A 144179-nucleotide genomic window follows, 5' to 3' on the forward strand; every position below is an offset into this window, starting at 1 on the left:
CCCTCTTCATTTTTTTTCATTTTAATTTTTTAAATATGTATAACATCATGTATAGAAGTATATAAACACTTTTATACTCTACTATACATTACATATACATACATATACACCCTTATATACTAATATACATTACTTAAAGATTATATATATAACGTAAAGATTATATATATAACGTAAAAATAATATATATGTTATGTATAACCATAAATAATGTATCCCTTCTATTTGTGAATCCATGAAATCTTCGAAAAGTTGAAAAGATATTTTCAAGAAGAAAAATTCAAAGGATAAGAGCTTCAAAATTCACAAAATCCATGCACCCTTCGTGTATCTCTTGGCGGTTATAAGAGTAAAAGCAAGCTCAAAGATGGAGAAAAAAATTGAAAAGGACAGTAAGTGAAGTTGAAGAAGACGATGAACATGATTCTAAAGAAGCATTCCGCAGAGATACTGTCACGACCCAACCCCGTGGGCCGCGACTGGCACCCTAGCTGGGTACCCGTACATACCTACCTGATCGAATTTCGTATCGTACAAATTTTTTTTTCTTTTTTCAAATGGGTATTACAGAAGTAGGCCGATATAGATACGGCACACGCGCAAACATATATATATACCTGAACATGCAGACATTTACAGGTAAGCCGATAAGGCTAACATACAGACGAAACCCGTAACCCACACATCTATCTACAGGCCTCTACAGACATACAGAATCATATGACGGGACAGGGCCCCGTCGTACCCAGAATTTCCATACATGCAGAACATACGGAAAACAGAAGATATATACCAAAAGTGTATGCTCCGGATCAAAGGAGCTTTTCAAAACAGCTGAATCAGAACCCTACGCTGGCGGCGTATCACCTGGTGCGTCTGTACCTGCGGGCATGTAGCGCAGCCCCCGAAGAACGGGGGTCAGTACGAAAAATGTACCGAGTATGTAAAGCAGAAACATAACAGATACAATCATAGTCCGAACCGGAGTCACAGAAATATAACGGACAGAACCATACATCAGACGGACGGACAGAGTCATGATGCAGACCGACATACAGAATCGTGGTCCATACAGATAAACAGAATCATGGTTCAGACAGACAGGCGGAATCATAATCCGGACAGATGAGCAGGATCAGTATCCATACAGACGTACAGAATCGGAACCCATACAGACGTACAGAACCAGAATCCATACGGACATACAGATATAGTCGAAATTCAGGCGGACAGACAGAAGTATACCAGACAGAATTATGCATGCAGAGTAGTGCAGAGTCATACTAAATCATACAGAATCATACGGAGGCACGTGCTTATATAAACACTGATGGCACATGCATACAGACATACAGATCCCGGCCCTGTCTGGGGGCGCGGTAAACAGAACCCGGCCCTCTTAGTACGGGACGCGGTGGACAGACAGAATCAGATCATATCAGATGCCATCCTGGCCGCCATCCCCATACACAGATAAATATATCATAATCATATAGATATAACAAATCCCGGCCCGCACACCGAGGGACGCGGTGAACAATGCAGAGGAATATGCACGATAATAGAACCTGGCCCGAGACGCAGTGAAGGAATGCATTGAGATAGCCACGAACAGATCCATGAGAAACCACATACATACAGACTCATATACAGACTCAATCAGACTGAAGGGTGCCAAACGGCGAGTCAAAATCAGAGTATATGGTTAGTATGCATAGTACGCGCCTATATCCTACTTGGGAAGGCACGACAGATTATTATCAGAATCAGATTCTCAGATGTTCAGAAATCATTTTGTAAGAATTTCATAAAAATAGTTGTATCATGATCAAAATAATAGTTCAGATGGTTTCTGAGAAAATCGGACAAAACGGAAGTATTTAAAGTATTACAGAAGATATCGGGCCTTGCGGGCCCGCCTCGAACCAACTCGAGGAAACATATGTAAATTATCGCTAATAGACCTTATGAGGTCATCCATAATCGTTTGGAAGTGTTCCGACTCCGTTTAGGGAAATTTTGTACAAAAACTCACTTTAAAGGCAATTTGTAAGAAAATAGCTTCAATTGAATTGAAGGAATTGGAGCGGTTTTCCGTCTCGAATTCCGGGGAACAGAGTCGTACTTAAGGCTCACGGCCGAGCCTATCACATCCAGAACATGCCTAGGAACAAAGGGAAATGCTTCAGATACCTCGATAGCGCCTTACGCTCGCTTGGCGTCAATCCCAATTTCGTCCAAAATCTAGAAATGGTCAAGTTTACCATTTGTTAGTTTCAAAATTTTCAATAGTCCAACTTAACACATACTTGCCTACCGAAATTTCGGCAGCATTTCCTCTGTATATAAGACATCCCCGAGACTTAGCTCGGCTCAATTCATCATCACAACAACCCAGAATAACATCAAAACAACAATAGACATTAAAACATACACTATGGCATCACTAGCCATCTTTCGACACAACGAAACATCTTTCGTTTCAAACTTACATTTCCAAACCAAACTTATCATTTTCATATTCATCAACCATCAAAATCATTACAACATACGTCGAAGGAATATCATACCATTTTCACACAATATACATAAGATATGCAAACATTCAAACTCTCTATTAAGCCACTACTTTTCCAATATTTCCTAACCTTCAACATACAAGTTCATTATACATTTCCATCTTCCAAATTCATCAACAATAATCATAATTTGCCTCTTGATACATTCATTTCCATTTTTACATAAATCATAACAAAGTTGCATACTTTCCTACAACAACTTGATAACCATTTTTCCAAGACAATAAAGATTGTTGTCTTTCCATTCACTTCACCATAACATACTTAACATACAAACAAGATCAAATTCATACTCCATCAACACATAACAATACCACACGGCCACCTCCTACATTCTTCAATTTTCACTAATTCATTCCACTTCCATTTCTAATACAATTTCCACCATACTACAACTAAATTACAACATGAATTCAAATCATCCAAGACATGTAATACATGTACATGTATTCGGCCAACAAGCATATTTTTCAACACACAAAATTTCCATGTTTTTCATTCATTCACACATACTACAACATACATATACCTTCCATAACATATCAAAAGCATAAAATCCTTACCTTTCTTCAAGTTCTTCACTTGGCACTAAACTTGTCCTCTTGCCAAACTAATTGTACCAAGTTGTAGAGGACTTTGCACTTAGTAGTATTCCCACAAGAATTGAATTTTAAACTCAAGGATTAGGCTCCAAAATTTTTCTTTCTTTTCTTTCTTTTTCTCCTCTCAAACCCGAAATGGTCTTGTTCCTTTTTCTTGATTTTTTTCTTGCTTTCTTGAACCTTCTATGGATATGTATAACCATATATAATATTACCTAATTAAATCATGGACTTGGGCCCTTCTTTTTACATAGCATGGCTGGTTGGGCCTCCCCTTTTGGGCCTTGTTTTTTTTTTTTAAGTCCAACTTGTTGGCTACATATTGCAATCCATAAGGCAAATTTCCAAAATTCCAAATTTTGCCCTTGGCCACCTTTCGTAATTCCACACCATTGTTTTCATTACCTACACATTCATGCCAAGTAAGGTCCAATTGTGGCCTTATTCATTGCAAGTCAATTTACCTTGAATTTTCGAATAAGCAAAAATGTCGGATGTAACAGATACTTTCTATAGGAATGACAAACTAGGTCTGATTGAAATAGCGAAAGTAGGTCGCAAATGGTCACACGAAAGGTGAATAGTGCATAGTGTGCTTGGAGATGAATGTAGCTTCACGAATTGGAGTAGGAAGAAACTAGGGACCTTGAATGTTATGAAATTCGTGATGGAGTGAGTTTTGAAGGTTTTGAGTTATGGATCTTTGTAGAGGAAAAGAAGATGGTTCGATTCATATAATTTGAAGGTGAATGAAGGTTGCCAGCCGATGGCAGTGATTTCCAGCCAGTGGAGAGAAGGCGGCGGGCGGTGGTTACATGGTGGTCCATGCCAGTGGTGGTGACTCCCGACCACAGCACAAGGGGGAGAGAAAAGTAACAAGTGGGAGAAATGGGGACTAGGATTTTACAAAAAAAACATGGCTAAATGAGCTGAATTGGTAATAAAGTAATAATTGGGCCAGAATTGGCAAATCAAACATCTGAAAAGGTATTGACCTGTAATTATTCCAAAGAAATATCCAACCCATTGTTCAATTACAAGGCCCGGGATGACACAAAAATAAGAGCACTCGAGGAGAGAAATCCACATTGGCAAGGAATAACTTTTTAATGAATATACCACTAGGCCAGCCCAGTGACTTTTTTTATTTATACAGAAGAATCAATCTAAAAGTATACATCATATTCATAATAAAAACTAGCAATAATAAGATGTGTTATAACAAATATGAAACTCAATCATTTTATGCACTTCCTACCTAATGTATTATTACATAATGATGAGCAACAATTCAAGCTAAAATCGATCTTCATAGTGTAGTCCCTCTCTAGTCAAATTTGAGCAGCTCTCGGCAGCAACACATCCAATAATCCAAATCATAACAAATCTCTATGTGCATTGTAACCATCATGAAACTCTTTTAGTCTTGATCCTTAAATCTAGGCATTGAGACTTATCCATATTGAGAAGTCTTCTACCTTTCACTTGTAAATATTTAAAGGAATTGCACTCTACTCCTCCATGCTTTTCCCGAGCATGATCACAAAATCCTCGCACTCTTTTTGTGCGTCTGTTGGTGGTTAGTGTAGTAAAACAAAGCTCAAAGATGGGTAAGAAATGGAAAATAGCTGAAGAAGATGATGAACATGATTCTGAAGAAGTATATGTACATTTTTATACGCTAGTGTATCTGTGTTGGATTATCATGTATAAACACTGTATAACTATGTATAAATAATGTATCCCCACTATTTGTGAATCCATGTAATTTTCAAAGACTTGGAAAGACATTTTCAAGAAGAAAAAAATCAAAGGATGAGAGCTTCAAATTCATAAAATCCACGCACTCTTTGTGTCTCTGTTGGTGGTTAGCAAAGTAGAAGAAAGCTCAAAGATGGGTAAGAAATTCAAAATAGCTGAAGAAGACCATGAACATGATTTTAAAGAAGTATATATACCTTTTTATACTCTACTATACATTACGTATACATGAATATACACCCTTATACACTATTATACATTACAAATATTATATATATATATATATATATATATATATATATATATATATATATATATATATATATATATATATATATATATATATATAATTTATTTATTTGGTTTGGGTAATCATATATAAAAAATGCATAACTATGTATAAATAATATACCCCCACAATTTGTGAATCCATGCAATTTTCGAAGAGTTGGAAAGACACTTACAAGAAGAAAAATTAAAAGGATGAGAGCTTCAAAATCCACGCACTCTTGGTGTCTCTGTTGATGGTTAGCGCAGTAGAAGAAAACTCAAAGATGGGCAATAAATTGAAAATAGTTGAAGAAGGCAATGAACATGATTCTAAAGAAGTGTTTATCCACATATATACTTTCTACATGAATGTCACGACCCACGCCGGTGAGTCGTGACGAGTGTTTGACCTCTAGCGACCAAACACCCCTATACTCATATCTGAGCCATACTGAACATCAAGGGCCCATAAGTGACTTAATCTAATCTCATGCTGCCTCATAAAGGGGTGACATCATAAACTCTATATATTTACATACAAACAAGTTGGAAAAAAACCAGTGCAAGCCAACTAGGCCGCTACATATACTGTACACAAAAGAACAGGAGCCGACAACGCTATATCATCTGACATACACATAGACCTGTCTACAGACCTCTAGTGGAATAGAAAACTGTAGAAAGGACGGGACAGGGCCCCGTCAAACCCATATACATATACATTTCAAAATAATGACATACCAAAATAGACTGCAGCTTCAGATCAAATGGAGCTCACTGACCACTACTGGATATAGAGGTCCTACAGAGCTGGACCACCTGTCTGTCTACCTGAACTTGTCGGAATGAACGCAGCTCCCCCCCCCCCCCCCCCGAGCAATAGGGGAGTCAGTATGGATAATATACTGAGTATGGAAGGCATAAGAGTAACATAAGTATAAGCATAAGAATCATGAACAGAATTTGTAACTCAAAGCTAAACTGACTGTCTGCATAGATTTGTATGAACAAGTATCTGTATAACTGAAAATGCCTCTGTGGGCGCATAATCTGCATGCTCTCAATGATAATCATGCTCGTGTATATAAATATAGGTCATAGTACTGAGGAACGTTCAGCCCGATTCATATCCCATATAATAATGCCGAGGAACGTACGGCCCGATCCATATATCATATAATAATATCGAGGAAAGTACAGCCCGATCCATATATCATCATCAAGGTGCACCAGCTGATCAGGTGGTAATGCGTATATAACGCCTATCCATTTTCCCATACCCCATATACATATAATATACAAGTATATAACGCCTTCTGGTCATAGGTCAATATGCATACGTATATGAATGCATTGCATAACTGAAATGTATACATAGAACTCTCGGACTGACATAAGGTTGTATTGCCTCCGATGGACAAATTTTGAGCTAACATCATCAACATAAGTAATCTCAAGACCCATGAATAGAAGGAACAATCATACGGGGTATAGGGACATCAAAGACTGGAATACTCCTAGTGCTTCTAAGAGTAGAGTATTATGGAAGCTCATTTAATCGCTTGTTGGCTCATAACATGGGATCATGCCAAAATGAAGAAGTAATAGCCTTAACATACCTTAATGTCTCCTTAATCGTTTAACGTTCTCCTTCCACGCTCACAAGATCTACATTTAAAAGGATCATACTAAGGTTAAGTCTTAAAGACACTCTTAAGTTCAACTAGAATAATTCATGAGCTAGCAAAAATTGGGCAGCATTTCCCCTGTTTTATTGACTTCTATTATATCATAAAACATCTCCCAATCAACAATGACATTATCAATAATTTCGTAATTAAGAGACTTCATTACATGCCCAAAATTCCTTTTCATAACCAACACACAACAACAATTTCAATACAACTCTATATACACTCGTATACCACACTTCCTCATCATCATTACTACCATTCTTAGCAAGATTATACCTCAAGTACTCCAACGATTACAACTCAAATCAATTTACTACCCATAGCATCATCAAACCCACATTTGAACTTCTTATTTTGCTTTCTTTACCTCAATCAAGTTATTCAACAACTAGACATTCTTAATAACATAGAAACAAGTATAAAAACTCACCTTAGTCACACAAGAGCAATCCTTTAGTCAAATCATTCACTTGAGTGAAACCCCAACTTCAACACCAAAGAAAATCTTGAGTTCCACAAACCCTAGTGAGCCTTCCCGCACTTGAATCTCTTGATTATTGCTATTTGATCTATGATCTCTCTTGGGTTGTGTGGATATTCTTGGAGGAAGGTTCTAGAGCTTTTAGGTCTTTGGGAAATGTTGGAAATGAATTAAATGAACAAGGGTCGTCCATATATAAAAATTTAAAAACTGGCTCGACCCAATTATACGAACCATTATACGGTTTGTATAACTTATATGGTCCGTATAAATGGACCGTATAATCCCACCATAATTTACCCTTCTCTGGTCTGGTTATACGGACCATTATACGGGCCGTATAAGTTATACGGTCCGTATAAGTTATACGGTCCGTATAAGTGGCCGTATAACCCAAATTTTTCTGAAACTTTCTCTCGTCGATTCGTTCAACCTCCAATCCTTATAGAACCTCATTGACACTTATGTAATACTTTATTAACCATATAAGAGACCTCATAGCTCTTCCAGAAGGTGTTGCTAGGCAACGCATAGCTCAAATGACACGAACTTTCCCAAAACATGGCTCAACCTTAACTTTCTCTAACGAACTTACTTCATTAGCCTCAAATGCCTTTGGAATCTTAATTAGAATCATCAAACATCCTTCTTCACCTTACAAGGGCTTCATGTCCACTTTAGGTTTACATTGGCATGTTCATAATGCGAGCGACACGAAATTCCGAGGTGTAACAATGAATGACAAACTAGATCTGTTAGAAATGACGGAAGTAGGATGCGAATGGTCACACGAAAGGTGAACTGTGCACCGTGTGCCTAGAGATGAACGTAGTTTCACGAATTTGATAAGGAAGAAATTAAAGATCTTGAATGTTCTGAAAAAAATCAGGGATATTATGGATCTTGTAGAGGAAAAGAAGATGGTTCAATTCGTATAATTTGAAGGTGAATAGAGGTCGATGGCCGACGGAGATATTGCGACAGGTGGTGATTAGGTGGTGGTCTTGGATGGTGGCGATGATTCCCTGCCGCTGCGCAAGGGGGGAGAGAAAAGGACCAAGTGGGAGAAGTGGAGACTAGGTTTTTACCAAAAAGAAAAGGCTAAAATAAGCTAAATTGAGTAATAAAGTAATAATTAGGTCAAAACTGGCAAACTAGATATCTACAGAGGTACCAACACATAATTATGCCAAAAATACATCCAACCCATTGTTCAATTACAAGGCCTAGGGTGACACAAAAAATGAGAGCACCTGAGGAGAGAAATTCACACTGGCAGTGGATAGTTTCCTTTATTCCTTGGAGAAATGTTTCCCTGCATGAATTCTTTCTTTATTTCTTTTTATTCTCATTTTTTATGATGTTGCACCAACTATAGTTTGCACAAGTTATTTTGTATTCTCATTGAGGATTTCTCATAGATATCCTCTTCATCTGATGAAGTTTTATCACCCCATTCGTCTTGAGAATCTTCATTGTTCTCCTGTCGCTTTTTCTCTTTTTGAGTTGTATCATCTTTGTTGTTGTTATATCCCGCGTTTTGTGAAATTGGATAATTCAAGATAATCTCGGGGAGACAACAATCAAGGCAATATTTTATGTTGTTTGGCACATGAGTTGCTTATGAAAAGTCTAGAAGTGGAAATATGGAGAACGATGAAGGGTAAAATTGGAAATTGGAAAAATACCTTCCATGAATTATAAGAACTAGCCAAAATACCAAGTGGGCTTGACATTTATTTTAAGGGGAAAGAGAGGCCCAACCGGCCATGTGTATTGGTTTGGCCCATAATTTATTAAATTTGAGGATAAATAAGATGACTAAGTCATCTTTATCATAACAAGTTCTAGAAAATTCAAGGTGAAGCAAGAACAAAAGAAAGAGGAGACAAACCCCAAGGCCATTCGGCCATAGTAGAAATTCCAAGGAAAAATTGATAAAAATTCTCCAAAAATCATTTCCTACCAAGCAAAGGGTTCTTAACAAGGTAGAGTTGTTGTTGGAGCAAGAACAACTCATAATCATACAAGTTTCCAATCATAGACAAGTGAAGAAGTTGAAGAAGAAAGGTGAATTTCAATCTTGTTTTATATGTTATACATGGTTTATATGTGTTGTAGTGTGCTTAAATAGATGAAATTCATGAAGTAGAAGAATATAATATATGGCCGTGTACATATATGTATGTGTAGGAGCCATGCTTCAATTGTTTTAACTAGTGTTTGGTTGTTATTGTTGTGAATGATATGTGGAAAATGGAAGTTGAATGAGTTTGGAGAATATTGATGTTGTGTTGTGGCCGTGAGGTATATGGTGTGTGCGTGGCCGTGTATATTGTATGTATAGTAGTGTATATGTGTTGAAGCATGAAGAAATGGTAAGCAAGTGCTAGTTAGTATTTTGGTTGTTGTGTTGATTGATAATGGTGGCCGAATGTAGTGTGGTTGTGTTGGACAATCGAATTGATTTTTATGTAGTGTTTGATTGTTGTTGTCATGGATTCCATAATAAAAATGAAGTTGTAATCATCGTAGATTTCATATCGCAAATAAAGGTTTGATAACTTTGGTGAAGTATTGATAATTGGGAGATTATGTATATTGAAGGAAATATGTGAATTGTTAGTGCGATTGTTGATTATGTTAATAGTTTGGCCAGGTTTAAATTCCCGGATTGTGTTTGATGAGAATTTGGCCATGTTGAATATCGAGGATGGTGTATTTACAGAGGAAATGCTGCCGAAATTTCGGTAGCCAAGTGTTTCCTCAAGATTCTAACTCAAAGTATACTAATGAAAGTTTTGGTAAAAATGACCAATTCGCAGAGTTTGACGAGATTGTGACGCGAATTTGGAGTAGCTAAAGGAGCGAAAAGAGGTATGTAAGGCGTCACCCTTCTTTCTATGGCATGTCTTAGGTATAATAAGTCGGGTACGTACCTCGGGGACAACCCTAATCCCCGGAATCCGCACCTAAAGTTTTCAACTTTTCGTTCAATTGAATTGAAGTAAAAAGTGTGCAAAATGATGAAAAGACCTTCTAGACCCCTATAACTTGCCTAAGTGGGACCCGATTACCCTAAGACTCATACAAGTAACGCTATGACACGTAATATGGGTAAATTGTATACGCTACCTCATCCGGCCCGAGGTGGGCCCGTTACTCTCGAATTTTCCTATAATGTTGGTTAACGTACTTGAAGTGAATCAAAAGGGGGCCTTTGATCCCGATTTCGTCACCAAGTGATAAGTACTATGACTACTCCAGCGGGAGTGTTTCTATGATGATAATGATAATGACAATGTCGGACAAGAGAATGTAGCTATGATAAGTACGACTGGAACGACTCTACGACTAAGCCAAGTACTTCATATAAACATGAAAGCGATAAACTAATTGTTGAATCATATTTATATTTTCTAGTTATAACTTTATTTTCTAAAATACCTAAGATTTCAGGTTCGGTTACTGTAACACTATTTTCCGTTGATAGTTTCGCCTTAAAATACTTGTTCCTTCAAGGTGAGACAAAGCTATCACTAGCATTCCGTAATGTAATCGGAGGTCACCGACCTTATGTCACTTCGATGGATACATGATTTTCCTTGGCTCTCTTGTGTGCTTATATGATATAGGTACATAAAACGGGTATACGTGTATGGGTATGTATATGTATATGGTAAAGTAAATGTATATAAGACATGTATATGCATAAAAGATGAGTAAATGTATATGTATGTGTATGTGGGGAAAAAGGGAGGGGCCACTGTTATATCACCACCTGATTCAGCTGGATTCCATCCTGGACGCGGGATATGGGATGAGCCGTACGCGGCGTCTGTATATATATATATATATATAATGTGTGATACATATGTGATGTAATATGTTGGGTCATCGTTGGGGAGGGGGGTTGGGAGAGCCGATTGTATTCGGCGTCTGTAAATGTAAATGAAAGATACTGTCGACTGAATTGTACTGTTTTCTATATACATGAATAAGGGACACCGAGGGGGGTTGGGAGAGCCGATTGTATTCAGCGTCTGTAAATGTGAGCAAAAGATACCGTTACTGAAATGTACTGTTTTCTGTACACGAGAATAAGTAATATAAAAATGTTGATTCCTATGCCTATAAAAAGAAACGTTTCAAAGATGAAAAGACAAGCCAACATGACAGCCGGCCTATAGAGGGGCCTTCCTATGTACAGGTTACGTTCTTGCCTCGTTATACGCCCTATGGCTTCGTGATATTAATATTGATCGTACTTTATGTTACTGCTTGCATTGTTTTCCATGCCTTACATACTCGGTAAATTATTCGTACTGACGTCCCTTCTTGTGGACGCTGCGTTTCATGCCGCGCAGGTCAGCAGGTATACGGACCAGATTCCTAGCGCCCTATCAGCAGCATTCGACAGCGCTCCAGTTGTTCCGGAGCCTTATATCATCGGTACTATTTTGTGTATGTATTTTCGGGCGCGACAGTACTCGGCCCTTTCTCTGTATAAATGTACTATGTCTAGAGGCTCGTAGACAGATATACACAGTCAGCTATGTACAGTTTAATGTATTTTATTCCGAATGGTTCGCGTTCTGGTGTGACGCGATATTAGAAAGTTTACTGCAAATGTTAATGTTTAGAAAAAAAATATGGCACTGTTTATACAGGATAGCTAAGGGGTGCTCGGTACAAGTATCGGGTACTCGTCACGGCCCCTAGTCGGGTCGTGACAGTTGTTGTCTCATACTCCTATGTCATTTTCCTCCCTCAACTCTTTATAATTGTTTTTTGAGTAATGATTTATCTTCTGAGTAAATCATTCTTTATTAATTACATTGCCCATCTTTTCCTTTCCTTTGCTACTAGCTCTTTTCTTTGATCCACTATTTGGATTTCTTTTTACCAGTTGTTTCCTGATCATCATCAAATAAAATAATCTCGTAATTCACTAGAATATTTGATAATAGTACTGCCAATCTTCATTTTGGATAAGTATCCATTACTTATTTCTGTTTTTTCATAGTGATTTCTGTTTTCCAGTGGTTCTCTTCGTATCTTTATGATATTCATTTGCTGTGAGCTAGGGTATTCAGGATACTTATCACACCTTCCTCTAACTTTAGCATTGTTCTCCATCTCCATATTCTCGTCAAATTTATCTATTTGATCAGCAATAATAAGATTGTTATCTTTTTAGCTACTAGTTTCAGTTGTTAGTAGTGGTTTGTCTATGTAAAAATGGATTCTGTTAGTTTGTAGACACCCCTCCTTCTCCGCTTCACGGTCTGCTAATCATAAATGGAGGTATTAACATTCAAAATGCACAAAGGATTATTATGTTTTGCTCGTCACAAACAAACAAAAATTTTGAAAAAATACTAAAGACAAGCATAGTTCCTTCTTTTGCTAGGAATAAACCATTCTCAAGACTGTCAAAGTTAAAAGACACTAAAAATGTTGTTTTGTTTCTCAAAAAAATAGAGAGTGCATACCTTCTTCCAGCCAGTCAAGCCCATATTACAGCCATAGAAATCATCCCAGTTTATCATTTTGAAAATTTAAAGTCACTCCACCAAGTTATATACCCAACAGGTCAAGAGTATGTTCTAAAAGGATCAGAGTTTCTTGATAACGCATTACCTTCACAACCTGTGCAATATTGAAATGCAAACAAAGGAAACAAACAAGAATGATAAAAGACAGACACAAGAGATGGAATCAAAAGTAACCAAAAGCTATATTAAATCTAGAGACCTCAATTGATTAACCAAAACAAGCAGCTAATCTATGAGATAGACCTCAAGGGAATTGTGACAATCCCTTGCAACCCAACTTTCCAAACAAGATTCAAAACAAGTTTCACCAAGCTCTCAAACTCTCACAAGAGTGTAATTGTCAATACTCAAAATAGTCTAAGCACTAAAGTTCTATTCCCAGTTATTTATAGTTTTATGGTGTCTATTACAAATATGCCCAAAAGTGGCATTTCAGAATTGTAACCACATATTTGGTTCTTGGATCTACGGACCGCAGAAATGATTTACGATCTGTAACATTCAACATAAGTCATGGGCAGAATTGAGTCGTTTTTTATCTCAAGTACGGTCTATTTTATGGACCGTAATAGGATTTGACGGTCTGTTTTATGGACCGCCAATATCATCAGTTCCTCCTTCCTTTTGATTCATTCTTGGGCCTTCTTCTAAGGTGATTTTCACGACGTGGCATCTCTTGGAATGTGCCAAAGTAAGTTCAAGGACCTCCATCTTCTTGAACACTCCTTGTAATGCTTGGAGGTCTCGGGATTGGCTTCGTGTGAATGGCCATGATGTGACTTGGGTTGCATCACAACCCAATGAAATTGAATGTCCTAATTCTAGAGATTTGGTGCTGGAAATACAGAAAATGAGTGAAGAAACTCCAGTGATAGAAAGGAGCCGCAACTAGTCCTGGAATTCCCTCTATTTCCACAAGTATTGTGTTTACAAGACCGAGTCCACCGACAATTTGACCGGAAGAGCCGCTACCAATGCGTCGACTCAGACTGACTGCAGGCGACGCCGATGAAGATCAATGTGAGTCATCGAAGAAGAAGAAGAAGAAGAAGAAGAAGAAGAAGAAGAAGAAGAAGAAGAAGAAGAAGAAGAAGAAGAAGAAGAAGAAGAAGAAGAAGAAGAAGAAGAAGAAGAAGAAGAAGAAGAAGAAGAAGAAGAAGAAGAAGAAGAGGAAGAAGAAGAATAGGTGAAATCTCACCACCACCATCCGATTCAAGCTCTGAAATGCTAGAAACAAACATGTTTTGTTGGGTGGATTATACGGGTTTCAATCTAGCTTGTGAAGAAATTGGGATACCACAGAAGGATTATTCGTGTGTGTCTAATAAATTGCTCTTGGAGATAGCGCAGGAGGCCAAGGTGGAAGCCATTGTTGCCATAGACAAAAATTGGGATTTTGAGAGAAAGAGTTTTCTTGAGAAGTAAAATAAAGGAGGAAAGGTAAGAAAATAATTTTTAATTAAAAAAAGTCAAAAATAATCTTTTCATATTTTTTTTCTTCTATTCCTCACTCTCCCCAGAAGAGAGATATACACTCACTATGCCAGATGGCCGAAAAAAGGCGTATGTATACCAGTTCAAAGTTGTCCAGGGGTCAAAGGACCCCTGCAAAGTTTAAGTGTCTTTTCGAAAATTAGGTATTAGTTCCAGGGGAGTTTATGTATTTTCTCTTAATGTGAACTTCTCTACCTTTATGATCTTTGATTCTATGTAGATGGTTGAAGATTCCTAATATCGTTCTGATCATAAAGGATTGCTTGATCAATTTACTTATTGTTGTTGTCTTTAACAGACTTATCTTTTTTCCTTCTCCAACATTCTACAATTGACCATAGAATGGCCTAATTTTCTACCATGCTTACATTATTTTAGGAATGTTTTCATACTTAATCTTCTATTCAAATCCCTTTAAGGAAGAATAATCATCCTTAGTATTAACCCAAACACTAAAGACCCAAGTTTTAAGTAAATCAATCTCAAAGCTTACTTTGGCCATACTTGGTCTATTCATTGTTTTAGTGTGAATATCAAGTTTTAGAGGAGTACCCACTTCTCCTGTTATTTGTTCAGTATAATACTAATAGTTCATGTGGAAAAGAAGACATGGAAGGAGAATCCATGATGAAACTATCGAAAGATCCTCTTCAAGCTAGAAATACAGAGTTCATTTCTACAATCAAATTTTAAAACCTTCGATGTATATCCCCCTTTTTTTTTCAAAAAATTAAGTTATACTCACAATCATTTGTGTAAATTATAGAGACGTTGAGGTTTTCATACACCCCATTTTTCATAGATGCCTTCAAAGAGATTTTTTTTTTTTTTAAAATGAAACTGAATTATGTTAATCTACGGATGATTTTTCAGAAATCATCCGATAAATATTCTTCTACAAGGAGCTGGCATAATCCCATAATAATCTCTAGCTTTGAATATCATAATCGAAACATTTCATTATAGTTGCCACCATTTCTTGCTCGTGGCAACTTGAGATTGCAGAGGAGCTCGGGGCATCAGCCAGGGTGGTTGCGTACGATGGTTGTGTTGACACCTAATTTTTGACCTCCCATAATTTATTTTAATCACCCAGAATCTTTGGGTATTAAACAGAGTGAAATATGTATTTTTAGAAGCCAAAATGATTTTATAAAATTATTTAGATAATATTTTACCATTCTCATTTGGTAAAATAACTTCTATAAACATTATAAATCATCTGGAAATTAATTTACATATTATTGCAATAATTATGGTACTTGCCAAAATCAAAAGCATTATAACAATTATCTTGTTTAATTAGTTTCCCAAATTAGCAAGTATTTTACTCCGTTTAACTCAAGGAAATTGATTAATTAAAATAAATAATTATTTTGCCCCTTAACTTTAATTTCTACATAAACAAATCATATTGACAATTTTCAAATTAATCAAAATTAATTTAAACAATTAATTATAGTTATATTTGTAAATTTGCTTATTATGTGTTTAATTACGGCTACAATTGAGATAATCAATGATTAGTCTAATTCCGGCCTTAATTGAAATAGCCAAAATTCTTTGGTTTAGATTATTTAAGGTCATAATTGCAAAATTAGCCTTTAAGTGTTTTTAGTCCAGTTGCGGCTACGATTGAAATAGCCAATTTCATGACTTAACTTGATTAAGGTCAATTTTACAATTTGATTTTTGTCTAATTAGTTTAAAAGTGATCATATTTTAGATGTCCAATTTAAAGATGTTTCTTTAATACGGCTATTTGTCAAAATCTGCATATACAACCCTCCATATATACATATGTATACGGTTATATACATGTGTATACGTATACACACACGTATATCACATATAGACACATATATATGGGTTGCCCCTTATTATTTTTGTGTTAGCCGATTCCAGGCCTAAAAGGGCCTGACTCGGCCCAACTATCCATTAAAGAGGGGGGGTAATACCCCTCGTCTCTTCATTTCATACCAAATAGACCCTAAGGGCCTTTTCTCTATCAATAGGTCGTGAAACCCTAGCTGCCACCCCTCCCCTTCCCTCTCTCCTATGTTATCTATGCCGGAAACAGCAAAGAAAAGAAGGGCCCGCTTTGGTTTTGGACCGTGCATGGTCGAGAATGGCAAGAGCATTAATTGCTCTGCCATTTCTCACCCTCTTTCCACCAAACGAGGTATTACCACCCCTATCTCTCACTTTTCCGCAAAAATCAACGTTTGTTAGTACGTATTTTTAATGGGTTTTGTCTTGAGGTGAGTTTGAATCCTCAAACCCCATTGGTCCGACTGTGACCATAAGGATCCACTGAGTTCTGGTTGCAAATCCAACCCTTTATTTGTTGCATGCATCTATCTGAGCCTTACGATTAATTGTTTGTGAGGAACAAGTCCAAATTCGAGACTTGTCCCACATCGATGAATTAGGGCTTTTTGCGAATTTGGGGTTCTATTTGAAGCAGAGGTTTTTTTCTTGGGGAGATTTACCACAAAAAACTCGAAATACTTAGTTTTGGCATACCTTTGCTTTGAAACTTAAATTTTCAAGTTAAGTATAATTTTTAAATATTTTTTACTTTTTCTGTGTTGGTGTGGCTGAGTGTTGGGATTAAGGAGCAAGGAGATCTGTCCCGGTTCAATCTCAATTAGTGCTGCACAAGAGAAAGGTAAATAATCTTCCTTTTTATTTCGCATTTTGAGTCTCATTTCATGTTTATGTTTTTTTTGTTTTTTCTTAGCTTAGAGAATGTTTTGTGTTGGCTGTTAGATTATGTGATTTACTTTTGTCCATAGATAGTTTAGTTTATTCTAGTTATTTGATTTTTTTCCTGGTCATGGAGTAGTATTAATTGATCACCAGTTTGGTGTGATCATGTTTTGTTATTAGCCTAATGTTTATCAAATATAATTTAGATTTCAACCAAATTCTATTGCTTTGTGCTCTTACTTTGCTTGCCCAGATTGAGTTAGCTATATGTCTAGTTGGTACATGGTTTTTTCATTCAACTGTTTATGTCTTTTGACCTATAAGTATTTACATTCATGTACCTCTATGTTAATTGAGTCTACCCTATTCCTGTAAATGTTTTGACAACTTTGATGATAATTGTCACACATCAATAATGTCTTAAGTCTATAAATGGAAATCTGAATGAAATAAAACTGTCTACTTGACCTGTTGTCACGACCCAACTAGAGGGCCATGACGGGCACTCGGAGCTAACCTACCGAATACCTCTAAACATACGTCCCATAACCATTTCTAGGTGGGCCATAAGCTAGCTCATATGCATCATACTCTGTAAGGACATGTGTCACAAGACAATGGCAAGTCATTATGCAATCACCAGCAACTTTGCCCGTAAACATAAGTCAACAAGGCTGTCTAAATACGATACATCAACATATACTGGTAAGACTACGAAACGTAGAGATACATGCATCGGTCTACGAGCCTCTATACATAGAATACAGGAATCCATAAAGACGGGGCAGGACTCCGCCATGCCCAAGTCTATGTATACAAAAGAGTAGTACCAATAGGCTACAGCTCCGGAACAACTAGAGCGCTTCTAAGATGCCACTGATGGAGCTCCTAAGGATCAGTCCCGTCTATCTGTCTACCTGCGGGCATGAATGCAGCGTCCACAAGAAAGGACGTCAGTACGAATAATGTACTGAGTATGTAAGGCATGAAAATAATATAAAAAGAAATATGTAACATAACATGAGGTAAAGTTAACCTGTACATCTGATTGCCTTGTAAGGCGGATATTATGCATGCTTAACTTCTTTTAAAGAAAAACATTTCTCATACATATATAACATAATCATTAGCCCGCGTCTGGGGTAACCATCTCTCGCCGCCCGCTAGTGGTGACTGCCCGGCCATATAGGCACGGTGTTATTATCATATCCATAAGTCGTCCATTACACCCACCGTAGTGGTGTCTACCCGGCCAACTAGGCCCGGTGTAACCGTACATGCATGAGAGCTCAATCAAAAGATATAACTCTATCGGAGTGACGTAAGGTCAGTAACCTCCGATTATCTTATGGAACAATCATCATCATTATGTCTCACCTTGAAAGAACAAGTAGCATAAGGTGAGGACAACAACAATGAATAAAATCAAGAAAGTCATGGAATAAACTCAATAATCTCATAATGGCATCAAGACTATAAACTTTGGAATTTCTAGGAATATGATCATCATCATTATTATCATAAAAACATACTTCATCTTTAGCATCATAAGAGCTCTAAGAGTCATGAATCTCTAGTTTGTGGGAATAAGGACATTATGGAAAACATGTATGGGTACACAAGAAAGGAATCATGCTTTTGAAAAGAAAGGGACTAGCCTTAACGGTACTTAGGATTAGCTTGATGAAGTAAGTATATTATCTTTTAGGTTTGTGTCCCCTACAGTTTATGATATTTATAAGTTAGCATGATGGCCCACTCAGGTATGACTAAGAGATGCATGTATGTAATGCTCGGTAGGTTAGCTCCGAGTGCCCGTCATGGCCCTCCGGTTGGGTCGTGACACCTGGCTAAATGTGCATTTGGGTTACCGGCCGAAATATTAGTGGGGTTCATAGTTAGCCGAAGGGGCATAAAGCTAGACCCGACAAAGATCAAAGCAACCAAAGAATTACCTCCTTCCAAAACCAAGAAAGGAGTCGTGAGCTTCCTGGGAAGGTTAATTTACATTGGACGATTCATAGCTCAATCCGCCATCATTGTAGAGCCCATCCTCAAGCTTTTGAAGAAAGATGCTCCCACAAAATGGACAGAAGAGTTCCAAGAGGCATTTGATACTATCAAGAGATACTTGTCCAATCCACCAGTCTTGGTAGCACCAAGGCCCGGGAGCCTTCTGTTGCTATACTTATCGGTTGCGTATTAGGACAACACGATGAAAAGGGAAAAAGAAACGTGTCATTTACTACCTGAGCAAAAAAATCACTGCCTACGAGAAAAGATATACGCTAGTGGAGAAAACCTGCTGCGCTTTAACTTGCATAGCCCAGAAATTGAGACATTAGTTATCTTCCTATACCACCCCCTCATATCCAAGATGGATCCATTGATGTATATCTTCCGTCAGCCCATGCCCATCGGAAAATTGGCCAAATGGCAAATCCTGTTAAGCGAATTCGACATTGTATACATAGCCCAAAAGGTCGTCAAAGGACAAGCCTTAGCCGACCGACTAGCTGAAAGCCCAGTGGATGAAGAGCTCGAACCCCTCCGTACTCATTTCTCAGATGAATGGGCATTGGCCATAGAAGAGGAAGCAGTGGAACCATACACAGTCTGGAATTTGTTCTTCGATGGAGCAGTCAACTACAAAGGTTCCGGAATAGAAGTAATTCTAATATCAGAAAATGGGCAACATTACCCAATGGCCGCTAAACTCAAATTCTGTTGTACCAATAACATGGCTGAATACGAGGCCTGCATTCTAGGTCTCAGGATGGCATTGGATATAGACGTCACTGAGTTGCTGGTCATTGGAGATTTTGACCTAATAATTCATCAAGTACAAGGTGAGTGGGCCACCAAAAATGAAAAGATCTTGCTATACGTGAACTTGGCATAAAGACTTTGTAAGAAATTCAGAAAGATTGAGTTCCAACATACTCCAAGAGCTCAGAACGAGTTTGCCGACGTGCTGGCCAAAATAGCGTCAATGATCCAACATCCTGAAAGCAGTCACATTGACCTGCTGAGGATAAGCTTGAATAAAGAGCATGCCCATTGTTGCCACGTAGAAGTAGAGCCGGATGACAAGCCGTGGTACAGTGACATCAAAATATACTTGGAGAAACGTGAATACCCCGAACAAGTCACGAGTGGACAAAAGAAGACCATCAGAAGAATGGCAAATGGTTTCTTCCTGAATAAAGAAGTGTTGTATAAATGAACGCCGGACTTGGGTCTGCTTCGATGTGTAGATGCCGGCGAAGCCACCAAACTTCTAGAAGAAGTACATGCGGGGACATGTGGACCTCATATGAATAGATTTGTAATGGCTAAGAACATTCTCCGAGCTGGATATTATTAGATGACCATGGAAAGTGATTGCTGCAAATATGTGAAAAGGTGCCATCAATGCCAAATCCACGGTGATCTAATCAAGGTTCCTCCAAGTGAGATTAATGTTATGAGCTCACTGTGGCCTTTCGTCGCCTGGGGCATGGACGTCATTGGACCCATCGAACCCGCAGCCTCAAACGGGCATCGATTCATTTTAGTCGTCATCGACTACTTCACCAAATAGGTGGAAGCAACATCACATAAGTCAATAACAAAGAAAGTGGTAGCCGATTTCGTGCGAAACAATATCATACGCCGATTCAGCATACCCGAGTCCATCATAACTAACAATGGGGCCAATGTAAATAGCCATCTGATGAAGGATATCTGTGAGCAATTCACGATCACTCACTAAAACTCGACAGCCTACCGGCCACAAATGAATGGAGCCGTAGAAGCAGCCAACAAGAATATAAAGAGGATATTGAGGAAAATCACAGACAATTACAAAGGTTGGCATGAGCAGTTGCCTTATGCTTTACTGGGATACCGTACTATGGCTAGAACTTCAACAGGAGCAACTCCATGGTCTATGATACTGAAGCGGTTATACCGGTTGGTCTATGGTACTGAAGCGGTTATACCTGTTGGTCTATGGTACTGAAGCGGTGATACCTGTTGAGGTCGAGATACCTTCCTTAAGGATCATCTAAGAAGTAGAATTGGATAATGTTGAATGGGTCTGAGCTCAATATGAGCAATTGGCTTTAATTGACGAGGTCAACTATACCGACAAAGGATGGCAAGAGCCTTCAGCAAACGAGTTAGGACTCAACTTTTCCAAATTGGGCAGTTGGTCCTCAAAAGAATTTTCCCGCACCAAGATGAATACAAAGGGAAATTCGCTCCCAACTGGAAAGGTCCTTATGTGGTGCAAAGTACCCTCTAGAGGAGCGGTAGTACTGGCAGAAATGGACGGACAAGAATGGCCTAAGCCAATCAATTCAGACTTAATCAAGAGCTACTATGCATTAAGACAAGTTGTTCAGTCTGTAATAATACTTTTGCTTGTAATCGTTATGTTATTTGCTTATATTAGCTATTCCCTTTCGCTTGTAATCATTTTGTAATAGATAGGAAAAACAAAACAACTTTGTAATATGAACTACGCAATAACCTGACTTCCCCACAGTGGGATACGTAGGCAGTCCGTTTGGGACCCGGTCGCATTATTAGTAAAAATCAAAACTCATTTACGTTTATTCCGAACTAAGTTCGACCTGATCCCTGCTATGACAGGATACGTAGGCGCTCTGGAGCTCGGTCACACCAAAAGAAAAACCCAAAATCCCTAGAAAGCCTCGGAGATAGGACTTCACGAAGGACGCAAAGATCACCACACACCCAACTAAGGCGGAATTTCTGGGAAGATCTAAAAAATTTGTGCCATCAATCCACTACAAAGAGTCAGCCAACCCAGGGTTTCAAACTGGGGCAGAAATTGAGAGAAGCTCTCAAAATTTCTCATTTATTCAATAAACTAGGGCAGAAATTTTGAGGTCTCAGAAGATTCGGCACGAGAGTTCGTCGATCGAGATTTAAGCTGGGGAAGAATTTTTGAAAAAGGTCTAAAAAATTCCACGCGAGGAACCGAAAAACCCCAGTCACGGAAGAAGGGATCTCTCTCATTCAAAGCACATGTCATGAAAATTAACCTTATAGCTTTCAAAACAATGCATTTATTTCCCTACAAATAAATATCTTTATGGTGACTTTACAAAAATGATTTTCTGCATAATGAAAATAAATTCATCTTTTGAACACAGAGGCCGAAGGGGTTTCGAGTCCAGAAAGCCGAAGACGCGAGAGCGCCGGCGGCATGAATCAACTTTAAACAGGAAAAACTAACCCATTTCTTATGCAGGTCCCCAGGACGTTGGAGGATGATCCTTTTGCTAACTTTGCTTCATATGCAGGAAATGGTTCGCCAAAAAAAGGTGACAGCAGCCGAGTTTAGGCTTTCAGAAAAATACCTAGCCACAAGGGCTACAAAAGGATTTAAATGCCACAAGGGCAAATACCCAGCCATGAGGGCTACAAAAGGACTGGCATGCCACAAGGGTAAATACCCAGCCACGAGGGCTATCAAAGTTTTGAACGCCGCAAGGGCAAACACCTAGCCATAAGGGCTCACAAAGGACAAAGGCTGTAAATGGCAAAATCTCCAACCGATGGAGTCATAGTAGAACAACACGGTATATCTGACCACGAGGGTCACAGCCAGTATAAAGGACAAAAGAAAGACGATTTAGCCACATGGGCCATATGTATCATTCGCATCACTTCTTCTTATTTGTCATGAGGGTCATTGTATATCTATTTTCCTGTTACCGAGAGGGCCATTGATACGCTCAAATTACACCTTTTAATAACGTAAAGCGGACGATGTCGAATATAGTAACCCAATAAGGTTGGGGTCGAATTTCACAGAGAATATGGTCTGAAAAGTTTACTAAACGAGTATTATACTAATCTTGCGGTCCTGGTGTATTCCAGAAAAAAGGGTTTTATAGGAGTTTTGGTTTGTGGACTAATTTAGAGGGACTAGTAATTTAAAGTTATAAATATATGGGTAAAAAGAACCAAGGTTGTGTCACCATCAGATTAAGTGTATGATCATGGGTCTTGGTCTTGATATACTTCTAATGGATCGTTTGTATGGATGCACTTAACCTCTATGTGAATCTAGACTATTTCCCAATAATAAAATATTATTTCTTTTTATGCTTTTCCCAAAGATAAGAAAGTATGCATGAAGAACGGTTAATTATGCCAAGTAAATTCCTCTTATTCCTAAGTGAATTTATTAAATAAATTTTAAAGCCTTGTGTTCTTGTTATTTGTTCTTACCAAACTCTATTTATTTTCCCAAATAAACCAAAATTTATGGCGTTAGCTAATGTTTGTAACCACTAACTATATGATTAAAGCGAAGAACAACTAAACCCTAACAATCCATTTTGCGTATATCAATCACAAATCCCAATCACAAAACACCCATCCTTGGGTTCACAACCGTAGTAAAGAAATTTAGCTACTCACAGAAGAAGAACAACAGCAAAAATAAATAATTGAGATCATAATGCTTACGAATGATTTATTGTAATTGAAGAGAAAATAATTGCAATTGTTTGTAATCCCAAAAAGAAATTCAAAAACTATGAGTATTCAATGCTAAGGAAATAAAACTGAAATCTGGTGAATTGGAGCCTACAAGAAACCTACATCAGGTATTTATAAGGGTCTAAGTCGTGAAACACATGTTGACAAAATTGCCACCTGACGGATCAACATACGAACCGTAAATATTATACGGTCCGTAAAATCTGCAGTTCTTGTCCGTAAAATCTCCTTCTGCCGCCCAGATCTACGCTCCCTTTTGACGGACCGTAAATATTGTACGGTCGATATAACTGGTCCATAAATTCTTCTTTCAGTTGCGACTTGCTGTAACTGATCAACGGTGGAATTTACGGACCGTAAATAATGTACGGTCCGTACTTTCTGCCGTGAATTCCCTCTTTAGTTGTAAGACATCTATGTCACTGATCTACGGTTGAATTGGCGGCTCGTAAATACTATAAGGTCCGTCTTTTTGCTCCGTAAAATCCCAGCTTCAGTTACTTCTCTTTCTTGAACATATTTTAAAGCCATTTTCACGACTTTTGCCATAAACATGATAAATACCTGTAACATAACACAAACACATCAAAACACCCAAACTTGCTTGAAAAACAAGTAAAACTCGCCGTCAAAAAGCATCAAATGTGTCAGAATTTCGTGACATATCAACACCCCCAACTTAAAGTCTTTGCTTGTCCTCAAGCAAGTGACACAACACAAACGACTCAACTAACATAGATACAAATAGAATAACAATGTCTACAATGATTTTGACTAAGAACTACTAGCTTACATTATTTCCCTTGACAGACCCTCTCAATTTAAAATAGTTCAACTTAGATATACTATCCAAAGCACGTCATGACTAACAATGAAGCTTTCATTAATGACAACAAGTTATTGGAACTACTGATGCACGCTAAAACGCTACTTTTGGGTAAGTATTCAATGTTGCTCAACCTTCATGCCCTCACACAAAACAAAGAATCTCCCACACACATATAAACAAAGAACTTAGGACGAAGACGAAAGAGAGAATAAACACTCATACTCACAAAGACGTTCACACACTACAAATGCACATACCATATGCTTGCCTTTAATTTCAATGGCTTAACTTTGGACGGTTCAGCCGTGATCACACTAGGACTTATTCTCGGCTTGTAATGTAGGTTTGGGGACGGGTAGGATACTCATTTAGGAATTAGTCATTCACCCTCCTTGAACACTACATCTTTCTTTTACCTTGATTCGCCTCTCATTTTTCTCCCTTTGTTTTCACTTGTTCGACCTCGATGTGGGTTGCTTATTAATGAAACTACTTTCTTTTTATGCTGTATTTTTTTTTTATTTTCTTTTTTTTGCTTACACTATTATATTGCTTTTTTTTCTAACACCCACATCGAATCATGACTAGATAACTCAAGCCACCCCCAACTTGGCTTTTAGCCACTTCTTCACACTTCTGTCACCCCTAACTTAGGCGTTTCGCCTCTTCTTGTTACACCTCGGAAAAGTCCCCGTACATGTACAAGGAATAGACCAACGAAGGATATGGGAGGGGGGTGTTTTACTAAGCAAGGGGTGATGATTCGTGAATTTTTGGAAATGGAAAAGTTGTAGAATTTCATGCAGCCCAGTGGTCGTATAGTGATTTACGGCCCGTAAAGTGATTTACGGACCGTAAACCACCATCGTCCTCCAGCCTTTCAAATTTCAACTTTCTGTTAAGTGGTGAAATGCTTAAATACGACTTGGAATACGGCCCGTAAACTGGTTTACGGACCGTAAAACTCGATCGTAAACTGCCATGTTCTTCAGCCAGCTTCTCTGTTTTGGACATGCTTAAAGACGACCACATAATACGGCTCGTAAACTAGTTTACGGCCCGTAAACTGTCGTTTACGACCACTGTTCACCCCGACTGGAATTCAATAAAGATCAAACTTTGAGTTATTAAAAGGGACCAAAGCCTCACTTTATTTCATTATTCATCTATACAACTCAAGAAAGCTCTAGAACTCTCTCAATACTTCATCCATAGAAATTCAAGGGAATCAAGGGAAGAAACTAGGATCATCAACACTAAACTTATGAAACAAGTGAATGAAACCTAGTTGGAAGTCATCTTCTCCAAGAAATCACAAAAGAGGTAAAGGAGGGTTTTGGTGCACAAGGAAGGATTCTACTCTAAGCTTGTTCCACCACCATCCAAGGTGAGTTTTATGACTTTAACATGTGGTTTAAAGTATTAGAAGACTAAGACACTTGAATTGTAGTAAGACATAGGAAGTGCACCATTATTTAGTGAATAGTGTCACTGTGGAGTGATGGTTGAATGGAATCATGGAAGTTGACATGCTATGATTATAAATACGTTATAAATGACGTTTTGACCATGAAATAAGTGCGACGCATGAGTAAAAGTGACAATTAGCTAAAACCACTAAATGTGGAGAAATTGGAGGAAATTGGTGGATTTTGCTAAACGTACATAAATGATGATTGCTGATTTCTATATTGTGGATACTGTCGCGAATGTTTGGGAGCTAAAATAGAATATGGGAAACACAGTATAAACAAAGGTAGTGCTGCCTAATTTTCCCTAGAAATAGTAGTCCGTCCTTATAATTTCTTAGCTAACGACGACATGAATTCTCTTGAAGGTATATGCACGCGCAATAAAGGAAATACGAGCAAGCGATAAGAATAGTAAACGTCAAAGGTATGTGAGGCTATTCCCTTTCTTTCAAAGGCATGATCCCTAGCTTACGATTTCATAAATGCTCCCATCTTTTCCTTGCTATCAAAGGTTAAAAAGTCTAAGATTCCGAAGCATGATTTCCTTCTTGATATTCCATAAATGTTTTCCAAGTACTCCTATTTCCCAAAACCAAAGGTTGTGATTATGTGAGTTCTTATGATAACGACGAAGGATATTTTTTTTCAATGACAACGATGATGTCAAAAGTGAGAATATCATTATGATGACTATGATGAGAATGATCTTATGTTTAAAAGTTTCAAGTTTACGATTTCAAGGACTATATGAGAACGTCGAGCTATTTACTGATTTCTCAATTTATTCATGGATGGTGACTTTATTTCTAAATCTTCCAAAGTATATGAATGGATGCCTTATGAAGTTCATGATTTTATTCTATGCTTTCTTTTAATGCTATTCTTCATTGATAGTCTCGCCTTATAATAATTGTTCCTTCAAGGTGAGACAAAGCGACGATGATTACCCCATAACATAATAGGAGGCTTTCGACCTTACGTCACTCCGACGTACTTACAGCTTTTCCTTGGGCTCTCAAGCATGCTATGTATATTATGTATATATATATATATGATATGAAAATGTTTTCAGGGGAAATGGGGAAAGGTGAGGCGCTATAGACGCATAGCCACCTGGTCAGCTAGCATATCATGATTTCATCCTGGACGCGGGATGCCCGGACGCGGGATATATGGGTTATGGATCGGGCCGTACGTTCCTCGGCACTAACTTATTATATTTATGGATCGGGCCGTACATTCCTCGGCACTAACATATGATGACATATGGATCGGGCTGCGCGTTCCGCAGCAATTTACTATATGATGCTTTATGAGTATGCATGCATGGATCCGCCTTAAGAGGCAAGCAGTTATCGATTATCCCCTTGTACTTACTTTACTTCCTTATTCTTACTTTATTTCTTGATGTATGCCTTACATACTCAGTACAATGCTCGTACTGACATCCTTTTCTTTGGATGCTGTGTTCATGCCCACAGGTAGACGGGAAAGCGGTCCAGACTGATAGGAGTCACTAGCCGAGCTGAAGAGCACTCCATCTTCCGGAGGTGCTAATTGGTTGTTCCTTTTGTGTATATATTTGTATGCCACTCAATAGAGGCTCATAGATGCTCGATGTGGGTTGTGTGGTTCCACAACGTAGGTAGTACGCATGTGTATAGGTATATTGAAATATGTTTTTGTATTAACACGTTATATTTTTGTAATGAAAAGCAAATCCTCTTTTTAAAGTTAACCGGAAATAGACGAATGATTGTTAAATGGGTTAGGTAAATGATAGTACGAGCGGTGCTCGGTGGTTAGTCCCGGGTACCCGTCGCGGCCCCTAGCCGGGTCGTGACATTTCTCTCTAATAGTGTCAAGGAGGGAACGAGAGTAAAGATGGATTCATTTAAAACGGGTACGGGTTTGTTAACAGCTAGTCAAGAAAAAAGGTCAAAGGCTCAAAAGGGGAAACAAGGGATTAATTGCATCACAGGGTAAGGCTTATAAGGAAATAGTGACTGAATTCCAAAGAAAGCCTACGATCACTTTACAACCAAACTATCCTCAGCATTCAAACATGAAAAACCAGGCAAGTTCTAGATTGCAAAAGCAGAGTATGAACAACACTAATGCACTCACACGCACAATGGCATAAGGATCACTTTAATTACTACCCAAGTAACATTCGACACACATAATACCCTAATATTCCAACTATCATAATTAAACACCTCAACTTTCTAAAATCAACACTATTTTTAATTAAAAATAAGCACTTTTAACTTTCTACAAGCTTCGCCTAACATTCTATTAATCAAGAGAGAATGACCAAAAATACCTTGAACTATTCAAAATTGGTCAATTTTATCCCCCGTTTTGTTTTTGGCTAAATAAATGTCTTTGCAAATAGTCAACTAGCTCAAAAATGCCCTCCAACTAACCAAATAGCTGAAAAGTATCCTTCCTACTAACTGTTACACCAAACAAGGGAAAATGAGCTATTTTTTGCCCTTGAACTATTTAAAATGAGGCAATTTTGCCAAGTTTAATTGGATTTGATTTTTTTTAAACATACTTAGAGTTAGTAAAATAAATACATTCTTATTAACGTTAAAAAATAAAATTTTAAATAATTATGTAAGAAAAGGTATATGATTTTCATGTTCGGAAATAACAATTCATCACTAATGCAATATTGCCCCGTTTCGAATAAATTAACAGTAAAATTGGCTCATTTTCCCTTGTTTTGGAGAAATAATTAGTAGGTATTTAATTTGACTAGTCAGAGGGTTCATTTAGAGCCTGTTTGGCTTACTGGTTTTCGGGAGTTTTTTTTTTTTTTTTTTTTTTTTTTTTTTTTTTTTGCAGAAAAAACAGTTTTTCTACGGTTGGGGAGAAGCAGAAGCAAAAGAATTATTTTTTTCCAAGACAAAAAAAACTCCTATCATAAATATATATTACCAAGTATATCCCTCATTAATAGATTAATTTTTAATTAATAATACCTTTTTTTTTTTTTTTAAATTTTACGTAGTATAAAGTTAGCTTTCACGCATGTAATGGCTTTTATAAATTGTGTAATGATTTTCAATTTTATTTTGGTTGTAGATTTTTAGTATATTTACTAGATGACCTATGCCCGTGCTACGCACGGGCCCAACACTTCGGATTATAGTGTATCTATGTGTATGTAGTTATCTTTGAATAGTGATTATATATATATATATATATATATATATATATATATATATATATATATATATATATATATATATATATATATATATATATATATATATATTATGTTCAAAACACGATTAATATAACATTATAATTTGTGCTTTGTATCTAAAATTTTATTATATTAATGTTTGCTACGAATACAAAATCCGCAAATTTATTAATATTCTTTAAAAGAAAAGACTTGTTTAAAAGGAAACCATTTTCCTCTTTTTGAAATAAAATAATAGCAATATTTAAGCATCAGTTGATACTTTTAATTTGATTAATTTAAAAGTGTAAAATACTTATTATTTTTTATCAAATTTGGATTTGGATAATTCTAATTCAAATTATTAAATTACCTTTACATGTTTAAAACGAAACAAAGAAGAAATTGATTTTCTATTTAAAAGAATGTAAATATTCTCACTTTAGCTCATTTGACTTAATGAGATACTTTGGAAATTACATGAATATTGTTTGATTTTTTAATATGGAGTGCATCTTTTTTTGGACATTATTAATTTGCACTATTATTTTGCACATATATATATCTACACACACTATGTTCAAAACAGGATTAATATAACATTGTAGTTTGTACTCCGTATCTAAAATTTTATTATATTAGTGTTTACTACGAATACAAAGTCTGCACTTTTTTTTTGACATTATTTTTTTTTTTAATATGGGGTTCATTTTTTTTTTAATATTGCTTGATTTTATTAATATGGGGTTTACTTTTTTTTTATATTGTTTGATGTCGTTTAATATGGGGTCCACCCTTTAAGGGGTGCACTTTTTTTTTTTAACATTATTAGTTTGTACTATTTTTATGCATATAATATATATACATATACTATGTTCAAAACACAATTAATATAATATTGTAGTTTGTGCTCAGTATCTAAAATTTTATTATATTAGTGTTTGCTCCGAATACAAAGCCTGCACTTTTTTTTTAACATTATATTTTTTTTAATAAGGGGTTCACTTTTTTTTTTTTATATTGCTTGATTTTGTTAATATGGAGTCCACCTTGTTTTTTCCCCGTGAGTTTGGAGATGGTGGGTTCCACTTAATTTACTTTTTTTTTTTTTAATATTGGTTGGCGTTTTTTTTCTTTTATTTTTTAATATTGGTTGGTCTTTAATATGGGGACCACACTTTTTTTTAATGCTTAATTGGTTGGTATTTTTTTTTAATTTTTAATATTGGTTGGTGTTTAATATGGGGACCATACTTTTTTTTAAATGCTTAACGGACGACGAAGCATGAGACCATTTTACTTGTCACGTTAGTTTTTACACAATTTTTTAAGGAAACGTCAATTAAAATTAGAATTTCACTAATTTACCTTATTAATTATTTGATCTCCATTTAATATTATTTTTCCTTTTATGACATTAATCTCTTTTCACATTTATTAGAGTAAGAAAAAAAATGAAAAAGTAATTAAATTTTATCTTATTTTAATATATAAGTATTTTAAGTATGTTGTTATACAATAATTTTATTTGCTCTCACTAATGGGTTGATACGCATGTGACAATAAATTCATCATTATTGATTTAATTGTTTGATTTTCTAAGCACTTTTATATTTTAAGTATGTTGTTGTACAATAATTTCATTTGCTCCCTCTAATGGGTTGATACGCATGTGGTAATGAATCCATCATTATAGATTTAATTTTTTGATTTTCTAAGCACTTTTTTTTTAACATTATTTGTTTTTTTAATATGGAATTCACTTTTTTTTTTAATATTGTTTGATTTTGTTAATATGGGATCCACTTTGTTTACCCCCATGAGTTTGAATGTGGTGGGTTCTACTTTTTTTCCCATGAGTTTGCATGTGCCGGGTTCTACTTTTTTTTTTTTTTAATATGAGTTTTTTTTTTGTATGTTTTTGTACAATAATTTCATTTACTCCCGCTAATAGGTTGATACGCATATGGCAATAAATTCATCATTATTGATTTAGTTGTTTGATTTTCTAAGCACTTTTTTTTAACATTGTTTATTTTTTTTAATATGGAATTCACTTTTATTTTTAATATTGCTTGATTTTGTTAATATGAGGTCCACTTTTTTTTCCCCATGAGTTTGAATGTGGTGGGTTCTCCTTAATGGTTGGTGTTTAATATGAGTTATTGATTATTGATTTAATTGTTTGTTTTTCTAAGCACTTTTTTTTAACATTGTTTGTTTTTTTAATATGAGATTCATTTTTTTTTAATATTGCTTGATTTTGTTAATATGAGGTCCACTTTTTTTTTCCCATGAGTTTGAATGTGGTGGGATCTACTTTTTTTCTTCTCTTTTTTTTTATTACTGGTTGGTGTTTAATATGGGGTTCACAATTGTTTTTTAATATGAGTTATTGTTTAATATATATGGTCACAATTTTTTTTTAATATGAGTTGTTGTTTTTTTTTTAATAATAAATAATATATGAGCCCACCATTTTTTAATAATAAATAATATATGGGCCCACTATTTATTTAATATATATGAGTCCGGTTGGGCCCACAAACGGACGACGAAAGGGGAGCCCAACCGGCTCTTCTATATAGTGTATAAATTATCGTGTTGATATTATATCAATATTTAATATTTTTTTTGATTCATATATGTGTTATATAAATTGAAAATTTTAATATGTACTTTTAAATTTTAATTTAAAAAGTAAAAACTTAATTAAAATCTTTCATAATAGATATTTAAATAATTTCTCTCTGTAAAATAATCTTGATAGTAAACCTTAATTGATAATTGTCCTTTTTCGTAATTTGACACTCAAAAAAGTACTTTTTAAAGAAGATTAGCCAAACATAATCTGCTTATTAAAAGTAGTCAAAAACACTTTTTAAATGAATTAGCTAAACACAAACTGTTTCTCGGTAAAAAGTATTTTTTGAAAAAAATAATTTTAAAAAGAATACTTTTCAGAATAAGCCGTTTTTAGTTGATAGGCCAAATAGGCTGTTTTTAGCTGCTAGGCCAAAATGGCTTAAGCTATTTGACAAACCATAGAGACATTTTTGAGGAAAAAAACATAGCAGTTAAACTTGACTTAGAGTCCGTTTGGATTTGCTTATAAGTTGCTTATAAGCTATTTTCAACTTTTTTGAATATTTGATTGGCCAGCTTATAAGCTATTTTGTGCTAAAATAAACCCCAAAAAATAATTTGGCCCGTTTGGCTTAACCCAGCTTAATTGTTTTTGACTTATAAGCTAATGCAAACATACTCTTATTCCCAAAGGTCCCCCTTAATCATAACTTAAACCGGGAGAAGCACCTACACCGCCCCTTTGTTCCACTCGGTTTTGCCTCTTAAGTTGGTTCCCTTCACCCTTTCAATGGAAACTCCTCAGGTAAAATTGTGCTTCCTACTCTCACTTCTTTTGAGTTACTTCATCAAATGAAGTTGCTTTTTACATTTTCTTGACAATTAGTAACCACAAAAAATAGGGGAATTACATACTTGTGTTAATTAGTTATCCTAAAACCCATTGTGTAGAGGTATTTGCAACTTTTTATCTTTTTAATCAGTATAGTATTAGATGCGGAATGTGATTGTGACAAGGTAAGTGCTCAAGCTTTCTTCATTACGGGTCGTTTGGTTCAAATACAACAAGTTATTCAGGTATTGTATAATGTAGAGATTAGTAATGCAAGAATTATTTGAAATCCAGTTAGTGTTTTCCTTTTATTCAGATATCTAGTTGGTTTTCTAATTTTCAATTCAAAACATTTGTATGTGACCATTGGTTTTATTTCTTTTGCTCTGCATTTTCTTCTTCATGGCTGACAAATTGATATCTTTAATACTCCAAGGAGATATCCAGGCACTCCATTTTTGTTTATGGACACTATTATAGAAGCTGATTTGACTCAAATGGAAAATATATGGTTTAATTAAGTGGTTGGGAAGCTCACATTATTGCTGGTGTTGGTGTATCTAGGGCTTGTCACCTCCCCAGTTTGATTTTCAAAATTTCAGTCATCTGATTTCAAGAACCAGAACCTAGCAGATTGTGCTAGCTTAGGAAATACGATCTAGGCCCCATAATGGTCTTTTTCGGTTGCATTTTCAAAGCCTATCTCATAATATTACAATTATCTAGTGTGCAAACCAGGGTTCAAACCCAATAGAGACCAGAAACGCTAGGTGGTTTCTTTTCATCTGCCTAAACTTTGGCGGACATAGTTACCCGGTACCGATGATGGCGGGACTGGGAGATAGCGGTACCTGGTGCAATAGTTGAGGTGTGCGCAAACTATGCCAAAACCAAAAAAGAATTACACAGATAATCTGGTTTGGCACTCGAACGGGGCATGGACTAGTATGCCTAGTCCTAAGCAACATTAATGTATTGCATTGGCTCAATGGCTAAAACATAATGTAGCCAAAAGCTTAAGAATGAAAAACTAGCAGTCAATAAATAAAATTCCAATGTAAAATCATTCAAAAAGAGGCAACCTATCAAACATGAAAAGCTTAAAAAGATCTTGAGAAGTAAGAACCTATGGCTTGTTAAGTAACCAACACATACATTTCTCAATATTTGTTTCCATAATGACAACATAATTGTCTGTATTTGTCATTAGTTTTAAATACTTATTCCTGAACTAAAGGATTGAACGAATTTGGTGAGTAGAAAGATGTCCTTGGAACGCTTTGGTAGGAAGTGAAGATGGCAGCAGAATAGGGGATTTGGGACTGCAGGGTGGGGATGGGATGGGGGTGGTACAAGAGCAGAGTGTCAAGCGGTGGGGAGAAAGGTAGGGGTGTTAGGGTGGAAGGAGGATAAGATGAGGAAGGAAGGAGAGAGTCACCAAGTTATAGTACAGAACTAAGAGCTAGTCTTAGGTAGATCCACTAAGTCCGTGGGTTGGGAGGAGCTGCATTTATGATGCTACTAGGAGGAACCAGGGGAGGGATTCAAGATAAGAAGGGAGGCAATGTAAGTTCATAAATAAGTAAAGCTAGTATGGGAAGCAATGGAGTTTTGGGAAAGAAATGGCTTTGTGAACAAGGAACCATTCTTAAGAACCTTTCTGGTTACAAAGTGTCTGTTTGATACAACAACAACATACCCAGTGTAATCCCACAAGTGGAGTCAGGGGAGGGTAGGATGTACGTAGACCTTACCCCTATCTTTGTGGGGTAAAGTGGTCGTTTGGTACTAAAAACTTAAAATGTTTGTAATATAGAATTATCAAACCTAATACTAATCTACTAAATGTTCACAAGCAACCAACCAAAAAGCGCTTAACTATTGAAACATTGTAGTTACCAATCTAGAGCCCGTTTGGCTTAGCTTGTAAGTTGCTGAAAACAGCTTATAAGCTGTTTTTAGCTTTTTTGAGTGTTTGGCTGGCCAGCTTATAAGCCATTTGTGCTTAAAATTAAGCCCAAAGAAATAAGTTGGGGTAGGCCAACTTATTTTTTTTGGCTTATAAGCTGTTTTCAGCTTATAAGCTGCTTTTATTAAGCTAAGCCAAACGGGCCCCTAATAGATAAAAATATGAATTACAAGATGCCATAACCATAAACTACCAAAACCCAATATTTTAAGTCCAAAGGCCTAACCACATTACAGTAGTAAGACATAACCTATAACAAGCGAAAGTGCTGAGTAGTATGCTTATTTTGGAGAATATTCTATGCAAGACATGTTGTTTACGCAAGGATGAACCTGATAACAATGAAGATGTCATATTCAATCAACCTTTTCAATATCATTGTTTATGGTTCTTTCTAGATGGTGCCACATTTCAGGAAGATTGTGACAACTAGAAATTATAGTAAATTTTAGCGGTGGTGAGTTAGTTACCCTTAAAAACAGAGTAAAACCCATCAGAGTAGTTTGAACACATCAATCACAATGCCATAAGAAACAGAATTAGTTTCATGTATAATCCTGTAAAGTTAAAAGGAACATAATGCTGCAGTCTGTAGTAACATTGTCAACGAATTATATTGGGTTGGTCATTATTCACAATTTTTTTTTTGATACACAAATCAAGAACATGAATTATATTGGGTTGGTCATAAACACAAATCAACAACATGAATATAGTTTTTAAATATTTACCTAAGAATCCTAATGCTGCAAATTTTGAATTACGATATGTTAAGTTTTCAATTTTCAATATTTTTGAATAAGATGTCAAGTACCAAGCTTGGCTTGCGAAGGAGATAGGGTGTGCTAGATAGGAGAGAGAGAGAGAGAGGGGACAAAGATGGTTGGCAAGATCACTGTTGGCGATAGAGGCCTAGAGGGTAAAGAAGCAGAGTGGAGCAGTTGGTGGTTGTTGGAGTGGTAGACTAATAGGGTTTTCCAGAGAGAAAGTGAGAGACTTCTATAATGTACTCGTGACTATTAAAGTTTAACTAGTGTGTATATTATTTTTTTCCTTTGCTTAAACTTCTAAAATGTTGAACTAGTTCTATACTTCTATCAGCTTTTGCTTCCTTAGCACCAAAAATAATTGATTCTTGAGATATAAATACGGAAAACTGAAATACATTCTGAATAACAATTTCAAGTAAATTGGATGCTCAGTTGATTTTCCAAGAATGTCTGAACCATGAACACCCCAGGATTTCACCTTGCTCTGAATGTTTCGATGCAGTATATTTTCTGTAGTTCTTTAATCAAAAATCAGAAAATAACTAGAGATTTATATTTTCCGTAACATAAATGTAGTATATTTTCTTTAGTTGCTAAAACAATCAAATTATAGGTTTATACTTTGTGTAATTACTGCTGAAGTACTTTCCTTTTCTTTTTCCTTTTAGTTACTGAACCAGAACTTGCCTCATGATGCTCATACGGACGGTGACATCTTGTTGATGCTTGATCTTCCAGAAAATGACAAGTTCTTCAATAAAAAGAAGGTTTGAGGTTTTGAAGCATATTATTGATAATCCTTATTCCTTCTAGTTGCCTGTCATGACCCAAAATCCCAAAGCCTTGTAACGAGCACCCAACAATCCCCCATGTCGAGCGAACCACAAAAAAATCCAAAACCATTGCATACCAAACGAGTATAGGTCTAATAATAAGACAACCACACAATCACCGGAAACCAATTATCCAAAATCAATGCAGAAGCTCAAATAAAACAGGACTAGTTTACGTACTAAATCATGAGCATCCACAAGTATATAAGTATGACTAAAGTCTAAAATGGTAATAAACTGAATAACGTAAAAGAACTTCTGATGCAGAACTAAGCAGTTGGCTCATCACTGGAATCCGAACTCGACAATTAACAATGATCAACTTCGAGGCTCGCTGGTTCTAGGAACCGTATCTTCATTTCAGATGCACAGGAGTGAAGAAAGGGGGTGAGTACGGGGAATACTTTGTAAGTATCATTGACTGTGCCCAACATGGAAGTTGCGAGGGTCGTGATATGAAAGTAGTCTTTTAAAAAATTCTAAACATATATGATAATCAACAACAATAATATGCACCTAAACATGGTATTAACATAGCCCGTATACAATAGATATACAACCCGAACATGAGTCCACATGCTCGTAACTGATAACTTGTACATGAGTCCTGATGTCCAAAACATATCCCACAACTTAGTGTGAATCGTATATGCAATTTAACATACATATGCACAGTGACAAGTAGTACAACCATGTAAATTAACGTACATGAAATCCATCAAGTTATTCTAGCATCTAACTGATGGATATTTTTTTGATCAAGTAAAAGTATTTTCATTCATAAGCATGGCCAAAAAGAAAACGGCCGTATACAAGGGATGTACCAAAAGATAAAGAATCTACAAAATATGATTCTCTACAAACTCCACCCAATCCTCTATACAACTAGGAACTTTCTGATTACACCAAAAGAAAATAAGAGAGCGGAGACTACTCCTCAACTGAGAAAAACTTGACTCTATTCCTTCAAAAGCTCTCTTGTTTCTCTCACTCCAAACTACCCACATCAAAGCAAGCGGAACCACGTTCCAAGCCCTTCGTCTTCTCCTCCCTCTCTCATCAACTCTTTCATAGTTCTTGGCATTACCCAAGAATTCTTGAACCACCTAAACATATCCCACCACAATATCAAGGTAAATCCACAATGTAGAAGAAGATGGTCCACGTCCTCCCCTGTCTCCTTGCACATGAAGCACCAACTGACGCAAACAACCTTCCACTTTCTAAGATTTTTCCTCCATCAAAGTCACTCCTCTAGTGGCTAGCCAAGTGAAGAAACACAGCTTCCTCTGCACACTTGGAACCCATATTGCATTACATGGGAAATCAATCTCCTCTCTAACCAAAAGTTTCTCATAAAAAGACTTCACCGAGAACACTCCAGTATTTCCAAGGGCCCACCACCACACATCGGCCACTGGATTGACTTGCCTATGAAGCAGATCTATCAATCTTTTAAACTCGCGCACTTCCAATCTTGAAAATCCTTTTTAAATCTCAAATTCCAAAGTCTCTCCACCTTGAGTCCCCCTAATCGGTTGAATTGTCAAATCCCTTTGGCATGATATTCTGTACAAATTTTGGAAATCGTCTTTCAATAATATGTTCCCACACCAGTTGTGTCCCCAAAAATATACCCTCCTCTCATCTTCGACCTTGAATGAGATATTTTTCACAAAATTATCCCATCCCTTCATGATATTTCTCCACAAACCACAACCGAAAGGCAAGACGGTATCTCTAGTTTTCCCGCCCCCTTCCATAATCCCATATTTGTCAACTATCACCTCCCTCCACAAAGCAGTCTGCTGGCTTTAATATGTGCACAAATAATCATATCTCAGATATAACATGTCATGCACAACAAGATAACAACAATACATCGCGTATAATACCTTGCTAGCCCCATATATGCTAGTCACCTCATGATATATATGGTACCCCATATACACATTGAATGTAAAAGACTCCAAATTTGAGAAAAGAACCCCATTGAGGTCAAAGTCTTAACTTACTTCGGTCCAAGCTAAGCTTAACCTTTCAAAACAACTTTACCGCATTCAGAATCCACCAAACAACTTCAGTAAATTCAAGAGAGCAATTAATGATGTCAAACAATGCCATTGGACTCAAATTCTACAATTTAAGACTCGATAAAAGTAAAAGTCAACCCTAAAAGTTAACCCTGGGTCAACATAGTAGAACTTCAAACTAAAATTCAAGTTCGGATTACCCATAGCCCCGCGAGTTCAAATTTATGCTTAGATTTCTATCTTGAGACATTTAGTCCATCAAATTTAGGATTTGATGTTTCAAGGGTTTGCTTAAAATCCCTGATTTTCGCTGTTAAGTTCCATGCTTTATGGTTAACCTTAGCACACAATCATGATATAAACTCAAAGTAGTGATTAGAATACTTACCCCAACTTAAAGGGCGAAATCCCAATCTCCAATTTCCGAAACTTAGAATGTAAAAAATGGTGTAACAATAGCTGCTGCAATTCCCGAAACTTAGACTGTAAAAAATGGTGTAGCAATAGCTGCTGTCCCTGAAACTGATCTTATATACCCTGGGAGCTTCATCGTGATCGCGACACCTTGTTCGCTATCACGGAAATAAACCCAGAGCCAGACTCATCACGATTGCCACAAGTGATCCACGATAGCGAAGTCTTGCTTGACACCTGGTCATGATGTTATCTAATCTTGTCTACAGAAACTGCTGGAAGGCATGGGTTGTCATGCAAAACATGTATCCATACAGAGCTCTGCAAGTCCTGGTGAATTGAAGTCTTCTTTACTTTTGATGCTTCAGAGAGCTAGAATCATAAACTTAGATGAGGTATTCCTTTCTCAAAAACTTATATCTAGAAGTAGTTGAGTAACTTGTAAATGCTAATAACACTTCTGTTTTATTTTTTGCTCTGACTTGGGAAATGTGTTGAAAGTCTTTTCTCGACAAAATGACTACGGTCATTTTTCCCGTGAAATTTGGCCCGACTTTACCTTACTTTGGTTCAAATCTATTCAATTCTTCATCTCAAATCTTATGAGGGTGTCGATGGGAAGAAAATTATTCTTTGTTGCTGGGGAGAAGTCATTTGAAATCAAGGAAAATGGGGGAGACCGAGACTGTTGGTGAATTTGGCTGGAAAGGAAGAAGAACTTTGTCAGTACACTCTCCATCAATGCTAGAATGCTACTATGGGTTTGTCAGATTCTACAGTTGATGTCAGAGGGTACTAGTCAACTGTGCAGACGGTGGAAAAGAGCCGAACAATAATGAAAAACAATATGAATACTTCGCCTTTCAAACTTCAATAATTTTGGCAAAGAGGTTAGGATTTTGGCAACCCAGGAGAAGAAGAGTACCATTGTCTCCCATAAACAGTGCAAATGCAGGGTGGGTTGATGTTGCGAAAAAGATTCAGAATGTCGTAGAAAAAAATTTGGTTGGGTCACCAATATGTGGGGTATCTTCAGGGCTCAGTCTCATGAATCTTACAAGGATACGGTGGAGAAGATGACCTGACCTAAAACTGGAGTGAGGGTAGAGAATCCGAGCGAGCAACCAAAGTTCAGAGAAGTTAAGGAAGAGACTTTGAAACCAAAGCTACAGTGGAAAGGTGTCGGGTGGGTATGCTGGGGATATTACCACTGAGTCTCAGAGATCAAAGGCTGGGCTCGTAGAAGTTGGAAGGTTTCGGCCGGGGTCAAGATCATAAAAATGAATGAGTGCTTCCTTTTCGAGTTTCCATCCAAAAGGGTAGCGGAAAGGATCATGGTAGGCGAATAACATTGGAACAATCTTAGATGACATCTAGACTGGTGGTCACTGACGGTGGGTCCTCATAGAGCAGATTGCAAACCAAACAATGCCTTGGACCTGCTTTGGCTTCCTTTCCACTTGTGGTAGGAAGAGGTATTTCTTGAAATAGGAAACGTTTGTGGGGAGTTCTTAGAGATGGATAATGATTCTAGTTATACAACCAATCTTCGGTGGGCCTGTATTTGCATCAGGTAGACTGATGGAAAGATAAAACCCGTCTTTATTTTCAAGAATTTGCTCAGGTCATATTCTGATATTATTATAGAATTTACAGTGTAGTTTGTGGGAAAAGATCTCTTGTTTCAAGTTTAAAATTGGTGGTTGAGTACTGCATGGCTTAATGAAAGAGTTTAAGGGTGGTGGTCTTCATATCAGGTTTCAGGCAGACCTGACTATATACTAGCCACGAAACAGAGGTTGTTGAAGAAAGATTTGAAATAGTGAATTCCATTGAAAGAAGAATATCATATATTATGAATAAGCTGTTGGTGTATTTTGTCATGAGTAGATTGAGCAATAGTTTGGCTGTGAAATGGAACTCCAGTAAGTGGCAATTCAAGAGGAGATTTCATGGAAACAAAGATCCCGGGTGCAGTGGCTAGAACAAGGAGATAAGAGTACCAGTTGTTAGAATCCTTGTGAATACTTCTTATCAAAAAATAAAAGATCCTTGTGAATATTCTAGAATATGTGTAAATATAGTAGGCCACTAAATTTACTCGTATTGTAATTATGTAGTTATTTCCTTTCCTTTTTAAAACATGTAAACACAGTTATTTTAATCCTGTAGCTTAAGGGAATAATCAAGCCGAGTTCTCCCTTATTTTCTCTTCCACTTCACACCAGTTATCTCCAAAAGATGACCAATATTCATAGGAGATATAATCACATTGATAAGCTGAAGTCAGATAGCAGGACCACTGTTGAATCAGAGGAAATCACAACAATTATTGTAGAACTATATAAGAATATAAAAAATTTGAAATGCGGAGACCTGGATTTCAAGCAGACGACTTCTCTCACTTTGTCAGTGGAGGCGAAGGACGCTCTTGAAGGTCCTTTCTCTGACGAAGAAGTTTGTAATGTAGTAATAGCTGTTTAGGGGACAAGACGCCTGGGTCGGATGGGTTTTCAGTGTCATTCTATTAGAAATGCTGGTAATCATCAAGGAAGACATAATGACTGCTGTATCTCACTTTTACCATATGGAGCAGTTGGGGAAGAGCTTCAATGCTTCTTTTATTGCTCCTACTCCTAAGAAAGCACGAGCAGAAGAATTGGACTTCAGACCGATTAGTTTGATTGGGAGCTTCTACAAGTTTATTGCCAAACTTCCTACTGAAAGATTGAAGAGAGTCATCGACAACCTTGTAGGTGATACGCAAAAGACTTTGTTTAAGAAAAGGGGAAATTCATGAATGCTGTTTTTATTGCTAATGAACTTTTGGACACCAGACAGAAACAAAAGAACCCTGGAGTCATCTGTAAGTTAGACTTAGAGAAGACTTATGACATGTTAACTGGGAGTTTCTAAATTACCTTTTGAAGGTTTTGGCATTTGGTAACAAGTGGATAAAATGGGTTCACGTGTGTATTTCTACTATGAGGTTTTCTGTGATTATCAATGGAACCCCGGAAGGCTTCTTCCCGGGTTACAGAGGATTAAGGGAAGGGGATCCTCTAAACCCTTCCTTTTAGTCCTTGTTATGTAATGTCTCAGCAACATGCTGAAGGTGGCAGAACAGAGAAGGTGGGTTCAGGGCTTCAGTGCTGATATGAGATGGCAAATAGACACTTTTATTACACATATCATGTATGCAGATGATACCTTAGTTCTACATGAGGCAGAAGGAGCACAATTAAGGTTCCTAAGGTTGATCTTGCTGATTTTGAAGGATTGTTTGGTCTTCACATTAATCATGCTAAGAGCAACTTGGTTCCAGTTAATAAAACATAATTTACAGGAGCTGGCAACAACACTTGGGTGTAATACTGGAGGTTTGCCAACAGTATATCTGGGACTCTCTTTAGGTGCCAAATTCAAAGCTTCAGTGATATGATAAAATATTCTGGAGAAGTGTAAAAAGAGACTAACTAATTGGGAGAAACAGTACTTGTCCTTGAGGTGGGGGTGGGCAGGTGGTGCTTATTAATAGTGTTTTAAAGACTCACTTCCTACGTATACTATGCCTCTTTTTCCTATACCTGCGAAGGTGGAAAAGAGATTAGATACTATAAGAAGTGGATTTATCTGGAGGGGAAGAAAACATTCCACCTAGTGAATAGAAGAATTGTCGAGATGGACAAGAAACGAGAGAGTGGGAGCGAGAAATGTCTGATAGCATAAATAAGAGCTTACTTTTCAAACGGTTATGGATATTCAATCAAAATGAAGGAACTTTATGGAAAGTTGTCGTTACCAAAAAGTATGGAAGAGAGCATAACTAGAGCGCTAAAATAACTAACTAGCACTGGCTGGGAGCTAAACCGGGGAAATTGTAATGATGGGGAAGTGGATAGTTTGTCACAACTCATCCAATTGTTGCAAAAGTTTCAGATTTCAGGAATGGAAGAGGACAGGCTGTTATGGGGTCCACGGACTAGAGGTTATTTCTCGGCCAATAGTTGTTACAAGTTCCTAATGACCTCCACTACAAGTGAGCAGAATCACGGCTTGTGGCCTTGGAGGCAGATATGGAGATCCAGGACACCTTACAAAGTGGCATATTTTTGTTGGACTGCACATATGAAGCAGTTCTTATACAACAGTCCTTACAGAGAAGGGGTATAGCTATTTGCATTGTAGCTTCAGAACTCAAATCTTGAATATGTTTTTAAACATTTTTCAAGTTAGCTGGGTGTTGCTTAAAACTATCAAACAATTACTGCACCGTTGGACTGGTAAGGGTATTGGGAAGGAGAAAAGAAGAGTCTAGGAGTCCATTCCTTCCTGCATATGGTGGGTGATTTGGAAGGGAAGGAATCAAAGATGTTTTGACAGAAAACGTGAAAGTGTTCATACATTGAAATATAGATGTATATTTTTTTGGCTTTTTGGTGTAGACTAGAAGATGTTGGTACAGCAGATAGGATTTTTTTCGTCAGTTTCCTACAGTGTAAAGGAACTGATTTGCGTGTATTTTGGCATAAAATTTTGCCCCCGTCTATAAAATCTTACCAAAAAAATGTTAATAACACTTTTTTGAGTAGCTTTCTGTGAGTAGTAATTCAAAATCCTAATTCTATGAATTGTGAGGACAATCAGTTGTCGATAGAACAGTTAAAATTTGCCTATGGATTGTTGGTGAAGCAAAATATATGTAATCAGTTGCTTTTCTAACCAGCTCCTTTCTATGTTGGTTTTATATCTGCCAAAAGAACAGTTTTACTATAATTTCAGTTCTGAATATACCACAGCTTATCGAAAGAGGGGGAAAATCATTAATGTGCCACTAACAGAATGACAATCAAAAAATCTCCAAGTATCATTTTGTTGATGAGATCGCACTGATAAAAGTTGTCTTTGGTTTAGCTGGAACTTTACTTTGGTGGAGAAGATGTCACAGATATGGTAGGATTTAATAGTCCAAGGAATGAAATGGAAGCTTTGAATTCAATTCTTACTGCCATTGCTAAGTTAGATGGCGAACATTGTTCAACAACCGCATTGCAAGAATTACGAGTTGCAGCTGTCAACTTGATTTCTGAGTTGGGAGAGAAATTCAAAGAGGAGAGAAAAGTTGTTACTCAATCTAGGTGTGAGCAAGAGAAATGTTTACAACAGTGGGGCGAAGACCGAGGTGTGAAGTCACAATTGGAGATATCTTGTAAGTTCTCATCTCATCATTAATCCAAAAGTCGAGATTATTTTTTTATTTTTGGCATACATGATTTAAAATGCTATTGGAAAAAAGAGGAAACTCATATTCTTTCTCAGCTAAGCTTTGGAGCTTAATCTAGGAACTATAGAATTGCAATTCAGGGTTATCATTATGTATATTACTTCCCTGTTTACGTGGAGTTTTGTGTGATGACCTTTTAGTTGGTGTTTGCGAATTTCATTTCTTTTTTGTTTGATTCGTACTTGTCTTTGGTGTCAGAAAACTACTTCGAATAAAAAGGATAATGTTGACTGCTGTTTTATTTTCATTTTTTTTTAAGGCAACCTCCCTCTGCTTATTGCCTTTCTTGCAGCTCACCCTGTTGCTCATACTCTCCATTTCTTAACCTCTTGCCATCTACTTCCTACTTTCAAACTTCTTGCAAGTACATTTTTATGCCTATCAAACTTTCTCTTTTTATTTTTTATTATAAAAAACATGTAATTTTGATGAAGTAAAAACATATCATTAAAAGCATCAAGAAGATGCAGAAATTTACAGAGCTGAGTACAGGGACTCAGAAGCAAAAGTGTAGCACAGTCAGTTCTAGTTACATGTGAAACAAATTAGCACATGTTTTCAATTAAGTGCTTTGTGGTTGAGGTATGGGAGTAACAACTTGGAATTCTTGATGTGAGCCCATCGGTTTCAATTTTGGTGGGCAGGATTATCTTAGGAACCTGTGGTTTCTGGGTGGAGACGTCGAGGTGCAATAAAGCTTGCCCGGGCACCACCAGCTTTTAAAAAAGGAAAGAAAGCAAATTATTTCATGAAAAAACAATAGATTAGTTTTGGTGATCAAATTTTTTATGTCTACGTACGTGATTTACCAACAAAAGCAGCGAGGAAGTGTAGAATTGTGTATCTGATTCTTTTTTTGAGTGCCACATGTCCAATTCTTTTTTTTTCTTACTTTTTTTTTTTTAATCTTTCACACTTCTAACCTTTCTTCTACGTACGTACTTCTCAACACAGTAAAAAAACCAGGAAAAAGATGGCGTTAAGGGCAACGATGCGACGAACCGGCGGCGTAAACTCCAGTCTCCGGCGATTCGTCCACGTCACTCCCCGTCCGGCCCCACTAGATAGAGTCGTTAATCACCCAACTGCCACGGCGCCGTCGTTAGTTTTTCCTGAAAATGAGAATAACAGTAACAACATAGGAGGATATATGTTTCCTAGTTCACCTTTCGTTGGTGGGTCCATCGAGCTTATGGCTGTTCCTAAGAAGAAGGTTTGATTTTTTTTAATTTTCTCAAGGATCCTTCCTTTTAGAATGAATTTGTACGTGTAATTAGTTAAAAATTTAGGAGGGCATTTGGACATAAAAATTGTGAAATTTGAAAGGACTATACATATCAAGATTCAAAAGTCAATCTTAATTTCTAAAACTTTGTGCCCAGTCAAACTAAGACACTTAAATTGGGACGGATGGAGTATTTGGAAAAAAGTTGAAAATGGTATTTGGAAATTGGAGTTGTGTTTGGACATGAATATAACATGGAAAAGTGTTGAATTTTTGTGAGTGATTTGGAGTGAAAAATGTGAAAACAAGTATTTGGAGCTTTTTCGAATTCCAGAATATAATTTGAAGTTAGAATTCTGGAAAATTGTAAATATTCTATGTCCAAACATGATTCCGGAATACAAATTCCAGAAAAGGGTGCAAATTATCCATGGCCAAATGGGCCCTAAATTAAATCCACCTATGTGAGTGTGGTGAAGTGTTGCCGGTCTCAGTCTTAGATAAAGGAATGAGCTTCATATTTAGGTTCAAGGTGTGCTTTAAATAGTCTAACTATGATTACTGAATATTTGGAAGATTCACATATCTGACGTTTAACGAATTTGAGACTTAGACATAGTTGATTGACTTGAATATCCTCTAAATTAAAACACATTTGCTATTGTGTGTGTACATCTTTTCGAGGTGATGGTTTAGTAAATTCTACTGTTGTAGCGCATTTGTACTTCGTTATGCAATCTGGATATCACTTTTGTAATTAAGTTTTGTTAAATAATTGGTGTTGTTTGTCTTGTCAAAAAAAATAATTGTTGTTGTTTGTTGCACTGGCTTCTTACATATCATACTGGTTCGGTACTCATTTATCCAGTGCTTGACTTGCATTTGACATTGGTAATGCCATTTTGGTTCTGTAAAGGATAATAGATTGGAAGAGCTTACATATTTAGTTTTTTTTTTCTTTTTCTATTATGGTCTGTCTGCATTGTCTAGTGCCCTAGAGATGGGGGAGAAGTTGATGGCTATGGGAGCGTGGGATAGTAGGGGGGATGCGAGCAGTATGTGAGATAGGACGGCCAGTTGCATTAGGGAAGCAGCTAGAGAGGTATTGGGGGTCTCAAGAGGCCGCCGTGGTGGGCACCGAGGGGATTGGTGGTGGTATGGAGAAGTCCAAGGGAAGGTGGAAGCAAAGAAGCAGGCATATGTGAAGTTGGTAGATAGCAAGTATGATGAAGAGAAGCGGACGAATAGGGAAAAGTATAAGATGGCGAGAAAGGAGGCGAAGTTGGCAGTTTCGGCGGCAAAAATGACAGTCTTTGAACGCCTTTATGCAGAACTAGAGGACAGAGGTGGGGATAAGAAGCTGTTTAGGCTTGCCAAGGCGAGAGAGAGGAAGGCACGCGACTTGGATCAAGTGAAGTGTATCAAGGACGAGGATGGCAAAGTGTTGGTACAGGAAGCCCACATTAGACAGAGATGGCAGTCATACTTTCATAAACTCTTGAACGAAGAAGGGGACAGAGACATTGTGTTGGGAGATTTGGAGCACTCTGATAGGCGTCACGACTTTGGATATTGTAGGAGTATAAAGGTTGAGGAGGTTAAAAGAGCTGTTCGTAGGATGCGCAGGGGAAGAGCGACCGGACCTGACGAGATTCCTGGGGAATTTTGGAAGAGTGCAGGCAGGGTAGGCTTGGAGTGGCTGACTGGGTTGTTTAATGTCATTTTCAAGATAGCGAAGATGCCCGAAGAATGGAGGTGGAGTACAATGATTCCCTTGTACAGGAACAAGGGCGACATTCAAAGCTGCAACAACTATAGAGGTATTAAGCTGCTAAGTCACACTATGAAAGTGTGGGAAAGGGTGGTGGAGATGAGGGTGATGAGAGGTGTGTCTATTTCAGAGAACCAGTTTGGATTCATGCCGGGGCGCTCGACTACAGAAGCCATTCATATTGTAAGGAGATTGGTGGAGCAGTATAGGGAGCGGAAGAGGGACTTGCACATGGTATTCATTGACCTAGAAAAGGCTTACGACAAAGTGCCAAGAGAGGTCCTATGGAGATGCTTGGAGGCTAAAGGTGTACCTGTAGTGTACATTAGAGCGATAAAGGACATGTATGATGGAGCTAAGACCAGGGTAAGGACGGTAGGAGGAGACTCGGAGCACTTCTCTGTTTTGATGGGGTTGCATCAGGGATCAGCTCTTAGCTCGTTTCTATTCGCCTTGGTGATGGATAAATTGACACGACAAATACAAGGTGAGGTGCCTTGGTGTTTGTTGTTCGCGGATGACATAGTCTTGATTGACGAGACTCGCAGCGGAGTTAACGATAAGCTGGAGGGCTGGAGACAGACGTTGGAGTCTAAAGGATTTAAATTGAGTAGGACCAAGACAAAGTACTTGGAGTGCAGGTTCAGTGGCGTACCGCATGAAGCTGACGAGGAAGTGAGGCTTGGTACCCAGGCCATTCAAAAGAAAGGAAGTTTCAAGTATCTTGGGTCTATTATACAGAGAATGGGGATATCGACGATGATGTTTCACATCGTATTGGTGCAGGGTAAATGAAATGGAGGCTCGCTTCCGGAGTGTTGTGTGACAAGAAAGTGCCACCAAAACTTAAAGGCAAGTTCTACAAAGTGGTGGTTAGACCGACTTTATTGTACGGGGCGGAGTGTTGGTCAGTCAAGAACTCTCACGTTCAGAAGATGAAAGTCGCGGAAATGCGAATGCTGCGATGGATGTGTGGGCACACTAGGAGGGATAGAATCAGGAATGAAGATATCCGGGACAAGATGGGAGTGGCATCGGTGGAGGACAAGATGCGAGAAGCGAGGCTGAGATGGTTTGGGCATGTGAAGAGGAGACACAAATGCTCCAGTGCGGAGGTGTGAGAGGTTGGCTATGGACGGTTTCAGGAGAGGTAAAGGGAGGCCGAAGAAGTATTGGGGAGAGGTGATTAGACAGGATATGGCACAATTTCAGCTTACCGAGGACATAACCTTAGATAGGAGGTTGTGGAGGACTCAGATTAGGATAGAAGGCTAGGTTGCTTATCCTTTCACCCTAGTAGTTATAGTTTTGCTCATTCGTTTATTGCCATTTGACTTTTGCATTTGATTTTTGCTTATATTTGTTGGGCCTTTGTACTTTGATTATCTTATTTATCTATGGTAGCTAATGCTCCTTTCTTTCCGGATTGTTCTATCATGACTCTCTCGCTTTTGTTATTCCTCGTTTTCATATTGATTTTGATATGCTTGTCCCTATCTGACTTTTTGTCTTGTTTTCCTCTCTTGAGCCGAGGGTCTTTCGGAAACAGCCGCCCTACATTTCAAGGTGGGGGTTAGGTCTGCGTACACTCTACCCTCCCCAGACCCCACATTGTGGGATTCTACTGGGCTTGTTGTTGTTGTTGTTGTTGTATGTCTGCATTGTGATCTTATTCCATAGTTGGTAATGGGCTATTGTGTGCTAGAAGATTTCTTTACTGGGGTCTCAATTGCTTTTAAAGGTGTTTGGCATTTTGTATTTAACATCAATTCCTGCTGAGTTTATCTAAGAAATCTTGCTTGCCTGGCACTTCCTTTATTCCCGTTCTTTTAATTTTGTTCTCTGATACTAGGAGAAAACTCTTTGGCTTGAAACATGGCATTTAGGAACTAAAGGTACTTTTAAGACTTAAAACTTGATTTGGCTGTCTGGACCGGTTAAGTACATGTTGTCTAAACTCTCAAGTTAAACTTAAGCTTAATCCCTTGATGTGTCCTTTAGTATGATAGATATATAGCACTGAAATTATAGGAATTATTGCATATTTCCCTGTTCATAGCAATTAGGGGCAATATAAGCTGATTATCTTAAGGAATATTCTGAAGTTAGCTGCCACTTAGGATCACTGTGAATATATTCTATTACTTTCATGTGCAGAGTAGTAGCAAAAGCGATACACTTTTTCACACTTTAGAGGATATTTATGCTGAGAGAACTTTCCTCCATTCTTCTTGCTAGTACATGTCTTATGCTCATCTTTTTTCTTTCCTTCCTTTTTACCCCTTGAGGATCAGTTATAGATTGGAATATGATCCTTGTTCCAGGAAAGCAAAGTTATACAAGGAAATGGGGATATTGACGATGATGTCACACATTGTATTGATGCAGGGTGGATGAAATGGAGGCTCGCTTCAGGAGTGCTGTGTGATAGGAAGGTGCTTAAAGGCAAGTTCTACAAAGTGGTGGTGAGACCGACTTTGTTGTATGGGGCGGAGTGTTGGCTAGTCAAGAACTTACACATTCAAAAGATGAAAGTTGCGGAAATGAGAATGCTGCGATGGATGTGTGGGCACACTAGGAGAGATAGGATTAGGAATGAAGATATCCGGGATAAGGTGGGGGTGGCATCGGTGGAGGACAAGAAGCGAGAAGCAAGGCTGAGATGGTTTGGGCATGTGAAGAGGAGGGACACAGATGCTCCAGTGCGGAGGTGTGAGAGGTTGGCTATGGACAGTTTTAGAAGAGGTAAAGGTAGGCCGAAGAAGTACTGGGGAGAGGTGATTAGGCAGGATTTAGCGCAGTTTCAGCTTATCGAGGACATGATCTTATATAGGAGGTTATGTCAGGACTCAGATTAGGGTAGAAGGCTATTAGGTAGTCCCGCTTATCCCATCGTACTAGTAGTCGTAGTTTTGCCCTATAGTTTATTACCCTTTGATTCCTACTACTATCTGCTGTTTCTTGTACTTCGATTATCTAATTTATCTGTGGTAGATACTGTTTTTTTTTTTTCCAGACTGCTTTTATCATGGCTTTTTCGCTTTCGTTAGTTTCATTTTTATACTGCTTTGAACAGCTTGTCCTTATCTGAGCTTTTCTCGTCATGTTTTCTCTTGAGCCGAGGGTCTTTCGGAAACAGCCTCCCGAGGTAGGGGTAAGATCTGCGTACACTTTACCCTCACCAGACTCCACATTGTGGGATTTAACTGGGTATGTTGTTGTAATTCAATCAAAATTTGAACTAAAAATGGATTCTCTTCTTTTCCCCCCTCTTCTTCCCTTCCATCATCGCTGCCATGTGCTACCTCCAGCTACCTCTCTTATTCTTTTTCTTTCTTTCACTTCTTCCCCTATTTTTCCTTCCATCGTCACTGCAATGTTGTCTGTGGATTGTTTCTATTCTGTTCGGTGGAGCTATGGTGAGATGGTGAAGGAATGTGGCCGAGGATTGAGGGTGGGGTTTATTGGTGGTCTTGCGGTGGTTTCAGGTGAGTGGGACTTTGGAGGAGTGTCATTCTTTTTGTAATGTCTGTGTAAAGAAATGGTGAATTGAACTGTGAAGTCTGTTGTTTGTTGCCTGTTTATGGTGGAATGCCTGCTGTATGTTTGTTAAAAAGAGTGAGTCAGGGAAGAATTTTTGGTGAAGGTGTCCAAAGATGGATAAAACTGGTGCAGATTTCTCAGTTGGTGACTATTGTGAATTTGTATTATATGTACATGGGTTGTTATGGTGAAGGTGACTTTGGCTTGAATGGTGTCAGGTGGGAATGGTGGTTGTGCTTGGTGGTGACTACAGACTGTTTACATGGTGAATTAGACGTGGTATTTTTTGCTTCAGAGAGGGGTTTGTACTGATGCTGAAACATGGGTGGGAAGGTGGTACATGTTCTGCGTGTGTCAATTTATCATGAAGAGTAAGGTTTTGAGGAAAAAAGTACTTTTGTAAGAAAAAGGATTGTAACTAATGAAGCTCAAGGGGGAGTGAGGCAAACATTTTCTTTCAGTGTGGCCCAAGGTGAAACGTGCAGGTGCTAGCTACGGAATTTTCAAGTTAAGGTGTGTCAATGGGTAAAAAATACATGTTAAGGGGGAAAATATGTATTAGGCCTTTGCTTCTGTAATGCTTTATGCGGTCTTACATGTGGTGTGGATTTTTGGGTGAGATTCCTAGAATAGTTCTCATCCTCTTCCTCTCGAAGTTGCAATTTGCCAATGCCAACAACAAGCTCTCACCATCTTTCAGCTATTGCACAACTTTACCATCACACTTTTCTCATTGTTTCAGCAATATGCAGCCTTATAAACTCGTACGCTTTCAACAATTTACTGTCCTAGCCTTACTAGATAGTTGGACAGTTACCTCCAGTGCAGGAGAAAAGTTTTACTGGTTAGTCTGACACTTCCTATGTCAATTTCCTCACATTGTATCACATACAAACTGTATGATTAAGCTCCTTCAATAAGCTCCTTCAATGGCTAACATCTTGATTGAAAAACTGGTGGAGCCCGACGTCGGGGGCTGTTCAATCTTCTACTAGAGCAAACTCTGTTTGGGTAAGATTTGTAGGTGTTCCTTTGCATCTCTGTTCGCAGAAGACGTTCAAAATACTTGGCAATCATTGTGGTGAATGGATTGAAACTGAAGAGGAAACGCAGCTACGAAATCACCTCAAATGGGCTAGAGTTAAAATCAGAGGGGATGGTTGCAGTACGCTGAAGGAGGTGATGGTAAAAAACAAAGGTCTGAACTTCACAATCCAGATCTGGGCTGAAATTCCGGTAGTTTACTCCATCGAAGAAGACAATGGTGAAAAAGGCGAACCCTCTTTTATCCAGCAGATATAAAGGGTTTTGACAGAGGTGACAGCTGTAGCGGAGACTTCAAATTCAAAAGGGAAGCACATGAGTTCCCACGTGATTTTCCTCTGATGAACAAAATTTCTGGCCCAAAATTTTTGTCAGGCCCAAATCGTTTTGAGGCTTTTTCACAAATAGAGGAACCGGACAAGCAAGAGGTTTTTTTTTTAATGAAAAACGTGCTCTGTCACGTGAGACTGGAAACCTGCAAACAATTAGGCCCCAATTTCATATCGATCCAGTGCTGCTCGAACTGTCCAAATTTCTTGAATCTTTCTCGCAGTGGGAGGCGACAAAATTCTCTTCTTCATCTTCTTCTATACCCACCATAGTCACACCTCTCATACCTTCCCCCACCAACCAGAATTTTTCTTCAGTCCCCAAAATTGCCCAGACCCTCAATAACTAAAATCCATCATCACCTGATTCTTTTCCTACCATGCAATACCAAATGGAGAACCATGGTGAACAAAAAGATGACGATGATATGTCTATTATCCAAATAGATGACTCTCAACCTCTGTTGGCATTAGCAGAGGAGAATCTACAATTGGAGGATAAGGAGGAAAAAGAAAGTTTAACTATTGAGGACGTTATTCCGTTAAACTCAACCGATCAAGCAGTCAGATTCAGACCAAGGGATCCCTATCTGGGTCAAACAACATATTATCAGATTGAGAGAGTATGGTGTTCATTTTCAGGGTTGCAAGGAGATGGCGCTGGAATTATTTATGAAAATTGATGGGAAGCAACAGGATATTAAAGAAAAGGCTGTTGCTATCGTTCCAGTGACTCCAAAAGGCAAGGGTTCTAAAGAACTGAAGAATCTAGAACCGGGCAGTAATTTTGTGAGTTTCGGTACTAGAAGTAGGGGGGATGCTTTACTAACCTAGTCAATGAAGGTTAATATAGTATCATGGAATGTGAGAGGCCTTAATGATCCTAGAAAGAGGCTGAAATAAAAAATATGGTGAGCAAATGGAGGGCAGATGTGTATTGTTTTCGAGAATCCAAGCTGGAAGTGATATAGGGGACATTATTAAAAAGTTATGGGCTAATAGGTGGGTGAAGTCTGCACAACTAAAGGCTAGCGGTACTAGAGGGGTATTATTATTCTTTGGGGCAGTAGCATTTGGGAGGGAGAAGTATGTGAGATTGGTTCTTACTGTATCACCTGCAAATCTAGTGGCAAATCACAGGATTTCTGTTGGAATTTGTCAAGTGTTTATGCTCCTAATGGTGGAGAGGAAAGGGAAGAGGTCTGGTGGAAACTAGGGGCAGTTAGAAGCCTCTTTAGTGGCCCTTGGGTGATCTCTGGAGATTTCAACACTTAGATTTCCATCTGAGAAGAAGAATTGTACAAGATTTAATAAAGCAATGGAGGATCTGTCTGAATTTATAGAGGACATGGAATTGGAGGATCTACCACGGGTAGGTAGCAAGTTTACATGTCAAAAAGGAGAAGGAAATGACATTGGAGCAAAGGCTGGACTGATTCTTGATTTCAGAAGAGTGAGAAGTGTCTTTTAGGAAAATCAAGCAATCAGTTCTACGAAGAGTCACATCAGATTGCAGTCCTTTGATACTGGAATGTGACAACTGGGAGAGTACAAACTCTTACTTCCAATATGAGAATTGGTGGACACAGACGGAAAATTTCAAGGAGAGAGTGAAAGCTTTGGTGGGAAGCTGGGGTGTATGTAGGTAGGCTAGATTATATCCTATCCTGCAAACTGAGAGCTTTGAAGGTGAAGTTAAAAGAATGGAGTAGAACTGCACAAGGTAATTTGGGGTTACAATAACAAAACATCCTCAAATCAATTGTCTGAATTGGATTTGATACAAGACCAAAGACTTCTGACTGATGATGAGGCCTATCTGAGGGTAGTCCTAACAGTGTTTTGACGTAAATCTTAAAAGGGAGGAAGTGGCCTGGAGACAAAGATCCAGGGCTTTAGGGCTCAAAGAAGGTGACAGGAATACCAAGTATTTCCATAAAACTGCTAACAAGAGGTATAACAACATTGATAGCCTGCTGATCAATGGGGCTATGGTAGATGAACCAGCAGAGATTAGTGAGGAGATCACTAGTTTCTATCAAAATTTATACTCTGAACAGAAACATGGGAGACCACAATTCAATCCCAGAGTACAATCTATGATCAATGATGAAGATAATATCTTGCTACAGAGACACTTTGGAGAGCAGGAAATTAAAGATTGTGTCTTGTCATGTGCAGGGGATAAAGCCCCTGGTCCAGATGGTTTCTCTATGGCCTTCTTTTCTCATTGTTGGGATGTGGAAGCTGCTGTTCAGAATTTCCATGAGCAAGGCTATTTTGAAAAGAGTTTCAATGCCACCTTCATAGCATTGATCCCCAAGAAGGTGGGTGCCAAAGAACTGAAAGATTTTAGACCAATTAGCTTGATAGGTAGCTGTTACAAGATCATTTCTAAACTGCTGACAGGGTGAAGAAAGTGATGTCTAAATTGGTGGTTGCACACAAATGACTTTTATCAAAGGAAGACAGATAATGGATGCCTTCTTGATAGCAAATGAATGTGTGGATTTGAGGAAGATTTCTAAGGTTCCTGGAATTTTGTGTAAGCTTGACATAGAGAAAGCATATGACCATTTAAACTGGGAATTCCTATGGAAGACTTTGGAGAAAATGGGGTTTGGCTGTAGATGGATTAACTCGATTAAATTTTGTACCAGCACTGTCAAGTTTTGTGTCTTCATCAATGGATCACCTTCTGGTTTTTTCTCCTCTGAAAGAGGTCTGGGACAAGGGGACCCTTTATCCCCTTTTCTATTTATTTTAGCAATGGGATGACTTAGTGACATGCTGAGTACAGCTCAGATTAATAACAGAATCAGGGGTTTCAAGACCAATGCTGGGGTGAATCAAAGAGTGACAATATCTCACCTTTAATATGCTGACGACACTCTAATCTTTTGTAATGCAGAAAGTGACCAATTGAAATACCTGAGAGTCATTTTTATTCTCTTTGAAGCTATATCTGGACTTCTCATCAACTGGGGGAAGAGCTTGTGTAACCAGTTAATGAGGTCCCAAATATTAATGCTATGGCCAACATCTTGGGAGGCAGAATTGGAGAACTTCCTACCACACACCTTGGCATGCCACTGGCTGCTAAGAGTAAATCTAAGAATATCTGGAATACAGTGTTGGAGAAATGTGAGAACGAACTAGTTAATTGGAAGAGCCAATACCTAATTCTGGGAGGTAGACCCACCCTTATTAATAGTGTTCCTTGACGCCATTCCAACCTATATGATGTCTATATTTCCCATGCCAGGGAATGTCATTGACAAACTGAATGCCACCAGAAGAAATTTCCGATGGCAAGGAAACAATGAGACAAAGAAGATTCATTTGGTGAAGTGGTTGACAGCCATAACTAGTAAGCTAGCAGGAGGAATGGGTATTAAGAACCTGAGGACACAACCAAAGCCTTCTGCTGAAATGACTATGGAGATTTGTTTCAAATGAACAGTCTTTCTTTCTGGAAACAGGTTGTCCTGTCAAGATATGGGATGTAACGTCAATGGATCACAAAGGAAGTGAAAAATCTTATTGTGTTTGCTTGTGGAGAACCATCAGGAATCAGTGGCCTAAAATGTGGAAAAATACCAGGATCAAAGTAGGCAATGGAGGGAAAACATCCGTTTGGAATGATGTTTGGATTGGGCAACACTCCTTAAAACATATGTTTCGTGATATATATAACTTGAACCAACAGAAGAGGGCAACAATTTTGGAAGCTAGGAACAACCAAGGGTGGAATCTCAGTTTCAGAAGACTACTCAATGATTGGGATGTGGGGAGGTTGACAGATTTCTATAGCACCCTTGAACTTTTCAAGGATTTTTCCACTGATGAAAAAATATAAAAAATAAAAATTCCCTCTCTCTCTCTCTTCCCTCTCTCTATCTCTCTTCCCTCTCTCAACGGTAACAACTCCCCACCCCACCCCACCCCACCCCCTCCTTCCTGGCAGCGAACCACCGCCGGCGGGTATACTTTTCCGGCCAGGCCCTCTTCTTTTTCTCTCCTTCTCTCTTCTCTTCTCTTCTCTTCTCTTTTCCTTTCTTTTATTTGTTTTTTTTGCCTCTTGTCTTCTCGTTTCTGCACTTGGAAACCTCCGCCAGTGGGTTTCTGGCGGTGAACAGTGCTCCGGCGGTGAACAGTACTCCGGCGGCGAACAGGTTTTTTTTTGTTTTGAAATTGTTTTCACCCGGAGTTGGTACCTCTGGTGGCTCATATTAATTCATGTGTCTTTTAACCTTGTTAAATCTTGCCTGCTACACATTCTTGACTCTTGACTTTAAATTCTTTGCTTTATTCCTTTAGCTTATAGTGCTATCTTTCTTGTCATAGTAACCTGACTTGCATATAGTCTCTTGATAACTGTGCTTTAGTATTGATTCTTGTTTGTTTTAGATAAATCTTTGATTTGCTTTTATTTCCCTTAGTGGCTATAGTGAGTGATGGTAGACTAGGGTCATGTTCTCGGTCGGGGACGGGGGCTAGGGTTAGAGGGGGTAAGTGGGGTCAGGGAGCGTCTAGGTTGAGAGTAGGGTCCTGGAACATTGGGACTTTGACGGGAAAGTCCATAGAGCTAGTTAAGATTCTTAAGGAGAGGAAGATTAATATAGCTTGCATCAAGGAGACCAAATGGGTAGGATTTAAAGCTAAGGATGTGGACGGGTATAAGTTATGGTTCTCGGGTAAGTCAATGTATAGGAATGGGGTAGGCATTTTAGTAGATAGTGAGCTAAGGGATCAGGCCGTAGAGGTTAGGAGGGTCAATGACTGGATGATGTCGGTTAAGTTAGTTGTGGAAGGGTTTACCTTGAACATTATTAGTGCTTACGCGCCACAAGCGGGCTTGGATGAGGAGCAGAAGAGACGCTTCTGGGAGGATTTGGATGAAGTGGTGGGAGGTATACTGCCCACCGAGAAGTTATTCATAGAAGGAGATTTCAATGGACACATCGGCTCAACCTCGGGGGGTTATGATGAAGAGCATGGAGGTTTCGGCCTCGGAGTCAGGAGTGGAGGAGGAGTCTCACTTCTGGATTTCGCTAAAGCCTTTGGATTGGTAGTAGCCAACTCGCGTTTCCCGAAGAGGGAGCAGCCCTTGGTAACCTTTCGTAGTTCGACGGTTGCGACGCAGATAGACTTTTTGCTCCTTAGAAAAGAGGATAAAGGTCTTGGTAAAGACTGCAAGGTCATTCCGGGTGAGAACCTTACAACCCAACATAAGCTTTTGGTGATGGATTTGGGGATTACGAGGAAGAAGAGGAAGAGGGTCGCGGATGGCCTGCCAAGGATCAGGTGGGGTAGTCTGACTTTGTCGAGTGCCCAGGAGATGGGGGAGAAGTTGATGGCTATGGGGGCTTGGGAGAGTAGGGGGGACGCGAGCAGTATGTGGGATAGGACGGCGAGCTGCATTAGGGAAACAACTAGAGATTGTCACGCCCCGAACCATGGCCTGGGCGTAACACGGCACTCGGGCCTTGCTTGCATGTGTCCGAGCGAACCTCATGGCTTGCTTGTCAACATGGGCATCAAAACAATATAATCTATATGATGCAATTTAAATAAATCATGAAAAGGTAATTTGCGGAATAAAGTCTTGAAATTTATCTCATAGCATGAAATATCATGGAAACACAATAGTTTGCAAACATAAAAGCATAACTGACTCTGTGAACTAACATATGTCTATGAAACCTCTAAAACATGTCTGAATACTAACTACCAGGACATGGCCCTGGACTACCATAAACTGAATACTAATGCAGACTCCATGTTGAACCCCGAGAGAAGTGGGGCTCACCAATAAGCTGATATCTGAAGTGATCCTACTGCGCAGATGTATGCTCCGGAAAATCGGTATCTGCACCGTGAAGTGCAGGCCCCCGGCAAAAGGGACGTTAGTACATAGTGAATAGTACTAGTATGTAAAACCTGCTGAAATGAAGAACATGTCACAACATAGATAGGATATGAACTGAAACTGAATGTAACTTGAACATGAACATGAAACGTGAGTGAAGTCTTAAAACAGTAATCAATAGAAATACTTGTATGTAAAACTACTTGTAACCTGGGGAATGCTATAGTATAACCGACAACATGGTCTGGTACTTGCGTCCTACCAGCAGAACACTCACAACCTTACCAGGGATATGAGGTTTAAGTAATAATAAGCATGTAAGGATCCAAACTGCATAATGAAGGTGTTGCCTCCTTGCTGACAACCCTTATCCTACGGTGGCTACGTAGTTTCAGGCTATCTGAGCCTTCTCGGTTAACTAAGCAATTCCCAAAAACATGAACATAATATAGTTGGCTAAGAAGCCCATGATTTTCGTGAAATAACTTATAAATAACTTGTAACCATGATTTCACGAAATAACTTGTAAACATGATTTCATGAAATATCTTGTAATATGGTTTCATGAGATAACTTGTCATAGTCTTGCAAACATGTTCTTGATTCATGAGTAATAACAATAGTTCATAATTATATATATATAACTGACTTGAAAACATGCTTGTAACTTGCTACATAAAATCATAAAGTTTCATATAAACATAATGAGAACACATGAGGAAGAATTCATGATTCATAGATTAAGCTAGGGTTCCTAATAACAGTAATGGAAGATTAGGAATACAATAACGAATATAGATACAAAATTCATGTACATAAATACATAAATACGGGCTACCAATATGTTGGGTTTAATGCCCCAGGGTTTGAACTTCATGGATATCAAGAAACGGAGCATGGGGAAGAACGTAGAGATTCCCACATGTGGATGGAAGTTCTACATACCTTAATTGCTCCAAAATCTGAATTAAAGACTTGAGCTTTGAAGAAGATTTCCAAAATCTTGAATTCTTGAACCTTGAGATGGGTTTTCTTGGAAACCCTAGTTTTAGAATGATAATTTCTTATTTAGATTACAAGGATAGGTGTTAGAATTGAGTTGGAATAATTAGAGTAGGCTTACCTTGGTGTTCTTGATGATGGGAGAGGGTAGAAAGTCGTTCTAGGGCTTGAAGGAATGAAAAATAATGATTTGAACTGGTATGGATGAATATATACTGTCCTGGGAAAATGCAGTTTACGTCCAGCATTGTGCTGGTCGTATTTTCAGTTTACGGGTCGTAAACTGCAATACGGGTCGTATTTTGCAATATGGACTGCACTGCGTCTCTTCAGTAAAATGGCCATAACTCTTTGCACAGATGTCCGTTTGACGCCCATAATATACCGTTGGAAAGGTATTTCAAAGCTCTACAACTTTCATCAAGGAAGTTTTCCCAAATTCCAAATACATTTTGAAATACGGGCCGTAAACTGAAATACGGTCCGTATTTAACCATGTGACATCAAAATGCCAAATTCCAAAATGTTCAGAAATTCTTGGTTTCAGTTTACGATTTGAAATACGGGCCGTATAGTGAAATACGGTCCGTATTTAACCATATGACATTCAACTACCAAATTCCAGAATGCTCAGAAATCCTTGGTACCAGTTTACGACCTGGTTTACGGCCCGTAAACTGAAATACGTTCACTGTTCATGGGCGTAAACCACTATCTCACAACTGAACAGGAAAATTCCAATTCCCACATTCTTTATCTGATTTTTCAAGTCTAGGATCATGGTTAAAGCTTACGTTAAAGGTACGAGGTGTTACAGAGATATCCTGGGAGTCTCGAGAGGTCGCCGTGGTAGGCGACGTGGGGACTGGTGGTGGAATGGAGAAGTCCAGGGAAAGGTGGAAGCAAAGAAAGTGGCGTACGCGAGGTTGGTAGACAGCAAAGATGGGGAGGAGAAGCGGACGAATAGGGAAAGGTATAAGATTGCGAGAAAAGAAGCGAAGTAGGCAGTTTCAGCGGCAAAAACGGAAGCTTTCGAACGTCTATATGCAGAACTAGAGGACAAAGGCGGGGATAAGAAGTTGTTCAGGCTAGCCAAGGTGAGGGAGAGAAAGGCACGGGACTTGGATTGAGTAAAGTGCGTCAAGGACGAGGATGGCAAAGTATTGGTAGAGGAAGCTCTCATTAGACGGAGATGACAGTCATACTTCCATAAACTCTTGATCGAGGAAGGTGAGAGAGACATTGTGTTGGGAGATTTGGAGTAATCTGAGAGGCGTCGTGACTTTGGGTATTGTAGGAGTATAAAGGTGGAGGAGGTTAAGGGTGCTGTTCGCAGGATGCGCAGGGGAAGAGCTACCGGTCCTGACGAGATCCCTGGGGAGTTTTGGAAGAGTGCGGGCAGGGCAGGTTTGGAGTGGTTGATTGGATTGTTTAATGTTATTTTTAAGACGGCGAAGATGCCTGAGGAATGGAGGTGGAGTATGATGGTCCCTTTGTATAAGAACAAAGGTGATATTCAAAGTTGCAACAACTATAGAGGGATCAAGCTGCTAAGCCACACTATGAAGGTGTGGGAAAGGGTGGGGAGATGAGGGTGAGAAGAGGCGTGCCCATTTCAAAGAACCAGTTCGGATTCATGCCGGGGCGCTCGACTACAGAAGCCATCCATCTTGTGGGGAGACTGGTGGAGCAGTATAGGGAGAGGAAGAAGGACCTGCACATGGTTTTCATCGACCTAGAAAAGGCTTACGACAAAGTGCCAAGAGAGGTTTTATGGAGATGCTTGGAGGCCAAAGGTGTACCTGTAGCGTACACTAGGGTGATCAAGGACATGTATGAGGGAGCCAAGACCAGGGTAAGGACATTGGGAGGAGACTCGGAGTACTTCCCAGTGGAGATGGGGTTGCACCAAGGATTAGCTCTTAGCCCATTTGTATTTGCTCTAGTGATGGATTGTCTGACGCGGCGAATTCAAGGTGAGGTGCCATGGTGTATGTTATTTACGAATGACATAGTCTTGATCGACGAGACACGCAGCGGAGTCAACGCTAAGCTGGAGGTTTGGAGACAAACTCTGGAGTCTAAAGGGTTCAAGTTGAGTAGGACCAAGACAGAGTACATGGAGTGCAAGTTCAGTGACATGACACATGAGTTTGGCGTGGAAGTGAGGCTTGGTACCCAGGTCATCCCAAAGAAAAGAAGTTTCAAATATCTCGGGTCTATTATACAAGAAAATGGGGATATTGATGATGATGTCTCACATCGTATTGGCGCAGGGTGGATGAAATGGAGGCTTGCTTCAGGAGTGCTGTGTGATAAGAAGGTGCCACTAAAACTTAAAGGCAGGTTCTACAAAGTGGTTGTGAGACCGACCTTGTTGTACGGGGCAGAGTGTTGGGCAGTCAAGAGCTCTCACGTCCAAAAGATGAAAGTTGCGGAAATGAGAATGTTGCGATGGATGTGTGGGCACACCAGGCGAGATAGGATTAGGAATGAAGATATCCGGGATAAGGTTGGAGTAGCATCAGTGGAGGACAAGATGAGGGAAGCGAGGCTGAGATGGTTGGGCATGTGAGGAGGAGAGGCACAGATGCTCCAGTGCGGAGGTGTGAGAGGTTAGCTATGGATGGTTTCAGAAGAGGTCGGGGTAGGCCGAAAAAATATTAGGGAGAGCTGCTGAGATAGGACATGGCGCAGGTTCAGCTTACTGAGGACATGACCTTAGATAGGAGGTTTTGGAGGACTCAGATTAGGGTAGAAGGCTAGTAGGTAGTCGTCGTTTCGATCTATAGTCTATTGCCCTTTGTTTCTTGCTACTATATGTGGTTTCTAGTACTTCGATTATCTTATTTATCTGTGGTAGCTACTGTTCTTTTTTTCTTTTTTTTCTTTTTCAGACTGCTTTATTTTGACTTATTCGCTTTCTTTAGTTTCATTTGCATTCTGCTTTGAACTGCTTGTGCTTATCTAACCTTTCTCGTTGTGATTTCTCTTGAGCCGAGGGTCTTTCGGAAACAGCCTCCTTGTCTTCCGAGATAGGGGTATGGTTTGCGTACACTTCACCCTCCCCAGACCTCACATTGTGGGATTTCACTGGGTATGTTGTTGTTGTTGTTGAAGATAGTCTAGTCTGGCTGAAGGAGAAGAAAGGGGCTTTTTCTGTCAAATCTGCTTAGAGGTGCTTACAATATATAAGGCCTCAACCTGGGTTTTGGCCTTGGAAGATGACATGGAAAGTGAAAGATTCCATACAAGGTGGCATGTTTTTCTTGGTTAGTGGCTAGACAAGCTGTCCTAACTCAGGACATACTTATGAAAACAGGCCTTTAGCTTTGTTCCAGATGCTTTTTTTGTGAAACTGAAGCAGAGACAATAAACCATCTCTTCTTATACTATAAAGTGACACAACAACTTTGGCAGATATTCATCAATTTGAGGGGAATCAGGTGGACTACGCCAAGGAGTACATTGGATGTTCTAGCTTGTTGGAATAAAGATGGGAATATGTCAGGACACAGGGAGAGATGGAAGATTGTCCCAGCTTGCATTTGGTGGACAATTTGGAAGGAGAGAAATCAGAGATGTTTTGAAAACAAGAGTGTCTCCTTTCAGAAATTGAAAATGAATTATCTAGTGTTTTTCTATTTGGTGTATTCATGACCTTCCTCAAGAGGCTGAGGACATTGTCAGTGTTTTAGATTGTCTTTGAAGGTCCTAGGTTGTAGGTTTTGCCTTTGTAACCACTACTTGTAAGTATTATTGAAGTACAACTTTTGGTGTAGCTTTTGTCTATAATAGAATGTTAACTGTTTCAAAAAAAAAAAAAAAAATCTTGATTGAAAAAAGTAGAATACTATTTTCATTTCCTTTGCACATTTCTTGTGATGCAGACTTTGAAGGAGCTGGAAGAGGAGCTGTTGCAAGACAAGATATGAGAATTGGAGACATTGCCTTGGAGATCCCTTTATCCATTGTCATTTCAGAGAATCTTGTGCATGAATATGACATGGTACACTTTTTCAATGTTATGGGCATTTGTTGGTTGAATCATTTTATGCTTTTTCTCCTTACTTTGCTTGCTCAAAAAATTCAACTATTAGATTTCACTATTTTGGCTTTTGCATGCTAGCCACTTATCAAATTTAAACTCTTAACATCTCTTTGATCATAGCCGTCGCCATTGAGGATGAGATAACACTTCATCTCACCTGTGGGCTTAGGGATAGAAATAGAGAAAAAGAAGGCACAAAAGCATAAGGGGTGATGATAAACGATGATAACTCAAGCATGTATAATGGGGATTGAGATAACGAGTAGATCGAATACCTTTCCGGAGTGCGATCAATGGACTAGTAAGAGACAAGACCAAAGTAGGTGAAGGATCGATGCTGAGAAAAATCAAGAGTCGTGGAGCTGTAGAAGGTTGGAATGAAACTGGAGCTGAAGGTGGTGGAATTGGAGCTACAGCTGTAGATGGCGAAGCTGTGGAGGAAGATGGAGAGACAGTGATTGAATCTCCAAAAGATGAAACTGGTAACACCCAGAGATGTCTAAGTGATCACCTGGACCTATGAAGTATGGTTGCTTTTCAAAGAAGGTAACATCTGCAGACATAAGACACCGCTGGAGGTCAGGTGAATAACATCAATATCCCTTATGCACCCTCGAGTAACCTAGAAATACACATTTAAGAGAAAGGGGTGGAGTAAGGTTATGAACAAAACATGTGCTCCCAAAGACACGAAGTGGAAGAGAGGACAAAGGTCAGTGGGGAATCAAAACAAGTGGAAGAGAGGACAAAGGTCAGTGGGGAATCAAAACAGAGTATGGAACTTGATTCTGGATAGCTGAGGATGGCATACAATTCATAAGATAAGAAGATATGAGAACTGCATTTGTATGAGTAGGGTACGAGCGGTCTCAATGAGATGCCTATTCTCCCTTTCAACTACTCTATTTTGTTGAGATGTGTAAAGATAAGATGTTTGATGAATGATCCCATCAGAGTCCATGAACTACTGAAATGTAGAGGATAATACTCTAGGCATTATCATTATGAAATGTAAGAATAGAAACCCCATATTGATTTTTGATTTCAGCGTGGAAAGTTTGAAAAACAGAAAACAACTCAGATCAATTAATGTGCCTGGAATAATCATCAATGAAACAAAGTAACGGAATCCCAAGTAGAACTGACCTGACTAGGACTCAATATCTGAATGAACTAAAATAAAAAGCATCTCTGCTTGATTATTCGGGCGTTGAGGGAAATGAGAGCGAGTATGCTTACCGAGTTGACATGACTCACACTCTAAAGTAGACAAATGCGACAAACTAGGTGCCATTTTCTGAAGTTCTGATGAAATGTGATGCCCCAACCGTCTTATGTGATAAATTGGGTGAATCAGCAACAGGACAAGCTGTTGAAGTAGAACAAGATGTGAGTGACTTGCGAAGGATAAGGTAACAAAGTCCATGTGTTTCATGCCTGGTACTGATGTTTCTACCCATGCTGCTTTCCTATATGAAAGCAAAGTCATCAAAAAATAGTATAGAGCAGTTAAGTGATTTGGCTAAGCGACTAATTTCTGATCGCGGGGAGAGACCGAGGCTAAGAAATAGTAGTTTAAAGATATTTATTACCAGAATTGTAATCAGAGACACCTGATCAATAACCCAACTACTGGGAGAGAGAGATTGAGAGAAACAAGTCACGCTAGTATCTGCCTGAATGACCGAAGCTGTCTGAGAGGATGTCTGTTTATGTGCTTTCTACTGAAGGCACTAAATATAATCCAGTATAGAAACAATCCAACTATTCATACCGTTGGATCCAATTTTGCTACACCCAATTTCTCAAATTCTCGGCAAATACTTATCTGGTCAACTTTGGAATGCCAGATCAGACTTAAGATCAAAAACTGTTCTTTGTTTTTCACTTCCGGCAGAATTTCAACTCCGACTCTTATGCCGATGGAAGAAATTGGAGATTTTCAGTTGGATGGGGATGCAAAGGGGAAGGCGACCTCTAAGAAACCAAGAACTTCACTTGAAGTGGCCGAAAATCAATAAATCTCGCCGATTAAAGAACTCTGCCGGAAAACTGAACTGTCCCTATTAGACTAGCTCGGTGGCTGGATTGTAGCGGAAATTGGATGAACTAGCTCGGGATGAAGAGGCGAGCACCACAAAAGAAGGAACCTCACCGGAAAGTTGTCGGAATTACATGCACATGCCGGCGCATGGACAGATCAAGCCAGAAAAATTTGACTTCTTCCCGGCGCATGGAGGCGCGTGACAACTCCGGTGGGGTTGTTGGTTCATTGGTCCTTGTCACTGGGATGTGCTGAGTCTGACTGTTATGTTGGTTGATGCGTAACACCCGCAGAATTGAAGCAGGACGAGATAGTTGCAGGAAAAAGAAGGAATAACTGCACAACGACTATTTATATTCTTCCTGATATCACTGGTAAATGCACAACCCCTAGTAACTCACAAAAGCTTTGATGATGTGTGAGATGAAACAGGGAGGCAGATATTGAGAGTGTAAACACTGCTTAATTGTTCCCTCAAGTTATTGGGATTTAAATAGCTAAGTGTACATATTCTAAGAAAGGAGAATTGGATCGATTACATAATTACAGGATCCTAGAATATTTACAAGATTCTCACAAGTAACAAGACTGATGTAACACTAGAAGGGAGAGGGAAAAGGGAAAAGGGAGAAGAATAGAAAGAGAAAGAAGAAAATATAATAAGATTGAGAAGAATAAAAGGCAGAGGTAGAACAACTGATAAAAACATTATTTATCAAATTTGTGAAAGTAAGGTACGAAGAGTCCTATTTTTAGAGTAGAGAACCCTGCACAAATTAGGCTTAATGAGGCAACTTTACGTCCATTCTTTAATTGGGAGAAATGATATATAGATGAAATCCATTATAAAAAATCTACAGTAGTTCAACTTCTATCATTAAACCTCTCAACTGCAAATTCTCATGCTTTATCGGCATGAAAAGCTGAGAAGAGTGTATATAGATTTATACCATACCACTGACAATCTTTATAAGAGGAGTGGCTAACAAGTTTTTCATTTATGTGGCAGTATTCCATTTTGGAGAAGGTCAAGGGCATGTCAGCAGAAACAATGTTACTGTTGTGGAGCATGAAGGAGAAGCACAACCCTGATTCCAAGTTTAAGTTATACTTTGATACACTGCCGGAGGTATTTAATACAGGTTTGTCTCTTAAAACAATGTTTTTATCGAATTGAATAAAGTATGTTGGTTTGTAATTCCGTCTAATATGGAGTTAGACCTTCCTCTATACTTGTCCCCGTCTTGTGAGCATTGAGCAGTTACCAACCTTAGCTTGCTGATCCATAAGTGCATAATTTACATGTGTGTGTGTGTGTGTGTGTGTTTATGTATATGTATGTGTGTGTCCCAGGTGCGCAGTTGGTTTCAGAATTGCATGTGTCGTTCTGATTGTATAAATTATCAACATCCTTGTGTTATTTAAAGTATAGCTGTTGCTCCTTCCATCCAGTCTATTTACCCACTCGATAGAAAAAAAGAAAATTGCTCAAGAGTTTGACATATTGAAGTACAACGGTGTGGTCTATATATTATTGGAAAATGCATGTGGACGCTCTTCTGTATAATGTACATAGCATAGCATATCTTCAGGGATTGATAGAATTTCTCTTTTGATTGTTTCCTGAATTAGCATACAGTAAATTTATATATAACTATCACATTGTGGAATAGATGACAAGGAAATTACTCCACATTCTTGTTCCCTTGCATGGTATTAGAGCCACTAGGGCTTCAAATTTTGCTCAAGAATTTCGAAATCTGCTTGTTGAGAAAAGAGTATGGTTATTTAGGTCACCCTAAAAGAGTGACTGGTTTATGTCACCGCCAGCAAAGAGGATTCCAACCATCGAACTCCATTTTATGTGATTGGGTGAGCTTTGTCTGAGGCTCACGCGCCACCTATACTTTGCAGCTGTCTCCCATGCGCCGGAGCGCGGAGGCGCGTGCTCCAGCAGAATCTGCTCCTACTCTAGTTTCCAGCCTCACCTCTCCATTTCCGGTCCGTCCTTGGTACTCTTCTGATCATCCAAAGTTGTGTGGAGACAGATTCGTGGATTCACAGCCTTGGCTACATAAATTTCAGATATGCAAATCAGGTTATTGCTGTCAATTTTCTTTTCAAGCCGAGACTCTTTGGGTTAAATTCTATTGATCATTTTCAGAGGATTTTGGTTTCACAATTCATTTTGGTGTTGTTCGACTTCCGTTACTCCCTCATTGTTCATTGATTCCTAGATGGATCAATTTTGTCTGCAACTTTGGGCTTTCTGTTGCTGATCGAGTAGGTTGCTTGTGTGGAGCATTTTGCAACTAAGTCTGATTGCGTTGATAGTTTGGACTGATCTTGCCTGACTCTGGGTATTTGTATTGAGGCATTCTCTTGATTTTCTCTTCACTTTATTTTGATACTGTGAGTTAGTGGCAAAAAAAATGACTGCTCCTAGTAACAGTTTTGGTTCCAGCTGATCAGTTTGCGAGATTCTCAGTATAAAAAATTATTGAAGGAATTTACTTCTGTTTCTACACTTGGTTGAGTCAGGTAAAATATGTCTTATCTCCTCTTCAAACAAATGGTGATTGATTCTAGTGCCACGGAGCACATGGCAGGTACTCCTAATATGTTTTCTAGTTTTCATTCACACAAATCATCCTCTTTTGTGACTGTAGCGGATGATGGGTCAACCTGTAACGTTGTGGGATCTGATACTGTTAGACCAACCACCTCAACTACCCTATCATCCGTATTAAGTCTACCAAATATCACATTTAGTTTAATCTTTGGGAGTAAACTTACCAAGGAGCTAAATTGTTGTATGTCATTTTTCCCCGACAATTGTTTGCTTCAAGATTTTATGACGAAGCAGATTATTGGTAAAGGACATTTGTATGATGGTCTCTACATCCTCACTGAATGGGGGCCTCAGTTTGTTGCATGATCTAGTGTCACTTCTCTGTTTGAAGCACATTTTTATTAGGACATTCCCCTCTCTCTAGTTGAAGAAGCTTTGTCTTCAGTTTCATGATGTTCCCTCATTGGATTGTGAGTTGTTTCAATTTGCAAAACATCATCGCAGTCCATTAAGTCCAAGGGTAAATAAAGGCTAAACCCATCGGGAGACACCTGTGGTTGACAACATTTTTCACTTAGACACTTCAACTAAACCTTGTTCCATTTAGACATCTGTGGTAGGGTCCGGCTGTGCCATTTGGACACTTTTCGCTAACTTGGCAATCTGTATGATTTTCACACAAAAAAAGCGTGTGAAAAGGCTAAAAAAACAGATATTTTATTTTTTTATTCTTTTATTTCCTCCTCCTCCTTCTTCTTGTTTATTCCTTTTCTCTTTCTTCTTCACTTAATAGTCTACCATTAATAAACCTTCCACCATTATTATCTTGCTCACCGGAAAAATGAAGAACACCGCCATTTTCTAAGAACATGTGGCAATTTTTATATAAAATCAAAATCAAAATAAAAAATGAATTTAGATTTTTATATAAAAGAATTTCAGCCAAAAAAGAAAAAAAAATTAGCCCACCCCCTGTTCGTCTTCTTCTCAGGCCACCCTCCCAGAAAATTTTCAGTGGTTGACTTTGACAAAAAGCCAAAAACAACGAACTTTTAAAGTAAAACTGTTTCGTTCAATCTCCATTCCAATTTCAATTATCAAAGCCTTGACAAGGAAGAGTCAGTAAGGTCTCGATCCAAACGAAGGCAACTGGACATGACTTCAGCTAGAAGTATTGATCAAGATGCATCAGTAAATGGTTCAAGGATTGACCCTTCTGAGATATACTCAAATAGAGTTTTAAGTTTCGGAGAATCTATATAATTCCCAACAATATCTACCATTCTTCCTCAAATGTAATTATATAGGCAGAGTGCATATTTGTGTAGAGTGCAGAACTGTATCAAATTACAAGCCTTGACAAAACGGCCTTTTCAGAAAAAAGAAAAGAAAAGACCTAAAAATCTGAGTGGAAGTTCTTTTAAAATAGTAATTACACATAAAAAGGCTTTCTAAAATTCTCTAAGACTATACTCAAATTAACCTATTGTAGCTTGACATCAGATTTAATTCTTTCAAAATTTAGAACGTAATGATAAATAAATAATTATCTTAGAATTAGTACAAAATTTCAGCCCAAAAAAAGAAAATAAATCTGATTTTTTTTAAAAAAAAGTTCACCGTCATAATTTTCCGGCAAAAACTATTCATTTTCCTGCAAGAACTATGTTTAGAAAGGGAAAAAAGGGGCTGGGTAGGTGGGGTTGGGGTTTAGATTTTTTTTTTTTTTTTTTTAGTTTTTTGGAATTTTTTTCCCTCATAATTCATTTTTAACTATTATTTCAGACTCAAAATGCCACATGTAATCAGTTAATTGACTAATTTGCCACGTCATCGGCGAGTGTGTTACACACACTTTACATATTTAGCTGAGTCAGCGAAAAGTGTCTAAATGACACAGTCGAGCCCTATCCTAGGTGTCCAAATGAAATAAGGTTTAGTTGAGGTGTCTTAAGTGAAAGATGTTGTCAACCATGGGTGTCTTCCGATGGGTTCAGCCGTAAATAAGTAAGCTGAGTTTGCTTTTGAGTTAGTTCATTCTAATCTTTGGGGACCATGTTCAATTGTGTCCAAAACTGGACATAAGTATTTTGTTACCTTTGTGAATGAATTTTCTTGGATAACTTGGATTTACTTTATGAAGAACTGTCGTGAGAGAGGTTAGTTTTACCCTACTGTTGACAGTGTTGCAATAGTAATTCAACCTAGTACGAGAGAAACCGTTGATTCACACAATTGGTTATCGCGTTTGGTTGAACAGCCAGTGGCGCAAAGCTACTGTGTGCTGGATTATGACTGAACGCCTCTAAGTCAGAATCCGGGCTAGAAGCAACGCATGACCCACCATCTGCTTGCTGACCAGCAATAGGGGCTCTGGTTCCCCGAGGGCACGTGTCGTTGGCTAAGTCATCGCGACGGAAGAGTCGCGGTGACCGCCTTGAAGTACAATTACCATTGAGCGGCAGGTAGAATCCTTTGCAGACAGACTTAAGTACGCGACGGAGTATTGTAAGTGGTAGAGTGCCCTTGCTACCACGATCCACTGAGATTTAGCCCTTTGTTGCTCCAATTCGTCCCTCCATTTGTCACCACATTTTCCCACTTTGTGGGATTTCACTAGGTACGTTGTTGTTGTACTTGAGAGGTTTTTCCACTTCTGTGAGGTTTTTCCACTTCTGTGCCTTTTGTGCTGAAGTCAAGACCCAATTCAATGCTCCAGTGCGCATTCTTAGGAGTGATAATACTTCATTCAAGTCCTACATAAGATAACACGAGAATATTCATCAATTGTATTGTCTCGATTCACCCTTTGGTAGAAACAACTCGGGCACTTCTGTTCCAAATAAAAGTTCCTCAACAATTTTTGGCTGATACAATCTTTGTAGCTTATTTTCTGATTAGTCGGATGCCTTCTGCTTAATTGTGGTATACCATACAATATTCTCTTTCCATATAAGTTACTATTTCCGGTGGAGCCCAGGGTGTTTGGAAGCACATGTTATGTTTGAGATGTACGATCATTTGTTATTAAGTTAGACCTGAAGGCCTTGAAGTGTGTTTTCTTGGGCTATTCTCGTCTTCCGAAGGGGTATCATTGTTACTCTCTTGTACTTTGTTGATATATGGTATGAACTGATGTAGTATTTTCAAATAATACACCACTTTCTATGCACCACTAATTTCTACAAGTCAGGGAGTGGAAGTTGAGTGATTAGTCTACCGAGTTATAGCTCCAGATGCTTCGACAAAACAATTAGAGGATGATGTACCTCCTATGTCTTTTGGTCCTTCTAGTGAGCAGCAACCGTCTGTTGCACCTCATGAGTCAACAATTGCACCTTTTGCTTCAACAAGACTACATTTTTGTCAAGTTTATTCGAGGAGGAGAGAGACTAATGATACATGTCCCACACTAGCTCCTTCGCCATCATATTCTTCTCCACTTTATCCTCTTTCGGAAAATCTTCACCTTCACATTGCTCTTCGCAAAGGTGCACGTCAACGCAATCAACTTATTCCATTGTCAATTATGTTTCATATGATCACTTTTCTCGCATGTCTAGCTCTTTGATAGCCTCTCTAAATCCTATCTCTATACCCAAAATAGTGGAGGCGGCTTTGAGTCATCCTAGGTGGGCTGAGGAAATGCTTAAGGAGATACATTCCTTGGATGAAAATCACAAATGGGTCGTTGCAGTCAAAGTTAATCTTGATGATTGTATGGCCATACTTGCTAAAGGGTATGCTCATACATATGATGTGGATTATTCAGACTCTCTTTGGTGGCCAAACTCACTTCTGTCCGCTTATTTATATCCTTTGCTGCTTCTTAGAATTGGCCTTTACATCGGTTGGATATGAAGAATGCATTTCTTCATGGTGATCTTCAAGAAGAAGTGTATATGGAGCAACAATCTGGTTTTGTTGCTCAAGGGAGGTATGGGAAAGTATGCCATTGAAGAAATCATTATATGGCTTGAAGCAGAGTCCCAGAGCTTGGTTTAGCAAATTTAGTGAGGTTGTTCATGGATTTGGGTTGAAGAAGAGCACTTTTGATCAATCATTCTTCTATAGGAAATTTGCAGTTAACATTATCCTCCGTATTGTACATGTGGATGACATTATCATTACAAGGAGTTAACCGGTAAGGATCTCCTCTTCACTCAAGTCTTTCTTGCCGACTAAGTTTCATACAGAAGATTTAGGGCAACTGAAATACTACTTAGGAGTAGAAGTTTCTAGGAGCAAGAAAAGAATTTTTCTGTCTCAGAGAATATGTTCTTGACCTACTTGCAGAAACTGAAAAGTTGGCAGCTAAGCCTTGCAGTAGTCCAATGGTCCCAATGTGCATCTTGTGAAAGGTGATGATGATCCCTTTTATTATCCAGGAGGTTAGTCAGGAAATTAAACTAATCTTACTATGACTCGTCCAGATATTGCTTTTGCAATAAGTGTAGGTAGCCAGTGCATGTCCACCTTACCGTCAAACATTGGGCAACTCTGGAGCTAATCCTATGTTACTTACAAGGAGCACTTAGACTTGGCATATTATATAGCAATAATGGAAATTGTCGGGTTGAGTGCTTTGCAGATGTAGATTGGGATATATCCAAGATTGATAGAAGGTCTACTACCACTTATTGTGTCTTTGTTGGTGGAAACTTGGTATCATGGAGAAGCAAGAAAAAAATGTTGTATCTCGTTTTGAGTGCAGAGTCCGGATACAGAGCTATGGCACAGTCAACATGTTAGATTATGTGGATACATCATCTTTTAATTGAAATTGAGTCGAACCATCATACTATGCCAGTGTAACTTTTGTGTGATAATCAAGCTTCCCTTCCTATCGCCTCAAATCCGGTTTATTCTGAAAGAACTAAACATATTGAGGTTGACTGTCATTTTATTCGTGAGAAGATTGAGGAGAACTTGTTCCACTGACTACGTGAAAACAGGAGGGCAACTAGCTGATTTATTCACGAAGACGTTGGTTGAGCCCAAGTTGGTTATCTTTGTAACACGTTAGGCATGATCAATATCTATGCTCCAGCTTGAGGGAGTGTTAGAGAATGCATGTGGACACTCTTCTGTATAATGTACATAGCAATGCATAGCATATATTTAGGGATTGATAGAATTTCTCTTTTGTTTATTTTCTTAATTAATATAGCAGTAAATGTATATGTACCTATCACATTGTGGAATAGATGACAAGGAAATTACTCCACATTCTTGTTAACTTACATATATCATTGTACTTATTTGAAGCTATATTCTTCTAATTTTATTGTTTGCTCCTTTTTTACCCTTTCTTGCGGTGTCCATTATGGTTCAGCTTCAGGCGTTATATGACATCCTTTTGGTTGTTTATACAATACAGGTTTGAGTTTTGGAATGGAAGCTATAATGGCTTTAGATGGAACCTTGCTGCTAGAAGAGATTGTCCAAGCAAAAGAGGTTTCAGTCTTTGATCCAATTTACTTTAGGCTAGTATGCTCATTTATTTTTATATATATATTTTTGTTTTTAGGCTAGTATGCTCATAGAACAGTGAAATTCTCCAGAGACTGCATAAACTTGTTCAGCGAAAAAAAGGAGGCATATTTTCTTGTTGCTAATATGAGTGTGATAACATGTTAACAAGCTGGTTTAACCCAGCCAGTCCCAATACAGAGCTCTTCTTTCATTCAAGATGGAGCCATTTTTTAATGGTTAATGACTATTAATTAGTACATGTCTACAAGCATCAGTATGGTGTTAAAAGATCAGTTACATTTGAGATTCTTCATTTTATTTGAGAACTGTTATTCTTTTGGATATCACTCAATCAGTTGAATTTTTATACCATCTTCCTTCAGTTAGCAATGGTAGTAAGTTCTTTTTTCTATAATTGGTTTGCCATAAGTGTTTGCTTTTAACATCCCGTAATTGGTTTGCCAGAAGTGTTTCCTTTTAACATCCCGTACTTCTTGCCAATGTTCTTTTTCCGAACTGCTTGGATTGCTTTTCCTTGAGCCGAGGGTCTATCAGAAACATCCTCTCTACCTCCCAAGGTAGGGGTAAGGTCTGCGTACACTCTACCCTTCCCAGACCCTACTTGTGGGATTACAGTGGGTATGTTGTTGTACTAGTTTCAAATGTCATTAGAATATGTGACTGGCTCGAGCAATGCAAGTTGGCTTGGTGACACTTTCTTAATGCTCTGTATTTCTGAACTCGTCTTTCGTTTACTCTATGTCCCATTTCCCCGCATGATTTGAACAATATTCCTGCAGCACTTGCGTGCTCAATATGATGAATTATTTCCATCCCTATGCAATGATCACCCAGATGTATTTCCTCCGGAGCAGTACAGATGGGAGCAGTTCTTATGGTCTTGTGAACTTTGGTACTCTAATAGCATGAAAATTTTGTTTAGTGATGGAAAACTAAGGACCTGCTTGATTCCAGTTGCAGGGTTTCTTAATCATTCAGTAAGTTTATTCTTCCCTGCAGTATTTTTCCTTTCCATTCATGTGCTTTATATTGTTGGTAACGGTGAACTCTAATCTTGTGAAATTGTTTGATGTGAGCGGAGCTGGAGTGTTGCTTGCTGACTTAAGCTCTTGTAACATGCTATCCGTGTGTCCAAAAGTTTAAATATCAATAAATAGGAATATATGTTGTGTTCTGAGTATTTTATGTGTAGTAGTACAGAACATGTTGTAAATCAGGTTCTTCAGTAAATCAGGTTATTCGCATATAAATTTTGACATCTTTCTGGTTTTTGCTCATTTATCTTTCCTTCAGACTTGTCCACACATAATGCACTATGGAAAAGTAGATTCCACGACAAATTCTATAAAATTTCCTTTGTCAAGGTCGTGCAATGCAGGAGAACAATGTTCTCTTGGCTATGGGAGCTTCTCTAGTTCTCATCTACTGACCTTCTATGGTTTTCTACCACAACTAGATAACTACTATGATGTGATTCCGCTAGGTAATTTCCTCTATGTCGTGATCACTTTACACCTAAATATAAAAAATTCATGGCCACTCCTGTCTCCTGTAACTATTATTTGAACAAGGGCATGTTTGTCTGGCAGATATTGACGTTGCAAGTAATGAAGATTGTGCAGACACAGACCCTACATCTGATTGGACATCCCATATGGTACGGGGCACCTGGTTCTCAGAGAATCACAGCATCTTCCATTATGGGTTACCACCTCCTCTGCTGGATCGTATGCGTAGATCTCGGAATCCGTTCTTGCAGTCAATGACCCTTGTAATCCCACGTTAGCTTTCTATGTCATGACTTTTCTTTACCCCGTACCCTTATATATGTTGCATACTTCCTTAACTTTATCCAAGTTCTTCGTCCTCTTATCTAATCAGCTATATCTCGACCATGAATATGCCTCGCCTGAAATGCATATATTTCCCTTTACAGACACCAGAGAACTTGGAAATTGAACTCGAAATACTTAGAGACCTTTGTTCTCTGTTCGAAGATATGAGGGATGGACTAGGAGATCCTGAATTTGATAACAGGTGACAGACATCATCATTATGTCACTCCAGAGAGATGAATTCCATTCCATTGGCCTAAGCAAAATTTTACTTTTAACATGTCAGGGAGACCACAAGTTGGGATGTAAAGCTTGCAGTGGATTTCAAGGACTTACAAAGGAGGATTTTCTCCTCCATAGTTGCTTCGTGTCAGGCAGGGTGTGAGTTGGTAGAATGTGAACTGCAAAGATACACATTGTAGTGTAGCAACCGGAAGGTAACTACGCTGCTGAAGCTCATGAGCTCTGCCCCACAGGTTGGATTGGAAGCTCAAGTAAAAGGTGACAGTAACCTTTCTGTTTTACCAATGGAACAAGACTAATGGTTTTCCCTAGGAAAATTAGGCAAGTGGTTAGTAACCATCTTTTCTCATTACCAGCTGGTTAAATTTTAGCTGTTCATTGTCTTAATATTTAAGTGGCAGAACGGGTGGAAACACTCTTATCCTCCCACAATTCTCAGAAATTTACTACTATCCTAGCGAGATTCCTAGTTTGTTCATACACTCTATTTGGAAGGTTGGAACACTTGTGATAGCGAAAAATGTATCTCAAACAGGCATACGTAGTGTTGGCAAAATGAGCCCATATTTTATCAACCTGTCCATGTTTTAACGGGTCAGATAATGGGGCTTCAACCGGACAATTTACACGATTGTCCTTATTTGGGGGTGGTTTTTTAATTTTTGTGTTTCGCCTAAAATACCCCGAGGTTCTGGGTTCGAACCCGGCTCAGTATAAATTTTTTTTAAAAAAAATCGCAAGGCAGAGTTTCATTTCGCAAGCCAAACTTTTGCCTTAATGCAGAATGTGTCTTAAAATTCTGCCTTATAAGGTGAACTTTTCTCGAAGCCTTGCCTACACGATTTTTTTTAAAAAAAAAACTGAGTGGGGATTCAAATTCAGAACCTCGGGGTATTTTCGATAATTTTTTTAAGCGAAGGACAAAAATTAAAGACCAGCGTCTTTGAAGGATAATCCGTGCAAAAAATGGGCTTCAACCTAGATAAAATGCGGGTATAATATGGGTTCCCTACATATGGGTCCAAGTTTCAAACGAAGCTTTTCCAGTCATTTGCACGATTGCCCTTCAAAGGCACTAAGTCTTTAATTTTTGCCCTTCGCTAAAAATTTCCTGGTTTCGGATTTCAACTCCCGCTCAGTCAAAATTAAAAAACAAAAAATTGCAAGGTAGAGTTTGGATTCGTAAGACAGAGTTTTGCCTAACTCTGTCTTAAGGCATAAGGCAAACCTCTACAGGCATTTTTTTTTTTTTTTACTTTGTTGGAATTTTACAAACCTCTACCTTAAAACCTTAAGGCCTAACTTTTGGTCGAATAGGCTTAATTTTGGGCAAAAATTAGGATTAAGGCAGAGATTTGCCTTAAGGTCTAATTTTAGGTAAATGTTTTCCTTAAGGCCTAACTTTTGCCCTAATAGGCCTAACTTTGCTACAAACCTCTACCTTGTGATATATATATATATATATATATATATATATATATATATATATATATATATATATATATATATATATATATATATTTACTTAATTGGGGTTCGGACTCAGAACCTCGGGGTATTAGGCGAAGGGTAAAAATTAAAGATCACCAATTTGAGGGGTAAAAATTAAAGACCAGTGCCTTTGAAGGGCAATCCGCACAAAAAATCATTTGCACGATTACCCTTCAAAGGCACTGGTCTTTAATTTTTGCCCCTCAAATTGGTGGTCTTTAATTTTTGTTCTTCGCTAAAAATCCCTTGGTTTTGGGACATCTAGGCATGGTGTTATCTCAAGACGCTCGCCTTAGCGGTGTCATTGTCATATTCATAACGCCTCTCTTGTCTTGATTTCATGAGAAGCTCTTATTAATCATAGACTCATAGTTTTTGGATTATAAGAGAGTTATGGAAGATAAGGAAATCATACTGTAAGGATCATGCCTTAGAAAAGAAGGGATTAGCCTTACATACCTTTGTATCTCTTCAACTCTATCGTCTAATTGCGTGCCTCCCAAGCTTACGATTCTACCTTCAAGGGAATTCGTACTAAGATTAGATAATTAAAGACATACTTAAGCTTAAGCTAGAGTGACTAAGAGCTAACGAAAATTGGGCAATATCCCTATTGTTTCAACCACTTTCTCCCATTGTAACAATTCCCAACCATCAACAACAACACCCACAATACCCTAATCAATAACCTCCTTAAGCTAAGCATTATTCAATTCTTACAAATCCCCCTTCAAGGGTACCCATAACCATAATTATAATACGACATCATATTTATTCCTCACATAACATTTCTTCAACGTCATTAGCATCATCTATAGCGAGATTATATTCGCCTCATACTAAGAGTCATGATTTTATTCCTCACATAACATTTCTTCAACGTCATTAGCATCATCTATAATGAGATTATATTCACCTTATACTAAGAGTCATGATTCACATTAACTTACTACCCAACATACCATTATTTCCATATTTAAGCTCATAGTCCACTTTCTTCCATAATTCAAGTCTTTTAACCCTTCAATATTCTCAATAACGAGAAATAAACATAAAACTCACCTTAATCACTTAGGAACAAGCCTTGAGTTAATCTACTCCATTAGAATGAAAACCCCCACTTGAATACCAAGAAATTCTTACTCTTCTCAAACCCTAATAGGCTTCTTAGCACATGGATCTCTTAATCTTTGCTTTTGATCTTGGTTTTTGGTATAGATTTGTTGTAGAAATGGAGGGAGGGTTTTGGAGAATTTTAGAGAGATGTAGGGTCTGTTTTTGGGAGAATAATGGAATAAAAGTGTGGGGTCTTATATTTATAATAAGAGCTGGAAACTTCCAGATCCGCGGGTCGACAGTCGTCGACGTGTCGACGGTCCGTCGACATGCCGCTTGAGATGTCTGATTGCAGAACCTCGTCGACGGTGCCAGACGACGGCTCGTCGACGTGTCGACGGTCGTCCTTTGGGTCGTCGACGCTAATTGGTTTTAACAGTTTTTCTGAACTGCTCCGATTCGATCTGTTTCACTTCTAATCCCCTCGTAATGTCAAAAATGCATACCTATACTACTGTACAAATATAGGGTAAAATATCTCATATCCAAAACTCTGGTGTGGATTACCGAACCGAATGTACACACCGCCAACAGCCAAAATCTCCTTGCAACAAAACGGAATGTGTGACAGTATTTTTGAGGTAGCATCGACGTGCGTTAGACGACGGGTGATGCTTACTCTTGGTGTGGACTCGATTGTGTTGGAACTTATCCTACCATGGTTAGTGGGTTGGTTGCTTCCTAATGAGTATAGGTCAATCGGAATGGTGTTGGGGTTGACCTAGTTGGCTGCTTCTCTCGAGTAGGTGATGGTGGAGTTTTCTTTTCCCGTTTTTGCTTGTTTAATTGCTTATTGTCTAACTTGTTGCCTACAATACTTACCCATTGTTACTTATTAATTTTATGTTTTCCTAATCGTTGTCGGCCTATAATAATTACCGGTATGAGTGTTGTACTGATATTGCATTTGCTACACCCTTTTTGGGGTGTAGGTCTGTTTCAGGTTGAGTTCGCGGAATCCTAGCCCGCTGATTAGTCAGGACCGTGTTGAAGACTGTTATCTCACTCTAACAGGGTTGGCCCATTATTTGTTTTATTGTATTTCTCTATAGTTCTAGTCATGTCTTAGAAGCTCTTGTACTGCTCTAGACCAGATTTTTGGAAAACGTTGTAAACTCTTGTACACATTTTTACAGTCATTAAGATAAATGGTTTACTGATGAATTTATTTAATTTCGTTCTTCAGTGTGTTAGTTGGTAAGGGAAGGGTTCACCTACTAGGTGGGAATAAGTAGGTGCCCGCACGGACCCGAATTTGGGTCGTGACAAGTTGGTATCAGAACCCTAGGTTATCGGTCTCACAAGTACAAGAGCAGTGTCTAGTAGAGTCTCGTGGAATAGTACATAGACGTCCGTACCCATCCACGGGAGGCTATAAGGCATTTAGGAAGTTTCCCTTCTTTTCTTCCTGTCGTGCCACTTCGGAAGTTTGAATCCCTAAGATGTGTCCAATTGGTATCTCGATTATTGTTGTTATGAGGTGTGGTCTGTTTGTATATGAGAAGCGATTCGATAAATTTCTAGCGTTGCGCAATCTTGCTATCACGACCGGACTAGGGGGCCATGACGGGTACCCGGAGCTGACTACCGAGCACCACTCATACTGCCAGTCATCATACTTATTCTACATTTATCTATACCCTCACACTTTTAGTCATAAGGAAAACCATTTTTCAATTTCAAGCATATATGCATTTATATACATAAGCCCTTCGGCTATCAAAATATTATATATACAATGAGGGAAATCATGAGACCATACTACCCACACATATGTATCTACGAGCCTCTACTAGAGTACTAGACATTTGGACGGGACAGGACCCCGTCGTGCCCAAAATATATGTTCACAAAATAATAATCAATGGCACCTCCGGAACAATGGAGTGCTCTCAAAGTCTGCTGATAGCTCCTACGAATCTGGATCACCTCCCTGTCTACCTGTGGGCATGAACACAGCGTCCAAAGAAAAAGGACGTCTGTACGAGCATTGTACTGAGCATGTAAGGCATGAATGAAACTAGCATAATAAAGAAATCATGAAACATGAGGTGAAGATATAACCTGCTTAGCCTTTAAGAGTAAATGCATTTTATACTTATCATGTATATCAACATATCACATATACCCTCGTCGTTAACCTGCGTCCGGGTAATCATCGTACGCCGCCCACTAATGGTGGTCATGTTCGACCTTCTAGGCGCGGTGGAATCGTAAGTAGCCCGCATTAGCGGTGGTCAGGCGCGGTGGAATCGTAAGCAGCCCGCATTAGCGGTGGTCATGTCCGGCCTTTTAGGCACGGTGGAATCGTATCATCATATACTCATCTCATAACTTATCGTAACCTTATCATCATCATACATTCATCATGAAGCATGCATTAGAACTCATGGATTGTCTATAGCTATGTCGGGGTGACGTAAGGTCGAGAACCCCCGATTACATTATGAAGTGATCATATTCATCATATCTCACATTGAAGGAACTAACATTGTAAGGTGTGTACACAATGAACAACATTAATGGATCATACTTAGGATCATTAACTTCATGGACATCATATCTTGCTTTAGAATTCCTTAAACTCATCATCATTATCATGCTCGTAACGTATCTCTTTTCTTTATCTTATATGAAGCTCTTTACAATCGTAGACTCATAATTTCCGATATGTAGGAAAGTCATGGAAAGATAGGAGGATTCATGCCATAGGAGTCATGCCTTAGAAAGAAGGGACTAGCCTTACATACCTTTTCGTTTAGCTACTCTCTTGCTTGAACGTTCTCTTCCAATGCTCATGTTTCTACCTTCAAGAGAGTTCGTATTAACATTAGCTAATCGATCACATGAACATGCTTAACTAAAGCTAGAGAAAACTAGGCAGCATTTCCTTTGTTTATACAACTTTCTCCATATCATATATCAACTCTCAAACATCTATAATAGCATTCACAATATCATAGCAATAATCTCCATTCACCTACATTATCCACATTTCCAAATTTCACTTCAAATCATCCATAACCATGGTCATAGCACACTATTACATTCACTCATATATAATGTTTATCCCATGTCGTTAATGTCATTTATAGCATAATTATAATCACAACATATCAAGAATCATGACTCATTCCAAGCTACTACTCAAAAATGTTACTATTCTTACATTCATGACCCATTTTCTATCTCTTTCTACAATCTAAGTCTTCCAGCCTCTCAATACTTTAAACAACATGGAATGATCATAAAACTCACCTTAGATAGTGTAAGAATGAACTTTGAGTGGAAATACTTTACTTGAGCAAAACCCTAGTTCTACTTCCAATGAGATTTCTTGTCTTGGATGATCCCTAATGAGTTTCTTGCACTTGATTCTCTTGGTTTGATGAAGTTGATCATGAGTTTCTCTTGAATTCTTGTGGAAGAAGTGTGGAGAGTTTTCTAGAGATTCTTGAAGTGTGGAGTGAGCAATGAAATGAATTAAATGAGATTGGGGTCCTTAATATAAATCTTGAAATCTATCTCGACTCAGTTTCACGGACCAACATACGGTCCGTATAATTTATATGGACCGTATGTATGGCCGTATCTTTGGTCCAGTGAAGGTTCTCATTCTAGGCAGAATATACAGCCTAACATACGACCAGTATATTTTATACGGTCAGTAGTTGGACCGTATAATGCCCAGCTTTCCGAAACTCATTCTCGTAGACTCATTTGATCTCCAATTCTTATGAAACCCTCTTAACAATTGGTTAACACCTCATTAACAATCTAAGGGACGTTATAACTCTTCTTTAAGACATCATTAAGCCATCCTTAACTTGTTACTTTGTGAATCCTTTCCGATACACAAGGCATACCTCGCCTTTCTTGACGAACTTTCTTCTCTTACCTCGAATGTCTTTGAAATCTCAATTAGAATCATTAATTACTATTTCTTACTTATTGAAACATCGTATACTTCGTGCCCTTCGTTAGTTTATTCACTGTGCATCAACGGAAATTTTTTCGAGGTGTAACACTTGCGGGCATCAGAAAAATGCCACTGTTACATTTTGTCGCCGCAGCGGACAAATTGTCCGCCATAGCGGTATCGTGAGAGCCATAGCGGTCCCCATGGATTAAGGTTTACCGCCATGACTTATGGCACCTTCGCTATAGCGGGTCTGCCATAATGGCTTCGCGTTCACTACAGCGCTCCTTATAGACTGCTTGACTGCTGCCAGGGCGTATGTCCAGCCGCTATAGCGGATCTATGTCCACCATAGCGCACCCTCAGATATGGTCCCAATCCGCCACACCACACGATTATCAGCCATAGCGCTACCGCTACAGCGGTTATTTCGTCCGTTGCAGCTGTAACAATACCAGCAAACCTGTGTACGTGCTACTATATTTCTAACCTGTTCAAACTCAACAAAAAATTAAGAAAAACAGGTTCCAAAACACAACCATCTGATAAACATAAAGCCCAACACGGGCAAAAGTCATCAAAACATCCAAACCACAAAAAAAACCCAGAAAATGGAAGAAAAACAATTGTCTAAACATCCAAGGAGAGCCAAAAAAACCAAATGAAAAGATTGTTTGAAACATAAACCCTACAAGGGCAACATCATCATCATCAAAAGGGGGAAGACACACCCCTACTCTTCCATCCTGCTAGTTGCCTCATCGCCATCATCGTCTGAGCCGCCACCTCCTCCGCCATCAGCGCCATCCTCATTCTCATCTAGGAAGGAGTAGTGCTCAGGGTCATCTCTGTCCTCAACTGGAAGACTCGCACCCGTCTGCATCAACGTGAACAAGCCCTTGAAGCCCCTCCACACTCTAACCGCCAGCTTGCCCTGTGCCTTACCTCATTTCTTCTTTTTGTCCAGACCCTCCTGAAGCTTAGTAAGACGATCCCCATGGTCCTTCTCCATAGCAGTGTACACAGCCTGAAGAGCATCCACCTGGGTTTTCATTTCCCCCGGGCCTTCAAATACCACTCCATCTCCTCCCGGGTGTAATAGCCAGTGGTAGTGCCAGAAGGGCCAGCCCTGGAGCCACTAGTCAACAACGCCTTCACCTCATCCACCTTGGCACCCAACACCTGGAATGGCCCCTGAACCGGTGGTGCTCTAGAATTATCTCCCTGACTCTCACTAGCCCCCAGCACTGGCCTCCGGTCCCCTCTTCCTATGTTGAACAAGCGAACCATAACCCCTCACCAATAGAGGATGAAATGGGATATTCGAATTCGCCCACTCATCTCCCCTCCTCAAGGGAACCTCAGCCTTCATGCACAAGTCAGTGATAAGCGAAGGGAACATCAAACTCTGACGTCCTCTTGGCTCAGACACGAACTCCCTCCACTCTTGAACAACATGGTAACCCACATTCACCGGGAGACCATCTAGAATATGGGCAATCATGAGAGCCCGTATAGATGTGACAGTAGAGGTGTTGCCAGAAGGACGCACCCGTCGGGATATCAGATGTAGCCACCTCCTCGCCTCAGCAGTAAAGTGATGATTAGTGATTCCAGTCTTCTTGTTGGCACAATGCACCTTGCTCCTTTTCTCCTCCGGCACAAGCTTGGAGACCAACCAAGCCCCATTTCCCTCCACATCCATTGCCTTAATTTCAGACACCGGGTGGCTATCTAACCCGTAATGCACATTGATAACCTCAGGCCTAATCTTACTACCATACCCCTAATCACAATCTCCGGATCGGGAGAAGAAAAATCAACCGTCTTCAGCATGGCGTAAAACTATCGCACCAAAGTCTCATTCGTCTTGCCAGAATCTTCCACTAGTTTGCCCCACTTCATAGCATGCAGTCGGTTATAGAAGTCCGGAGCACGAACATCCACCTTATCCATATCAAAGCCTCTCTCAGGCAATAAACTCTTAGGTATGTGCTCCAGATAACGCTGATAACTTCCGTCCGCCGCGAAATGAACACTGTCCGGAACTTGAGCAAATTGATCCATGCCTTGAAAAAGGAATACCTACAACAAGGACGAACTTTTGTCACAAACTCGCCAAGAACAGTCAACAAGTTATTTTATACGAACCAAAGAACCTAGCAAAAATAACATCGTATTCGAACGCCCAAGTTTCTGCCTAAATTCTAAAATCTGAGGCAGTCTGGGTTGCAGCGGCAGTGGTTGCCGCCGCAGCGGGCACACCACGGCGGATGAAGGCCCCGCCATAGTGGCCTATCCCCTTTTCCCTCTCTAACCGCCCTAGCGCACCCGAGGTGCCCCATGGCGTAACCACCCCAGCGGTTCGTCGTCCCTAACAGCTAAGCCCGAAAAGTTTAAAAATTTTTCTCCAAATTTTTGGCCCAAATCAATTTTTTTCTCACAGATCAAGTCCTAGACAAGCATGCAAGTCTTCTAAACCCCACAAGGTGTGATTTCTAACAACAAAACAACCCCAAATTTTCAACTGTTCAAATCCCAAAAATCGAGAAAAACCCGTTACATATTTTCATGGTTAAGGCCACAAAATCAGTGTAATCTGAGGTATTACGCAGTGATATTACCATTTTGACGTTAATCAAAGTTCAATTTCGGGTCCTCCCCACCAAACTGTGACCTAACCCCCACAAGTTCAAAATTTTTACTCAAATTTTTCTAGAATGGAGCATATTCAGTTCGAAATTTCAGTGATATACTTATTCTAACATGATTAGGAGCGATTACGTACGTTAAATCGAAGATTTGAGAGAGACTTCACCTTGAGATGGGAGCCTCCTTGCCAAAAATTCTTTTTGATTTTTTTTCTCAAAGTTTGGGTGGTGTGGTAGGTAATGTAGGGATTAAGTTAGCAGATGGGGGTGTATTATTTGAGTGAGTGGAGGAGTGGGAAAGAATATTGGAAGAGGAAGGGGAAGAAATTTTCGGGTAGTGGAAGGTTATGGTGGGAATGGGAAAGGTGGAAGGCCACCTTAAATACTAGGCTGACCCGATGACCTCCACGGCTGTTCCTTACGTCGCCAGCGGGCGCGCTACAGCGGTTCGGTTAGCCGCCGCAGCGTGCCATCCCTTTTCTCCCAGGACTGCTGTGGCGTCCTCTTGGCCGCGCCGGCGCACTTTGCCGATGCTACAGCGGTACTCCTTAATTTCTTATTTAATTATTTTATTTGCTTTTGTTGAACGCTTAAGACACAATCCGGTTAAATTAGAACGCTTCCTTAATCGATCTCTTGTAGGGGACCGACACGAACATTTCCGACTTGTAGACTCTGACAGTTCAAATGTGGGAAAAGATTTGAGACGTGGGTTGGGTATTAGGGTGTAATGTTGACCCTGGAAAATTCTCGTTCCGTGTTAAAATCGATTCCGTTAAATTCCTCCCTGTCCCCTGCCGTTCAAGGACGAACGATTGTTTAATTGTTATCTAATGTAACAACCCGTTTGGCCGTTACCGTGATTTTCCTCGAGTTTTATGTCCCAAAACGTCTTTTGATCAGTGCAACTTAGTCACGCGGGAAAATTGCCCTATTAAATTAACCCGGAATCATGTTGGAAAGATTTAAAATCGTAAAGGGCCACTGGAGCCTAGTAAGGCGCCATAGCGGCTAGAGGACAACCATGGCGCTACTGCCACGACCGCCTTCCAAACCGCCATAGCGGTATGTCAACGTTTGCATAGGACCGCCAGAGCGGCCTCTTGCTCTGCCATAGCATGTCCACTACGGGGGACATGCATCCCGCCACGGTGGATAACGCAGACTTCTCCTAGTATTTAAACCCCATTTCGGTATTTGATCCCATTCTTCTCAAAACCCTAAATCTCAGCCGCCACCTGGGACATTTGGAGAGCAAATCTCATGGTTTCTTAGAGAAGCTAACCCCTCTATCTCATCTACTTCATCTCTCTTCCATTTAATGTTACATTGCACTAAGAGTTTATATTCCAAGCTAATAAAAAGGATATTCTTTACTATTCAAGCCTAAGATGATAAAATGGAATCTCTAAGCTTAAAATCTGGACATTCTTGGGAGAAACCTTTTGTTACACCTAAAAATTTTTCGTGCCGTTTGCGTCGTAAGTAAACTAACGTAAGCTCGGAGAGGTCATGGAACCCTTATAATGTTAAAGAATACTTTTAACAAGTGCTAAGCAAGTATCTAAAGGTTTCGAGATCAAGCGAATTGAAGAAATTAAGTTTGTCGAAATTTTGAAAAACTTGGCAGAATTTTGGACAAGAAATTTTAGTCCAACTTGAGGGAGGTTTATCTCCTAGAATATGAGGAGTTATGGAATGTATAACATATGTCAATTGAAGTTCATCGAGTCTAGTTTCCAATGCAACAAACCATTCATCGATACGATGTCAGAGTAGAAAGGTATGGGCGTTTCACGATAGGCTGCCAGATGGCTTCTCCGCGGGCCTATTTGAAAAGTCGGTGGAACCGACTTTCAAATGGTATAAATACCCATTATCCCCCTTTTATCATCATTCTACACTCCTTTGAGCTCTAGAAACCTCCATAAACATTTCTTAAACACTTATGGCCCCTTAGATCAAGAATTCAACAAGATTAAACTAGTTCATGAAAAGTGATTGTTCTTGGCTCTACTTGATGTTGTGGTGTGTTTGGTCTTGAAGAAAGTTGGTGTGGCTAAAGTTCTTGATCTTGACTTTGATATTGAGTTGTTTTTGGAGGATTTTAATCGTTTAAAGTGAAGGAAAACATAGTATAATGGTCGTAGTTTGATAAGTTGATGTTGTTGGCTTATGGGCTGATTTTCGAAGGAAGTTTCGGACCAATTTGTATATGTTTGTCATGTAGTATCTTGATTATGTTATTGTTGATATTGTTAATGATGTTTGGGAGTTGTTTTGGAATTTGGAGGAAGTAGATGATATAGGGAAAATGCTGTCCAAATTCCGTTAACTTATTAACTAGCTAAGTTTGAGTGTGCAAGTGTTCTTATGGCCTGATTGTTGTATGAATCATCTTGGAGTCGATTTGAAAGCTCGGAGAGTAGATTTGAGTGGCTAAGTAAGCAACAAGGTATGTTAAGGCTGTCTCTTTCCTTTTTAAGGCATGATCCTATTATTATGAACTTTCACAAATGATGTCCATAATGTCCCTATTCCTAGAAATACTAGAAGCCTATGGTTCTTGATGTTCTTATGACATCATTGATGTTAATCTCATCTTATGATTGTTGTTCCTTCAAGGTGAGATATGTTCACAATGATAGTTCCATAATGATAATCGGAGATATACCGACCTTACGTCACTCCGATGAATACAGAAATGTGTTCTCAAGGAGTGTGTTGTAAGACATGAATAGTATGAATAGTATGCTAGTTATAAGATTCTCGAATTAGGTACTTAATGTTAGAAGGAAGGCTTATGATGTATCCAGAAATTGACTAAGGATTAGTTAATTAGGAAGAAGTCTTAATGGCCAGGAAATGTGTTTATAAGTTTTATGTAATCATGTAGGCATTAACAGATAAGTAATGATCATGAGAAGTGCATAGAAATCACCCATAGAGGTCTGGTTATGATGTTATTATATTTACCACTGGTTTACAGCCAGTTGGGCAGATTATGTATCACTATTTACCGCCATGCTACGACTGGTTGGGCAGTTATTACCACTGACCTATCGCCGGTCTGGCAGATATGTATTTGCCACCATGCTACGGCTGGTTGGGCAGTTATTACCACCGAGCTACGGCCGGTCGGGCAGATATGTATTTACCACCATGCTACGGCTGGTTAGGCAGTTATTACTACCGAGCGATGGCCAGTTGGGCAGTTACCACTGATCAATTGAGCAGATAGCACCAGGATGATAAATAGGTCAGAGACACAGTATTGTACATAGATGTAGTTCAGCACAGGAGAGTATAGAGAGACATACATGCTAGATTCTCATTGGTAAGTCAAAAATGCCAGGTTGATTCTTATCCTCCTTCTTTGCAGTAGATGTTTATTATGTTGCCTTTCCGCCTTACATACTCGGTACATTATTTGTATTGACGTCCTTTTGTTTGTGGACGCTGCGTTTATGCCCGCAGGTAGAGGTGTCAAAATGGGCTGGTCCAGCCCAACCCAGCCCAGCCCTAAAGGGCTAAAAAATTAAATGGGCTAGGACGGGTTGACCCTTTTAATTGAAGGGCCTGCAAAATGGCAGCCCAACCCAGCCCTAAGCGGGCCGCGAGCTAGGACGGGCTAGCCCTTTATGTTTCTTCGTTTTCCAAATAACATTTTCTAAGTGATTTTTGGTACAATTTGAATATGAAACTTTTGAAATATGAAATAGAATCTTCTACCACCCATTCTTGTGCAAATCTGTATCGTAGAAGAAAAGATTCAAAAGAACAAATATAAATTATTATTTTTACTCACTAATTCATATCACATTCAAAAGAAATTAAACATAATATAAATTCTATGACTAAAAAGTATTACTCCAGTTTCTAATTACTACTCTTTTCTCATACTTTTTATCATTTTGTTTAATTTACTTATATTTTTTTTGAAAATTAATTAATTAATTTTTCTTTTTTGGCCTCAAGGGCTGGCCTCAGCTCAACTCTTAAGGCCGGCGGGCCAAGAGAGGCTGGGCTTTTGAGCCTCACTTATATATGGGCCAAAGAAATCTTAGCCCAACCCTACTTAAATAAAGGGTTGGGTTGGGCCGGCCTCGCGGGCCAAGCTCATATTGACAACTCTACCCGCAGGTATAGACAGACGAGACGAGGATCCTCTACAGTAGGCTGCCTCTAGGTACCAACTTTGATTGGTGAGATCCACTTCTTCCTGGAGCATTGCCAAGTCAGGGATTGTATATGTGTATTTTTGTGTTATGGGTATGTCGGGGGCCTGTCCTGACTTATTCGCTTTAGTTATATTCTTAGAGGCTTTGCAGACAGTTTCCTGTATATAGCTTAGTCATGTCTTGTCAGTTGTTATGTTGGCCTCTTAGGCCCATTGTACATATACATATGCATGATATTATGTTCATGGTAGGCCTTCTTGGACTTATTTTGTCATTCGAGACATGGATAATGCGAGATATAGTTTGGTTCGCTCGGCCCTAGTAAGGTGTCGGGTGCTAATCACGCCTCACTTAGGCTGGGACGTGACACCTTTAAGTTATTAAATTAGAAGGATTGACCCACCTCTAATTTCTAAGTTTTCCTTTATTTTGTAAATGGGTTTCAACTTAATTCTTGAAATTGGGACTTTCTAAGGAAAGGGGTATAATTTATGACTTAGGTGACTTAGTTAACAATAAAACCTAGATTACTTGCAAAACTCGAAACTTGAATAAATTCCTAGAATATTGACTCTTATTCTTTGGGGTTCCTTGATTTTCCAAGACTATCTGTTGCGGGTCACGGTTCGAAATGCAAAGTTGAAGATCAACGGGATGTTCGTGGCACTTGCTCGACCTCGAGGTAAGTTAAGGTTTACTTGATAGACACCGGTAGTAATTCATAATTATACAAATAGAAAGCGATGGAGAAAGCATGCCTAAATATGGTTTTTACTATCAAATGAGTCCTTTAATTTATGATCACAAGTTCGAGATTGATGAAGAGACGAGAATGGCCATGGCTTGGATTTCTTTTCCCCATTTACTACCTACATACTTTGTCAAAAATCTCTTTTCACACATGCCTCAGCAGTAGGTAAACCTCAACAATTAGATATGGCTATGATTAACAAAACACGAGCTAGTCGTGCTAGGGTTAAAGTTGTTGATCTTATTGCTGAATTACCAGATACTGTAAGGATGGAGATTAGTGGTGAAAAATCTAGTGATGTTAAGATACAGCATGATGTTTTGCCAAAATACTGTAAGAAGTGTAAATTATAAGGCCATAATGAAGATGGTTGTAGAACTTTGCATCCGGAATTAAGAAGTTCTCCTGATAAGATGAATGATAAAGACTGATGGAAAGGATAAAAATGTTGTGTAGCAGGATTTGAAGCATCCAAATAATTTCAAAAACAAGGCTAAGTATCATGCTCGAGTGTTATACAGTGGAAAGGTTGTGGGAGATCCAGGAAGGTTTAATCATGTGAAGGATAAAAGGGTATTTACCATGGAGAAAAATCCTGACAAGTTTATAAATGGTAAGCCAATAAATGCGAATGTTGCTAAGGCTGAAGTTGCTATAGTAAATTTGATGGCTTGAAAAATGAGGATGCGGCCAATCCAAAGATATTGAAGGTGGAAAGGAACAAGGGAATCTGGAGGTTGAAGTAGTAGCAAAAATCTCTTAGGAACAATAGAGGGTAGATGTTGCAATGGGAGAAGTAGAAAAGGCATCTTCTGCTAACATATTTGAGGATATTGCAATTGATAAATTGGAGCAAAAAGATACAAATTTGATGGAAGATCAAAATGATAAGAGCGTGGAAGTGGTTCAGACTACTAACCAGGTTTCAAAGAATTTATCAAAATGATAAGAATGTGGAAGTGGTTCAGACAACTAACTAGGTTTGAAATGATTAAGTAAGTTATGTAATCTACTATATCTCCTTCTTCTAAGTAGGGAGATAGAGTACAGGAAGAACCACATGTTGACGAAGAGCTGGAGGAAGGAGAGATTATTCATTTTGAGAAGCAAGTTGAACAGGATGATGAAGAACAAGTGCATGCAAATGATAAGGATGATGAGGAGGTTCTTACTGAGGGAGATGTTGTGGAAAATAATCAGGAGCAAGCTAGGGATAATAGCTCAGGCCAATTAGTCGATAAAGTGCTTGGTTGTCATGACACTGTGACTTCAAGTACTAATGATTTCAAGAAGCAACTGACCAACACGAAGGATAAGGAGGTAGAGTCACCTATGTCATCTCCGGGGGAAAAAGTAATGAAAAGAAACATGCAAGTGCTTCTTATCAAAGAACATCAAGGAAAATATAGATAGTCAGAGGCTTCAACAGCAAAAAGGACAGGGATAGTCATGTGGAAGAGATAAAGGTAGAAGCTAGTACATATGTGATTACAGATCCTATGGAACCTAAAGGAAACTATCACGACGAGGAGTCATCACAGAAAGGTGCAAATTCTGCAAATTAGGCTATCATGGTTATCAGTCCTAGCAATGCTCAATAATATTTGCTAAACAAGGATTCTTCCATGAGGAAGCTTCATGATCTAATTTCTCATAATATCTCTAAGGATGATGGGGTTCCTCTTGTCGATAAGGCCAAAGAAGTAGTTATAACTGAAGACACAACGGTGAAATTACAGGAAAATTTATCACAAGTGACTAGACATGCAAATATCTCTCCAAAATCAATATCTAAGGGTGGTAAAAAAGGAAGGAAACAAGGAACAACAAAAGTTCAATTACCTACCAGGGTAGTGCCAAGAGGGGTGCCACAAAATCTATCTTTAAATGATTATTAAAGCTTTTATTTGGAATATCAGGCCAGTAAGGACACAACAAGATTTTCACAGGTTACAGATGTTGCAGAGACACCATAAATTTTGTATTATAGCTTTGATGGAACCATTTCAACAAGCTAGATACATTTACAAGTACAGGAGAAAATTAGGAATGCATCAGGCTGGGGAAAATTGTCTTGGCAAGATATGTTTTTTGGTTAAAGACAATGTGGATGTGGAAGTTATATTTGATTCTACACAACAAATTACTTTGAAGTTATTTTTGCATGATCATTCTAAATCCATTGTAATTACTTTAGTATATGCCAAGTGTGATCAGAATAAGATATTGCAACTGTGGGACAGTATTTATCAGGTGGCTTATAATATGGATCTTCCTTGGTTAGTAGGGGGACTTCAATGTAGTGCTACATGAGGAAGAGAAAATAGGTGGTATTCCCATACAACCACAAGATTGTGAAGATTTTGCCTTTTGTGTGAATTCATGTGAATTATATGAAACAAGTTTTAAAGGAAGCCCTTTTACTTGGTGGTATAGTAGAGCAGGTGATGATTGTATACTTGAGAAGTTGGACAGGATTGTTGTAAATTTGCAGTTTCAACAGTGGTTTGAGCAAGTGGAAGTAGAACATCTGTCCAGAACTGGTTCAGATCATGCTCCTTTGCTTATTTCTTTGTATGAACAAAGGCAAAGCTTTATTAGACCATTTAGGTTTATGAAATTCTAGACTGAGCACAAAGATTTCATGGATGCTATCATAAATAATTGGTCTATAGACATTGAAGGAAATACTTTTATTTTGTTTAAGCAGAAATTGAAACACATAAATGGAGTTCTGTCAGCTTGGAGTAGAGAAGCTTTTGGTGATATTTTTAAGCAGCTTATTATCAGGGAAGAGATTGTGAGAATAAAAGAAGAGTTGTTTGAAGAAGATCCTTCACCTATGAATAGAATGGTGTTACAAAAGGCTCTAGCAGAATTGAAGAAATAATTGCATTTTGAAGAAGAGTTTTGGAGACAAAAGTAAATGTGACTTGGTTTTCAGACAAAGGAGCCTTTGAATAGTGTTTGCATGGCATGGAAATTTGGGATTTTTATGGTTAGATATGGATGACTTTATTTTCATGACAAAGGGGACCCTTAAATAGTGTTTGCATGGTATGGAAACTTGGAAAATTTATGGCTATAGATGGGTAGACAATTTATGGTGGTTTTTTTTGAATTTTCATGGTAAACTAAGTTGTGGTAAAGTGATGGAAAGTGACAAACTTGGGAAGATTGTTTTGTGCTGTTATGATGTTTTTTGTGGGGTAAAGAGAAAAAGACCTAAAATATACATGTGTTTTGGTTTTTCCAAATTGGTATTTATTGAAGCTAAAAACTTGAAAGACTTATCCAGATTTTTTGGTTTTTCTAATGAATATGGATGATGCAAACAATTTAGAAATACTCTAGGCTAATTTTTTGGTTTTTTGATTTTTTCAGTTTTTTACTTTTTTGGTGGGAAATTTATGGCAAGGGAGGTTCGCTAAAAAGGATAAAGCGAAGGTTTTATCTTATTCTCTAATCCATAATTATGTATCATTCTTGTCTCTTAACCCTCGCAATTTTTTCTTCTCAGCCCTTGTGAAATATCTTCTTGTGCGCGGATGTTCCTCCTCCATAATTCCTTTACCGTTTCATTGCAGTGGGGAGGCATTTGTTGCGCCATTTAAATTGATCTTAGTCATGTCTACTGAATCAGTATTAAATGGGTCTTGGGAATCTTCGAACATTTCATAATATTCATTGAGCGCTACTTCGACCTCCACCCAACGAGGGTGGTTGGCAGAGTAGTGTTCTTTTTCATTTGACCATACTTCCTTCGGGTGGTGGCTGTTCTGCTAGAATAATATTTTCTTAGCTTCTGTGTATTCCTTTTTCATGGCAAAGATTGTGGATGCATAATGCAACAAAAATGACACCATAGGCATGGCATGGACAATTCTTCTGCCGATAGTTACTGGACTGTGGAACATAAATATTTTGACTCCACGAGAAGTAAAATGATGAACCCAATATTTTTGCGGTTTGAACCACAACAAAAATATTTGTAAGGAGGGTTCAAGAGTGTTAAAATCTCTGAAATCACTACATTTAAATTCCATAAAGATGTAGTATTGATGGCACAAATACCAAAAGAACCATAATACCTGTTGAGAAAAATTCCTGGCTTGTGCTATAAAAACCTGGCAATATGGGTACTCCGGATGAATAGTTCCCGCTCTGAAAGCGTGGAGTTCATAATATGCCCTGTGTGCTAATAAAGTGTCCCAATCTAAAGGATTCAGAAGAGTAAACAACTCTGGCGGATGATATGATGATGGCGATGACGATCTGAGCTGCGAGACCTTTTGTAAATGTGAGAACCTGGCACGTGGACTGCTTTTTATTCCTATGCTTCTTTTGAGAAAACCTTTTGGAGAATTCACCTGGCCTTGAAACGAAATCAGCAAGGATGTTATCTTTTCCTTTCAAATGTCTGACCTGAAACTTGTAAGGAGAAAACCATTGTGCCCATCTGAGAATCTGCGGATTTGGTATGACCTTGGGATTCAGCTGGTTCATCCTCGAAAAAGCCTTCATATCCATTTCAATTTTAGAAACTCAGAGTGAATCCGGAAAAAGTTGAATTTTTTGAATCCATTTTTCACCGAAAGAATCTCCTTGAAAGTGGAATGATAATGTTGTTCGGCATCCTTGAATCTTCCGTTGGCATAACCGCATATTTTCCGATGGCCATTTTCTTCTTCAAATAAAATTGCACTCCAAAATTCATTGCTGGCATCTCTCTCTGCAATATTTTCTTGCCATCGGAAGGAATATGCAAAGATTGGACTTCTTTCAATATCTCTTTTATTTTTCGCACAACATCATCTTGTTCCTTGCTCCACGAATGGACATTTTTTGTAACATTTTTGTGAGGGGAGAAGTATATGTAGAAATATTAGGAATAAAATCTCTCACATAATTTATGACTCCCAAAAACTGTTGAATGTGCTTTGTAGTGAACCCAGTATCGGGGAACTTGAGAAGTTCCTAAGAAATATCTGGACCTGGGGTGTACTCTCCATGGGAAAAATGCATACTCAAAAAATCAATTTCTTTTTTGGTAAGAACCATTTATTTTGCTGAAAGCGTGATGTCATTTTTCTTTAGCAAAGATGCAAAATGATTTAACAAATCAATGTGATCCTCCATGTATCACTAAATAATAAAATTTCATCAATGTAAACAAGTGATGTATGGAGGATGGGCTGAAAAATATTTATCATGGACTTTTGAAACCAAGATGGAGCAGTGCTTAAACCAAAAGGCATGACTTTCACTGAAAATGATGATCGGGAATGCAAAAACCTATTTTTTCCCTATCATCCGAGTGGATTCCCAACTGCCAAAAACCTGATTTAAGATCCAACTTTGAAAAATATTTGTCCTTGGCGAGGTGAGAAAAAAGCGTGAGCTTATTGGGGATGGGGAATTTGTCATCCAAAAGAAAGTGATTAAGAGGTTGGAAATTAATTGCCAATCTCAACTTAACTCTTGATTGCTCAACTCTTTTGTTGAGATAAAACGCTTCACACGCCCATTGTGAATTTGATGGCTCAATCAAACCAAACTCAACCAGCTCTTGGCATTCCTTTTTTCGTACGATGAAGGTGCTCGGGATTCATACCTAATGTACCGTGAAATTATGGCACATTCGATACCTTTTTACGAGAAGTTTTACTTGTTTTTGAGCAAGTATGTGTCGTTTTCATGTGTTTTTGTTGTGTTTCAAGTAAATCATGGAGTTAAGGATCAAAAGCTAAAAAATTGCTGAAGTTCCACAAAGGTGGACTTTCACGGTCCGTACAAAGTTATACGGACCATGTCTTTGGCGGTATTGAAGGAGAAAAGCTAAACAGAGTGTTGAACTTGATGATGTGGAGATACGAGTGACTTATACAGACCGTACACTATTATACGGGCCGTATAGTTGGTCGTGTCAAAGGATCTTAAGCAAGACAAAAATTTGCATCTGAAGAGGGAGTTTTACGATCAAGTTATACGAGCCGTGTAATGTTACAGGAGCCGTGTAATGTTACAGGAACCGTGTAAATCAACTCGTGTTTTTCTCTAAAGAATTGAAGATTGGTGGCCGTACAACTTTATATAGTCCGTGTAATATTATACGGACTGTATAAGTTGCCGTCAGAGGACCTAAGTGCAAAATTTGTAATTTTACGTTTTTGAAACCTATAAATAGTCCAATGTGGGGTTTTATTTATTATCAGCTGTTATACTTTGACTCTTGACTTAGAGCATGTATATTCCTTTGTTTTGGAGCTTTCAAACATCAATTCAACTATTATTAATTTATTTTGTCATCCAAAGTAAGCAATTATGAATTCTTCAATATTTTATTCTTTGTCCTTTGCCATGAGTAACTAAACACCCTTACTAAGGTTGTGAACCCAAAGATGGGTGTTTTGTGATTGAGAATTGTGATTGGTATATGCATAATGGATTGTTAGGGTTTACTTGTTCTTCGTTATTCATTAATAATTAGTGGTTGCAAACATTAGCTAGCGCCATAAACCTTGATTTATTTGGGAAAATAATTAGGGTTTGGTAAGAACTAGTAACAAGAACTCAAGGTGTTAACCTTTGTTTAATAAATTCACTTAGGAATAAGAGGAATTTACCTGGCATAGTTAACCGTTCTTCATATCAACTTTCTTATATTTGGGAAAATCATATAAAGAAATAATCTTTATTTATTGGGAAATAGTAGAGATTCACATAGAGGTTAAGTGCATTCATATAACGATCCATTAGAAGTATATCAAGATCAATACCCATGATCATACAGTTTATCTGACGAGGACACAACCTTGGTTTCTTTTACTACACATTACAATCCAAAGCAATTAGTTAGCAATTAGTCGTAAGCAATCGACTTTCTACAAATTCATCGGAGTAAGACATTAGACCTAAATAAAGCATTCTACGATTTTAGTAACCTTTCACACCATATTCCCTGTGGGATTCGACCCAACCTTGTTGGGTTACTATATTTGACATCGTCCGCTTTACGCTAATAAAAGGTGTAATTTGAGCGTATCAAATTTTGGCGTCGTTGTCGGGGAATACGGTTTTGAAATTACTAAATAGTGTTTGATTTGATTGAAGTCTGTTTCTTATTCTGTCACACCTTGTTTGCCATTTCTTATGAACCAAGTGATCATGGTTATGCAAAATCAGCGTGCAACACCTGGTAACTAGGGAGGTCAACATAATGACCCCCCGAATGATACAGATGAGGAGAATGTATTTGCTGATCTGAATAATGAGGAGGACTACACATCTGCTATCGTTCATCCTCGGGTTGGAGCTACAAGTTTTAAAATTGACTTCTCTACCAGTTGTTGAAGCTTGAGGGCTACTTTCAGAACTCTATCGATAATGATCCTCAATGACATTTGCAGAACTTTGTGGATGTATGTGCTCATAACATCCAAAACAGTATTTCACAAGATGTTATTCGGCTGCGGCTTTTCAAATATTCCTTAGCTGGAGAAGCAAGAACATGGTTCGAGAAGCTGCCTCGAAATTCTATTAATACATGGGCAGAGATGGTAGCAGTCTTTCTCAAGAAATGGTATCCTCCTAGCAAGAAGGCTGAGATCCGTGACAAAATCTATGAATTCAAGCATCGACCGGGCGAACAATTATACGAAGCTTGGGAGAGATTTAAAGAATATTTGCAGAAGTTTTCGACTCATGGTTTTTCGGAGAACATATTAATGGAGAATTTCTACCGAGGGTTGCATCCTATAACACAGTCAATTGCGAACAACGCTGCTGATGGTTGTTTTATGGATAAATCTTACACTCGAGTCACCAACATACTTAACAGATAGACCAAGCACAATCAGGCTTGGCACTCGAACAATGCTGATATTGTACCCTATGGGAATGCGATGATCCAGAATATGGTGAAGGAGAATCAGGATACTCAGCAGACATTGGCTCAGCGTGCAATGAATAGTTCCTTGCTGACCAAAAAGTTTGATAAGAAGGAAACTAAGAAGGTAAATGTTTGCTAAGACACTTCAGGTATGCCGAATGGGATGTACCAAGTCCAAGAGGGTTCATATCACGAGGGACCTCCTATGCAAGTTAAGGATGTTAACTATGATATCTATGCTTTCATGGGAGACATCCAAGGGGGTCATCAGAATCAAAATCGAAATCAATGAAGACCTTAGCAGGGGCAAGATGCATACAACAACAACCAAGGGAACTATAACAACAATTATGGTGGGTTGAACCAAGGGAACTATAACAACAACAACAATAAATTTGGAAATAGAAGTTCAAATCCATACATTCCACCAAAAGGGCAGTCAAATGATCAAGGTAGTTCGTGTTACACCTCGGAAATTTCCCCGTGAACGTATAGTGAAGAGTTGCAGAATTTCATTTTGGCCAGTTGGACGTAAAATGAAATACGGACCGTAAAGTGGTATACGGCCCGTATACTAGCATGTCGTATTTCAACTTGCAAAATTTCAACTTTCTGTCAAATGCTTTAAATGGTTAAATACGACTTGGAATACGGACCATAAATCGAAATACGGCCCGTAAACTGAGTCGTAAATTGCCATGATCTCTAGCATGCTTTTCTGTTTCTGATATGCTTAAATACGGTCGTGAAGGACGGATCGTAAACCAATATACGTCCCGTAAAGTGAGTTTACGACCACTGTACACCTCAGTCACTGTTCATTCCGGAATAGATTTTAAGTCATTAAAAAGAGACCCAAGCTCATTCAAATCATTTCATATTCACGATATTTCTCTCTAGAAACTCCTAGAATACTCTCTACTCTTGAATTACAAGAACTAAAGGGAGATTGGTGATCAATTACATGAGACCCACGAAATCAAGTGTGAGAATCACACAAAAATTCATCCTTCTCAAGAAAACCCAAAAGGAGTGAAGCAGGGTTTTGGTGCTAGAGGAGTAAATCCATTCAAAGCTTGTTCAACCATCATCTAAGGTAAGTTTCATGACCATTTCATGTTGTTTAAGGTATTGGAAGGTTAAGATACCCGAATTGTAGAAAATCATAGCAAATGGGTCATAAATGAGTGAATAGTGCCATGCGTGAATGGTAGTTGAATTGAATCATGAATGTTAGTGTGTTGTGAGTATGAATACGTTATAAATGACATGTAGAACATGAGATAAGTGTGATACATGATAAAATACTATAGCGAACCCACAACCATAATTGTGGGAAAAATGAAGAGAAATACTGGATCATGGTCATTGTATATGAATGATGATTGTTGATTGCTATATTGTAATTGTTGTTGTGGGTGTTGGAAGTTGATATGAAATATGGGAAAAGTAGTATAAACAGAGGAAGTGCTGCCCAATTGTCTCTAGAAATAGTAGTGCGTTCTTATAGTTGATTAACTAACGCAAATGCGAATTCTCTCTTGAAGGTAGAAACGAGATATCGAAGGAGAACAAGCAAGCGCTAGCCTAGTTAAACGTCAAAGGTATGTGAGGCTAGTCCCTTCTTTCTAATGGCATGAATCCTATAGTGTAACTACTTTCTTATCCACGAGCCTATGTCTATAATTAGCTACACAAGGTAATGAGTTAAAGTACAAAAAGTCTAATGATGTTATTCATCGCTTACACTCACCTTATATGATAATTCCTTCAAGGTGAGGCAGAATGTCCGTGGTTGTTCCATAATGCAATCGGGGGATCACGACCTTACGTCACCCCGATAGAGTATAGTTGATCTTGAGCCTTATGCATGTACTATGATAAGAAAAGCATACCATGATAAGCACGTTATGAAGATGATGATATAAAACCACGCCTTGTTGGACGGGCAGTCACCACTAAGGCGGGCAGCTATATGTATACACCATGGCCAGATGGCATGGGCAGACACCACTAGTGGGCGGCATGAGATGATACCCCGAACGCGGGAGGCCTGGATGCAGGCTAATGTTATTGATTATCACACCGATCCGATATGGACGGGCAGCTTATACATTTTGCATATATGATATGATGATGAGTATGAGTAAGATAACATGCATGACTTATTTTCTTTATACTTGACAGTCAGATTCAGATGTTCCATATTGATATCATTCCCATTATCATTGTCTTATTTCATTGTTTATGCCTCTCATACTCAGTACAATATTCGTACTGACATCCGTTTTCTTTGGACGCTGTGTTCATGCCCATAGGTAGACAGGGAGGAGAGCTCGATCCAGATCCGTAGTAGCTGTCAGCTGAGTGGAAGCCCTCCATTGTCCCGGAGGTGCTTATGATCATTCTTTTGTGTATATATATCGCCATGTATATGTATTTTCTTTTGGGCACGACGGGGTCTTGTCCCGTCCCTATGTTCAGTACTCCAGTAGAGGCTCGTAGATACGCAGTGCGGGTTAGAGGGTCTCACGAGATCACTACTGTATACATATCTCTATTATTTTGATAGCCTAAGGGCACATGTACACAGAAGTATTTTTTTTTTGTTTTCATATGAAATATGATTTTCCTCCGCTATGAGTATAAAGATGATAAAAAGAGCATTAAATGAGTAAAATGAGCGACAGAGCGAGCGGTGCTCGGTGGTAGCCCCGGGTATCCGTCGCGGCCCCTAGCTGGGTCGTGACAGTTCGAGGGTTGAGGCAATGCTTGAGAAGGTTCTGGCAAATCAAACCAAGTCTGAAAAGACGTTATCTGGGCAAACGGATACAATGAGATCTCATACCACGGCTATTCAAAAGCTTGAGTCGTAGATGTGTGATATTTCTAGAGAACAACACCCTCTTAAAAAGAGAGGACTTCCTAGTGACACTATCCCGAATCTGAAGAATGGGGGAGGCAGTGTAGATCGTGTGTTTGCTATCAGTACTTAGAGTGGAAAAATACTCCAAAGTGCTAAAAATAAGGTTGTTGATATCGATCCAATTAATGAAGAGGAAGAGGTGCAGTCTGATGCACCAATTATTGTTGATGAGGCTCCTAGTGAAGAGAAAGTTGCTGATATTCCAAAAAGTTTGAAGGTGGCTGATGATAAGAGCAAGCAGCCTGTAAAAGGGGCTCTCTGTCCTTTGACTCAGCTTTTCAAATCTAAACCTCCCGTTCCTCAAAGGTTGGTGAAGAAGAAGGAAGAGGCTAAGTTTGAGAAATTGTATAATCAGCTGAAGAAGTCATCTCTGAACTTTCCATTCTTGGATGCTGTCAAGGAGATGCCCAGTTTTGCTACGTACTTGAAAGACCTGTTGACCAAGAAGAATACGGTGCAATATGAAAGCATGAGTTTGACTCACAGTGTGAGTTCCATTATTTCAGCAACTACTATCCAGAAAAAGGGAGATCTTGGGGCGTTCGCCGTTCCTTATTCTATCGGGTACCATGATTTTGCTTGTGTTCTATGTGATAATGGGGCGAGTATAAATTTGTTGCCACTTTCTATCTACAAGCAATCAGGTTTGGGGATGCCAAGACTGACTACTATGAGATTACAGATGGCTGATAGATCTATTAAGTGGCCGGTTGGCGTGGTTGATGATGTTCTTATGCGGGTTGGTAAATTTGTGTTACCCGCTGATTTGTGATTCTTGACTGTGCTGTTGATCGGGATATTCCTATTATCCTGGGAAGACCTTTCCTTGCTACGGGAAGAGCTCTCATGGATTTGAAAAAGAATGAAATAAAATTTCGAGTCAATGATGAAGAGGTGACTTTTCAAGCAAGTACGGGGATAAAGTTACCAAGTACTTACGAGAGTATTTCGGTGGTTGGTTCTTTTGATGCTGTTGATGAAGCTGTAGAATTCAAAATGGAAGAAGAAAGTTTGGGAGAAGCTCTGGCTGCTATTTTTGTAAATTGTGATGTTGAAGACATGGAGGGTTATATGGAGATGGTTAATTCGCTTTCTGGGTTGGGCTCATATTCTTACCACCCTAAGAAGCTTTATCTTGATCTGAAAAATAGAACAACTCATCCAGCAAAGCCTTCTATCATTGAGCCACCGAAGCTTGAGCTTAAGTGTGAGTTCCTTGGTCCAAATAATACGTTACCAGTGATTGTTTCAGCATTACTGACTGAGGAGTAGATCGAGAGGCTTGTAGATATATTGCGTGAGTATAGGCGTGCTATTAGTTGGACCGTAGCTGTTATGTCCCGTGTTTTCGTATAATTGGAAATCGAGAAATAATTACGATTTATGTGTTATAAGGAAATATTTTGATTTTGGTGAATATGACTATGTTGGTTATGGAATCTTTAATGTTAAGACATCGGGAAAGGCCGAGGGTAAATTTGGAATTTCGGAAATTAGTTTCGGGAATTACAAAACGGGACGTTTTATGATTGGGCCAAGAAAAATATAACATAAGTTGAGGCCCAAGATTTGTGAGGGTGGCCGGCCCTAGCCAAGGCCCAAACCCATCATTTTAATGTCATGTGCTATGCACATGACTCCTAATGGATATATATCATCATTCCACACTTAGAATTATCAAAGAGCAAATAAAAATTCAAGAACACCACAAGAAAAGGGGTTCGGCCGAATAGAGTAGAAGGGAAAGAAAACAATTCTCCAAGCCTTGTTTGTAGTCCAAAAATCTTAGTTTCTACATAGTTGTGAAGTGCTCAAGACCCTCTTCAACGGGGTATAATTAGTTTGGCACAAGAACTACGTTTGCGACAAATCGGGGTTTCAAGAAAAGGTGAGAATTCTTACACTTTTATGTTGTAGAATTGATATAAATATGTTAAGGATTGGGAATAGACGAGAATCCCGTAACTTTGATGCTTATAGAAAGCCATGGGTGTGTGTGTGTTGATGTTATAGCCGTGAGTTCCATGAAGTGCAAAGGCATAGGAATTTGATCTTGTTTAGTTTGTATAATGTGTTGTTGTGATCTTTATGTCGTAAATGATTGATTGATGAATTAAATTGGCGTTGGAAAATGATTTCGGACGTTATCGGAAAGTGTATACCTTTGGTATAATTGTGTATATCATTGTATATTTAGGGTGCTAAAGACTTTAAATATGATTTATAGTTGATATTAATGAATTCGGAATGAAACGACGCAAGTTAGAATGTTCGTCGTGAATTTTCGATGTTTTGAAGAATTATGGAAAGTAATGAATTTTGGGGCAATTTCGTGTATGGCTTGGATTGTATTTGGGATGTGATTGTATAAGTTTGAATGAGGAAATGAATACAATTATGTAGATATAGAGTTGGAGTTTTGGAAGTTTGAATGGAAGTTGCCAACTTAGGTAATAAAGTAGAACTTTGAAGCTAGAGTGGTTTGATTATTACTTGTGTTGTTTGATGATGTGTGGGCTGTTGTTGTTGATATATTTTGGACCGACCTAAGTCTCGGGGGTGTTAGATTTATAGGGGAAATGCTGCCGAAATTTCGGTAGGCAAAAAATGAAGTTAAAGGCATTTTTAAGCCTAAGAATCTCAATTGGTAACTTTGACCATTTGCAGATTTCAGACGAAACGGGACTTGACTTTTGGGAGAGCGTAAGACGTCCGTAAGGTATGTAAAGCTTCCCACTCCTTCGTTTGGCATATCTTAGTATGATAGGCGGATATGAGAACTTCCGGAGCATTTCTGCTCCTCGAAACCCGATCCACAGAAAAGTTACTATTCATTCAATTCAATTGAAGCCTAAGGGCTCTATTTTGGCTAGAATGCCACCACTCGTCCGAAACCTATCGAAATGTGGTCGGGTAACTTAGAAATGATTATGTATGACCCTTTGGCCTATAAATGTTCAGAAAATATGTTCGCCACCTCAATTTGACTCGAGGTGGGCCCGCTAACCCCGAGACGCCCTATTTGTCTTATTGGGCTGTCCTTTTGAATAAAGTTGAAATGATACTTTCGATTCTGGAATTTCCTCCTACGGGATATGTTTTGAATATTACGATACGCTAAGTTACGTTTTGAGCTATACGTACTACTTTGGAAATGTTTTGTGGAATGAAACTTTATATCGACTAAGTATGCGATTATTTTGTATTATGAAATGATTTATGAGACTATTATGTTTTGAAAGACTATTTTGAAATACGATTTACATTTGTCTGCTCACGACTCCGCTCGTGCCTTGTTATGACTTCGTTCACCGGGTCCCGGGCCGGTTTTGATTCGTTCGTTTTATGATAATTCGGCCGTATGCTGTGTTACGGTTCCCGAGGCTTCGCCATAGGGCCGGGTTCCGTTTGGAGTTATGCTGTGATATGGCTCGTGATGCGATACGCTCACCTATGATTATGTTTGTGTTCGGGGATGTACGGAGATTTGAAACCTTCTGGTGTTATGCTGTGTGTGGCGCCAGCGTCGGAGTGGCGACCACGTTCCTAAGCGTTTGCATGATTTCGTTTGCATTATGTATACATATATGATTTTGATACGGATTTTGACATACCGATTTGTACCCCACTTTGTCATTCGGTTTGCTTTCGGTTTTGATCCATATTTCTGTACTCCGTTCTTTACATACTCAGTACATATCTCGTACTGACCCCCCTTCTCCGGGGGCTGCGTTTTATGCCCGCAGGTACAGACATTGGTGATCCTCCATAGTAGGCTTCACTCTTTGCTATTCCGGAGTACTCCTCTTTGATCCGGAGTCCACTTTTGGTACAGACTCCCTTTTGCTCTGTATATATTCGGTATATTTGACTATTTAGGTACGGCGGGGCCTTGTCTCGCCATATGTCTTTGTTTTGAATTCGTAGAGGCCTGTAGTCATATATGTGGGATGAGGGTCCTGTATGTGTTGGTTTGATTTCGTTTTCTGGTCTTAAAGCGGTCTGTTCATTATGATGGCCCCAAATGGCCCTTATGCTTACGTTTGCACTTTTGACCGGCGATGTCTATTTCGCCGCTCAGTCTGTATTTGATATGGCATTTTGATTTGGTGCGACCGCTTAAGACATATTTTGATATAAACTACGTTTGATATGATTTCGGAAAAAATTCGGAAATAAGTTTGGATTTGATAATGAATCTGTGATTCGGTCTGAGTACCCAGGTAGGGTGCTAGTCGCGGCCCACGGGGCTGGGTCGTGACAAAAGTGATATCAGAGCAGTTTGTCCTCGGAATGTCTACAGGCCGTGTCTCGTAGAGTCTTGTTTATCGATGTGTTGTGCACCACATCTATAAACAGGAAGCTACAGGGCATTTAGGATGTTACTTTCTTTGGAATCTTAGATCGTGCGATAGAGCTGTGCTATTAGGATGATTTTGATCTGACTCGCCTTTGTGTTTGCAGTGATGCCTCCGAAGGAGGCAACGGCGGCCCAGAAGGGCAAAGCGAGGATGGGAGAGACTAGCCAGGCACAGCGAGCTACCCGGGCTCGTGTTTATGATTTGCCTGAGGATGTGCCTCATTCTGAGGGGTCTGCTACACCCCCACTAGTAAAGCCTGGAGTAGGACCTTCAGCAGCTCTAGAGGTCCGTGTACCCGCTCCTGAGACTCCAGCTCCTCAGCCGGGGGCGGAGGATAGGACCCTGAGGGAGGCTGTACAGTTGTTGACTACACTAGTAGCAGGACAGGCTCGCAGACGCGGGCGGAGGGACGATGATGACGATGACAGGCGGGACAGCCTGAGAGTTTGGGAGTTTTTGTTATGTGGCCCTCCAGAGTTCTTCGGGTCTAAGCCCGACGAGGACCCCCACGACTTTATTCGGGGGATGCGGCGCTCACTGGACTTGGTCAGGGCTTCAGAGACCGAGTCGGTCGAGCTGGCTTCGCACAGGCTTCGAGATGTTGCCGCTCACTGGTATGAGACTTGGGAGTTATCCAGGGGCGAGGGTGCTCCCCCAGCTACGTGGGACCAGTTTGTGACTGCTTTCACCCGCCACTTTCTACCCCCAGAGTTGCGGCGGGCACGGGCCGACCGATTCTTACATTTGCAGTAGAGGGGTCGGAGTGTGCGCGAGTATAATCTTGTGTTTGATTCTCTGGCCCGATATGCACCGGCCGTGGTAGCAGACATGTCCGATCGGATGCACAGATATGTCATGGGATTGGATCGGTATTTGATCGACGGCTGCATGGCAGTGTCATTGCAGACAGATATGGACATTGCCCGACTTCAGGCCTATGCGATGGGTATGGAGGATCGTCACAGGTCTGATCATTCTGGTAGAGATCGGGACAGGAGGCCGCCCAAGAGGGCTAGGTCCGCAGGTTATTCCGGGGATTCTCGAGGCGGACAGCCTCTGCAGCAGCAGTCAGGCAGACATCTACCTCTGTCCGGCCGGAGTACTCAGTCAGGCAGCCGGAGATTTGATAGTGCGGGACCGTCTGGGGCCGGTCAGAGCTCCAGAGCGGCAGGTTCACAGGTATCCAGGGGTCCCAGCCAGGCCAGACCACCCAGGCCCCGTTGTCCTCATTGCGGGAAGTCTCATCCCGGGGAGTGTTACCGAGCGACTGGAGCTTGCTTTTCGTGTGGTGGTCAGGGCCACTTTATGAGAGACTGTCCATTGGCTAGCGGTTCTGGTAGTGCTGCTCAGCAGACAGGGTCAGCCGCCGGTTCTTCATATGTTCCATCTGTTGCACGCCCTGGAGGGCGAGGTATTTCAGCACCGGCAGGACGCGGTCGAGGCCGCGGTGGCGTTTCAAGTTCTAGCGGTCCCTCGAACCGCATATATGCTTTGGCCAGCCGCCAGGATCAGGAGGCTTCGCCAAACGTCGTCACAGGTACATTACTGGTTTTCTCCAGATCTGTATATGCATTGATTGACCCTGGCTCTACTTTATCATATATTTCCCCGCTCGTTGCTAGTAAGATTGGGATAGTGTCTGAGCCTATAGAGCCATTTGAGGTAGCTACGCCAGTTGGGGATTTTATTGTAGCGAGACAGATCTATAGGGATTGTTCTGTGACCATTTATGATCATAGCACTAAGGCTGATATGATAGAGTTAGACATGCTTGAGTTTGACGTCATTATGGGCATGGACTGGTTGTCTTCCTGTTATGCTAATGTCGACTGCCAGAAAAAGGTAGTCCGTTTTCAGTTTCCGGGGGAACCAGTCATAGAGTGGTTCGGATCTACAGCATCGCCGAGGGGTAAGTTTATTTCATACCTCAAGGCTAAGAAGATGATCCAGAAGGGGTATATCTATCATTTGGTTCGTGTGCACGATACTGCAGCGGAGGTACCTACCCTTCAGTCTGTTCCGGTCGTCAGTGAGTTTCCAGATGTTTTTCCTGACGAGCTTCCTGGCCTTCCGCCTGAGCGGGAGATTGATTTCAATATAGAGTTGATGCCGGATACGCAGCCTATATCTATTCCTCCGTACAGGATGGCACCGACTGAGTTGAAAGAGTTGAAGGAGCAGCTGAAAGATTTGTTGGATAAGGGTTTTATCAGACCCAGCACATCACCCTGGGGAGCGCCGGTATTGTTTGTCAGAAAGAAAGATGGGTCGTTGCGGATGTGTATCGACTACCGGCAGCTAAATAAGGTGACTATTAAGAATAAATATCCCCTCCCCCGGATTGATGATTTGTTTGATCAGCTGCAGGGTGCTAGACATTTTTCAAAGATAGATCTGCGCTCAGGTTATCATCAGGTGCGAGTACGGGAGTCAGATATCCCGAAGACTGCTTTCAGGACCCGGTACGGGCATTATGAGTTCAGAGTTATGTCTTTCGGGCTGACTAATGCTCCAGCAGTATTTATGGATCTGATGAACCGGGTATTTCGGCCTTTTCTGGATATGTTTGTTATTGTGTTTATTGATGATATCTTGATTTACTCGCGATCAGCCGAGGAGCATTCAGATCATTTGAGGACGGTACTTGGCGTTCTCCGTCAGCAAAAGTTATATGCTAAATTCTCCAAATGTGAATTCTGGTTAACTTCTGTGGCATTCTTGGGCCATATTGTCGGCGCAGACGGTATTCGGGTCGATACGCAGAAGATTGAGGCTGTGCAGAATTGGCCCAGGCCTACTACTCCGACAGAGGTGCGCAGTTTTCTGGGATTGGCTGGGTATTATCGCAGGTTCGTGGAGGATTTTTCTTCTATTGCAGCACCACTGACGAGGCTTACTCAGAAAGCAACAAAATTTCAGTGGACAGACGCCTGCGAGCGCAGCTTTCAGATGCTGAAGGAGAGATTGATTACAGCACCAGTTTTGGCCCTTCCAGAGGGATCTGACGGGTATGTTGTCTATTGTGACGCCTCTGGTATTGGGATAGGATGTGTATTGATGCAGCACGGTCGAGTCATAGCCTATGCTTCCCGGCAGCTCAGACCGCACGAGAAGAACTATCCCACTCATGATCTTGAGTTGGCCGCGGTGATTCATGCTTTGAAGATTTGGCGGCATTATTTATATGGGGTCCATGTTGATATCTATACGGACCATAAGAGTCTCCAGTATATTTTTAGGCAGAAGGAACTAAATCTGCGGCAGCGGAGGTGGCTTGAGCTACTAAAGGATTACGACGTTGATATTCTGTACCATCCGGGGAAAGCCAATGTGGTAGCTGATGCGCTTAGCCGCAAGTCCGTTGGCAGTCTGGCTGATGTTCCCTTTGATAAGAGAGATTTGGTTCGTGATATTCATCAGCTGGCTAGCCTCGGAGTTCGTTTGATAGATTCTGGAGATTCTGGGATTTCTGTTCGTTCAGTTGCTGAGTCATCTATTATTCAGGAGGTAAAGCAGCGCCAGTTTGAGGATCCTCTTTTGATTCAGTACAGAGATGTGGCCCTTAATAAAGCAAAGACTCAGTTTGAGATCTCGCCTGACGGAGTATTATTATATGACGGCAGATTCTGTGTACCGGACGTTGCGGGCTTACGGCGGCAGATTATGGGCGAGGCCCATAATGCACGGTATTTTGTTCATCCTGGTTCCACTAAAATGTATCGGGATCTCAGGTGTTTGTATTGGTGGGACGGCATGAAGAAAGATATTGCTGAGTTTGTTAGTCAGTGCCCGAACTGCCAGCAAGTTAAGATCGAGCATCAAAAGCCCGGTGGATTATTACAGGAGATGGAAATTCCAGCCTGGAAATGGGAGATGATTAATATGGATTTCGTTGTTGGGTTACCGCGCACTCCACGCAGGTACGACTCTATCTGGGTTATCATTGACAGGCTGACGAAATCAGCCCATTTCCTTCCGGTTCGGACTACTTATTCGGCTGAGGACTATGCCAGATTGTATATCAGAGAGATAGTCAGACTTCACGGAGTCCCTATATCTATTATTACTGACCGAGGTGCCCAGTTTACAGCTAATTTCTGGAGGTCATTTCAGGAGGGATTAGGGACTCAGGTGAGCCTTAGTACAACTTTTCACCCTCAGTCCGACGGGCAGGCCGAGCGCACTATTCAGACGCTCGAAGATATGTTGCGAGCCTGCGTTATTGATTTCAGGGGCAGCTGGGATGATCATTTGCCGCTTATTGAGTTTGCCTATAATAATAGTTATCACTCCAGCATTCAGATGGCACCGTATGAAGCCCTGTATGGCAGGAAATGCAGATCTCCTATTGGTTGGTTTGACGTGGGCGAGACTAAGCTGATTGGGCCAGATGTGATCCAGGAAGCCGTAGATAAAGTAAAGCTTATTCGAGAACGGTTATTGGCTGCTCAGAGTCGACAGAAAGCTTATGCAGATAGACGACGTCGACCGTTAGAGTTCCAGATTGGCGACTGGGTATTCCTGAAGGTGTCGCCCATGAAGGGTGTCATGAGATTCGGTAGAAAGGGTAAGTTGAGCCCCCGGTACATTGGACCGTATCAGATCGTTCGAAAGATAGGCGAGGTCGCCTATGAGCTAGACTTACCATCCGACTTGGAGGCCGTACACCCGGTGTTTCATGTGTCTATGTTGCGGAAATGTATTGGTGATCCTTCCAGGATATTCCCAGTTGATGACATTCAGGTGACGGAGCAGTTATCTTATGACGAGCAGCCTGTATCTATTCTGGATCGACAGGTGCGGAGACTACGCACTAAAGAAGTGCCCTCCGTCAAAGTCCTGTGGCGCAACAATAATCGGGAGGAGATGACTCGGGAGGCGGAGGACGAGATGAAAAGGAGATACCCTCACTTGTTCCCGACGTCCACAGGTAATCTAATTTTTTTTCAGTTTGTTGTGTTGATTGATAAAATGAATTATGTATGTCATTATTAAAAAGGGACACTCCTGCCTTGATCATAAGACCTTATAAGATTAATTTAACATTCGGGGACGAATGTTCTTAAGGGGGGGAGAATGTTATGTCCCGTGTTTTCGTATAATTGGAAATCGAGAAATAATTACGATTTATGTGTTATAAGGAAATATTTTGATTTTGGTGAATATGATTATGTTGGTTATGGAATCTTTAATGTTAAGACATCGGGAAAGGCCGAGGGTAAATTTGGAATTTCGGAAATTAGTTTCGGGAATTACAAAACGGGACGTTTTATGATTGGGCCAAGAAAAATATAACATAAGTTGAGGCCCAAGATTTGTGAGGGTGGCCGGCCCTAGCCAAGGCCCAAACCCATCATTTTAATGTCATGTGCTATGCACATGACTCCTAATGGATATATATCATCATTCCACACTTAGAATTATCAAAGAGCAAATAAAAATTCAAGAACACCACAAGAAAAGGGGTTCGGCCGAATAGAGTAGAAGGGAAAGAAAACAATTCTCCAAGCCTTGTTTGTAGTCCAAAAATCTTAGTTTCTACATAGTTGTGAAGTGCTCAAGACCCTCTTCAACGGGGTATAATTAGTTTGGCACAAGAACTACGTTTGCGACAAATCGGGGTTTCAAGAAAAGGTGAGAATTCTTACACTTTTATGTTGTAGAATTGATATAAATATGTTAAGGATTGGGAATAGACGAGAATCCCGTAACTTTGATGCTTATAGAAAGCCGTGGGTGTGTGTGTGTTGATGTTGTAGCCGTGAGTTCCATGAAGTGCAAAGGCATAGGAATTTGATCTTGTTTAGTTTGTATAATGTGTTGTTGTGATCTTTATGTCGTAAATGATTGATTGATGAATTAAATTGGCGTTGGAAAATGATTTCGGACGTTATCGGAAAGTGTATACCTTTGGTATAATTGTGTATATCATTGTATATTTAGGGTGCTAAAGACTTTAAATATGATTTATAGTTGATATTAATGAATTCGGAATGAAACGACGCAAGTTAGAATGTTCGTCGTGAATTTTCGATGTTTTGAAGAATTATGGAAAGTAATGAATTTTGGGGCAATTTCGTGTATGGCTTGGATTGTATTTGGGATGTGATTGTATAAGTTTGAATGAGGAAATGAATACAATTATGTAGATATAGAGTTGGAGTTTTGGAAGTTTGAATGGAAGTTGCCAACTTAGGTAATAAAGTAGAACTTTGAAGCTAGAGTGGTTTGATTATTACTTGTGTTGTTTGATGATGTGTGGGCTATTGTTGTTGATATATTTTGGACCGACCTAAGTCTCGGGGGTGTTAGATTTATAGGGGAAATGCTGCCGAAATTTCGGTAGGCAAAAAATGAAGTTAAAGGCATTTTTAAGCCTAAGAATCTCAATTGGTAACTTTGACCATTTGCAGATTTCAGACGAAACGGGACTTGACTTTTGGGAGAGCGTAAGACGTCCGTAAGGTATGTAAAGCTTCCCACTCCTTCGTTTGGCATATCTTAGTATGATAGGCGGATATGAGAACTTCCGGAGCATTTCTGCTCCTCGAAACCCGATCCACAGAAAAGTTACTATTCATTCAATTCAATTGAAGCCTAAGGGCTCTATTTTGGCTAGAATGCCACCACTCGTCTGAAACCTATCGAAATGTGGTCGGGTAACTTAGAAATGATTATGTATGACCCTTTGGCCTATAAATGTTCAGAAAATATGTTCGCCACCTCAATTTGACTCGAGGTGGGCCCGCTAACCCCGAGACGCCCTATTTGTCTTATTGGGCTGTCCTTTTGAATAAAGTTGAAATGATACTTTCGATTCTGGAATTTCCTCCTACGGGATATGTTTTGAATATTACGATACGCTAAGTTACGTTTTGAGCTATACGTACTACTTTGGAAATGTTTTGTGGAATGAAACTTTATATCGACTAAGTATGCGATTATTTTGTATTATGAAATGATTTATGAGACTATTATGTTTTGAAAGACTATTTTGAAATACGATTTGCATTTGTCTGCTCACGACTCCGCTCGTGCCTTGTTATGACTTCGTTCACCGGTTCCCGGGCCGGTTTTGATTCGTGCGTTTTATGATAATTCGGCCGTATGCTGTGTTACGGTTCCCGAGGCTTCGCCATAGGGCCGGGTTCCATTTGGAGTTATGCTGTGATATGGCTCGTGATGCGATACGCTCACCTATGATTATGTTTGTGTTCGGGGATGTACGGAGATTTGAAACCTTCTGGTGTTATGCTGTGTGTGGCGCCAGCGTCGGAGTGGCGACCACGTTCCTAAGCGTTTGCATGATTTCGTTTGCATTATGTATACATATATGATTTTGATACGGATTTTGACATACCGATTTGTACCCCACTTTGTCATTCGGTTTTCTTTCGGTTTTGATCCATATTTCTGTACTCCGTGCTTTACATACTCAGTACATATCTCGTACTGACCCCCCTTCTCCGGGGGCTGCGTTTTATGCCCGCAGGTACAAACATTAGTGATCCTCCACAGTAGGCTTCACTCTTTGCTATTCCAGAGTACTCCTCTTTGATCCGGAGTCCACTTTTGGTACAGACTCCCTTTTGCTCTGTATATATTCGGTATATTTGACTATTTGGGTACGGCGGGGCCCTGTCTCGCCATATGTCTTTGTTTTGAATTCGTAGAGGCCTGTAGTCATATATGTGGGATGAGGGTCCTGTATGTGTTGGTTTGATTTCGTTTTCTGGTCTTAAAGCGGTCTGTTCATTATGATGGCCCCAAATGGCCCTTATGCTTACGTTTGCACTTTTGACCGGCAATGTCTATTCCGCCGCTCAGTCTGTATTTGATATGGCATTTTGATTTGGTGCGACCGCTTAAGACATATTTTGATATAAACTACGTTTGATATGATTTCGGAAAAAATTCGGAAATAAGTTTGGATTTGATAATGAATCTGTGATTCGGTCTGAGTACCCAGGTAGGGTGCTAGTCGCGGCCCACGGGGCTGGGTCGTGACAGTAGCAGACATTCGGAGGATTCCTTCTGGGATCTATAAGCATAAAATCCAGTTAGAGGAGGATAGCAAGCCGAGTGTGGAACATTAAAGGAGACTGAATGAAAACATACAAGAAGTCGTCAAGAAAGAAATCATCAAGTGGTTAGATGCTGGAGTGGTTTACCCTATTGCTAAAAGTAAACGGGTGAGCCCAGTTCAATGTGTTTCGAAAAAGGGCGGCATCATAGTGGTGCCCAATCCAAAGAATGAGTTGATTTCGATAAGGACTATGACAGGTTGGAGAGTTTTCACGGACTATTACAAGCTTAACACTGCTACTTGCAAGGATCACTTCCCTCAGCCTTTTATTCATCAGATGCTAGATCGGCTAGACGGGTATTCTGGCTACAATCAGATCAACATCGCCCTTGAGGATCTGGAGAAGATGAAATTTACTTGTCCTTATGGGACATTCACTTTCAGTAGGATGCCTTTCGGACTTTGCTATGCACCTGCTACCTTTCAGCAGTGTATGATGCCGATATTATCTGTTATGATGGAAGAATTTCTTGAGGTCTTTATGGATGATTTCTCTGTGGTTGGTGATTCTTTTGATGACTGTATTGACCCTCTGGGTCAAGTGCTTAAACGCTATGAGGAGACTAATCTGGTGCTGAATTGGGAGAAGTGCCACTTTATGGTGAAGGAAGGGATCGTTCTCAGGCATAAATCTAAAAAAAGGGGATTGAGGTCGATCAGGCGAAGATTGATGTGATTACAAAACTTCCTCCACCTATCTCAGTTAAAAGTGTCCGAAGTTTCTTGGAACATGCTGGTTTCTACAGGCGTTTCTTCAAAGATTTCCCCAAAATTGCTAATCCGTTGTGCAAGCTTCTTGAAAAACAAGCTAAGTTAGAGTTTGACAAGAAGTGTCGAAAGGCATTCGATGAATTGAAGGAGCGTTTGACTACAGATCATATTATTGTTTCTCTTGACTGGTCCCTGCCTTTTGAATTGATGTGTGATGCAAGCGGTTTCGCAATTAGCACTGTGCTAGGTCAGAGGCATAACAAAATCATGCACTCGATCTACTATGCGAGTAAGACTCTCAATGCGGCGCAGAGGAACTACACGGTGACTGAGCAAGATCTACTTGCCATAGTGTATGCTTTTGAGAAGTTTTGGGCCTATTTGTTGGGGTCCAAAGTTATGGTGTATACTGATCATGCTGCCTTGAGGTATCTTATGGCGAAGAAAGATCGTAATGGGTCCGAAAATCAGGTTGCTGACCATCTATCACGGCTTGAAAAAGCTAGGGTACCATCAGAGGAGCTAGATATTGATGATGTGTTTCCAGATGAGCGGGTGTTGGCGGTGTCAATGTAGGTGACACCATGATATGCAGACATTTAATGGGAATAATTCCAGATGAGATCAATTCATACCAAAAGAAGAAGTTCCTGCGGGACTCTCGTCAATACTACTGGGACGAGCCATACTTATTCAGAACATGCGCTGATAACATCATTCGGCGTTGTGTTCCCAAGAGTGAAGTAATGATGATTCTGAAGGCATGCCATGACTCTCCGATTGGGGGTCATCTTAGTGGTAACCAGACTGCTACTAAAGTTATTGAATGCGGTTACTACTGGCCTACTCTCTTTCATGATGCAAATCTGTTGGTACGGTCTTGTGATCAATGTCAAAGACAAGAGAGTATTGGTAGGAGGCAAGAGATGCCTGTGAATTTTGTGATGGAAGTAGAGGTGTTCGATATCTGGGGTATTGTTACACCCCGTATCTTAGAAGAAGCATTTATGAAATCTGAAACGTAAGTACGTTGAGTTATGGTTAAGTAAAACTACTTCGAAATGTAAGCAAGCATTATCAAGTACATTTAATGAGTGAAGGATGTATATAAGGTGTACCGAAAGGTTTTATAAGGAAATGAGTGGAAGAAATGGAGTAGTACGACTTTGGAGAAAGGATGGGCAAAGTTTCGTGTGAAAATTTTGGTCCAAATTGAGGGATGAATATCTCTCTGCATATGAAGTGAAACAAAATCCTAAAATGAAGTTCATCGACTGTAGTTTCCAACGCAACAAACCTCTCGTTGATAGGACATCGGAGTAGAGAATTATGGAAATTACAAGTTTGGCTGACAGAGCAGAAACGCGTGCTACAGTACTGCTACAGTACCCCGACTTGCTACAGTAACTGCTACAGTGAACCCGACCTGAATTTGACCCCTATATAAAGGGTAATAACCCCCTTTTTCCATCAGATTTGCCCAGAAAATTCCAGAAATTTGAAGAGAGAGAGAGAGAGAGAGAGAGGGAATCAAAAAGTGAGCAATTTTCAAGTAGCGGAGTAGTGGTTTAGGTTCGGGTAATGCATGGTTGTGATTCTAGTACTAATTTGCGGTGGATTTTAGCGTGGATATTGAGGATATTGCCGTCTTAACAATAAAAAAGGTATGAATCTTTCTCTTTTGGTATTATTTAAGGTTTATTCTCGGAGACAAAGTCGTTAAATAATTGTGTAGTAAGTTGGTTAATTAGTTACGGAAGCTGGAAAACAACGTGTGGGCTGTTTTATGGTACATATTGGTGTTGGAAATGATGTTATTGATGTTAGTATTGATGTTGTTATTGTTGGTTGCTGAATTACGATTCTAGAATAGGCATATAAACAGAGGAGATGCTGCCGAAATTTTGGCAGATTTTAGGAAGAATTATTTGAAGGCTTAGGATAAGTATATGATAATGGGCCTAATCATAGTATGAATGGTCTTATATGTCGACTTGCGGGCACGGACGGATAAGCGTAGGTAGTTGGTGGCTGAACAGGTATGTTAAGGCTCGTCCCCTTTCTTTCAAAGGCATGATTTCTATGGTATGACTTCATAAATGTTTCCGTAACCTTCTTGTCTTCAAAAGCTAAAAGTCCATGGTTCATAAAACTTCTCATGATGTCAAGGATAGGAATGATTTTATGATGTTGACGACGATAATGATGGTTTTTTATTTTAAGAACTCAAGTGTATGATTTCAAAGTGAGTATGAGAATGTGGAGCTACATCTAGAATTTCTCAATTTTATTCATTGATGATGACTCTACTTCTAAAGGCTCCAAAGTGTATGTAAAGTTACCCTTTCTTTATTTATGGCATGAATTGCATAAACTGAGCGAACAACGAATATATATGACTCCAAGGAACTATAGTTCTCAATAGTGCTTGACATGATAGTTGTCTTTAATTCTCAAGTGTTGGTTCATTCTTATTATTCTATGGAGTCTCAGATGATGATTTAGTTTGCATATGGTTGCTCATGATATTCTACTCGTGCATACCGTTAATATATCATTCACCGAGTCCCGGGCCGGGTACGTATTGGTGCACAGTTTCATTGCATTATTCACCGAGTCCCTCACTAGAGGGCCGGGTACTGTATATATATGATGATTTCATCGAGTCCCTCACTAGAGGGCCGGGTACGGTATATATATGATGATTTCACGGAGTCCCTCACTAGAGGGCCGGGTACGGTATATATGTATATGACTTCATTCACTGTGTCCCATAATGGGCCGGGTACGGTATATTGTATCTATATGCATGACTCATTTCATAAGGTACAGATGATTTGGTATTAGTTGATTGTCATATTTGTGTCTTGTCATCATTTACTCAGTCATGATCTCCATTACTGTACTTCATGCTTTACATACTCAGTACATTTTTCGTACTGACCCCCTTTCTTAGGGGGCTGCGTTTCATGGCCGCAGGTACAGACACTCAGTTTGGTGATCCTCCGGTCTAAGACTTCTACTCAGCTGCTTGGAGAGCTCTATTGTTCCGGAGCTTGAGTCATTTTGGTACAGATCCTTTGACATAGGCTTTGTTATACTCTTAGAGGTCTGTAGACATATGTGGGTTGGGTATATACGGTTTGGTCAGCTATATCGATGTAGTTCGTCTTGGATGTCCCCGTGTATAGTGGCAGCCTTATCGACTTGGATATTTGTTATGTTTTGGTTAGCTGTGGCTCCTCAGGAGACAGATTTATTCTGATATATGGCATTATGATTCTATAGCACGCTTTTACAGATTTCCACATTGTCCTTAGCATCAGGCTGATTATATCTAATAGGTTGGTATACGAGTGTCGAACTCGGGCACTAGTCATGGCCCACCAATTGGGTCGTGACAAAAGTGGTATCAGAGCAGTTCATCCTCGGAGTGTCTAAGACCGTGTCTAGTATAGTCTTGTTTATCGGTGTGTTGTGCACCACATCTATAAACAGGAAGCTACAAGACATTTAGGATGTCATCTTTCTTTCTGATCATAGATCGTGCAGTAGAGCCAATGATAGGAAAGCTCGTTTTTGGTACGATTTTTGTTAAATTGCAGGATTGTATTGGAGAAGAGGACAAGTTCAGGTAATGGGAGCGTAAGTGAGGCTCCGAAGGGGGATATAAGACCCGTATCACCGTCGACTCAGGATCGAGGATGTCAAGAGGTATAAGAAAGAGCATCGGCTATTCTATGGAGACGGACCCATCAGAGGATGTGGCTCCAGTAGGAGGAGACCCGACTGATAAAACATATGACAAAGACCCGTTTAAGGGTTCACGAGACTCCTGTGCACGAAGACGTAATTGAGGAAATACAGATTTTGGCATATCTAGATTTTCCCTACGTTTCAGCATTATGTTAGGCCAGACTAGTAGACGGTGGGAAGACAAGGATGAAGAGCACACTTCACTCTATAGCCCACCAAATCCGGCTAAGGACCGATTGGCTATAGGTATACGAGTTCTTATTGGAATTTCCTATGTGCGTATGTAATTACTTCAGGGTAATACTGAATAGTGATGAGCGGAAATCCTAAAGGGGATCAGTGACTTAAGTATTTGGAGGTAGCTGCGATTAAGGTGTTGTCGCCACCATTGGGAATCTTGAAATCTAGGATGGAAGGTAGTCATATACACAGATGAGAGGTGATTATTGAGGATTTCAAAGGCCAAAATAGCATTTGCTTAGTCGGAAGAGTAAGAGATCTTTTTAATCTGGAGGGAGATACATTACGAGAATTTATTGGGGCCCGTTAGAACTTAAACTGGTTCTAGGTCATGTGAGGAAGGTCACGCAGTAAGGTATATGCGATTATACAAGAACTAACGCACCAGATTTCATTAGAGTTTCAAGGTTAAGCGTGCTGGGGTAAGAGAAATACTAAGATGGGTGACCCCCTCGGAAATATATTAAGAGTCCTACAAATTCAGACATAAGAGACAGATGAGAAGCTAGAGTATCCTAAGGGAGATTGGAGTATGCGGAGTGGTTGGAAACTCTAAAAGATCGCGAAGGATGAGGCGGACTAGACCGGAAAAGAGAAAGAAGGTGCATCACCGCGCTAGAATAACGATGAGTTCGAATAGTATTGGGAAGTACTTTGTAAGCGAGGCGTTAGTAAACATATATATATATATATATATATATATATATATGTGTGTGTGTGTGTGTGTGTATGACATCCCATATTCTAAAAGCATCAATCGAACAGGGTAGTGAAGTTCAAGTGACAAATGTTACAAGGTAAGTCGATGTTACTTTCACTACATGTTAGAGTTGGAAAGCCTTAATGCGATAATATCAGGGAAAGGAAGAAATTGAATATATAGAAAGTAAAGTATAAGAAACGAGGGTGAGTGAAGCTTCTAAGAGGGATGACGGGTAAGGCAAGGGACTATTTGGATAAAATTCGAAGGTAGGCATGCGAAAGGGATAAAGTATGGTAGTTTGAAACAAAAGATGAATGTGTGGGGTCAGGAAACGGACTTCGATAATTGGGACTAAAGAATAGTAATCACAAATAAGGATGTGAAGTAAGAGAGAGAATGATCAGGCCTTGCAACGATACTAAGAGATTTCCAGCTCTCGAGAGGTGTATAAAGGGATAAATGTCATACTGGCACGGTTGCCTCGGAAACGGAGAAGCTTTCCTAAAAGATGATTTTAGAATAGAACGGATTGCACGTTAAAAGGAATATTTCACGGACTCCAGGGTCAATACTATACAATAACAAGTGGAGAAGGGCGCTCGAGGAGGAAGGAACTCAAGGAAGGTTTGAGGATGAAAGCAGGAAGGGTACACTAATGGGTTGGTCAGAAGGAGAGGAGAGAAGGAGAAGGGAAGACAAGAAAAATTGAGCAATCACCAAGGACAAGCGAGAGGATAACAAAACTAATCGGGAGGTAGTATATCAATGACACGGGATGAGGATAAGGAATACCGAGATTTAATTATAAGGGAAATAGAAGGATGTATGGAAAATATTCATGAGTATGGACTAGCCTTGGCGGCAGGAAGGAGAAGCAAGAAGAGAGTATATTTGCAAGGATTTCATGAAACGAATAAGAAGTGGCAAAACATTGGAAGAACTACAACGCATAGGTGGGACGCAAATAAGTAGTCAAGGAAAATTTTGGATAAGTGAGCTAAGTGAATAAAAGGATTGATAGTGGAAGTGGAAGAGTGTAGCACATTAACCCTCAATGATATATTGTAGACGTAGAGTGAAACCGGAAACTCGGAGTATGAAGAATTTAAGTGATAATAGTTGTGGAGGAAGACGAAGGATAAAAGGGCAAAGTGTGACCAAACGCTCCGTAAAATGTTTTGAGGGATTCCAATGTTCCCATTAACCTGTTGATTCGGGAAATGTTCAGTCATAAAAGGTAGAAGTAAAAAGGCCTCAAAGAAGGCAGCGAGAATGGATCTGTAATGCATAAGCACTTCGTTCAAATGAAAATCCCTCAATTAGAAGAAAGGAAAATAAGTCAAGCTATACGATGAGAGAATTCCAGTATTATAAGAGACCAAAAGAGTCGGAGGATCGTTAGGGTTGGCCGATGACTACTGATACTCGGGAGTTACTAGTGTATAAGAACACCCTTAAAAAGTGGGGAAGAGCAGATCTAGTCCTGAAACGAGGTATAGCATTGTCAAAAGTCCAAGGAAAGAAAGAGGTTAGCTTAAGGAGGCCAAAATTCGAGACGTAGTGGCATATCATGAATGCATTAAGAGGGAGCAGGAATGAATTAAAGATAAGCGTACTGCAAAGCAGGTATGAAAAGGAATTAAAATGGATCAAGAGAATACTTCATACGGATGTGAGATATGATATTTCTAGACCAGGGAAGTTTGTGCCGCACCTAAATAGGCAGCGACGTATCCTAAAGAGTAATAAAGAGAGTAGGAAAGCTCTGCAAGCTAACCACAAAGAGAATGACGAAATGGATGAGGAGTAAAAAGGACACTTCGGGTTACAACGGAAGAAAATATTGATATTGAAGGAAAAATATGAGAATCTTAACAAGGGAGTAACGATAAGCGGTGTGGCGATCTCTAAAAAGCGAAAGAACGATGGGGGTGTAGATAGAAAGGCAGCAGCATCACCAGAAATTAGAAAGTATATCACAGGTCACTAATTATACTGAGCATAAGGGTATGTATTATAGAATTACATGAACCATCAGCGTAAGGTTATGCCCCACAGATGGGAATGGGCACACCGGAAAGCCAATAGGAATGACAACTAACTAAGTGATCAATGGAATGAGGAAGTCAAGGGTAAGTATACCATACCGATGTTGGAAAAGAAGCTGTGGTAAAGTGAGAATTTCCCTAACTTTATAATTATAAGTTATATTGCAAGATTTGAGGCAAAGGAATTAAATGGAGAGTTTTGACAAGAACTCGAAGATATTGTGAGCTATAGACCAGTTCGAACTATGATCATTGGTTCATCGCAATATATAATCCTGCTATGAGGAATAATAGAGATGGTGATGGAACATTAGGAATGTACATATTTAAGAAATCGTATTGAGGATATGGTTATAACTTATCATGGAAAGGAATGAAAACGGATAGCTGAAGAAACGCAACCGTTAAGAGTGAGGACTTGTCAGTAGCAGAGTAACGCTAAACAAGCAACGGGACATTAGTATAATTTTTTTTATGATGAATCGGAAAGCTTGGCTGATGAATTATGAGGGGATAATCTAGCACGTATCTAAGCTCAAGAAGTACAAGTATGGATAGCCAAGATAGCATCGGAGGAGTCAACAAAGGAAAGTGCTGTATTCGAGCAAGGGAGTTATCCGTTAATAAAGAAACGAGGAACGAAGAGGAAGGACGCTCGCAGGAAGGCGAGTAGCCGTGGCGTGGCTAGTTAAACTAGAGGATGGAAGATAGAATGAGAACGCAATACTAGCTGACTTGTATACATGAGGATTGAGGACTGTACGACTCACAAATGAATTTGATGAAGAGCTAAGAGAGAACAAGACGAAACCGACCAAATTATAGTATAAGTGTATAGTAATCGAACAAAAATTCAATGAGGATCTTGAGGATCGGCGCACTACAACATTCGAGGACGAATGTTTTTAAGGGGGGAAGGATGTTACACCCCGTATCTTCGAAGAAGCATTTATGAAATCTGAAACGTAAGTACGTTGCGTTATGGTTAAGTAAAACTACTTCGAAATGTAAACAAGCATTATCAAGTACATTTAATGAGTGAAGGATGTATATAAGGTGTACCGAAAGGTTTTATAAGGAAATGAGCGGAAGAAATGGAGTAGTACGACTTTGGAGAAAGGATGGGTAAAGTTTCGTGTGAATATTTTGGTCCAAATTGAGGGATGAATATCTCTTTGCATATGAAGTGTTTTGAAGTGAAACAAAATCTTAAAATGAATTTCGCCGAGTCTAGCTTCCAACGCAACAAACCGCTCGTCCATAGGACATCGGAGTAGAGAATTATGGACGTTACAAGTTTGGCTGACAGAGCAGAAACGCGTGCTACAGTACTGCTACAGTACCGACTTGCTACAGTGAACCCGACCAGAATTTGACCCCTATATAAAGGGTAATAACCCCCTTTTTTCATCAGATTTTCCCAGAAAATTCCAGAAATTTGAAGAGAGAGAGAGAGAGGGAATCAAAAAGTGAGCAATTTTCAAGTAGCGGAGTAGTGGTTTAGGTTCGGGTAATGCATGGTTGTGATTCTAGTACTAATTTGCGGTGGATTTTAGCGTGGATATTGAGGATATTGCCGTCTTAACAATAAAAAAGGTATGAATCTTTCTCTTTTGGTATTATTTAAGGTTTATTCTCGGAGACAAAGTCGTTAAATAATTGTGTAGTAAGTTGGTTAATTAGTTACGGAAGCTGGAAAACAACGTGTGGGCTGTTTTATGGTACATATTGGTGTTGGAAATGATGTTATTGATGTTAGTATTGATGTTGTTATTGTTGGTTGCTGAATTACGATTCTAGAATAGGCATATAAACAGAGGAGATGCTGCCGAAATTTTGGCAGATTTTAGGAAGAATTATTTGAAGGCTTAGGATAAGTATATGATAATGGGCCTAATCATAGTATGAATGGTCTTATATGTAGACTTGCGATCTCGGACGGATAAGCGTAGGTAGTTGGTGGCTGAACAAGTATGTTAAGGCTCGTCCCCTTTCTTTCAAAGGCATGATTCCTATGGTATGACTTCATAAATGTTTCCGTAACCTTCTTGTCTTCAAAAGCTAAAAGTCCATGGTTCTTAAAACTTCTAATGATGTCAAGGATAGGAATGATTTTATGATGGTGACGATGATAATGATGATTTTGTATTTTAAGAACTCAAGTGTATGTTTTCAAAGTGAGTATGAGAATGTGGAGCTACATCTAGATTTTCTCAATTTTATTCATTGATGATGACTCTACTTCTAAAGGCTCCAAAGTTTATGTAAAGTTACCCTTTCTTTCTTTATGGCATGAATTACATAAACTGAGCGAACAACGAACATATATGACTCCAAGGAACTCTAGTTCTCAATAGTGCTTGACATGATAGTTGTCTTTAATTATCAAGTGTTGGTTCATTCTGATTATTTTATTGAGTCTCAGATGATGATTTAGTTTGCATATGGTTGCTCATGATATTCTACTCGTGTATACCGTTAATATATAATTCACCGAGTCCCGGGCCGGGTACGTATTGGTGCACATTTTCATTGCATTGTTCACCGAGTCCCTCACTAGAGGGCCGGGTATGGTATATATATGATGATTTCGCCGAGTCCCTCACTACAGAGCTGGGTACGGTATATATATGATGATTTCACCGAGTCCCTCACTAGATGGCCGAGTACGGTATATATATGATGATTTCACCGAGTCCCTCACTAGATGGCCGTGTACGGTATATATGTATATTACTTCATTCACCGAGTCCCATAATGGGCCGGACACGGTATATTATTTATATATGCATGACTCATTTCATAAGGTACAGATGATTTGGTATTAATTTATTATCATATTTGTCTCTTGTCATCTTTTACTCAGTCATGATCTCCATTACTGTACTTCATGCTTTACATACTCAGTACATTTTCCGTACTGACCCCCTTTCTTCGGGGGCTGCGTTTCATGCCTGCAGGTACAGACACTCAGTTTGGTGATCCTCCGGTCTAGGACTTCTGATCAGTTTCTTGGAGAGCAACGGAGGTCAATCATCCTCTGGACTGACACAATAATAGATACTCCGGGCTAGGAAGTAACGGAGGTCAATCATCCTCTGGACTGACACAGTAATACTTGTGTTGATACATTAGGATCCATAACGGCTAATCATCCTCTGGACTAGCACAACTTGTCCATACAGGCCCAAACACAAACAAAATACAAATCATGGCATATTACCGAATCATTAATCATGGCTTAGAGACGAATCTCACTTCTCAAATCATCATCTCAAAATAGAGGCATTTCAAGTCATAACCGATTTAGAATCTTATTCAAGAAACTCATTCAACAAAAAACAAGTTTAAGGTCCAACCTTTAGAAAAATATGTTCAATTATCCAATTATGGGAAAAATGAGTTTCACAAAGTAGTATAGTTCGTATAAGGTTCGATGCGGGCTTGACCCTACACACGCATGACCTTGTCTAAAAGAAATCATCTTTAATTCCAAAAGAACTTCCACCAAACAAGAGTTATGACTTATACAAACAATCAAGGAAGGATTCTCAAATACAAATCATGCTTTCACAATATAAGCGTACTTCAAAAGTAGACATACTTTAAAAGACGATTTTTGAAATATAGACATACCTCAAATCCCGCTCAAGCGTAATTCCCAAGGTTCTACAATCACATTACAATGGTTTTAGATGAGAAAGATTAGAGATTTAATCTAATTCTACCCATATACTCACTTTATAAAAAAAAAACTAGGGTTTTCATGTCTAGAACGTGTTCTTGAACACTTCATGAATCAATCACGGATTCTAATCCCAAAGGATAACCTAAACTAGTCTAACCCGTTCAATAACATCAGAAAAGTCAAGGATCATACCTTATTGAAGGAATCTTAACGTCTCAAAACGTCCCTTTCTTCTTCGCTTTCTTGGGTTTTAAGAATCTAGGGCTTTTGGAAGATGAACTAGTGTTAATTTGATGCTCGATTGATGACGTTGTCCCGACCCAACCAGAGGGCCATGACGGGCACCCAGAGCTAACCTACCGAGCACCTCTTAACATACATCTCATAATCATCTCTAGGTGGACCACAAAGATAGCTCATGGTATCATGATCTGTAAGGGCATATGCCACAAGAGAGCGGCATATTTCTATATAATCATCAACAATTATGCCCATCATCACAAGCCGACAAGGCTGCAACAATATTATACAACAATATGAACTAATAAGGTTATGGGACATCTAGCTACATACATCTGTCTATGAGCATCTATATAGAATACAGGAATCCATAAAGATTGGGCAGGACTCCGCCATGCCCAAGTATAAGCACAAAAGAGTAATACCAATAGACTGCGGCTCTGAAGAAAATGGAGCGCTTTTGAGACTCCGCTGATGAAACTCCTAAGGATCCGATCCGTCTCTCTGCTTCCCTAGGGGCATGAACGCAGCATCCACATAAAAGGACGTCAGTACGAGCAATGTACTGAGTATGTAAGGAAAGAATAGTAACATGATAAAAGCATGAAGAATAGCGTAAGATAAAAGAACCATTTATACCTCATCATACCTTTTAAGACATTCATCATGCTTACTTAACCTTTTTCTAAAAGAAACATTTCGTATATCCACATACATACCTATACAATATCGGTACCCGACTATAGTAAGGCTAGGTAATATCGATACCCGGCCATAATAGGACTCGATAATATCGGTACCCGACCATAATAGGACTCGACAATATCGGCACCCAGCCATAATGGGACTAGGTAATATCGGCACCCAGCAATAATAGGACTCGATAATATCGATACCCGGCCATAATAGGATTCGATAATATCAGTACCCGACCATAATAGGACTCGGTAATATCGGCACTCAGCCATAATAGGACTCGGTAATATCGGTACCCCGCCATAATAGGACTCGGTAATATCGATACTCGGCCATAATAGGACTCGGTAATATCGGTACCCGGCCATAATAAGGCTCGGTATCATAAAATAGCTATATATATATATATAATATAAATAGCATGCATGAGAGCCTAAATAAGAGCTACTACTTTATCAGAGTGACGTAAGGTCGGTAACCTCCGATGTGTCATTATGGAATCATCGTCATCTCTATTGCCCACCTCGAAGGAACAAGTAACATAAGGTGAGATCAACAACAATGAATAAAATCAAGAAAATAATCTCAATAATCTCAATAATCTCATAATAGCATCAAATCCATAAGGTTTGGAATCTCTAGAATGGGTTCATCGTCATCATCATTGTCATCATAGAAAACATCTATCTTTGGCATCATAAGATGTTATGACCCGGCTAGGGGGCCGCGACGAGCACCCGGTGCTACCCCACCCGAGCACCCCCTTATCGTACATAACATAACATCTAGGTGAACCATAAGTCAATTCGTGCTTTTCTTATTGTTAATCATATTGATCCCATTAGACGACCATCATCATTTAACATATTATAGACATCTATGCCACATCATAAGTACAAGGCCGACGTGGCTAACAAAAGATATACAACACATGGGCCGACATGGCCGAACATCTCTACCCACATACACATGACTACGAGCCTCTAAGAGTATGACATATCGTATGAGCGGGACAGGACCCCGCTATGCCCCTAATTATATACACAAAAGAATAAGTACCCAAAAGCTACGGCTCCGAAAGAAATGGAGCTCTGCTATGCAATCTCTGAATAAGCAGCTATGGATCAAGTCTGTCTCCCTGTGCACCTGCGGGCATGACGCAACGTCCACAAACAAAAGGACGTCAGTACGAAGAATGTACTGAGTATGTAAAGCATGATCAATATCAATATAGAAGCATAATAGATATCATATGAAATAGCATAGGAGGGGAGACAGTAATATCATCATCATCATGTCGCTTACTTGCATACATCGTCGTTCGTATCCCATAATAATACTCGTACCATACTTGTGCTCATATTCGTATACATGTTCTTATTCGTATTCTTATACATAGTCTTATCACATTCATATTCATATTATATACATAGTCATTTCATATACATAGCATTTACATAGCATACCCGACCTCATAGGATCGGTGTCTTATACATGCTTGGCCAACCAAGGCTCAAGGTCATACATACCTGGCCCTACCAAGGCATCAGGGTTATCCGTACCATCTGCAGAGGTGTACGCGCGTTTCGTAATCGTATACATACTTTATACATAGTCATATACATATAGTCTTACCCGACATCATAAGCTCGGGGTCTTATCATAGCCCTTCATAGGCATACATATACATATATCATAGCTCGTAAACATCTCTAGTCTCATTTTACTCTCATCATCATTACTATCCTCATCATTATCGTTACATCTACATTATAGACTTACTCGTCATACGAGGAACATAGTATAATCATAGTACATATCAAGGATCGTGAGCTTATGAGCTTGGAATGTCAACCATGTGAAGACAACATACTCATATAGAGGAATTAGGAATTTGGCCAAGAACCATGCCTTATGAAAGAAGGGTTAGCCTTACATACCTTTTCGTCAGACTATTCTACACTTGCACGTTTCCTTCCAATGCTAGCGTTTATACCTTCATTAATATCATAACAATGGCCATTAGTCATTCACATTATCCACGTCATCTAGATTCCTCAATTTGCCTCTAATTTACCCACATTCATGGTCATAACACCCATCTTCGTCCATTCGTCTAAAGTGTTTAGTTCATGATCTTAATACCATTTATAACACACTCATATCACAACACAACAACATTCATAACTCAATTTAAACTATTTCTCAAAATGTCACTATTCATCATTCATGACCTAGTTGACCACATTTTCTACAATCCATGTATTTTAATTCTCCAATACCTAAAACATCTTGTAAAAATCATGAATCTTACCTTAGAAGTTGTAGGAACAAGCTTTGGTTGTTAATACTCTTCTTTGAGCAAAACCCTAGTTTTTCTCCATTTGGATTTCTTGACTTGGATGATCCTTGATGATTCCTTTATCCTTGATTCACTTGTCTTAATGTTATTGATGGCTTATAATCCTTGAAAACTCGTATAATAAATGTAGAGAGAAGTTTTAGAGAGAAGTGGTGTAATGTTGTAATGAAATAAAATAAGTCTTGATCCTCATATTTAATGAATTGGAAAATCTGTGCTGGGTGAACAGTGGTCGTCCATGGAGGTTTACGGTCCGTATTCCACTTTACGGACCGTCCCTCGTGGTCTTCTTTAAGCTTAAGCAGGACCAGAGACTTTGGCCTGCATGCATGGGATTTACGACCATGGTTTACGGGCCGTAAATCACTTTACGGTCCGTCCACTAGGTCGCATTATACCTTTTTCCTCAGCTGGCAGAAAGTTGAAGTTTGGCATGCCAGTTTACGACCTGGCAGTTTACGGACCGTATACCAGTTTACGGTCTGTATTTGCACTTTACGACCACTGGCAGACAGCTGAAGCCTTTGCATGGCAGTTTACGTCTGCCATTTTACGGATCGTATTGCACTTTACGGTCCGTATTTTGCAATATACGACCACTGGGCAGTTTTGCCAACTTTCAATTTTTTCTCATTTCTCGACTTTTCATTCTAATCATCCACATCCCTTCACATACATTTCCCATGAAACATTATACACTCGCACTCCTCGCACACATCATTAGTCCATTTACTTGCGTACCAACGGGAAATTTTCCGAGGTGTAACATAAGAACTTTCAGAATCATGAACTTCTAGCTTTTTGGGAATAAGAATGTTATGGAAAACACGTATAGGTTCTTAAGAAAGAATCATGCCATTAGAAAGAAAGGGACAACCTTAACATACCTTTTTGGTCTCCTACTACTTAACGCCTATCCTCCCAAGCTTGTAGATCTACATTCAAGAGAATTCATACTATTGTTAGGCTTATCTTCATATGCTTGGCTTAGGCTTTCAAATAAAAACCTTTTAGAACATGCCAAAATTCGGGCAGCATCTCCCCTGTTTATATCCCTAGCCCGAAATTACAATACCAACAACCAACAACAATAATAACAACACTAATATCAGCAACATCATCATCATCATCAATACCAAAATACTCTATAAAACATCCCACACGATGTTTATTCGATTTCTCAACCAACTAATTCATTATACGACCATTTAATAGCTCTATCTTCGTAAATACACCTAAATCACTACCAATAAGGAGATATTCTTACCTTATTCCAACTAGAGCTGCAATATCTTCAATATCTGCCTTGTATCCAAGCCAAGATTCACTGCAACACGATACTATAATCACAACTATACGCCATCTGAACCTAAATCCCAAGATTACACTTGTTTTGGGCTAAAATTTATGGGTGGAAGTTGGGAGAAAGTTCCAGAGGTTTTAGGATATTTTTGAGGGGTGGTTTGGATGAAAATAAGGGGTAAACCCCCTTTTATATTGTGCTAGAGTCGGTTTGCACCAACCTAGAATGTTTGCGCACGGTATTTGCGCGTTCGTGCATTGTAGCTGGCGCGTTCATTTACTGTAGCTGGGCGCACCTCTTCTCCTCCGGCCTAACTTGTAACGTCCATAACTCTCTACTCCGATGTCATATCGACGAGCGGTTAGTTATGTTGGAAACTAGACTTCATGAACATCATATTAGGCTTTTGTCCCACCTCAAAACTCCTGATATACTAGGAGATATACTTCTTTAAATTTGACTCAAAATTTCTATCCATAATTCTGCCAAATTTTTCAAAATTTTTGACAAACTTATTTTCTTCGATTTGCTTGATCCTAGAACCTTTAGACACTTGCTTCACACTTGTTAAGAGTGTTCCTTAACCTTATAAGGGTTCCATGACCTCTTCGAGATTACGTTGCTTACTCACGACGCAAACGATGCGAAAATTTTCGAGGTGTAACATTCTTCCCCCCTTTAAAAACATTCATCCTTGAATGTTAAACTCTCAGAGATCTTATGGAAGTTTTGGTAGAGCTTCCTCAATTGCTGTAGTACTACCAACCTGAAAAGGTTATAATGTCTCAATCTAGATCTCCTTATTTAATGGAGACAAATGCAGATACTTGGATCTCATATCTTTCTTAACTTCTCAAGTCATCTCTTCTACCTTCACATTCTTTCATAGTACTATTATCAAGGCTATATCTCTGGTTTTTTTAATCCACAATCCTAGAAATTTTGTGATCTAAGAGGGTAGTAGGGACTTCCTCATACGATAATTGTTTTGTACTCCAAATATCATCAATTGGTACAACTATGGGGAATTTCTCAGTACACTTGCGAACCATAGACATGTAAACGACTGAATATAAAGATTTCAATTTTGAGGGTAAATCTAGTAGGTCCTTCGACCATCATCTTGCAAAGTCTAAGATATCAAAGGGTCATACTTACCTTCCTTATTACTTTTTGTAAATTTCTTTAGGATGAGATTCCAAATTTCAAACAATCTGACATTCTCCCATTCTTATAGAGCTTCATATGAGCCATATGGATATTGGAATGATGACTAATACCATATGCAAATTCAATCCTTACTAATTGGTCATCCTAATTTTCTTCAAGGTTCTAATATACATGCTCATGACATATCCTTGGACGTCGGAAGAGTGTGCTCTACTCACCCTCTTATCTCAAGGTGGGAAAGAATACTGGAGTAATCTATATTCTTTAGGTTTCACTCTATATACTGATCTTCATGTGCTAGTAGAGAGCCGAACATCTTAATCGGGTAACCAAAGCTACTAGATAATCGAATAATCCATGCTGATCATTTCCTGAATATTCTATGCCTAGAAGTCTCATATCATTATCATACACATTTGTATCAACAAATAATCACGTTCCTCTGAATAGTTCATTTTCATTTTAACCCTTCTCAATCGATAACTCCACTTCTTTCCATCGACAAAATGTTACTAGATTTTGGCTCAAATACTTTTGCCATTAAGGCTTCCTTAACCGTTCTGTGATGTTGGAACTTTGTATCCACACAACTAGCTCGCGCTGGCTATTTCACTTAACTTTTATCTTAGTCTACTATCTACTTCGAATACCATTATACTCAATCCTTCTCTGTTTCTTCAATACTGAACTTCTTATTACACTCTTATCTTGAAATTCTGAGTAATTTCCTCCTTAGTGTACTCCCTTTCAGTCTTTACTTAGTCATGTACATGACTGACTAGTTATGCTTATCATCAAATCGTCCTTACATCTTATCGGCACGCTAGTGTAATATCCCTTTGAGGTAGTTTCCAATTTCTTTATTATCATATTTACATATTTTAACAAGGCCTACTTCTGAACCAATACTTGTTTGTCTCATCTTCCCCCTTTAGGGTGTTATCCCATTATTCTATATTTAACATCCCATTAGTTCTCCCCTTTCTTGCAAGTACATACTCTCAGCGAATCCGCAACTAATCTTAGTTGTGACTATTCATCGTTTGACTTTATCTAGTAAGTTGGACATATTTGTAACGAGTCACATACTCCCGTAGATGTACTGGTCCTGGATGGGCCTAATCTTTCCTTAAAAGGATCTTCATAGTTTCTTTACTGTTCTTCCAAAATCACCTTTCTCCTATTATTCACTTTCCCATTTCATCATTGTGATAGTATCTAGCGCAAATTTTTATTCTTAAAATCTGCCTTGATTGTTAATAGTCTTCCTTTTCTTCGCTACATAAACACTCAGTCTTTAGACAAGCCTTTCTTAAACTACAACTCCATCTTAGGGTACATCTTATATCAACTTACGACTTCAAACTCATTCATCTACCATCATACAACTAATTTCTTCAAAGCATCATTCACATCCTTCATTAGCTATTCAGCCTTGTATTACTAACTCAATAATCTTGTGACAAGAGAGCTTTTGAAAAAGAATTTTTCTGTACCTTAGTCCTACCTTTGTCTTATATTCATATCTCCTTATACTCGTACTTCCGTATAACATCCCTGCCAATATATTTTATATGATAAAAGGCCCTTGTCGATATTTGGCTTAGTAACGTACATCGTTCTCTTATCTCTTCTACCCCTTTGTACTCTAAAATCATTAGCATATTTATACTCAAGGGTCATATTTAAACATATACTTATCCCTTCCACTTCTTACTTCGAGAAGAAGTTACAACTCCCATCTAGTCATACTAACGTCTCATTAATGAAACACTTTAAAGGGTTTAATCGACTCAAGTTTCACCCCAATCCGACTAGCAATCTAAGGAGCAACATATAACAATGTAGAACCCAGATCAATCAATGCATACACTTCATAAGAGAATACTGATAATATACCTGTGACAACATCAGAGGAAGACTCAAGATCCTGTCGCCTAACTAGTACATAGGTATCATGCCGAGGACCACTCGAACTGGACGCTCCTCCTCGACCTCTACCACGGCCTGCTAGTGCCGATGAGCTTTGCCCTGGAGGACGAACAAATGATGAAGAACTAACTGTTGATCTTGTGGGTTGAATCCTACCTCTACCACGTATCCATGGACAGTCATGCTTGATATGGCCTGGCCGAGTACAGGCATAACAAACATCTAACCCTAAACAGCACGGTCCAGAATGTGGGTTACCACACTAAGCGCATCGTGGTGAAGGTTGTCTCATCTGACTCGAACCACTCCTGATCTGAGAACTGCAAGCTCTGGGACTCTGAACTGGCCCCAAACGAGCAGGTCTATTAACCCTGGGTCTAGGAAATTGTGGAGGCGCACTAGTTACTGAATAAGCTGATTGTCTAGAGAGCTCCTGCCTTGGGCCACCTCTGGACTCACTGTCAAACCCTGAAGATCTGATCCTCTTCTTCTGACCCCTATCACCATAGCCCGCACCCTGTCGTTAAGCCTTAGAGGCTACTAACTGGGTTAGCAAAAGGATGGCCTGTCTCATCTCCTGGCCTGTGGTATCCGGTGGAGGAACTGGGGGTGCTGGAGCTGGAGCTAGAGCTGAGGCCCCTTCATGCTCCTCTGAGATGGGTGGAGTATGACAGGTCCAAGATGGAACCTCAGTATGGGACTCACCCTCCTCTATGTTTGCCGGTGGTTCCCGCTCAGTCCTCCCTCTAGCCACTGTGTTGCCTTTCTAGGCCGCAGTTGCTTTTCTCTTCATAGGTATCGCTGAAATCATAACACATGATTAGGAAAAAGGGAATCCTGATAACATAGCTCTATCACACTATCTAAGACGAGAAAGAAAGGTCAATCATTCCTAACAGCCCCGCAGCCTCCTGTTTATAAGTGTGGCGCTCTTTACGCCCATAAAGAAGACTCTACTGGACACGGCTCGTAGACACACCCTAGGATAAACCGCTCTAATATCACTTTTGTCACGACCCAACCGCAGGGCCATGACGGGCACCCAGAGCTAACCTACCGAGCACCTCTGAACATACATCTCATAATCATCTCTAGGTGGACCACAAAGATAGCTCATGGGTATCATGATCTGTAAAGGCATATGTCACAAGATAACGACACATTTCTATATAATCATCAACAATTATGCCTATCATCACAAGCCCACAAGGCTGCAAAAATATTATACAACAATATGAACTAATAAGGTTATGGGACATCTAGCTACATACATCTGTCTATGAGCCTCTATATAGAGTAAAGGAATCCATAAAGAAGGTGCAGGACTCCACAAAAAAGGACATCAGTACGAGCAATGTACGGAGTATGTAAGGCAAGAATAGTAACATGATAAAAGCACGAAGAATAGTGTAAGATAAAAGAACCATTTATACCTCATGATACCTTTTAAGACATTCATCATGCTTACTTAACCTTTTTCAAGAAGAAACTTTTCGTATATCCACATACATACCTATACAATATCGGTACTCGACCATAGTAAGGCTCGGTAATATTGGTACCCGGCCATAATAGGACTCGGTAATATCGGTACCCGGCCATAACAGGACTCGGTAATATCGGCACCCAGCCATAATATGACTCGGTAATATCAGTACCCGGCCATAATAGGACTCGGTAATATCGGTACCCGGCTATAATAGGGCTTGATAATATCGATATCCGGCCATAATAAGGCTCGGTATGATAAAATAGCTATATACATATATAATATAAATAGCATGCATGAGGGCCTAAATAAGAACTACTACTTTATCGGAGTGACGTATGGTCGGTAACCACCGATGTGTCATTATGGAATCATCGTCATCGCTATATCCCTCCTTGAAGGAACAAGTAACATAAGGTGAGATCAACAACAATGAATAAAATCAAGAAAATTATGAAATAAGCTCAATAATCTCATAATTGCATCAAATCCATAAGCTTTGGAATATCTAGAATGGGTTAATCATCATCATCATTGTCATCATAGAAAACATCCATCTTTGGCATCATAAGAACTTTGAGAATCATGAACTTCTAGATTTTTAGGAATAAAAATGTTATGGAAAACACGTATAGGTTCGTAAGAAAGAATCATGCCTTTAGAAATAAAAGGACAACCTTAACATACCTTTTTGGTCTCCAACTACTTAACGCTTGTCCTCCCAAGCTCGTAGATCTACATACAAGAAAATTCATACTATTGTTAGGCTTCTCTTCATAAGCTTGTCTTAGGCCTTCAAATTAAATCCTTTTAGAACCTGCCGAAATTCGGGCAGCATCTTCCCTGTTTATATCCTTAGCTCGAAATCAAAATACCAACAACCAACAACAATAACAGCAACACTAACACCAACAACATCATCATCAATACAAAAATACTCCATAAAACTTCCCACACGATGTTTCTTCTATTTCTCAACCGACTAATTCATTGTACGACCATTTAATAGCTCTATCTTCGTAAATACACCTAAATGACTATCAATAAGGAGAGATTCTTACTTTATTCCCATTAGAGCTGCAATATCTTCAATATCCGCCTTGTATCCAAGCCAAGATTCACCGAAACACGATACTATAATCACAACTATACGCTATCCGAACCTAAATCCCGATATTACACTCGATTTGGGCTAAAATTTATGGGTGGAAGTTGAGAGAAAGTTCCAGAGGTTTTAGGATATTTTTAAGGGGTGGTTTGGATGAAAATAAGGAGTAAACCCCCTTTTATATTGTTCTAGATTCGGTTTGCACTGACCTAGAATGTTCACGCACTGTAGCTGCGCGTTCGGGCACTGTAGCTGGCGCGTTCGTGCAGTGTAGCTAGGCGCGCCTTTGCTCCGCCAGCCTAACTTGTAACGTCCATATCTCTCTACTCCGATGTCATATCGACGAGCGGTTTGTTGCATTCGAAACTAGACTTCATGAAATTCATATTAGACTTTTGTTCCACCTCAAAACTCCTAATATACTAGGAGATATACTTCTCTATATTTGACCCCAAATTTCATTCCAAAATTCAGCAATTTTTTTTTAATTTTCGACAAACTTATTTTCTTCAATTTGCTTGATCCCAGTACCTTTAGACACTTGCTTAACACTTGTCAATAGTATTCCTTAACCTTATAAGGGTTCTATGACCTTTTCGAGCTTACGTTAGTTTACTCACGACGCAAACGACGCGAAATTTTTTGAGGTGTAACAAAAGTGATGATGGGAATTGATCAAGAACTTATCTTATTTGTTTTGGGGAAAACCTAGGATTGTTTCCTCTCAAAAAGTCGGCCAAAACGAAGTGGGAATGAATATGACGAAGTTAGGCTTTTATAAATTTTGAAAAAAATCGCTTCAGGCATAAAATGGCCTGGAGTGTTGGCCAGGGCAGCGCACACAGTGTATCTATTTTGACGGTATCAAAATTTTGAATTTCCTGAAAATTTGACCTGGGGCGCCGCGCACGCCTAATTTTACACTGCACAGACGATGTTCAGTAAAATTGGTATAACTCCTATCACATAGCTTTGTTGGAGCTGGGCAACCTGCCGTTGGAAGTTTTCCCAAATTCTCAAATTATGTTCACGAAACTGGCTTAGAAGTAAGACCTACTGAAATTTAGACGAGCTTGAGAACTCTTACGAACTTCACTATTTGGTATTGATCTTAAATCAACTATTTCCACCCAAACTCATATTGATAGGGCTTCATATGCCTAAAATGTCACATTACTTCTCATTTAATACATTCACACCTAAGTCAGATTTACGGAGTGTCACATTGTCACACCCGACCTTACTGGGGTGTGATGGGCACCCGACCCTTACTTAGAGACGAGCGAACCCTCAGACTCTTGCTGCACATAAAATCACGTCAAACTTTTTAAATCAAATAAGATAAAATACATAGTAATTTTTTTTTTCCAGAAATATTCTTTCTCGTAGTTTCCAAGTAGAACAAATCTATAATCATACAAAATTTAGTACATAACACAGACCGACATATCGGCTGATAGAGCCGCTTACAGACTGACTAACAATACCCACGACGTTGTCTGCAAAGTCTCTAACATCAATCAAAAACCTTTACATACGAACTCTGACTCGGCAGCGCTCCAGGAGCAAATGGAGCTTGCCAACTCCGCTGGAACATCTTCTATAATAATCTCGGCTCATCTGGGAGTACCTGCGCGGCATGAAACGCAGCCCCCGAAGACAGGGGGTCAGTACGGAATATGTACTGAGTATGTAAGGCATGCATCACAAAGAAGCAGACAGAACTAACAAACAAATACGGTATTCAGAGTACCAGACGCTCATTACTTTTCAGACACAAAGCATACATACCTGTCTCACATATCAGTGAATATACAGAAAGTAAGGGTGTTGACCAAAGTACCAAAATACTTATTCTACATTTACAGATCGCATGTCCGAAGAGGTGCAGAAAATACAGAATACAGAACGGAGTACCGAACGTACAGAGGTGATATCACGCGCCAGACGGGGTACAGAACGTACAAAATGCTCAGATGATGTCATGTTTCGGACGGAATACAGAACGTACAAAATACTCAGATGATGTCATATATCGGACGAAATACAGAACGTACAGAATACCAGAGTGCTTACTTTCTGGATACAAATTATGCATATCGAAATCATATAATATTTCCACAGATAACAGATCCCGGCCCTGTGATAAGGGACACGGTAAACAGAATCATCATATGTCAAAATCATGTGTCAATATATACATATGCAGATAGCAGATGACAGATCCCGGCCCTGTGATAAGGGACGCGGTAACAGAACCCGGCCCTCTGGGAAGAGACGCGGTGAACAGAATCATATGTCATCCTGGCCGCCATCCCCATATCATCATATACAGATAACAGAACCCGACTCTCCCACCGAGGGGCGCGGTGAACAATGCAGAGGAAATGCACGATAACAAAACCTGGCCCGGGATGCAGTGAACAAGCAGAAGAAGGGCACGATAACAGAACCTGGCCCGGGACGCAGTGAAAGAGACATTGAGTCATGCACGAGCAGAGTCATGAGAAACCATATGCACATAAATCCAGACTCGATGGATGGGTACACTTGCCGACATTCGAAGGCTCAGAAACGAGTTTCGGGTTCTTCCAAGTTAATATCAGGAAGTTATGAGCATTTGAAATACAGAAACCTCTTCGGACTTTTAAGCGATCCGAGATCGTACTTAGAGAACATTAAGGCTTATAGAGAATACTCATATCAGAATACTTGGATCAGAAGGCTCATATCCAGACATTCATAGCCGAATACTTATTTCAGAATACTTATATCGGAATACCCATATCAGAACACTTATACCAGACACTCGTACCAGTATACCTAACTCAGAATGCTTATATCAGATTATTTATATTGGAATGCTTAAATCAAAACACTTATATCGGAATATTTACATCAGAATACTTATAACAAAATGTTCGAATCAGATCGTTCGTATCGGAGTATTTATATCAGAATAGTCAAGTCAGAACACTTGTATCTGAGTTACTAGGTACTTATAACAAACTCGGAACATTAGCCAAAGTTTCCCTTAATTATCGTACGGAAATAGGGCAAATAAAACAATACAAATAGGTCTCGGGGGTTGTGGGCCCACCTTGGGTCAGGTCGAGGTGACATACGTAAAACTATAAACATTTGGTCTTATAAGGTCATCTACGAAAGTTTCAGGGCAATCCAGTTCCGTTGGTGGAAGTTACATACATTCAAACTAACTTTTTCGACTAAACATAATATGCCTAATTCAATTACACTGAATGAAAAAGGGTCAAACATAAGCTCGGATTTCTAAGAGTAGAGTCATCCCCGAGGCTCGAATCATAGCCTACCACATCTAGGACATGCCAAGAGAAAGAGAGGGTAAGCCTTACATACCTTAGTTGCGCCTCACGCTCGTCCAGATTCAATTCCCGTTTCGCCCAGAATCTACAAATGGTCATTTTTACCAAATGTTAACTATAAGGCTTTTGGTATTCAATCTTGAATTGATACTTGTCTACCGGAATTTCGGCAGCACCTCCCCTATAAATACAACGCCCCGAGAATTTAACTCGGCCCAGAATATCAACAACAACAACACAACAATACCAACAACAAACCAACAGCATCAATAGTCAATCAAAAATGCATTCTAACATACATTGTTTCCTTTCCTAAATAGTGCAACAACTTCCAACCCAACTTTGCACTTCTAAGTCAATATTAACATTTTCATATTCATGTACCAATTTAAGATCATTCTAACACAATTCGAAAGCTTTTCGTGTCACTCTACAAAATAGGCAAGATTCCACCAAATTCCATAACTTGCCCAAAAACTCCTCAACTTCCCTAGAAACGATTTTTAATGCATTTCTTGCTTCCGAATTCATGAACTACTCCAACAACACACATTCTAACAACATTATACTCGTGAATATAGAAACGACATTAATATTACATTGGCTTCCAAATCAACCCATAATATTTCCAACACCACTTTAAATCATCAAATTCCTATTTCTATCATAGGATACATATCAACAACAATTAAATTACTACATATAAATTTGGTCATCTTTCCTACACAACATATACACCACATGGCCAACCCAACATCTACAACTTCAACTAAAATCATCACACTTTCATTGTCAACATAGAATTCACAACAACTAAAACACTTCATAAAATCATTGAATCATTGTTACTACAATCACCCATGCACGCGGCCACACACAATCATCATGCAAACTTCCATATTCTTATGAATTCTACTCCTTTCTACATTCCACAACATAAACAAAGACTCCATAACATATAAAAGATGATGAATTCTTACCTTTTCCTTCAACTTCCTCACTTAACCAAAGTTGTCAACTTGCAACAAAGAGAGAGATTCTTGCCTCAACAACTATACCATGTTGAAGAGCATCCTTGAGTTAGTAGAAATGCATGAAGAAATAAATTTTTGGGACAAGATTTCATGGGGATGAAATCCCCTCCTCTTGGCTGAAACTCCCCTTCTTTCTCCTTCATCTTTTTTTTTTTGTTCTTTCTCTCAAGTTCTTGAATTTTCCAAATGGCAATGTGATGAATTCTTCTCATCCATGTGCCATATATTAAAGGGTCATGTGCATGGCACATGCCCTCCTCTAGAATTTTCTTGAATGGTGGCAAAAGATGACTTATTTGTCATCTTTGCTTATTTTTTTCTTTTCTCCTCTTTTTCTATAATTTTGTGAAATTACCATCTTGCCCTTAGTCTTCCACATTATTTCCATTGGCCATTTTGCAAATTTCTCTTTTTACCCTTGGCCTCTCCCAATATTTTCATACCACCAATGTTCATAAATAATATTCCTAACCACTCGTACATTAAAATAATTCTTGAAAATGATCTTGTCCTTAACTTGTCACGACTTTCTCGGACTATCCGAATGTATGAGATACGGGATATAACACACATTATCTGCCCCTTAGGATCATACGTCCCCGAATGAAAGTCATGGCCTAAGATTTTCACTAAACCTCAAGTCCTTAAAATTCTCGCTAGTGTTCCTTTGTATTGCAAGTTATCTCAAACAAAACTCATATAATACTACAATAATAATCATATGGCCCTCACCAAGACTCCCACAACTACACCAGACAAGCCTAAGCATGGAATAAGGGATTTACACCTGTAGTCTACCTCGAGATTTAACGATATTACTCTTCCATTTATAACGAGTTCATCTAGAAATACAAGCCTAAATATTTTTAATCAGCAGCCTGGAATTCAATAACACTATGAAAGCAGTTTATCCTCGTAATCATTTCAAAGTTCACCATTCCTATTTCCAACAATTTAGAGGTAGTCTCAGGGCCCTTAACTACGCCTACACAATCTCTGTAGATTCTAGAAGCAATAACGAGAATACTAGTAGGGGAATTCATAGTTCAGGGTTCTAACAATCGCTTGAGTTCTACACCAAATTCAAGGGCAAGATATTGAGTTATATAAGAAAGAGTCGAACTCGAATCAATCAGCGAATACGCTTCAAAAGAACATATAGTTAGAATACCTGTGACCACGACGTCAGGGTTTTTCGCCGCCGCCCTACGAGTCGAACCATAAATACGAGCTGGTCCCCCAGTAGCGGTGTTAGCAACTGCTTTACCAGCCCCACTACCACGAGCATTAGGAATGTTGTTAGTATTACCATCAGACGAATTATTCCTTTGGCCTAAAGAGTTAGCCATTTCATGAAGCCACTTCCTACAATATTTCTTGATATGACCCCCAATCCCACAGTGGTGACAACCACTATCCTTCCCACTAAATGCTTGTCGGTTACTACCTTGCGAATATTTGTTCTGATCATTGTTCCTCTGACCTTGTCCACCAGATGGAACCCCCATATTAGACTGAGAAACAAATTGTTGAGGTGCAGAATTTCCTTTTCGTTGCCCATCATCATACGACCCAGTGAAACCACCCGCAGATCGGGCCTTCTTACTTTGTTCCCTTTCAAGCATCTCTTCACCCTTCCAATTCTCTTTTTGCTCAGTGAACCCAACCAAAGATGAAAATGTACAAGTAGGGGACATAGCCGCTGCAGCACATGGCGACTAAATACGTGGTACCAAATCACACACAAATAGACTCAACCTATGCTTTTCAGTTGGAATCATACACATTGCATACCTTGCCAGACGAGTAAACTTCAAACTATACTCACGAACAGACATAGTACCCTACTTAAACATCTAAAACTTAGTAGCTATAGCAAACCGCTCCTCATCAGATAAGAATCTCTCGATAAATGCTTCCTCAAACTCAGCCCAAGTAGGAGCCGGAGCATTACTACCCCGCTCCGCCTCCCATAGTTCAAACCAAGCATGAGCAGCATCTTTCAACTGATAGGCTGCGAGCTTAACGACTTTGGAATCATGGGCACTCATTGCCTGCAGAGCCTTGAAGTTCTCATCCATAAAGTATTAAGGATAATTATCTTCCCATGAACCAAAGAACTTGGGGGGATTCAGCCCCAAAAAGTGCTTAAGTTTTCCTCCATTAGCAAGTGTCGGATTTGCATACCCACGTTGCTGTTGGGTTGCGACAAGTGTGGTAAGTATCAGTCATGCCTGCAGCAGGGGCAACTGGAGCAGGTGGTGCTAGTGGCGTTGTTTGGTCTCCATTACCGTTATCAACCCCAGCTGCAGTGTCAGCAGTGGTGCTATTAGTGATCCTAGCGGCTCGACCGCCAGACGATGAATCAGAAGCACCATTGTTTCCTTGATTAGTAATCCCCACACGAGTTAAAGCCATTTCTGCGAGGCATAAATTATTGGACACTTCAGCATGATCCTAATGGAAGTTCAAGCTCTATAGCACAATCTAGAATAAAGAAGAATGAGAAACACCTATAAATGCCCAGGTAGTCTTTCGATCATGTAGGTGATCAGGCTGGACAAGGAAGACTCCACAAGACACAGCTCCATAGAAAACTCCTAGGACACATTTAAACCTAGGCTCTGATACCAAGCTTGTCACGCCCCAAAAACCACTCTAGGCGTAATAGGCATCCGAAGCTATGAACAATACCGGAAGCACCTTATAAAATCAATAAACGTATAATCTCTTTCGGAAATCTTTTAATAAATATGAAAACCAGTCATTAATAAATTGGATAAAAGAACAATCATACTTTGATATAATCCAGCGGAAGTCAAATCAGAAACTTAGTAAATAAATGTGGCAAAATACCCAACGGGTCACACAGGACTCCACCACACTACCCACAATTTGACAACTGTTCTTCTAAGATAATAAAGAGTGTCTAAAAAACATAGGGATGTCATATCGACGAGCGGTTTGTTGAGGTGCAAAATTTCCTTTTCGTTACTACCTTGCGAATATTTGTTCTGATCATTTTTCCTCTGAACTTGTCCACCAGATGGAACCCCCATATTAGACTGAGAAACAAACTGTTGAGGTGCAGAATTTCCTTTTCGTTGCCAATCAACATACGACCCAGTGAAACGACCCGCGGATCGGGCCTTCTTACTTTGTTCCCTTTCAAGCGTCTCTTCTGTTACACCTCGTAAATTTCCCTGTGAATGTACAACGAATAAACTAACGAAGAATACGGGTATATGATGTTTTAATGAGAAGGGAATGACGTTTGACGACCTTAAGTAAGCTTTTCAAAGGCAATGGGAATAAGAGATAGGTTATGCTCCACAATGACTAATTATTGGTTTTGAAGACTTGAAAGTCGCAGATTTGCATTTTGGCCCAGTCGACCGTAAAGTGAAATACGGACCGTAAAGTGGTATACGGCCCGTAAACCACCATGTCGTATTCCAACTTACCAAACTTCAACTTTCTGTCAAATGTTCAAATGGTTAAATACAACTTGGAATACGGACCGTAAATTGAAATACGGCTCGTAAACCGCGATCGTAAATCACCATGATCGACATACCTTTCTGGTTTTGATATGTTTAAATACGAGCACGAGATACGGCCCGTAAACTGGAATACGGACCGTAAACTGGGTTTACGACCACTGTGCACTTCAGCTACTGTTCATTCCAGATCAGATTTTAAGTCATTAAAAGGAGACCCAAACTCATTAAATTCATTTCATTTCCACGATATTTCTCTCTAGAAACCTCTAGAATGCTCTCTACCCTTTATCACAAGAAAACCAAAGGAAATCCATGATCAATAACACCAAATCCATGAAATAAAGTGTATGAAACCTAGCTAAAGTTCATCTCTCTCAAGAAAACCCAAAGGAAGTGAAGTAGGGTTTTGGTGCTAGAGGAGTAATTCCCTTCAAAGCTTGTTCAACCATCATCTAAGGTAAGTTTCATGACTAAACCATGTTGTATAAGGTATGGGAGAGTTGAAACACTTAGATTATAGAAGGATGTAAGAAATGGGTCATGAAAGTGTGAATAGTAGCAATGTTGAGTAAAGGTTTGAATTGAGCCATGATCATTAATAATTTGTGATTACGAAAATGCTATGAATGACATTTAGAACATGGAATAAGTGTCCTATGTGAGAAAAATGCGACGATGAACCATTGCCATGATTATGGAAAAATTGAAGATAAATTGTGAAATACGGAGGTTGTAAATGAATGAGGAGTGTTGTCTATCATATTGAGAATGTTGTTATGAAAGTTTGAGAGTTGATATAGAATGTGGGGAAAGTAGTATAAACAAAGGAAGCGTTGTCCAATTTTCCCTAGAAATAGTAGCGCGTTCTTATAGTCGATTAACTAACGTAAATGTGAATTCTCTTTTGAAGGTAGAAACGTGATATCAAAGGAGAACAAGCGAATGATAGCTTAGTTAAACGTCAAAGGTATGTGAGGCTAGTCCCTTCTTTCTAATGGCATGAATATTCTAGCATGATTTTCCTTCCTTTTCATGAGTTCCCATATTCCATAAAGCTAAAAGCCTATGTCTATGGATAGCTATACAAGATAAGAGAAATGGTATGATGACCCTATAATGTTAATGTTGTTATTTATTGCTTACACTCACCTTATGTGCTAATTCCTTCAAGGTGAGGCAGAATGTCAATGATTACTCCATAATGAAATCGGGGGATCACGACCTTACGTCACCCCGATAAAGTAAAGTTGTTCTTAAGCCTTATGCATGTATTATGATAAGTATGGTATGATAAGCATATTATGAAGAGCATGTATGATGATGATATAACACCGCGCCTATTTGGTCGGGCAGTCACCAGTAAGGCGGGCAGCTATACGATACACCATGGCCAAATGGCATGGGCAGACACCACTAGTGGGCGGCATGAGATGGTACCCCGGACGCGGGAGGCCTGGACGCAGGCTAATGTTATTATTATCACACCGATCTGATATAGACGGGCAGCTTATACATTATTACACCGTACCTATATGGGCGGGCAACTTATATATTTATGCACACATGACATGATGATGACTATGAGTAAGCCAGCATGCATTACTTCTTTTACATTTAATAGTCAGATACAGTTATTCCATATTGATACTTCTTGTATATCATTGCCTTATTTCCTTGTTTATGCCTATCATATTCAGTACAATATTCGTGTTGACGTCCGCTTTCTTTGGACGCTGTGATCATACCCATAGGTAGATAGGGAGGAGAGCTCGACCCAGACTTGCAGTAGCTGTCAGCTGATTGAAAGCACTCCTTTGTTCGGAAGTGCTTATGACGATTCTTTTGTGTATATTCATGTATATGTATATTTGGGCATGACGGGGTCTTGTCCCGTCCTTATGTTTAGCACTCCAGTAGAGGCTCGTAGATGTACAGTGTGGGTTAGATGGTCTCACAAGATGCTATTAGATGTATATATTATTTTGACGGCCGAGAGGCACATGTATATAAAAGTAATTATGTTCCCATATAAAATATGATTTTCCTACAATTTGAGTATAAAGTTGATAAAAGAGCATTAAATAAGTAAGATGAGTAGTAGAATGAGTGGTGCTCGGTGGCTAGCCCCGGGTACCGGTCACGGCCCCTAGCTGGGTCGTGACAAAAGTGGTATCAGAGCGGTTCAGTCCTAGGATGTGTCTACGAGCCGTGTCTAGTTGAGTCTTGTTTATGGTGTGTTGCGCGCAACATCAATAAACAAGTGGCTACAGGGCATTTAGGAAAAATGACCATCCTTCTTCTTATGAAATCGTGCGATAGAGCCATGTATAAGACTTTATCCTCCCTAATAGTGTGTTGTGATTTCAGAATGCCGCCAAAGGGAAAGGCTACAGCCGCCCAGAAGGGAAAGACTATGGGAAAGAGACGGGTAGAAAGAGATCCTCCGATGAATATAGAAGAAGGCGAATCACATAATGAGGCCTTGTCCAACACTTCTTCTACCCCGCCTAATGTGGAAGAGCAAGGAGGAGCTCCAGCTCCAATCCCTCCACCGGTTA

General features: G+C 39.4%; 2 protein-coding genes across 7 annotated transcripts; both read left to right on the top strand.

Moving 5' to 3' along the window:
* The first annotated feature begins 32406 nt into the window (after window positions 1-32406).
* Window positions 32407-78688, top strand: LOC132623959 (uncharacterized). Of its 6 annotated transcripts, none has more exons than XR_009576489.1 (13): window positions 32407-32564; window positions 35999-36097; window positions 38880-39005; window positions 43525-43819; window positions 62571-62689; window positions 65785-65917; window positions 72728-72804; window positions 73623-73820; window positions 74137-74326; window positions 74433-74614; window positions 74780-74880; window positions 74965-75249; window positions 78461-78688. XR_009576489.1 is itself a non-coding variant. In XM_060338773.1 (12 exons), exons 1-12 carry the CDS (start codon window positions 32550-32552, stop codon window positions 75098-75100), a joined length of 1671 nt encoding a protein of 556 aa, XP_060194756.1. In that variant the 5' UTR covers window positions 32407-32549; the 3' UTR covers window positions 75101-75459. The 6 variants fall into 6 exon arrangements, 3 of the variants coding, with proteins under 3 accessions (XP_060194756.1, XP_060194758.1, XP_060194757.1); XR_009576490.1 differs by having other exon boundaries at window positions 74965-75179; XR_009576491.1 differs by lacking the exon at window positions 78461-78688 and having other exon boundaries at window positions 74433-74624; window positions 74965-75102.
* Window positions 78689-96946: 18258 nt separating this feature from the next.
* Window positions 96947-100619, top strand: LOC132624159 (uncharacterized). Its single transcript, XM_060338981.1, has 3 exons — window positions 96947-97045; window positions 99951-100091; window positions 100164-100619. Exons 1-3 carry the CDS (start codon window positions 96947-96949, stop codon window positions 100617-100619), a joined length of 696 nt encoding a protein of 231 aa, XP_060194964.1.
* The last annotated feature ends 43560 nt before the right edge of the window (window positions 100620-144179 follow it).

The sequence above is a fragment of the Lycium barbarum genome, chromosome 12, assembly GCF_019175385.1.
Source record: "Lycium barbarum isolate Lr01 chromosome 12, ASM1917538v2, whole genome shotgun sequence".
NCBI lineage: Eukaryota > Viridiplantae > Streptophyta > Magnoliopsida > Solanales > Solanaceae > Lycium > Lycium barbarum.

Excerpts from the sequence above, each read along its gene's own strand:
- LOC132623959 (XM_060338773.1), top strand. Across the intron at positions 74,615-74,779 it reads TCTTGCAGTCAATGACCCTT|ACACCAGAGAACTTGGAAAT; the intron begins GTAATCCCACGT and ends TTCCCTTTACAG. Across the intron at positions 74,881-74,964 it reads GATCCTGAATTTGATAACAG|GGAGACCACAAGTTGGGATG; the intron begins GTGACAGACATC and ends TTAACATGTCAG.
- LOC132624159 (XM_060338981.1), top strand. The coding sequence starts at position 96,947 with ATGGTGAAGGAGAATCAGGATACTCAGCAGACATTGGCTCAGCGTGCA. Across the intron at positions 97,046-99,950 it reads ATAAGAAGGAAACTAAGAAG|GTTGTTGATATCGATCCAAT; the intron begins GTAAATGTTTGC and ends GCTAAAAATAAG. Across the intron at positions 100,092-100,163 it reads ATGATAAGAGCAAGCAGCCT|AAGAAGGAAGAGGCTAAGTT; the intron begins GTAAAAGGGGCT and ends AGGTTGGTGAAG.